This window comes from Melospiza georgiana, chromosome 1 (assembly GCF_028018845.1).
Source record: "Melospiza georgiana isolate bMelGeo1 chromosome 1, bMelGeo1.pri, whole genome shotgun sequence".
NCBI classification, from domain to species: domain Eukaryota; kingdom Metazoa; phylum Chordata; class Aves; order Passeriformes; family Passerellidae; genus Melospiza; species Melospiza georgiana.
In genome coordinates, this window is record NC_080430.1 from 6,139,429 (window position 1) to 6,283,607 (window position 144,179).

General features: G+C 44.5%; 1 protein-coding gene across 1 annotated transcript; it reads right to left on the reverse strand.

Annotated features, from left to right (window-relative positions):
- Nucleotides 1-5,444: 5,444 nt before the first annotated feature.
- ACVR2B (activin A receptor type 2B) lies at nt 5,445-112,649 on the reverse strand. The gene is made up of 11 exons (XM_058027997.1): nt 112,251-112,649; nt 29,710-29,917; nt 25,584-25,693; nt 23,162-23,313; nt 20,855-20,998; nt 19,646-19,789; nt 18,672-18,820; nt 14,623-14,737; nt 12,881-13,019; nt 10,497-10,627; nt 5,445-7,532 (listed from the first exon to the last, which is right to left on the reverse strand). The coding sequence occupies exons 1-11, from the start codon at nt 112,300-112,302 to the stop codon at nt 7,338-7,340; spliced, it is 1,539 nt and encodes a 512-aa protein (XP_057883980.1). The 5' UTR covers nt 112,303-112,649; the 3' UTR covers nt 5,445-7,337.
- Between the last annotated feature and the right edge of the window lie 31,530 nt (nt 112,650-144,179).

Sequence of the window (144,179 nt, forward strand, 5' to 3'; positions counted from 1 at the left end):
ATTCATTACTGTCCATTCATTACCAGTAATTAAATGAATTACTAGTAATGGTAAATTTATTAGTATTTGGAAAGCTACAGGAAAGCTACTATGCTGTCCAAGTAAAATACAGACTAATGTTGTATCAACTACCAGGATACATTTTTTTAAAAAAACCAGACTTTTGGGAGGGCAACACATAAAATAAAATGGTCATTTTAAAAATGGTCCCACTTTCATTTTTTCCTCCAAAAATATAGCCTGAACATAATTCTCTTCAGCAAAGTACCATTAAGAAGTTGTTGTAGTTGAAGGTCTGATTTTATGAGTTGGTATTTGGAAAAGGAAAAGGCCAGACAAGTTCTAGGTCTTGCCAACATATTTTTTGTTATCCACAAAGTTGCCAAGTCCACTTTCCAAAGCTGAGATGCTCCAATCTCCTCCTCCTCTATCATGGCTGGATTTTTGGTTTCAATTTTTTTTATTTTGGAGTTTATTTTGGTGTTTTAACAGGCGTGGCAATGCAGAGATGCCATTGACTACTGAATTAGGATTTTAATTGACTAGGATGGTTACTGGTTAAACTTCAGTTTCTCAAAACACTGGAAACTGAATGAAGTATGGCCTTCTTTGTCACAAAAACAGAAGCTATGGAATTTTCCTAGAACATGTTTGAGTTTTGCAATACCAACCTTATTGGAATGTTATAAGCTGAGTTTTTGTTTCTTTTAACAACTGGAAAGACTAAGAGGCTTCTGCTTCAAAATGGGCCAAAAATGCAGAAATTGGGTTTTATTCACATCCTCTGCCCCATTAAAATACTGAAATAAAAGTCTAATAAAGGAAGCACTTTTCAGAAAACACTTTTTCTTTGTAGATATCCAGCACAATGCCATTATAGAGCTTCAGAAAAGCCCTTTTGGTTTCAATGTTGGAATACAAAATAAGTTTTGCTTTTTTCCTTCAGTCCTTGGGGATCACTTTCCATTTACATATATATATCATATATATTATGATACATACATATAAACACCCATATAGAGCAAGGTTCCTGTTTGTGTATGTTACAATATTGTAGTATCAAGGAGAATCCAGATAGCAACACTGTTTAACATGAGGTTTGAGGTAATTGGTTCTTGAAATACCTGGATCACAGACTGCATCCAGAAATGACAGCTGGGCAATGAATGAAAAGTGTTTTTTTTCAGACAGAGATAAAAAAATTAAACTAGTAAAAGAAAAAGAAAGCTTACAGCAGTTGCTTTTACATGGAAAAATAAAGGCACAACAGAATAGCATTACATTTCAGAACAGCTGGATGGACATAACACAAGTATGATCTCTTTCTGTGGAAGTGTCCTGACAAAAAGCATTGCTGCTTAGTCCATAGGCTACTACTTCAGTCAGGGAACTGAGCATCACCCTAAAACGAGGCATGGAAAAGGAAGTCTCATGTAAACAAGGGACCAGGTGTGCTTAGATAGTGTTCCAGGAACACACACACACTCATGGTCACACAGGGTTGGATGGAAACTCTCCTGCTGGTTTCCACAGGACTGGGACTTCACCAGAACACAGCAGAGGGACTCAGCAATTGCAGGAGTCTGCTTGAATTAGTGAGCACTAATTGCAAAAGGCACACTGTCAAACCAGCTCCAAGGCAGTGCCATGTGTTGTTTGGTTTAAAGCTTTTTTCAGTACCTCTCACCCACTGACACTGTGCTATCATGGCTGGGAGGATTAAAAAGACTGGAGTGAATTTTAAGTCCAATGGAAAATTAAGTTACATCCCCCTGGCTCCCCCCTTTTTAGAATACCTCAGACTGCTTACACAGATTTGGGAAGCTCTTTCTTTTAGTAGGACTTTGGACATGACAGTGCTCTTATTCTTTAGTGCCTCCAACACAGACTATTAAATCTGATTTTGGGAGCGCAGAGCACATAGCTGTGTGTTCTGGTGAAGCCTGATTAGTTGTGTCACTTCAGAGAGAAGGAATTTCTAGGAACTGGTTTTATCAGGATTCCACTGGCAACAGCTCCTTACAGATCATCCTGTCAGTGCAGCAGACACAGCTGCTGTGAGCGGATACGGCAGCGAGCGGGATCAGCCCGGCTGTTTGGCCTCGGTAAATTCTCAACACCCTGACTTCACAACTCACTGCAGCACCACAGCATATGCCAAAAGACACTGCCCACACACGGCTACTCGCATGAACACGTGAAAAAACTCCTCCTGGGTTAACTGAAGATGGCCATAGAAAAGCAATAAGCATCTTTAGCAGAAGGGATGTGACATGCAAGATAACCTAAACATATACTCAGTGCTGTCCTCAAAGCATGTCCAAGTACATCCAAACTTGCTCCTCAAACTGTTTTCAGGCTACACTTGTTCTATCCTCTAGACTTTGATGTAGTGCACACTTAATTTAAACATTATATATATATAATTTCTTTATTTGCTGTGCATACACAGACCTTTCTCCCTTTTCCCTGCAGAAACATATTAGACATTACAAAAATAATTTGTGGTATAAAAGAATTCTCACACAATGTAGAATTTTTGTTTGTATATGTAACTAAAATATATATATATATTTCCAAAAGTAAAAAAGTCAAAATGTCCTTATTTTCCTCTATTATATAGTCTATTTTATTTACAATGTTACCAAACAATATCCTGTATGTGAAAGTGACAAAAGTTTGTGGGACACTCCCTGCTTAGCAACTTCCCAAGCAGAGTGTGGCTTGAAGAGGACTGCAACAACAGCACTGTCACACCTTATCACCCAGCACCTTCCTCTGCAGTACAAGTTCCTTCCATGCTAAGTGAAACCAGAATTTTTCCCTGCAAAACAGGGCAAGCTCTGACACTCTGCCTAGAAAGTCGTACAAGAGGAATAAAACATTTCAGCACTGCAATGTTGAGGGGATCAGGATTCCTAACAGCCAGGCCTGACCCAGCGAGCCTGGAAATGTCTGCTTCCACTGAAACCACTGACTTCAAGTGGGAGCAGCAGGGAGTCAGGAGACCCAAGGAAAACACAGGGGAGTTACTGGGGGGCACTCACAGACCTTCTCTTCAAAACAAAGACCTCTGCACTTCCATAGGTGTAACTGTCTAGCACATAAAGATATCCTGTAGGAGAATTTCAGCAGAATAAAAAGTGAGTTACTTTTGTTTTAAATAGAGATTTCTTAATGATCAGGACCAGCTAAAATCCCTAATTATAATGAATAGGCCTTGTACTACTTAACTGATGGTTAGGATGGTTTATAGCCATCTCTTATAAAATGCATGTATATTTCAATATAAGCCATATACAATTTCCAGCCTTGCTGTATTAATGAAATTTCATCAGTAAGTAACAGTTCTACTATCTCAAAAAAACACTCCAGTTTTAGTTCCTGTGGTATTTCCAGTTTAAAATGCAGAGTCAAATTTTCTGCATCTAGGAAACCATCCCAGCCAGTGCAATAAATTCATAAAAGGGAGTTCCACCAGAGAGATGGAGAATCCTAGCTCTTAAAATCAAGGAGAATTTTTACTCAGTATACTCAGTGTTAATATTCACCTATGAACTTCCATAGGAGGGAGGGAGGTGACCAATAAAATTCAGCCAAATTTTTGAAGAGCTGCTTCCTCTAAGTCTGAATGGGAAGTGAAATTCAGCACTTGGGAAGTAAAGTAAGAGGTGTTGTCACCATCTTATTCAAGGGAGGGTTAAAAGGAAAAGAGCTTCTGTTGCTTATTACAGCTACACCTATGGATGTGCCCAATTCCTGACTTGGAAAAAGCCTCTGCAGTACCAGACAGAACCAAAATCATGTTGTCAATGAGAGTTCAAATGGATTAGAGGTGAGAAAACTACTTGCTTGACAGCTCAACTGTTGAACGACCAACAAGTTAATCAGAGCTTGTCTTTGTTAATAAAATAAATAAATACCAGTTTAAGAAACAGCTTTATCCAAATTGGTACACATTAAAAGTTCAGGATTTCCTTCTATGCTGCAATAGCAAGACACACGTACCTACACACATATAAAACTTGTTATCCAGCACACACCCAATTTGGAAATTCTTTTCCAATCAGCTTCTGAATCCTGCTGACAAGATGATCTATAAGGAACCATTGCACCAGGAAGATGTAACACTTTACAATCAACATTCGGTCAAGGTTTGTACAGGGTCGTGCAGTTCCCCGCAGTAAGATAAGCTACATGTGAGAATTTGTGTTCATGCTTTCTCAAAAGAGATTTCAGACACTGTTTAATAGGCTATTAAAATAATATGGCACTTTCAATAAATACTTTAAAGCTTTTTAAAGAAATCAGGATAAAAAAGCAACTGCTGTAATGAGCCTGTTTTAGCTATAATACGTAACGCTGAAGGAAAAAATCCAGAAGAGCGAACAGATATTAACAGTTAAAAGACAGTACAGCTTTTTTTCTTTCTGCAGCAATAGGAACTGGCCCCCATTCCCTGGGGAAAGGGAGCCAGCCCACCTCAAAACAAGTATTCACTCATTAACTGCTCTACGCTCCACCCCAACCCTTACATCACTTCACTTCTAAGACATAATCACATTTTCATATAAATCTCAGTGCAGAAATGTATTAAACATGAAAAATACCAATCCTGCAAACATTTACAACCACACTTAACATTAAGTGAGTGCCTAATGTCATGACACCAGAAGAGCTACCTACACCCTCAATGCTAAGCATAGGTTTGTTGCAGCATCAGGCCCAAAGGTGTCAATGGCCACCAGGGACATTGGCTGGGTCTAAATGGGATCGTTCTGTCTGGTTTTGTCAAGGTTTTCTTAACAGAAGCACATCAAGAAACAGAAACTTTCAAACCTACACACGGAAACACAGTTACATGTGTGTACATACTAATATGCAATATACATTCAGTAACTTGAAAGAATAGGTTAAGACTTTATTCAGATAGACAAATTAAGGCAATTCTCTTAATGTCTCTTCAAGATAAAGGACCATGTCCTCATTTGTGACCTCTAGGTTTTAAAGCTATACTTTTCAAGAAATATATTTCAATTTTTTTTTAATATTTTCTCCAATTAGCAGTTTCTTTTGCTTAATAAATTATATCTGTGCAAGGGTGCACACTGATAATTTGGCAGTGGAGAGAAGTCCAATTCATTTATATATAATACAGACTTTTTACATTTCCATTACAGGGTGATTAGTTTAGGACTGCATTTTGGCTTAACACAAAGAAAAATTTAGATCTGGCCATCCAATGGACATAACTTTGTCAGTCTAGCAAGACACAAAATTCATGTTATATTCAAAGTAAAAAAAAAGAAAAAAATTTAAAAAAGAAAAGAAAAAGAAAAGAAAAAGGAAAGAAAAAGGAAAGATAAAAAGATGTACTGTCCTTTCACTAAAACAGACCAAAAAAAAAAAAAAAAAAAACCAACATAGAATGGAAACAGCCTTCACAAATAAGAGTGAATAATGCCCAGGTACCTTATATAGGCAGTTATTCCACAACTGTATACAGTTATTTACAATGGTGCTTTATTAAACAAAACAACAAAAAAATGGTAGCACTTCCTAAAAGATTTTGGAACTTTTTTTCTTTTTTTAATTTTTTTAAAACTCCCTTGTCATAAAAGCCAACTTACATTAAAATATACTTACTACAAGACAACACAACTAACAAAATATATAATAAAACTCATACAAGTAGAAAATTCTGAGGTATTTCTGGTTTGAGGTGGTCTGTGGTCATGAAGTTTTTAATTTTTTTTTCAGTTTAAACCTCGGAAGCCACGTAACGTGTGTGTGTATGTTTTGTGTTTGGTTTTTTTTTTTTTTAAGTTTTTTCTTTTTTTAAACATTGCATGTTTTGCAAATTAAAAAAATATTTCAATGTTGAATCAGCAGCATTAGGAACATTCACTGACTAGAGCGAGTTTATGGCATAATAAGAGTAACGGTATTTTTGAATATGCACCACTTTAAGACAAAAGAGTTTCATCACAGAGTAAGGAGAAAGCAGCGTCAAAGAAACCAGTGGGAGAGGTGCTGTGGGAATCACTGCTGCTGAGCTGCCTCAGCTCCCTGCAGCCAGGCAGCTCTCAGATGCTACAGGAGCCAGCTGCCACCATTCACTCCCCCAGTCCCAAATTAATAAAGAAAAAGAATTTATATAACCAGCTTTCACCCTTTTCCTCTTTCCACCATCTGCGCCATTAGCTTGGGCTGAAAGATAATCAACCCAAGGCCAAATTCTCTCAGCTGACTCACGCTTCAAATGAGATGCAAAAATTTTCTCATCTTCCAGTATTTTACCAAAGTGCTTCTGAAATCACACTTCCCCACCTGTCCTGATGACATTGAAAGCATCCTTCCTACTACTACCTGGAACTGAAAAATAGAAGTTATAGTCCTGTTTTGTTCTTTTACCACCCAACCCCAGACTCTGGAGGAAGAAACAAGTGCCGGTCTTCCAACCACTGCCTCTTTAACTCCGCTTTCTCCATACGCTGCAGCCGTAAATACTCTGCCCAGAAATGTCCTTCCCCTCCTCTAATGGTTACCTGAGAAGTAGCTCCATAGCAAATGATGTTTCCCCAAATGCTGCCAAGTCCAACGTCACTCTCCCCACCCCTATTCTACACTCCCCCCTTCAATTATACCATCAAGAATTAACATTCTCTGCCCAGTTACTTTTTTTTTTTCCCATGTTACAATGACACCCGTTAGATCCGTAAAAGACACATCTGCTGTTTTTTTCTGAAGCTCACTTCCAAAAAAAAAAAAAAATATTAAAAAAAAATAAAAAAGGAACTGAACCCAAAACCAACATGGGGAAAAAATGCTTTTGAGGAAGGTGTATTCTTTACATAACAGTCTTAAGTTTCCTCCACAGTTTGCAGCATTGCGTTTTCGAAGGTGGTAGGTGGTTTTCCTTTATGTCACAGATGCTCCGCTCAGAAGACAAACTGATCAAGAGAAACCCAGAAAACTGAATAAAATAAAAACAACTGAAGTGAGTTTGTTGAGGTTCTGAGGTACCTGCACCTTTTCTGCATTCATTAGTCGGCACCTGAATGCTTGCTGAAATGTCCATTTTTTTTAATACAGTAGAGCAATGTGCTGGTAAAATTGATCCAATCAAAAAAAAATATAATAATAATAATAACAATAATAATAAAAAGTCAAGATAAAATAGCAGCTGCATTCATGGGTTTGTTGAATTTTTGTGATTTTGTTTTTTTTGTACTTTTTTTTTCCTTTAAACTCTTTTCCTTGTCGTTTTTTTGTTTGTTTGTTTGTTTTTAAATCCGCTGAGTCTGGAAAGACAAAAGTGAACCAGGACCCAGCACTCAGATACTAGACTCTTTGGGTGGCAAGTCCACGTTGGTGACGGACGTCACGATGGAGACGAGGCAGTCCGAGGTAGTGCCGTTGACGGATTTGCGGATCTGCGCGATGCGCTCCTCGACGCAGCCGGCCGAGAGCCGCGCCTCCGCGTCGTGGTCCCAGCACTCTTCGATGGTCACGCAGAGCTGCGCCAGGCCCTGCGGACACAACAGCCAGAAAACACCTTCAGTCACCTGCCCTACCACGAGAACCACGCAGAATTCATAAATAACGTCACCTGCCCTACCGTGAGCATCACACAGAATTCATAAACAGTGTCACCTGCCCTACCATGAGCATCACACAGAATTCACAAGCAATGTCACCTGCCCTACCATGAGCATCATGGAGATTTCATGAGCAAGGTCACCTGCCCTATTGTAAGGATCATGTAGAATTCATGAGCAATGTCACTGTCCTATCGTGATGATCCTCCAGAACTCATAAGCAATGTCACCTGCCCTATCATGAGCATCATGCAGAATTTATAAGCAATGTCACTGTCCTATCATGATGATCTGCAAAATCCATAAGCAACATCACCTGCCCTATCATGAGGATCATGCAGAATTCATAAACAACATCACCTGCCCTACCGTGAGCATCACACAGAATTCACAAGCAATGTCACCTGCCCTATCATGAGCATCATGCAGAATTTATAAGCAATGTCACTGTCCTATCATGATGATCTGCAGAATCCATAAACAACATCACCTGCCCTATCAGGAGCATCACACAGAATTCATAAGCAATGTCACCTGCCCTATTGTAAGCATCCTGCAGAACTCATAAACAACATCACCTGCCCTATCGGGAGCATCCTGCAGAATTCATGAGCAATGTCACCTGTCCTATTGTGAGCATCACACAGAATTCATAAGCAATGTCACCTGCCCTACCATGAGCACCATGCAGAATTCATAAGCAATGTCACCTGCCCTATCATGAGGATCACACAGAATTCATGAGCAATATCACCTGTCCTATCATGACCATCACACAGAATTCATAAGCAATGTCACTTGTCCTATCATGAGGATCACACAGAATTCATAAGCAATGTCACCTGCCCTACCATGAGCATCATGCAGAATTCATAAGCAATGTCACTGCCCTATCATGAGGATCACACAGAATTCATAAGCAATGTCACCTGCCCTATCATGAGGATCACACAGAATTCATGAGCAATGTCACCTGTCCTATCGTGATGATCTGCAGAATTCATAAGCAATGTCACTGCCCTATCATGAGGATCACACAGAATTCATAAGCAATGTCACCTGCCCTATCATGAGGATCACACAGAATTCATAAGCAATGTCACCTGCCCTATCATGAGGATCACACAGAATTCATGAGCAATGTCACCTGCCCTATCATGAGCATCACACAAAATTCCTAAGCAGATAGTTGGAACAGATTGACAGTGGCAATGTTACATGCAGAAAGCTCTTTCCACAAGAATTGACATCAAACTGTACTTAAGTCAACTTTACAGTACAAAATTTGTCAAACTTAAGGACGAATGTGAAAATATTAACAGGTGAAAGATCAGGCTTTCAACTCTACCATGAGGATCATGCAGGATTCATAAGCAGATAGTTTGAACAGATTGACAATGGCATTGTGCAGACTTATGGCATAGAATTGAGGCCAAAAATGTTACTTATATATAATTATATAGCTCCAGGCTAGCTCGAGCACTTTTCCTACCCTGATATGCAGAAAGACAAAACACATTCCAAAGGCTCCTGTCCTACCTTGTGTTTTCTTGAGAACCAAGGACGAGCTACCCTCCCAAGACACTTTTTCATAAATGAAGTACAGCTGTTACCAATGGGAGGCTCCAGAAAAGGTTGGACCAAGAGGAGGAACTACCTCATCACCTGTGTTTCTAATTGGAGATTCTTGTAAATTATGCTAATCAGCTAAACTTATAAAGATATATTTGCCCTATGTGGGGTGGGCATTTTTCCACATCTGCCCCTGGAGGCCTCCAATCAAAGACCAGTTTTTATATTACTTCCTATGCTAATATTGTCTCAAAAGCGTGTTGTTTTATTTCTATATCTTTAAGGCATCATGGGCACCACCTTGTCAGTGGGTGGAGAGATCCACTCAACACAGCCAATGCTCTAAAAATCCCCTACAATTATTTTTTCCACAGTATGCCAATTACCATGAGATAAGCTTCAAAAATTACTTTAAATATGTGTTTTCATGGTTCTTTTTAAGCATCTGCTTTCTAAGGCTTGGTCGCATTCCGGCCCAAAAGTGCTTTTTTAAATATCAAAATAAATCCCAAGATTCAGCAGGTGAAGCTTTAAAAGACAAAAAATATTAAGATTCCCATGATGAAACTGTGAGAGTGGCAGCACTGTATCAGTTCCTATGAAACCATTTGCTTTGTTTGCAATCACTTCCTCAATATCCCCAAAAAAACTGAATTCAATGGCATTTGAAGAACACAGCTCTTATTTGAACCCTCATTTGAAGTGGAACACTTTTTTTTAACAATCCACAGCTCTCCCTAACTTCTGGGAAATGAGTTAGTACACCTGAGTCTAGCAAAATCTGTAGCAGTTTGGGAAAAACAGAGGCATTTGACTTCTTACTGAAGCCCAGTGAGATGTCATCATCTCTTATCTTCCTGATCTAAGGAAAATCAGCTCTTTTATTAAAAACGTGAGCCTGAAATGAACTACCTCTGGGAAACCCACACTGCATTTTACTTCATTGTCTGCTTGCTTTCACATCTAATTAATTTTTCCTCCATAAACTGCTCCAAGTCTTGCATGGTATCTAGCTTGTGAGGAGTCTGTCTCCAATGGTATGGATGGTTTTCTTTTTCCTAATGAAAGGACTTTATTTTCCATTCTTTCACCATACTAAAGGAGCCCTGCTAAAGCACCACACACTCCACATTCAGCACTAGCTGATTATTCAGCTTGTTTAGTCTCTAAAAACAAGAGATAAAAAGAAAAGGGAGCACAAAGATGTTGAGCAAGCCCTCATTCCCCAGAGCTGACTCTGGCTAACACTGGGAATGCATAACCAATCCCTCATTCCCATCACACAGGAAAATATTTTCCACTGTTAAACCAGGAGGGACGTACGGGATGTTTTAGCCAGTGATCCTTGAACACGGGGCGCATCTTCTTGTGAACCACCACTTCTTGCAGGTCCTCCAGGGATGGGTGCTGACCTATTTCTTCTTCAAAAGGCAGCATGTATTCATCCACTGGACCTGCAGGGCACACAGAGAATCAGGTTAGGGCAGGAATGGCCTCAGCAGAGCCACGGTGTCCCCATGCATGAGTGAGCTGCAGCTCTGGAGCAACCTCAACCTACAGCAACAAAGGCTGACGTTCACATGTCACTGCAGACAAATGTGATTTACATTCCTCCTGCACAATGGTTTCTGCTGTCCCTGCTGCTTGTCTGGCCGTGCATTTTCCACCTCGCTGAGTTACAAATCCAAACCCTCAGCCAGGCCTCCAGATCTCACCCTTTCCTTGAGGAAGTTTGCCAGGTAATCCATGGTTTATTTAATATAAAGAGCAGATCAGCTCATCCTCCCTACATTTTAACACAACAATTCAACACACAATAACCTAGAGAAAGATTTCAGCATGAGCATAATTTCATTTTAGCACTGACTAACAAGGTCAAGTATATACAACACATAATTTCTTGCTTTGTGATCTGGTTTGTTCATAGGTTTGACTCAGCCCTGAACCACTGGAGCCAGATGCACTTGTCCCAAGTACTGGCTCCTAAGTGGAAAATGATTTCTGAGTGCTTTACTTATACCAGTTATGGCTGTGAACTGCCCAGGGCCACAGGAATGAGACAACTGTTATGAGTATCAGTGCAGATGCTGGATGATAGCAGCAACTTGTGCTTATTGAAACATCATTTGGCTTTTGGCAATGTGTAGATGCTCTCTCACAAAGAGCAGCCCAGCTTAACTGATGGGCTTCTCAGGGTGCTCCATGGCATCACTTAGGGTTTCTCAGTACCAAAAAATTACCTCTTTTCAGAGCAGAGATACCTCAAAAGGGTCATTCCAGATTAAAATAAAAGAGCTGACCACTTCATCTGCTCATGAATTGTGACACCAACAGCACAATGTTTACTGTAAAGAATGAAATCACTGAAGTGGCTTATCATTATTCTTGTTCACTCAGTGGCAGTCACTATACCAAACTGAAAGACTTGCTCCAATCAGAGTCACTTATGACTTTCCTTTTCCTCCAAGAGGAACCCAGGCTGTGGAGAGCTGCAAGCTAAATGTGCTGTTTACACAGCATCACTTCTGAGCTGAAGTGCAGATGAGGCTCAGTGTAATTTCCCATCATCCCAAAGGGCACCTGAGCTATCTCAGCTGCCTGGACTGTCATAAACATGACAGGAAAAATGAAAGTGGATATTTGGGGCACCTCAACAGAGAAGGGCAATTCCTACATGAATGATTTGTGTACCATTGTTTTACCCTACTGTGCTCCCAGCTCTCTGCTCCTCCAGAATTTTACCTCATTAGACTGAACATTTCTGTTACCACACACTTATGGGAGACATTTTAATTATAATCACACTCCTCAGTCCCACTGTAATGCTAACAAAAACATTTCAAGTCTAGGCAAGATGCTGTTGTTTAACGAACTTGATTTTCAGTTCAGAGCACCCATATTTATACAAGAAGAAAAAAGTTGGAGGAAGCAGCCTTGGAGCTATTACAATGATGTGACTGCTTCCCTGCCCTGGACATGGCAAGGGTCACTAAAGGACAGATGTGCTGATTGGACAGAAAAGATGGCCCACTTCACAGCATCATGTTAGGAGGACAAAAAAGGAGAAAAGAGACACCATGAAGTTCAAACTTTTAGATCCTTTGGAAGAAAGTGAGACCCTCCAAAGCTGTAAATGAAACAACAAACCTAGCCCACTGCTGAGAGAGGGCTTGATCAGCAAAAGATCAATAACTAATGACTTATGACAGCAGGGAAATGGTCTTGTTGACCCAGGAAGCTCCTTCCAGCACTGTGTTCCTGCTATAAGGTGCTTTCCATTCAGGCTACCCCACTGCCCTGCATAAGGCAGGTGCCAGCCAAGCTGGCTGTGTGGCTCTTCTCAGGGGCCCAAGGCATGCCCTGGTCACAGGCAGAAATGTGGAGTGCCACTGAGAGCAGCACAGGGCAGGCTCAGGAGGAAAGGATACCCATCCTGTAGGGATCACCTTCTCCCTCTGAATTCTCAGCAATTTGCAAGGTAACCAACATAGTAAAAAGTACTTTGAGGTTGGAGCACTTACAAAGGTTATAATATACAGAGAGCAACACTTTATGTTATAAAACAAAGGAAAAACAGGTTGGCCGCTTTTAATAAAAATATACCATTGATCTTTTTTTTTTTCTTTAAACAGAGATAGATAAATTCTCTGGCCAACTAAACCACATTGAAACAGAATCCTCCCTAGGGAATAAGTCTTTATTCTTACCATCAACTGCTCTACACCTGGAGACTAGCTCCCACAACACCAGTCCCATTGCATACATGTCTATCCTCAGGAAGGCGTCTCGTTGGAAGTTGATTGCTCCCTCCAACACTTCAGGAGCCATGTACCTCCTTGTTCCCACCTGGAGAGAAAAACCACAGCTCAAGCCACATTGCATTTGGGCCCCTCAGCCTCTCCTGGGTGGAGGTGAGTGACAGCTGGATTCATTAGCCTGTGACAGCTGGTTTCATTAGCCTGGAGGCCACTGCTGCTAAAGGAGCACCTTGCTCAAAAAAACAAGCATAGGGGAGCTGTTTCTTCTGACACTGATTCTCATTAAGATCACTCCAGTCCAGATAAGCAACATAAAGGAGGGAGCCAAAGTGCAAGGCTACATGTGTGATACTCATTCAGTGCACACAGTTGCTCTGGCAGAACACCCTGCATGAAATTATGTCATTGGAGACACACAGAACACCCTGAGGTCAAGTCTGGCTTGAAAAGTTCAGTCCTCTTTCATCCAAAATAAAAACTCTCAACAAAAAACTCCAAATCCAAACAAACAACTCCTCAAATAAACAAAAACAGAATCAAAAAAACAGAAAAGGGAAAAAATTATATATCCTGAAATGGTAGGAAAAGGTGTTGTTTTTACAGCCCTAGATAAAACAAGTCTCCTGCATTCACAGAATAATAAAACATGAACTCTGGCTTGCCATGGTTTGGAAAAGATCTGCTCTTGTTTTGAGGTAATAGGCCCGTAGTGCCTCCATTGTTATGGTTAGTATAGCTTATAAGGCAGGAGAGTAAACAGGACAGCAAAGAAAAAAACAGCTTTCTTGAGAATTTAAACACTTTTAATAATTTTCTTTAAGGAAATTCTCATCTCTTTTTGCTGAGGCAGTGGAGGTAGAGTGAAACCATGGAATGATATGCAAAATACTGGAAAAGTTAAAAAACGGTGACAAAAATGAGCAAAGCTGAGTAAGGGTAACCCAGAAGAGTGTTCATTCCTTCTGAGATAAAGGTAAAAAAGGGAAACTACACTGGAGATGGGAATTCAGAAAGCATTGGAGGCACAAGGAGAGGATGATGGACTTGCTGTCCTGGCATGGGAGCAGAATGAGGGGCTGCTTGCTGCAACAAAAAGGCAGAAAATTATGAACCCATAAAATTGTAGTATATTGTTTACACAGTGCACAGCCAGCTGTGCCAAAGGTCACCCAAGCAGCCAGGCTGGCTGAATTCTTAAAATTAAATCAATAATTTTTGGATTATTAATACTAGTGTTGTGGTATCAGTGTTAATATTTAGGAGCTTTAATATTTATGTTATGGCCTAGAGAAGTGCTGGGTGCAGCAGACTCCAAAACTAAACACTTCTAAGATTCAGCTGGGCTGTCTTGCCTTGCTTTGGTCAAGAAAGGCTGGGCCAGATGATCCTTGAGTCCCTCCCAACATGGTATTCTGTGATTCTATGGATATTTATACCAAAACAATAGAGACAATGTGTCTGAAGGAGGAAGCCACCTGACCCCAGAGCTGGAGGGACCTCACCTGCACTTTCTGCAATCAGAAAGTTTGAGCACCCTCCCCACTCAACTCAGGTTACAGCAGCTCCCAGAATTTATGTCATGGAAAAAATACATATCTCAAAGAGAATTAAATGCATCTACACAAACCAGCCCTCACTCCAGAGAAACTATGGCAAGGCCAACTTTTTTTAAAGTTAAAGGTAATGATTACCTGTCCATGAGTGTCCCCTGGAGGTTTTCCAGGTTCAAACCGTACAGCCAGTCCAAAATCAGCTAGCACAGCTGTCAGGTCATTCTTCAGCAAGACATTTTTACTCTTGAAGTCCCTATGGACAAGGCAAGAAGTAAGGGAAGGGTTTATCATGGCATGTGTGTAAATCACACTGCAGCACACACATTGTCTATAGGCTCAGCAGCTCCCAGTAAATCAGCTCCTTTCTTCCCCAGAGCCTCAGCATGGCCAGTGCTGCAAACTCGGCTGCTCCTCACTGCCCTTGTCCCCAGAACATGACCAAGCAGCCCTGAGCTGACCAGCACAGTCAGCCAAACTCCACAGTGAATTAATCTCAAAATAAAATCTGGTCTGAAGGGGCTCTTTTAATTAGAGCAAGCTGTATAGAAGGGACCATTTCTTTCTCCAAGCACCAGCTCTGGACTCCCAGCTTCTGGGCCCTTCCCATTCCCAAGAACAAACCAAGGCAGGTTAAGGGAGTTCATTACTCTTTATCCTGGTAAGGATGTTTGCTCCTATCTACAAAATCAGATCTTTCTGGAAATCAGCAGATGCTGGTGAGACTCTCCCCACTCTGACTACATGCTTCAACAGACTTTTGCCACAGTCATCCATCAGCCTTCTGCTGTAATTGCTGGATTGATCTTCCCTGGAGAATTCAGAGGGTTGGGAAGCAGGCAGGGAAGGGGGTGAGGCCACACAGACACGCTGTCAGGGTCAGAGCAGGCAGCTGACAGGCAGGTGTAAGAATTTGCAGTAGAGATGGTGGCTCTGTGCTTGAAGGGGACATTTGTGTCCGTGCTGTGCTGCAGCAGGATCATTTCAGGGCAGCTCAGGTAAATCTGCAGGGCCTGGGAAGGATTGGGGGTGGAGGAAGATCACACTGAGATGCCAAACCAGTCGAGCCCTGTTCCCTGGGCTTCCTGCATTTTCATCTGAAAAGGAATGTTTGGCAATCTAATTAAATTACAGACCTTAGACAGCAGATGGCAATTGTCCTGTATGCTCAGCATTATAACTTCCCTATCATCAATTCACTCGGTGACCCTGCTGATTGCAGGACATTGCAGGCCTGCACAAAATAATTAATGAGGGCAGATACAATTGTTCTGCACTAGAGAGACCTGTCAAAAATCTTTGTGAAGAGAGAAACTGCTGGACCATAGAGAAGGGGCTGCTCCCTGCAGCCTCACATGCCAGAGCATCAGCTCAAAGCACTGCAAGCAAAAATCACCCAGCCCCTGATTCTGAGCTTAAAATATCAGAAGAGAGGGTTTATCCTCTCTAAGCTGAACACAGTGTGATGGGCATTTCTGGCTTGAGGATTAAGATGGGGGAAGTGGGTGTGAAGTTGGAGGGCACTGTGCAGCCAGTGAACCCCAGCAGAAACCAGCTTCCATCAGCTCTAGGGACTGAGTACAGCTTTGCAGAGCCTCTCAAACATTGGAACCCCTCCATTACACAGAAAAACTGCATTTCCCTCTATCTGGCATCCCAGGGACTGCCTGCTTCCATGCCACGGCAGTTTCCCCACAGGCTTAGGAAACAGCCATCATCTAATGACATGGATAAACGCCTTTGCTCGTTCAGCTTTAGGGGATTATGCCCTCAGGATGGTACAGATTGTGCATGAGATTTTTACAAAGCAGTGGCTCGATGAGGACCACACAGAAATTATCAGACAATCTGCCTGAACCATGTGGTTCCAAGGTGAAACGATGTAAACCAGCATTACTGTGTGAGCATGTGCTGCTACTCCTCATCTGCAGTGCCCTTCAGGCATGCAACAGTTAACTCCTACATCTTGATACACCATGCAGGGATTTCCCTTTGCAATTCCATTTTTCCCCCCATTTCCATACATTTCCCCATTTTTCCATGCTTTCCTTCCTTCCTTTCACAAACCACCTTGAACTGGCAAGTCTGAGCTGCAATGCAAATGTACCCAGGCTAGGGAGAGGGACTTAATCCAAGCCATGCCAAGTAGATTTCCCATATGCATTAGACCATCCTAAAATGGTCACTGCCAAAGAAAAGTGCCGTGAAAGGAAGAATTTTTAAATTTTTTTTTCCATATAGCACTTCAAACTAGGGAATACAGAACAAGCAGACTATGAGTAATGGGTGAGTTAATTCGATTGAGACACTGGAGATTTTATTTGCAGCTTCCACGTGGGGGCACTTTTGCACCAACAAGTGATTCCATAACCTTAATCCTCCTTGTGGTGCCGGGGGCCAGAGAGGAGTTGGCTGAACCCCTGCCCAGCAGTGACTGGGGAGTCCCACCTGGCAACCCCAGCATCTCCATCCATGTGCACCGTGGGAAGCCATTCAAAAACAGCCCCCACGCCCCCCTCCCCAGATTTAAAATGCATTTAGTGTTTTCTTTCAAAAATAAAATTAAAAGGATAATCCGAGGGAAATCCCTTGTGTCCTGAAACCCCTCCTCCACTAGGTATGTGCTAAATTCACACAAATGCTGCATTCTACAGCTTTTATCATCAGCTAAATGGACAGGGACACTAATGAGCACGATCTGTTGCTTTAAAGCCTTTCTATAGCCTTCCTCTGTTCCCCACCCTCAGGAATTTTCATCTATAAACCACTGCCTTTATTCTACAGGGACAAATGTCAGGGACACAGGGGTCAGCTCCAGGAGCAGCACAAAGGCAGCTGCAGGTTCTTTCAAAAGCCCCCAGCTCTCCAAAACTTTCAGGTTTGGGGAGGTGGGGTGTTTTGGGGGGCAGGGATACCCCTGCAAAAACAGGGATTATCTTGCCATACATGAAGCCAGGCCTGCTAGATCAGGTACAAATTGCTGCAGCTGGACGAGGGGTTTAAGTCCCTCCTAGATGAAATGCAGTGGGTGGTGGGGGGAGTATGGCCACGGATTACAGCCTGTAAATCCCTTCTGGAAATCTCCCCCATCCTGCCCTGCCACAGCAAAGCACTCAGAAGAGATGCTTTAATCTAGGGCAAGCAGTGTGGGACTCTGGAGAAGGGCTGAAGCATGAGGATGGTTTAACCCAGCTGCTTTCTTGCTGTCCCCTCTGCACTGCCACCCAGGGGGGTTGAAGAGAGTGCCAGGAGGTCCCAGGGCAGGGTGGCACCTGCTGTGGTGTCTCTTATAAGCATCTTGGTACAATTTGGGCCTTATAAAACTACAGGGAAAAGTAACTAGGAGCCATTTTCTGCATTTCCACTGTTTCTCCATTTTTTACCTAATGATCAAAGGCTCTGTGGAAAGACACAGTGGAGTTATCAGTCCAAATCAGGGAAAAATAGGGTCCAGCTCCTGGTACAGCCATTGTGACCGTGTTCACAGGGGTCTCAGGTTGAGGGAAGAGATGAGGATCTGACTCCATGTTTCAGAAGGCTTGATTTATTATTTTATTATATATATTACATTAAAACGATACTAAAAGAATAGAAGAAAGGATTTCCTCAGCAGGCTAGCTAAGAATAGAAAAAGAAGGAATGATAACAAAGGCTTGGGTCTCGGGGCTCTCTGTCTGAGCCAGCTGACTGTGATTTGCCATTAATTAGAAACAACCAACATGGGGCAATCACAAATGCACCTGTTGCATTCCACAGCAACAGATAATCAATGTTTACATTTTGTTCCTGAGGCCTCCAGCTTCTCAGGAGGAAAATCCTAAGGAAAGGATTTTTCATAAAAGATGTCTGTGACATAGGCATAGAAATACACAGATCATAATGTGATGATATAACCAAGCCAAGTCCTTTCAAAGAGTGGCTCTGCAGCAGCAGAATTCCCTTTCCACCACAAGGGAAGAGTTGATGGAAGAGGGAAACCCCTACTCTTTGGACATTCACCATCAACCATTACCAACTGTGCTATTCTACAGACAAGACACTTATTTGCCCCTCAGCATACATGTTTGAAAAAAATTCTTGTCCTAGCACAGGATTTGATGGGTTGAAAAGCCTTTACTTCCTAAGAGCACAACTTCCTCCTCCATTCAACAGCATCACTTCAAAGACAGTGTCAACAAAAGAGGCCTTACCTGTGTGCTATGGCAGGTTTGTGTCCTTCACCTTTGCACCAGGGGACATCTTCATGAAGGTAGGACAAGCCACGGGCCATTGTTTCTGCAACGTGGCAGAGCTCATTCCAGCTGATGATGTTGCCCTTCAGGTAATCTGTCAGAGAACCCTGCAGAACAGGACATTGTCAGTTCTTAATCACAGACCCCTCTATGTGACAGATGTGCCAACTCATCAGTTTAGAGAGTGCTTGAAAAATCTGAGCCTTGATTTAATGGGGGGGGGGGGTGGGGGGGGTGGAATCACTAATGAAAGCAAAAAGAAAAAATAAAAATCAGAAGTGTCCATGAGTTTTCAGCCCTTGACAGCACAGACCTCCTGATGTCTACTTATCTGCCAGAGAAAGGGAGGGAGGTAAGGAAGGGAAAAAAATCATCTTTAACCAAAGCAATTCATCCAACCTCAGCAAGGGGAAAGCCTTCCATGCAAGATGAAGCATTGTATCAGCTGGCTGAGCAATGATTGACTCAAGAAGACCTTGGATTTACCAGGAGGATAACACTGCTGGCTCAACCCCAGATCTGCACGTTTGTTTTAAGTGTTAGTCATGGTTTATAACTAAAGTAATCCATGAAGGGGGAGATGTGCCCCAAGCCCCAAAAGCAAACATGGAGCCCATCTGCAAGGGGCAAGCTGGATCTGTGAAATCTCCCATGAAGCTCATCTATGCACATCAAGAGATGGTGACCACTACAGATGTGAGCTGTGACCTTTTGTGCCTCTCTCCCTTCCTAAATTCCACTTTTATTAATCCTTTATTTGTGTGGGAAAGCTCAGAAAACTAAAGGAAGGGCATTTGAATCAGGGGAGCAGGAGCACTTTGCTATCACAGAATCATGGCCCACCAGGAACACACTGGGGGAATTACAGAGATTATAATCCTGCTGTACCTCCCTCTCTGCCTTCCCAAAATGTACATGCAATGATACATTACCTTGTCGTGGAAAGCTGTGATCAGCCAGAGCTCTGTCTCCAGGTTTGTCCCCCTTTTCTCTGCTGCGATAAATTGCAAAAGGTTTTCATGCTTCATGCCAGGAGTGTTGAAAATCTCCCTCTCACTCTGCCAAGATTGCTTATCCTGAAGCAGGGAGAAAGGCACCATCAAAGATCACGCTTCCCTTTAAAGCAAACAGCTCCTTCAGTGCAGTCAGAGCTGCTCACACTACTCTAAAAATCATGCTCCTGTGTTAGGATGTGATGCATCCCTGCAAAAAAAAGGCTGTTTTCCCTAAAGAAGAAAGACAAGTTGCTGTCCTCAGTCTCCCCTCTCCAAAATTATCCTCAGCTGTTCCTAGAGGACATGTGTGGGGAGTGGAGAGGAAGCCAAACTCAACCTTACTGAGAAATAACATTTTTCAAGATTTCCTAAGGATACTTGCAAGAAGAAAGCCTGAGCAAACAGCACCCAGGATCAGCCTTGCAGTGTAATTGCTGCAATTGCAAAATCTAATCTAGGCTCTATTGAATATTTACTAGTAGGTCACAGCTGGCTTGGACAGAAGATGTGCAGATCTCTTTTGACAACAAATATGAGGTGAAAAAGTAATGAAGGAGACAGCAGAGGAGCACAAAGATGTTTTCTGTAATTTTTGTTTCACTTGACATTTGATTGCTTAACTCTTTTCATCTGCAGTTCCTAGAGAATCAAGTCAGGAGCGTTCAAAGGTTTCCTAGAGCAGAAGACAGGAGCTGACAGAAACACTGCAGCACAATCAGCTCTCACAGCACCAGGGCTCTGCCTTTGGAGGCTGTAAATGCTCACTAGGTTTGGATCCAGATTTACAACCCACCCAGGCAGGACACAAAGCCAGGGCTCTGGCCCTTTGTGTGCACTCTGGGCACTGCAGCTGCACCCTTGAACAACACGGGCATTTGCAGGGAAGTTAACATAGCCTGTAGATTTCAGAATGTGCTTGTTTTTGCCCTTCTTGCAACAAGCACTACTACAGGAAGCATTTGGCAATGAGATAACACAGGGAGAAGTGTAGGAAGGAAGGGTCCTTGAACTTTTTCCCCCAGCAGAAGAGCCCAAATGCATCTTTGTTATGTCTCAAAAACCATAATCTCTACAGGCACTTTGAGCATCTCAGCACTGGTGGGGAAGCCCCTGGCAAGTAGGAACCTAATGCAGTGTCCCTGTTACCTGAATGGGGAAGATTTTCACTGCTACATAGTCGTTCATCAGCTGAGCCTTCCACACGCAGCCAAAGCGTCCCCTCGCCTTGATCTCCAAGAGCTGCAGGGGCTTTAGGCCAACCAGGGGAGAAGGGGGTGGTGGGCCAGGATCCTGCACAAGAGAAAAAACCATGGTCACCAGCTGAAGCTGGGCTGTAAAATAAAGGGAGGGGAGGAATCGAGATACTGCACATGAGGAAAGAAGTGTGAAGAAATAACATTTATTTAATAGAAATTATTTAGGTGCACTGTTTGCAGCAAGAACAGCCTGAAATTCCCTGTCTTGCTTGAGTAGGGTTTTGGTGTAGAACACATAAAACAATCTACAACTCCAAGTGTCATTTTGTGACACTACAGCCTGACATACTCTGGGGGAAACCTGAATTCTCCTGTATTTTCAAAGCAAAAGTTATTTTGGGTGTAAAGCACTGATGTCCTCAAGGCTACCTCCTGCCAAAAGTGGGAACCTTTAGATCTTTGTGACCCATCTGAAACCTCCCAGTGCTCTTCCCTACATTAGCATGTTCCATGCCATCCCAGCCATGAGCAGTGAACAGTTCTGTCAGCATCACACAGATCACATCTGTTTAAACTCTGCATTTGTCCAGGAGAACAGTGTGACCCTGTGGGGTTGGAGCTCTGTCCCACCTGCTTTCAGATAGGAAAGGTTCACAGTATTATAGAATGGATTGGGTTGGAAGGGAGCCTTAAATATCACCCAGTTCCAACCCTCCTGCTATGGGCAGGGACAGGTTCCACCAGGCCAGGTTGCCCAGAGCCCCATCCAATCCAGCCTTGAACACTGCCAGGGATGGGCAGCTTCTCTGGACACCCTGTGCCAGGGCCTCACCACCTTCACAGGGAAGAATTTTTTCCTAATACCTAATCTAAACCTGTTCTCTTTCAATCTAAACCCATTCCCACAGTCCTGTCACCACATGCTCTTTTTAAAAGTCCCCCTTTGGGCTCCCTTCAGGTACTGGAAGGCCACCCCAAAGCCTCCTGCACCTGTTCTCTGAGGGTTCATAAAACCTGAGCTTCATCAGGGAAAGCACCTTCCCCCTCCTCTCATAGAGCTGGCAGGAACTTTATCATCTCTTAGATCTCTGAGGCTCTACAAAGTTGGCTGAAGTCAGGCAATGGGTTTGGGAGTTTGGGAGGAAGAGCAGCCACCAAGCAGGGCTGTCTAATTCCCTCCCTCAGCTATCTCAGACATGGTGGTAACCCCACCTAAACTCATCAGTCTGACACTTCCATGGAGGCCAACTGTGCTACCAGCTTCAAAAAGCAGAGAAGTGCTGGAACCCAGGAAATTCCTCTGGCTGCTCTGGATGGCTCCAGCCCCTGCCTGGAGGGCTCAGAGACCTTGGCACAGAGCCCAGGACCCCTGTGCCTTTGATTTAGCCCTTGGAAAAAACAATTACCAACCTTTATATGAAGAATTACAAGTCAAAAAAGTTTAAGTAGAATGATAGTGAATTTACCACAGGGTGAAAAACAGATTTTTGACGTTTTTAGAATGGGGGCTCGGGGTCCCAAGATGGAGGAATTTGGGCGTGCCTTGTCCTTTTTCCTTCTTCTTCTTGGCCTCCGTCTTCTGGGTGATGTTGGCATTTTTAGATTGGTTTAGAGTAGTGTTGTCATTACATTGCAAGGGTTCCATATTGCTGGAGTTTTGTACCTCCTTGATGTTTCTTGTAGGCAGCTCCTCCAGGCACTGACTCTTCCTTGTCCTCACAGCAGCCAACTGACTCCAGTTCCCCCTCAGCCAACCCATCCACTCTTTTATAACACTCTTCTTATAGGCTACAGCTGTGGCCTGTTAACATCAGGCCTGCTCCTAATCTTTAATAATAAACCCAGCTGCAACTCTTTGGGGGGTAAGATTACTTTCTATACTACCTTTATTTACTTATATTCTATCCATCTACAGAGTAGAAACTCACTGTGTAACATAGGTGATAGGTATTGGGAAGTTATTGTAAATAATGTACACATAGTTTTTAGTATAAAAAGATAACACCAGTGTGCCTCAACCTGACCTGCCAGACAGACCTCAGCTGGTCAGAGAAAGAATTTTATAGATAAGAAACAATAAACAACCTTGAGAACAAGAACTGAAGAGTTCTGACTCCTTCGACCGCCAGGTTGGGAAAAGAGACTTTCTAACGCATCTCAGGGTCACTCTGACCAGCAGAGACTCCGAGAAGAAGAAAAGTTAGGCCACCTGAAAGGAGTTTTGCAAGGCCCAAACCAAGGGGGGAGACTCCCTGACCTCAATGATGTCCACGTGGCCGTAGGGAGGCTTGCGGTGCCGGTACATCCAGAAGGCCAGCAGGATGGCCATGGACAGCACGGCGATGGGCAGCAGTGAGTACACCAGGATGTTCAGCAGCGACGGCGTCGGAGGCGGCGGCTCGTAGATGACTGTGGGAGAAAAACAGGGTAAGAGAGGGAAAAGGAGCTTCAGGAATGCAGCAGCACTGTCAGCTGCACATCCAGAGGCGGCCAAACACAAACACAATGTGTCCCTCCAATCCACAGCTGATATCTCACACTCCCATGATGGTAGCCACAAGGTTCAAAATCATCTTTACAGTCTGATTCGTACTGATGGACAAACCTTTTTCCTCTGTGTTTATGGTCTTTAGTCATATTTACACTGGGGGTCAGCAAAGTAAGGCTTCCAATGCTACATGGACCACCTTTGGTGTTGGATGGGATGGCTGGCCAAGCTCTGTCTCCACAGATGAAAAATATCCCCCATGGTAATTGTAAAGGGGTATGACTAGGTGCTGAAAACCTAACTAAGGTAAAAATACACCAAGAATCCACATCTTTATACACAAGGTGATAGGGAGTGACATCTGGAGTTTTGTCTTTGTTTTGTTCAAGCCCAAAAATGCCAAATTTGATGCAAAAATCCATTTTTACAGAATGAAGAATTTCAAGTTCTTGGGGTTCAAAGGATGCTTCAAGAAGGAATTTGGTCCAAACACCCCATCCATCAGAGGGATTTATAACGAATGGTGAAAGATGTGGAGGAATGGTTTTCAGTATTGGCCAAGTGTCTACTGGCAAACTGACCAAAGAAGTTGAAAATGTTCAGGACTTGAATGAGTTAAACAAATGGTATCTAAGCCTGATGCATTGGCTAAGGTTACCCAAATGTTGGTTTTTGGCTGACCAATGGGCAAAAGCACATTGCTGAGGGCAAACAAAACAAAAAGACATAAACACGCCATCATTCAACTCTGTGCTCACAGTTCTTGTATGCAAAGCAACAGCATTCACAAGGCTCCATGGTTTTCTCTTCTCCATAGAAGTAATGTTACTAATGGACTTACAATGACCTAAACCACACTTTGCAAGCTGAGCCTCCATCTGACCTTTATTTAAGCTAGGTATTTCTTGTTGGGATACATAAAAGCAGAACATTTCCTCCTCTTAACCCTTCTAAATGTATTAAGACAGCACGAAATCCCTTGCAGCATTGCTTTACCTTTCACAGTGATTGACAAGTTGTCAGTTTTTAGTAAAATGCTGCTGGAGCCACAATCAAATGCACTATTCCCACAGTAGTTCTTGTTCCAAATTACATCAGTGCAGTTGAGACACAAACAATGGGAATACTAAATGGAGCCATGTTGCTATGTTGGAGACAGGGAAGGAAAAAATAGCAAGACTTGCCAAATTAAACAAAAAGCTGTGAGAGAAAGAATATTTGCTACTAGGTTGCTACGGGTATGTTAATAACAGGAGATAATATAACCCATGTAAACAATTAAAAACTTATCAGGACAGCCCAGGAAAATCTGATAAAGGTCTATTGGAACATCTCAGTAAATGTAGATAGCTCAAACCAACCCAAGGAAAAGATTCACCTGTTTTAATAGTTTTTATTGAATGATACTTTAAATATTATACATCTAAAAGAATTGTTGTTTTCCTATTAGCCTCTGAAGAAGGTCCTGCTATTATTTTTCTTCCTTGATGCATATCCACAGACTCTGAAAACTGACACACACCCTTTCCCTTTCAATCCCCAGACCCACAAAACAGAATCAAATGCAAAAATCCCAGATGCCCAAGGTATCTGGAAACTCATGACCTGTGAATTTAATGAGGAAGGTGTTAAACACCTTTAAAGAGTTTGAGGCTCAATCCATGCTTTGTAAATCACTCTGCCCTCTTCCCCTTGTGTTGGATTTTGTTTTGTAACATCCCACAGTGAGCTGTCCACCATAAAGGAAACCTAACCTTACTGATGTTATCCAAAGTGTTGGTACAGCCTTAGCCATAGAGTGAAACAAGCAATTCTTAAAGAACTGTAGCAAAAGGATTTCTGACTTCATAACCAAAACACCCAACAACTCAATGTTGATTATGAAGATGAATCAGGGGAGGTTTAGGACAAATATTAGGAGAAAGTTCTTCACACCCACAGGGTGGTTGGGCACTGGAACAGGGTCCCCATGGAAGTGGTGACAGCACCAAGCTCAGAGCTCAAGGAGCTTTTGGACAACACTCCCAGGCACAGGGTGTGGATCTTGGGGATTTCCTATGCAGGGCCAGGAGGTGGACTCGATGATCCTTGTGAGTTCGTCCAAACTCAGGACATTCAATGTTTCTATTAAAGTCCTTGGAAAATAGTCAAGAAGAAGAGCCCCCAACTCTCCATGCTCCCAGTCACTCACCTTCTGGGCCGGTGACTTCAGGCAAGTGGGTAAATTTCTCATTGCAATAATTGCCCTCGCAGCAGCAGAAAAACACTTGAGGGTTTTCTTCTGTGGCTACACACTCCTGCCTGCACCAGGGAGGGACAGACATGGAATGAAGGGGAGAGAAAAACATTGTCAGCCAACTCCTGCCTTTGGGAGCCAACCTGCCCCAGATTGTCCTCTCCACACACCTTTTCCTGCAGCTGCACTGCACAGATCAGCAGTCTCCACTTATGGAGAACAACTTGGAACTCAAACACCCCAGTGGATAGCAAAGACCCTTGAAAAGACTGCAAAGGAAACAAATGCTTCCATATGTACTGAGGGCATTAGATGGTGAGTAATAAATAACAGCCGCTGCTGCTAACAGAATGAGAAGGAGAAAAACGACAGAGAGACTCCTCAGTCCCTGAGCAGTGACTTTCCCACAGCCCATATGAACGCTGCCAGAGCAGAGAAGTATTTGATGATGCAATTAAAGATTGTGCCATAAAGCACTCATGATGAGGGCTGAGCTAAGGCTGCTCCCACAGCCTTGAGCATCACCAGCCCTCTGCACATTCGAAGGGCACCAGAAGCTGCAGCCACAGCCCTGCTGCAGCAGGACAGAGCTGCAGGTCTGAGGGCATGCAGTGACAGCTCAGGGTAATGGCTTTAAACTGAAAGAGGGTCTCTCTTTCAGTTCAAAGCCATTAGGGTTGGATATTGTACCTAATATCCAACCTTAAATCCTCAGGTTTAGGTTGGATATTAGGTATAAATTCTTTACTGTGAGGGTAGTGAGGCACTGGAACAGGTTGTCCAGAGGAAGCTGTGGATGCCTCATCCCTGGAAGTCTTACAAGGTTAGGCTGGATGGGACTTGGATCATCCTCAGTCCTGTGGAATGTATCCCTTCCCATGGCAGGGGGCTAGAATTAGATGATCTTTACAAGTCCCTTCCAACCCAAACCATTTGAGGCTCCTATGGTTCTCATTTCATTTCTATAGTTTTTAAGTTTAATTTTCAAGTGCTGTCTCCTTCATAAAAAGCTTATTTCTGCATAAAAACCTTTAAGAAAGTCAGGTTGCAGCTCTCATTTTCTGCCTTTGCCTCTTATCCAGGTACTGCTACAGCCTTCCCAGCACTGAGATTTCCTTGCACATTGTGCAAGGCCTTAGGGGACTTCCATGGATCAAACCAACTCCACTTCCCCACATCCTCCCTCTCCCCACAGATCAATGCCAAAAGAGATGTGCAGTGATTTTTTGCAGTACTTTACCTGTCATTTCTTTCTGTTTCTCCAATGATGCTTCCCTTCCCTGCCACCTTTTGCTGTGCTATGCTCTGGTTTTAGCTATTACGCTTGCAGAGCTGCTCTCCACAGAGAACTGTATCAAACTATTTCCTGAAGCCCAGCTAAATTATATGCATAACTTCCTTCCCTCGACCACTTGGAGGAAGTAGCAAAACAATCATAAGCGTTTGACATTATTACTCATTTCTGAACCCATGCCAAGCCTCCCTTTCTGTGTTATCACTGACATACTGCCACGAGAAGAATGGAAAGGGCTCCCTTCAATCCTAGCCCTGGATAGTTTTCAGTGCTTTTCTCCCTTTGTGGGGTTAAAAAATGGCTATAGCCAAACTGTCTCCTCCAAGGTCTCAGCTGGGAAGCACTTGGTTTGTTTGTCAGGCTCTCATTTTTTTCAGCTTCAAAGCAAAAAAGCAGCCATTTGACTTACTCAAATGAACAAAGATGTTTCAACAAGTTAAACAGCGTTTCCAGATGCTTTTTTGTGAAATCAGATAACAAGCCCTTTGGATTTAACAGCATCAGTGTTGGAGCCTTCAATAGAAAACACATCCTTTGCTAAATCTGTTGGTTAAAAAAATCAAGCTAATGAGTGAAAACAGCCTGCTCCACATCTGCAGTTCATTATCCCTGACTCTGAGTGAAGCCATCCAGGTATGTATGACATGTTACACTTAGCAAATATTACAGCTGAGGCAGAGGGAGAGAATGACACATTTTTCTGAGGCAGGGAGGGCACGTTTCAGAGAGGTTCACGTGCTCTGCAGGGGAATGTGAGCATGACCTCTCCAGCAGGGCTGTGTAAATAAAGGAGAGCGCACAAGTCGATTTTTAAACACTATTTTTTCCCTATAACCTTAAATGTACATGTGCCACGTTCTTGTTTCCTCAAGATAAAGAACAGAGTAAGGAGCTGTCACCCTCAACGTCCCAACCCTTGCACTCCAAAATTTTTCCACATTCTGGTGACAAAGGAGGCAGCACTTGGCACATCCCAGCACGTGGTGCTCCAAAAGCAGCTGCAGCAGCCAGAACAGGACCATGCCCTGCATCCAGGGACACAAAATACAGGTGTATCTGCCAAGGATGCTTCCAGAAACTCGGCATTCAAAGGTGCCAGAGACACAAAGGGCACCAGCACAGCACAACTGATCGAAAAATCATCTTCTTAGCCATTTCTGCCACCTTGGGATGCAAAACTGCCTGCATGGAAGTCTGCCAAGGGCACTCAAGGGAAGAGAAAAAATGAAAAGGACTGCATTTAAAGAGGGTTTGTTCCTTTATGTAATTAAAGCTAACCTTTATTCCAAATGTTGCTTTTGATATTTGTACTGTTTTTTAATTCTCAGAAGGGCTTTTAGCTTTGCCCTGGAGCTTGTGGCTTTGAAAAGTCAGGCAATGGAATACTGGATGCTCAATTCCAGGGCTGCAAAAGGCTGGTGAGGAGCCCTGGAAACTTTTTACCATTGTAACAGAGCAACACATTATGACAGAGTTTAAGAAACACTACATCCCTGCAGAGACACTCAGTGACAATACAAGTGTCACTGGATATGAGAGCAGGCACTGAAAGGAGAAATCTGTTTACAGTAAACACTTCTGCTTGCAAGTAGGAAACTCCAGTGACCTTCTATTCTCAGAAGAATCGGCATTAAGATGACTAATGGGCCAAGGAGGATTGATTTATTGGGAAAGAATAAAAATTTAACTATATATAGAGCCTGGCTACTCAATTGGCAAGGGAATAGGTGTGGTAGGAAAGTAACTCTGGAGCTAATAATAGAACAAAGATGAGGAACAACTTACAGCTGAGATAAGCCAAGACAGCAGGCACAAAAGCCGGGGAAGTGTACAGCACCAAAGGGAGAAAACACTGCAGCCATGGCACAAATCTAGCTCCAGCTTAACCCCAGCTTAGCAGCTGATCTTCCTAAAACTTTCAGAATGAGACACTACAAAGATGCACAACTGAGAATTGCACAAAGGTGAGATCGACCCACATCAGTGTTATATCAAGGGAAATCCTTGAATTTTATGTTGCTAATCCTTATTGAAAGGGCTGGGCTTGGCTTGGTTGTTTGGTCATTGGTTTGGGGGTTTTTTAACAAAAACCCTGAGCTCAGAGCTACTCAACATTGTCCTTTTCAACCACAAAACTTCATAGGGCTGTTTTCTTTAGCTGTAATTCTTTTCCCCTTTGTAGAAGTGCATCAAGGGAAGTGAGAAAAGACTAGTTAATTTTCCCAGCTATTTAATGAGGCTGGAGCCTTCACACTACAAAACCTCACTCCTTTTCAGCTTGCTACAAGCAGTGACACACAAACTCACATTGCTTTTGCTCCCCACTCTTTCTCCTGGCCCTCCTCTTCACTCAGCCAAAGAACAGTGGAACTTTTTGCAACATCACAAACGTCAGAATATCTCAACCCCTAACCACCCCCAGATATCTGTGCTTTTCTAGACAGCTCCAAATGATTCCAAGTTTTCTCTTCTATCACCAAATGCTCCTGGAAGAACATATTGCTCTTCATTTGATGGTACAGGACAGGTTTTTCAAAGAATGCCAGAATTATCAAAGCTTTGCTAGGGGAAAAAACAAACAAAACAAAACACAACCCAAAACCCCTGAAAAAAGTGATTTCTGCAGCTTCTATTTAGAAAGTCAAAGCAGATAAGTGACAATTCCGAGAGCTGCTTTTGCCAATTAACTTGGACTTGCCTTCTTTCCCTCTGTGCAAAAAATCACGAGCTTTAACACTTAGAGGGTTGATTAAACCTGCATTTTGGATAAACCAGCTGGGCAATTACCTGTCATAGCAGTTGAAGTCATCCAGCCAGCAGCCTTTCTTCACCAGCTCGATGGAGCCCGAGTTGTTTCTCCAGGAGGCGTAGCAGTGCAGCCGCTTGTCCTTCTCCCCCTCGCAGCGCTCCACGCCGCTCTGGTTGGTCTTCTCCAGCTCCCAGTTGGCATTGTAGTAGATGCACTCCCTCGTCTCTGCCTCCCCGTGGCCTGGCCCTGAAAAATCAAGCCCCAGGAACATTCAGGTAAAGTCAGAAATAGGGAATTGTATGGCTCTGTTTTAGGTGATGCATTCCCTTGGAGCTGAGCGGCTCAGCGGTGAGAGCTTCAGCACAGCGTGCAGATTATTCTTCTCCTCCAGGGTGAGGTGGGAGATGGAGAGGTCAGGTTTGCCTAAGGTCATGGCAAAGTGAGGAGCCAAGCTGAGACCTTCCCAGATCTCCTCTGGACAATGCTTCAACCCTAGGACTCTAAAACAGGGGATGCACAAGGCAATGCATGCCCAGGAATGTTTAACCACAGAAACCTTGTTTAGCAAAGACAACCTGTCAGGGTGCTACTTGATGCTTGCTGGGATGTCATGCAGTGGAGTTACTCTCCATCTGCACCACTACTTTGGGAAACACCACCTAAAAATACCCAGTTTCTTCCATGGATGTAACTGAGAACAGGGAATATTCATCCTGCAGAGGTGGGCCAGACCAGTGGCCATTCCTCACTTAGATCCTGGTTCAGGCTGACTTGGGAAAGACCCCATATGATAAATGCCATGGTTTTAACTGCATTTGACACAGCTCATGGTGCCTCTCCACCCAAGCAAGACCTTCAGCAACAGAAAATTCTGTTCCCCAAACAACACTGGCCACCCCAAATGGATGCTTGGCCACCACAAACAAAGGAGTCTCCATAGCCTGTGGGTCTTCCCTCCTTTAGAGCCTTGTACCAAAGGACTGTGGAGCTCCTACTGCCCCCAAGGAAACAATTCCCCCATAGCCACCATGTGGCAGAACTGAAATAGAACTGCAGACACATCCACTAAAACCAGAGTCAAATAAGGGAACACTGATATTTGCAGGTGACCTGTTCTGTCCTAAACCTTAGAAATCCTCTCTTCATCTGGAAATACTCTGCTTTGTGGCATTTTGAGGATTAGTTTAAAAGAAAACGAGGAATGAAACAAACACACGTCTTGTAAGCATACAAACACAAAAGACACCCTGAGCCCTGTACCATGATGATTCTGTAAATCCTGAAATGCCCTGCAGCCATCTCTCCTTGGGATTACCCAACCTAAGGTAAGGTCAGGCCTGGCCATTATTTTGATGGATTGCAATCATGGAAAATGTAGGTGTCTCAATAAAATGTGTTGACAGCTGGGTAGAAAACACAAATAGGTCCCACAGGATGGTGAAACAAAAGTGCTGTGCTCCCAAAATAGCCAGACCTCTGTGAAGCCTAGAACTAAATTCCTAGCTAGAAAACAACAGATCTGAATAAACTAGGGGTGGTGGGTCTAACCTGCTCCCAATCCCAACACCTGGACTCAGCAATGGGCAATTTTCATGGCACAGAGCAAACTCATCACATTAGGAAGATCTCTTTGCAAGCTGCTGAGGTGTTCTATCCTTCAATAACACTTTTTAGGAAGACTGCTTGATCTGCATCATGGGAGAGACTGCAAGGGAATAAGGGTATGAGAATGTCATAAAGCTGACTCCTGAAACTGGAAATTATATTCAAAGCACACACGAACAAGAGCTCAATTTCAATAGCACCTGCAGGTTTTATCAGCTCTTGCAAAGCTCCATCAGAGTTTTCCTCTGACAAGTTGCTTACAATAATGAAAACAACCTACCAATATCCCTCAACACAGAACAATGTCAATATTGACACTCCTTGTTAAAGCCTTGATATTTGTTCTCTTGATACTTACACCGTGCTTCTTTAGGGCAGATTAAGCATTTTTGCTAAATACTGGTTAAATCAGCAGGAAAGCAAAAGAGCTTTCTCTTGTGTGTGGGGGTGGAGGGCAATATTTTTTTTACTTATAAAGGAAATAATAAATATCTTAACTGCATAGAATCATAGAATGGTTTGGGTTGGAAAGGATTTTTAAAGGTCATCTAGTCTGATATCCCTGCAATGAGCAGGGACATCTTCAACTAGACCAGGTTGCTCAAAGACCCATCCAACCTGGCCTTGAATACTTCTAGAGCCACCACCTCTGTGGACAGCCTGGGCTAGAGTTTCACCACCCTCATTATAAGAAATCATATGGCTTCTAGCTGGTACCTAAAACCTAATCCTCACTTATCACCTTCTGCTCCGCTCCTGGAAATACACTTTGTAATATCATTTTTATCATCCCAAACTGAATATCGCTTTTGATCAAGACAGAAATTTCCTCTCCCTCCCCCAACTCCGTCTCCCAGCAAGCTGGAAGGTTTAATGAACAATTCCACTGGAAAGCAGCCCCAAAATCTAATCCTAGCTCAGCCACCATCATCTGCAACCTCAGGCAATATTGTGTAGCCTCTGTCTTCCCCACCATAAACGACAGCCAATGCGATGCACAGAGCCGCGGTGAGATTTGATATTTCCACTGTGCTTTGGAAAGGGAATGTGGAAAAGATGTGAAGCAGGAGCTGTATCAGCTCTGGGACCAGCAAACCAAGGCTGCTAAATCCTGTGTTGAGCCCAGGCTCCCTTCCCCCAAGACAGTTGTCTTTTCTGGAACAAGTTTCAGCTGAAGAGTAAGAGCTGCTTGCAAACACGCAAACCCGACTCTGCAAACAGCGGCCGCGCCAGGAAAAAGGCCTTTCCCAGTTTTCCCCCCGCTGTTAAAGTTTAGATGATTTGAATAAAAGCATGCATAAAGTTTGAGATGACTAAATAGATGTATGCTTTCTTTATAACAGCTCCTAAGGATGCTTGCATTAAGGAGACACTTTAAAAACCTGTGTGTTTGTTACCTGCTCTCAGATCTCTTTAAAAGCCATTTGGTAGGATCCTCGCCCCGCTGGGTGCTCACGACTGCAAGAAACCCTTCTGTTTGTACCCAAGATGGTCTCAGCAGGAAGGGGCACGGCTCCAGGTCTGGGTATTAATTTACCTGCTGCTTTAGCTCATCAAGAAACACTCACACCTTGCTCTGTAATGGATCACGCAGAGACCAAAGTTTGCGGCTAACTGCCTGCTCTGCACTCGCTGCGGTAAAACCCTCGCTCAACAGAGGCAGGGGGAGTCAAAAGAGGGGCTTGTCCCTTTGAGAGAAAAAGGTGGTGACTAAGACAAGGAAATCTGAGCTTTGCTCATCCATCCCCAGCTGTGTAAATTTTTCTGCCTCCTCTTCCCCCATTGAGCAATGGATAGACCCAAGGCTACCATAGGTCTGTAAAAAACACTGAGCTGGACATTACATAATGAAAAAAATATATAGATTTGATATAAGGATGAAATATTTTTCTCAATGAGGGTGATAAAACACTGGAACAGGTTGCCCAGGGAGGTGGTAGATGATTCATCTCTGGAAACATTCATGGTCAGGTTGGACAGAGCTCTGAGCAACCTGGTGTTGTAGATGTCTCAGCTGCAGGGGAGTTGGCCTAGATGCCCTTTAAAGGTCCCTGCCAGCCCAAACTGTTCTGTGATTCTGCCAAGTGACAAAGGCATGGATAACCATGTCCTGCTTCTCATTTCAAGTTGCAAGAAGAATCAGAGGGTTTTCCCCCAAATATATGTGCAGGAAGCACTTGTCTCCCTCCACTGGACACAGCTGATGCATCAGCACAACAAGGATTTGACTGGGCTCCTAGCAGTACAACCTGGTTCAAGAGAACTGTTGTACCAAACCTGAGCATCTGATAGGAGTGACACCATTCATTTTGGCCAAAAGGGCCTTTCCTGAAACAAAAGTCTTTCAGTGCAGTCATAAACCACAGCTTGAGACAGATTAAAGGGGTTGTGTCCCTACCATCCTGCTCTCCCCCTCCTTACTCTTCATCACTCTCATAGCAGCCTTGGTACATAGGAAAGCTCTTGAGTGCCTTCATTTGGTGGAACTGCCTGGTAACATCCTCCTCATGTGGGATGGCAAATAAACACCCCAGAGAACTGCTCAACTTTTGGCAAAAAATCAATGGGACTTGGGTGCAACGAGATATAAAACCTTTGCTAAGCAAGTGTTTGAAGATTGCTGTTGGAACCTGGTCTCATTCATTGGGTCCCCATTCCTCTCCTGCCTAAGCCTATTCCACCAGCCACAATGCAAAATTTGGGGGAAAAAAGTTGCAAAGCAGAAGCATGTATGTGGGGCAGGGGCATGGAAATGGGGCAGGAGCATGGACATGGGGCAGGAGCATGGACATGGGGCAGGAGCACAGCGACCCCAGCACTGCATCCCACTCTCAGCCCCAGCTCTCTCCATGGAAAAGAGCCTCGTGCCAGCAGCCAGGCAAAAACAATCAACTTTTTAATATCACCATCCACAAATAGTCATTTAAGCAATCAAGCCTGAAGTCCTGTTTGAAATCAAAGTCTAAGGAAGAATCAGGCTTTGCAGGAGCAGATGGGTTTCTGGCATCCCACTGCATCCACCCAGCGCTTCGGGGATGACGCAGCGCGGCTCGTCCCTGAACAAAAGCTGCACAGAAATACCTTTACACAAAATACCAAGCCCAAATAACTCCCCTACATCACACAGGCAGAGGGAGGTACCCACCATCACCCACTTTTGGGGTGGAAATCAACTTTTTGACCTCAGTCCTGAGGAGCTGTCATTATGCTGATTCCCCTGGGTCAGTTTGCTGCTCCAAATGACTGCAGCATCACTGGGTTTCTGCCAAGCAAGACCCCCAGCACCCATCTGAGGCACATAATGATGGGAAGAGCAGTCGAAGCACCACGCGACATGGGAAGACCTCTCGCCTCTACTTGGGAGTTACAAGGCACAGAGGGAGCTCATTAAAAAAAGATCCTCGTGAACTGAAGAACTTCAGCCTGCTGAGACATGGGACCTTGCTGCTGATCTGAGACTAAACCCTGCTCTCCTAATTTGGAGTCGCTGACAGATCACTGAGGCTGTATCATTATCCAACAGCTTCTAAATTATAGCCAAGATCCAGTGTAGCAACTTCCAGGTCTAGGTGTTAGCAGTTGCCAGGCTCCTAACTCATAATTAGATACATAGGGAATATCTTCCCCAAGGCTGAAGGCTGCTATAAATCTCAGCTCTTTATCTCTGCCTGTCCCCTTTTGAAAACCTAAAATGAAAGTATATAGGAAAAGATGGGATGTGTCAAAATAGTCTGCATAAACACTGAGTGATTTACCAGACAGTCTGTTTGCCTGACTGTCAAAACCACAGGGTTTTCTATATGAAGCAGTGTATGCAAGTGAAGTTATTTGCAAACACTTTGTTATGTCCCTATATAGCTATTTGTGCATGTAATTTTATAATATAAAACGGCAGAGATTGTGCACTGAATTGGGGTAATTGCCCTCTAATTTGGAGGGTAATTGCATGCAGCAATTAAGCAACTGCGGATGCATTCTTGCACGTGTCATTATGGAAGTCGGGCCCTTTGTTTGAGGTTTGGGTTTGCTTTCAAGAGCTCTCCCTCAAACCATGGCAGGGATGAGCAGAGCTGGGGAATCAGGAGCTGCTGGGAGCTCACCTTGCAGGGCAGCATCTGCTGGGATGAGCCACTCACCCCTTCCCTTTAGGGGATGCTGAACCAGCTGCCTCCAAACCCACAGCTGCATTTTGGCACAGCCTTCAGTGGGGGACCACAATCTCAGCATGTGTGGAGCATCTCAGAGGCACTGGTGGGGAGGGAGAGGCAGGGAAAGAGGGCTGCTGCCTCCCTCTGCCAGACACCTGCCCAGAAACCACGTGCAGGGCTGCAAATGAAAGAATTTCAAATAGTTGTTGCTAGAAATTCAGAATCAAGCCAGATTGAAGGAGGCTTGCAACTGGGAATGTTTGGAGAGAGACCACCCAGTTGCATCTCTCCAAAACGAATGTGAGATTTCTAAGCCTTGCTCCAGCACTTATTCCCCAAGCAGGGTGATTTCATTCCTGCTGCACTTACATAATAGGGGCTAAATACATTTTTAGGCAAAGCATCAAACTCGTGATGACATCTGTGGTTAAGCACGTAACTGCACATGAGGATTTGGAGACTTGTTGCTTTTATCCTCCTGTTCTTTCACTAAAGCCTTTAAACAGCAGAGCAGAAACAAGTCCCTGTGACTCTGCAGAGCCTCTTTCTCCAGCCAAAACTTCACCCACCTTTGGGCACCTCAATGGCAGAGATGCCCCATCCAACCAGCTGGAGGCAGGGATGGTTAATTAAAAGGATTTATTCCTGCAAAATGTTTTGGTTCTTAAGCCAGATCAGGTAAATCTGGGCACAGGCAGCACAGAGGAAGCAAAGGTGTAATGCCAAGGGAAGATATTACTTGGAATTTTGTTTTCTGTCAATAGATTTGGCTTATCCCACAGTAAAAGAGCTCCAAGTTTTCGAGTCAATCAATGGCTGTTAATCTATTATCTCAGCATATATTGCCATGGAAACCTGCAATGATGCCATTGACAACTACTCTCGAAAGGACAGGAGGCTTTAAGACATTTTCTTTTAAAATTAAAAAAGGAACTTTAATATTAAGAAATACATCCTCCCTGCTCACCAGGGATGACAACTCAGGGCTTCTATATTCACACCATGACTCACACTTCACAGCTTCCACGGACATCTGTGTAGCAACCCCTCCCCAAATATATCTCTTTTTTAACTTGGGTTTTATGTCAGTAAACGATAACAAGAAAATTATTCCATAGAATTAGATCTTCATTAGAATTTCCCCCCCCCAAACAGACTGCAAAACCTGTTTTATAAAATGTAAGGAGTGTGTTTTAGGAGTTATTGATACCAGCTCAGGGAAAGCATGGTTTCATTGGTTTCATTTCAATGGTTTCATTTTTCTGAATAATTTCCCTGGTATTTTAAGTCAAACAGGATGGGAAGGAGAAGGACCTGCAGAAGGACATGGAGCATCCCAGCTCCTCACAAAGCCACAAAACCAGGCAGACCCTGCAGAGGGAGGATGGAGCTGAGTGAAACGACAGCAATACTCGGCTGAGTGAAATATTGAGTGTCCGCACACACATGCATGCACACAGAGCTGATGAGAGCAATCTCCTGGCCCAGAGGGGAGGATCACTCAGGAAAAGGTTCAGTAAATCATTCCTCTGGCCAGGCGGAGCGATCCAAGGAGGTTTGGCCAGGTTGCTGGCTGGCCTGGTGTGCAGCAGGACAGAAACGTTGCCAGCAGTTAATCAATTTTTGGAAGCAGAGCATTTTTGACTTGAACTCAGAGGGTCACTTCTATATTTTATTTAAAGAAGAGATCATTTTAGTTATCCATTAGAAAAATCCTGTTTTGTATCATTTCAGTTAAGGACAAAGCCAAAAATGTAATTACATTTCTCCCTTCACATCACTAACTGTATCTGTCTCCCCCAAAAAGGTTTTAGTTCTTTAATAAAACCATCAGGGAGATCAATCAAAAGCATTTAATGCCGTGGTGCTTTTGCAGTTCATGTTTAAATGCACTTTGGGTCACAAACGAGGCAATTTGGACATCAGAGCTCAAACCAGATTAGTAATAACACACAAAAAAGGCCTAATTCCTAATTTATTTTTCTTTTTTCTTTTTGCACAGATACATACTCCTCCTCAGCTACACCCAAGAGAATGAAATCAAACTCCAGGCAGGCCTGACAAACACGAAGTGACAGATCCAAAAAGGGCAGTGCTGCTGCCTGTGCATGGCATGGGGTGCAGGAGAAGCTGCAGATCCCATCCAGACCCCCAGAGCTGCTCCCTGTCCATGTGTGCCCAGCCCTGAGGATGCCACCCCAGGCAGCATCTCTGGAGTGATGCTCCTCCATCCCCTGTTCTAGAAGACACCCCCAGGCTTCCTTTGCACAGCCTTGCTCCACTGAGGAATTCCATAAAGGAGAGGTTGTGTTTCCTCCCCCAGACCACGAGTTTCCAAACAGGCATAAAGGTATTAAAATTTTTATATTTTTTTTCCTTGAGTTTGAGGTGTGCATTTATAAAAGCATTAAGCAGATAATTTATTTGGCTTGTAACAGCAGTGACTACTCTTTGGCATGAAAAATGGCCCCTTGTGGGCTGAGCACTCTGCACACGCAAGCTACCAGCAAAGTGTCTCAGCAGCCAAACTTTGCAGCCTCTGAAACAGAAAATATTAGAGCTTAATTGCAAGATTAAGGTATTTCCAACTGCACTCCTGAAAATCAAATAGAGGGCAAGTCTTGACCAGATTCCACAAATCACTAAGTAAAATATGCATCAAGTTCTGAAATGACATTTAGAGCACAATCATTTGTTCTCTCCATTCTCCTTGGGAGCCAGCATGGGGTCTGCAAAGAGCATGGGAGGAGAAGTGAAATCACAAACGTTCATAAATATTTTCCCCACACACAGTAAAGTTTTGAAAAGCTTTCAAAGCAAGCCTGGAAAATGAATTTCCTTCCAGGCAGAGGAATGAGGGTATGGGAGCATCTCCTGGCGGAGTGCAGAGGTTTAAGGAACAGCAATAATCATGTGGTGATGCCTTTCCCAGCTTTGTCACGTGCATCTGCTCCATCCCACTGTCCCCACCATCCTGTGACACTGCCACCAGCAGAAATGCTTTGCAGACCTCCTGATTTTTATGGTCTTCTCCAGGGAGAGAGTGATGTGTGTCCAACACAGCACAGCACACCTGGCAAGCCACAGAGAGCTTTGGTACCACAACAGCAGCACCTCAATTCATAATCTACACAGGGTCCTCTGAGATTTATCAGCAGGGACATTTCAAATATGCTTTAAAATGTGCTGAGTCTACTAAGATTGGGCCCCAAGTGCTTTTCTATTGATTCTGCTTGACATTTCCAAATACCACAATTCCAAATTTAATTCACTGGTAATTGGAAAAACTGTAATGCATGTAAATGGACAAGAAGATGTGGGAAGTCCAAAAGGTCAAGCATCAGGAAAACGTGTCCCCAAGAACTAAATGATGCTTGTTTGTGTTCCTGTCACCCTCTTCTACTTGAATAATCAAAGCTTGGAGCTGAGCAGTTTTCTCAGCAGGATGGAGGAAGAAAGGCAATAAAAACCACAACCACTCTAAACCATGGAACCGGTTCAAAAATCCCTGTTTAAAACTCCATCACTGACCAGAATCCAAACACACTATAGAGATGAGTCACTTCATCAGCAGATTACATGAGCAAGTGGGAAACTCAAGGAAGAATTAATTTGAAAATGCTCTCAGTAAACAGAATAAGATTATCTCTACCTAGAAATCAGGTTTCTAAGATTTCTGCTACATCACAGCTTCTCCTTGCCAGCCAGCTGAAGGGGAGGCAGTGACAGAGAAAAAATCTTATAGATGTCCAAGTTCAAACCTCAGATCCAGCTTGATGATGCATGGTTGTTGGCAGGTGCCAACTGGGGCATCATCTTTACTGGCCTGAGAACACCAAACTTCTCCTTCAGAGGAACCAAGGAATTCAGTGACAGGAAATGGTGCAGGAGCATGCAGGGGATGCTTGCCCAGCTCTCTGCAAAGAGCCCTGAGCTGCAGCAAAGCTTGAGGGTTCACTGTGTTGATGGGAAATCTTTGCCCCTTTTGGGCAAAGACCATTCATATGCTTTACAAAATACACTATGACAGAAATCCCCATCTTTCTTCATGTTCTAGAGAATAAACATGCACATTTTAGCTGCCACTCTGACCTGCATTCCCCCCCCAGCATCTGAGCAATCACTGATGGTCAGACACCTTGGTGTTTTTCATCTCAAAGGGTAAGAGCTGATGGAAGTGCAGAGCACAAAAAAATCACAATTTATAGCAGTCTTACACTGATGAAGGACAAGCATCCATTCCCACAACCCAGAGATTCCTCCATCCAGCCCACAGCAGCACATGTGACAATACTTGATAACTCCTTGGTGCAAGCAACATCTTTTGCATCACACTCTAGACCTTCAGACCATCCAAAGTTTGCAGAAGAAACCACTGATTTTTAAAATGCTCTTTTCCCAGTTTACACTGGTATTTGAAGAGTTAACAAGCCAGCAGAAGCCAGCCCTAAAGGAGAAGGGAGGCAGGAAAAAAGCAAGTTTCTGGCCCTTGCAATCACAAACTAGCCTTAAGCCCTCCAAAAGGAAGTGAAGACATTCCTAAAATTCCTTGAGGATGAGAAGCAAGTTGCCAGCTAAACCAGAAGTCCATTTCTCCACTCTTTATCCTTTTAATGGCAAATCCCACATGAGCAATTTCAAGAGCCTCTTTTACAATGGAATTTTCTCCCAAGTGGCTACAGCACATCGAGGACTTGTCTCATGTTTACAGAAATGCACCTTTCTCCTCTGGGTCTACTGAAAAAAGCTGCTGTCAAACGACCTGAGGAAGGAATGCAGCACAACCCAATAGCATCATGCAATTTCCAGTGATTGTTTCTCTTACAATAATGAAAGGCACACTAGAAATGTCTGGATAACTGCAGTGATTCTCCAAAGACAAGTTATAAAAGAGATGCTGTAGAGATTTTATGTAAAGGGGCATGGGGGGAAATAAAGTCACCTATTAGCTTTTATTTTGATTACATGCATTAAGCAGCATCTAGATCCCACTTTGAAACAAAAATGGTTTTGAGCAGATTGTCCCAGGAAGTTGAAATCCTGCCTGTTTCACAGGTGGGAAGCAATAAAATAACTGTGTGCTGTGGGACAGGTCTTTTCCTTCCTGGTTTTCTCACACCAGAGGAAGACTAAAACACTAAAACACTAAATAACAGCATGCACATGGAGTGAAAGAATGACTCACCCTCCATCCACATCCAAGCTTTCTGCATGACCTGAGCTCAACAGCTCCAGCCCCAAAACTGGGTACATTCCCTTCCAGTTCAACTTTCTATTTGGATGCCATTTAGTTCCCATGGTCACCAGACCCCAATATTACATTAAAGAGCATAAAGTAATATTCTAAGTTTCAGCACAGAACTCTCAATTTCCTGACCCTGGGCAGATGGGATCTGCACTAACACTATCTGTGATGCTGCTCCCACATATTTAGATGCTGATGTCTGTGAATGAGGACATGAGAGTGCCCTTGTCTGGGCACTTTCAGAAACACCATGAATATTTAGAGGGATTTTTCACTGGAAATACAATAAGAATCCAAGAGAAGACTCCAGGGAGATCTTTCTGCAGCCTTCTAGTGTACAAAGGAGGTTTACAAGAAAAGTGGGAGAAGACTTCTTATCAAGGCCTGCAGTCATAGGACAAGGAGAAATAGTTTAAAAAATAAAGATGTTGAGTATAAATTAGGTAGAAATTCTTTCCTGTGTGGGTGGTAAGGCACTGCAGAGAAAATGTGGATGCCCCATCCCTGAAGGTGTTCAAGACCACTTTGGATGGAGTGTGGAACAACCTGGTCAATGGGGTTGGAATAAAAGGATCTTTAAAGGTCCCTTCCAACCCAAATATTTCAAATTCTCCTCCATAACCTATTACAAGATCATTTTTAGGCTGCAGCCAAACCCTTTCCTTTTGCCTCAAGATGCAATAATCACTTATTTTGGTCGACATGTTTGAGGTGAGAGATGGGAGAGGTGCCTGCAGGAATGTACACACAGAGGACTGGAAGCTGTGGAGACATGAGCAAACTACAGCCCTGAACACATCTTTTCACTGCCTCCCCTTGCTCAGATTTACCTGGGAACACAGGAATGCAAACTTTTCCCACCTCTCTAATAAAAAAGTATTTTCTGTGACATTACTGAACCCCCCTACTAATCAGCAGGAACAGAAATGGAAGACATGCCACCAGTAAATTCCATTTTTCACTAAAGAAAAGAGAAAGTTCAAGGCAATGTGAGAAGCTTCACAGTGACAGCAGCCAGTTGAGCAATAAAACCACTAATCTCCCCACTAGGCTGGGGCACATGGATCCCAGGGCTCTTCAGCCAATTTCCCTGAACTTTGGTAAGGCGTTGCAGCCATCTGGGAAGAGCAAACAAAACTTTTGATAACTTTTTGGAAGGTGCAGGACCATCTGTTTCCACACCAACAATCAGGTGAACACACCTGCCCCAGGCAAGGCAGCAGCACAGATAAAGGAACACTTCCACCTTTATATCTTTCTTTGGGAACAAAGGAAAGACCAGAGGAAAGTGTCAGCCCAAGCTGCTGGTATGTATTTTCCATGGGCATCATGTCACAGTTCAAGCTTTTCAATATAAATACTTTAGTACAGGATTCACTTTCTTTAATACAATAAGCCCAGGAAAACATAACCTGCTGTTCTGGCTATAGCCTGGGAGCTCTGGTGAGCACTAAGAGATGCACTTTTCTTTGTGCTGGATGAAAACCAGAGGATAAATCTGCTGATCAACCTCCTCCATCTCTATAAGGCTTTGCAAGAGCGAGGCAACTGCTGAAGAGTGAAACAAGTAATGAAGGATGGAACAAGTGACAAACAAGTGACGTAGGGTGAACCACTCACAGCTGGTGGGATCAGGCTCAAAGCACACCTGGAGAAGGCAATTCCTCACCCAAAGGGCAGCTGATGTGGGGAACCCCTTCTCAGAGGATTCCCTATATTGTTTTAAGAAGAACCATGTGCACTTTGTTGTTCTGCTGTTCCTCCCCTGTCACCTCTCAGCAAAAGGTGGAGTCAGACCACCAGGCTGGCTGGGTTTTTGTTCTGGCCTAGTCTGGCCACTGTCCAGCTCCTACACTAAATATCATCAACCTACAAACATCATTTAAAAATAATTCAAATGCTGAAAGACCCAAGCAGCTACTGACCAACCAAATGCACTATGTCACTGACTGCAGCTTTGCTCCTGATTTCCATCCCCACCCATCCAGCCAGCCTGCATTTCTTTTCATGTTGGGATTTGAGAAACCCAATCCCCCTGAACAACTGCCCTGAGCCCAGAAGTGCCATTTGGAGCTGACAGCTGCTGAGAGAAGAACACAAAGCCCTCTTCCTGCCAGAGTCCTTCCCTGATACCCTTGCAACCATTTCCCAATAGACAGAGATTTTGCACAGGCTTTTTATCTGTTTGCTGGTATTTTCCATCTTAACAAGTTTTTAATGTTTCATGTAGCAAGGATGCCCCTGCCATTTAAAGAGGGAAGCATGCAGTAGTAATTATTCATTAAAAACACATCATAAGTGACCTTTACACTGAAGCAGAGGAAGCCACGTGCCTGCCTGGCTGTATTCTGGCAGGGCCAGGAGTTTCAAAGGGAGCAAATATTTTCATGCAGGATAGCCAGCCTAAGCTATCTTGAAAAGATGACTCATTCTTGAGAAAACAAAAACTGTTTAAAACATCTCAGACTAAGTATCCTCGAGTCAATATACAGTTTGAAAAATCTAAGTGGAAAGGAGAAGTCACCATAGTGGTCCAAGCTGGTATCTCAGCATAGTGAAAAATTAACATTTTGTCTTCCTTGCTATACAAAATACAATTACTAGACAGGGCAACTAATGGGGACTAGCTGTCTCACCATGAAATATGAAGAATATTGGTGTTTCTACTGCAAAGTAATTCTACAGATTGAATGAAAATCCAAGGCACACCTACAAGCTTTGCAGCAAGAGCTGGAGCCCTTTGTTTGCAGCAGCTGTTTTAGTGGGATATGCAGGTTAGTTTTGCTCATACAAGCCACATATCCCTAATACAGCAAAAAAATAAACCCAGGTTTTGCAGAAGGAGGTGATGTAGCTCTTTTATTCCTGGAAGGGGATGAGTCCCATCTTTGAGCTGTATTTCAGGCATGCATGTAGGAAGCAGAGCATCATACAAGCAAGTGAGAAGCAGAGCCAACACACACAGAGAATCCAGGCACCAGAATCATTTGCAAAGCAAAACTAACGTACATCACTTTATGCATGATTACATTTTCAAAAGCAAGAAGTGTTAGGAAATATTTTTGAAGACAGTCAGTAATGTTTGGCAGGAATCGCTGACTCAAGCCCTTGATCCGGCATTTAGCTGATGACTGGAAAACAGCCCTGGCTGTGTTTATTCTTTAGACAAAGTCCAGCTAAAAATGCATCCAGGCTTTAATAATCTGTGTAACAATGACCTCAAAACCCCAAATACAACACTGCATTGCATGCAGGTTTCCCAACAGTGTAGAGCATTGTCAGGGCTCACATCCAGCTCTCTGCTTTGGATGCACAGTCCCCCAACACGGCGTTTTCATCTTTAGACCACTCCTGGAAGTAATGCACTATTTCATTTCCATTTGCATTTCAATATGGCCCCAAGGGCTTTACATACATCTGGTCCTCACTGTGTTAAGATTCTTCCCAAACACCATATTGCCTAAAGATGGTGAGACAAAGGATGTGCTGCATTTTGAGCAACCTCACGCGCGGGCTCTCGGCCAGAACAGTGAACAGAGCATCCTGCATCCTACCCTGTTTCATTCTGCAGGTCTCCATGCCAGCTCTGCTTTACAAACAGCAGCAAATGTCACCATCCCAGTTATCTCAGGTGGGGAGAGCCAGAGGAGGAGGCACAGCTCCAAGCTCAAGGTTATACATCGAGTCAGGAACGAGCCACCAGGAATATTTGACTCATCCATGTCAGAAGATCCCAAACTTTCCATGTTACCTAAACAACAAGAGCCTGAGGGAAGGCACTATAACAGGTCTGCTGTGCACAGCTTGGGAGCTACAGATCTCACACACAGGCTGGGAGCTTTTTATCCATCACCTTGCTGTAAATGCTTCCCTCTTTTCCCCCACACAGCCCAAGCCAGCAGCAGTTTTGCTCCCATCACGCATGTCACCTTCAGTGGGAGAGGACTTCATATATTTTTAAGACATTCATACTTTTGTACAGCATTATTATTTAGGATCTGTGAGCTCTTCCAGAGGGTGAAATCCTGCTTTTTTTCCTAGACTGAGGAGTATTTTTATCCATGCTTTCGGTGTCTCCCGCCCCAGCGCTGGCCCTAATTCCCCTGGCACACCCACCATCCTGGGGCTGAGCACAGGCAGGGATGATAAATGAGACCAAGTGCCTCAGACCAGCCACGAGGCTGATTAACCCTCTCTTCTCCTCAGAGAGCTCAGGTTGGACACAGCAGTTTTGCTTGTGCCATGCAGGGGACTGGCAGTGGGGAGATTGTCCCTCCTGCCCAGAACAGGGTCAGCATCTGGCTGCTGGTAAGCAGAGAATGCAGACACAGGAGGATCCTCAGACCCATTTTAAAACCAGCTCAAAATAGGGTGCTGCCTCTCAGTCGAGCCAGCAGCGCCAGCCTTGCCAAGATGCTGAAGCTCTCACTCCTCACATGGGTGTTCACTCCTCCCCAAGCACCCAGCCCTTCCCAGGCTCCAGCTGCTGAGCATCCTTTGGGCACAGGTGTCTCCAGCAAGGAGCAGAACACTCTCACCTCTCCCTCTGGAAAATAAATATATAATTTTTTTTCGAAGCAAGGACACATATCAAAGAGCACAGGATGCAGCACAGTGACTCATGCAAGCAGCAAAGTAAAAACTTGGCTGCATCCCTGCCCGCACAGGGCATTCTGCATCTCTTCCTATAATTAGTCCTTCAAATGCTAGAGGGGAAAGGAACAAATTCAAAGAGGTTTTACTTCCCAATTATTCACATATTTCCAAATCAAATGGTTGTCTGTCAGAGAGCAACATGCCATTGCCCTAGGATATCAAAATGCAAACTGAAAAGTCTCTCCAGGAACAGGATTTGCTTTCATTACATTTATATCACCTAATTCATTTTAAGATTATATATAATTAGTCTCTCCCTCCCTTCCCCACCCCAATCCAATATACTCTCCCAAGCAATTTCAGAACATGCCACACATGCCAATGGCACTTTTAAGGCAGCAGTCTCTTGCCTTTCAAACAATACATGGAATTTTAATTTCGTTTTTTTAGTATTTTCTTTCTTTGAATTGCCAAATCTTTCAGGTGTGCATCAGTATTTTTATTTTTTTTTTCTTTTTGAAGGAAACACCTCTAAGGAACTTTTTATCTTTCCTCATTTGCCTTCTGACAGAGATTTCAGTCTGCCATCCCTAATGTTTCACAGCCATTTTCCATCACCATCAGACTCTGTGTGCTACCTTCATTTGAATATCTCCATTTTCATTTTAAATCCTCCTGATTCCAGCAGGTAAACCTGCAGTAAGGTTTAACTGAGAGAAAGCCAAAGTGCCTGGATCACTTCCCCACCAACACATTATTACAGCATTGCTCCCAGCAAGGATGCAATTTCCTTGAATCATGGAATGGTTTGGACTGGAAGGGACCTTAAAAATGTTCTCATTCCAATACCCTGAAATGGGCAGAGACATCTTTCACTAGAGAAGATTGTTAGAGCCCAGTTCAGCCTGGCCTTGAGTACTTCCAGGGGTGTGAAATAGAAAAAAGTGAGAGCGAGCCCCCTGATCCTGTAAAAACTGCCAGCACACACATGAGGAAAGTCTGGAGACAGGCAAGGGTATCCTGGCCAGCTGTGAATAGAAAATAATTATTTCATTATTGTTAATCTCCTAATAGGGAAGGAGGAGGATCTTTCCCCATGAGGGAGAGAGAGATGGTGTTTGCTGCTGCTTCCTGCTCTGCTGAGATTTCCCTGAATTTAGGGGGAAAATCACATCAACCATCAACCACTTCAGCACAGATGATGTTGGGGCTGGATGAAAAGCATCCCATTTCTACCAGAGGTGAAACAGCACATTATCAAATACAAGGAGTGTCACTGCTGTCATCCCAAACCACTTGTTGGGTTTAAATGAGATGAAATCCAGTGTTCCCCTATGGCAAGAAGATGCCACAGGGGTGTGATGTGTCCAGGATCCCACAGCATTTTACTGCTTTGCACTTTCAGCCACAGCCCTGTACCTCTTCTCTTCACTCTTTTGAAACAATGGATTTTTGATTTCTTAAGCAACAAAGCAAGGAAATCAGTTTTGAGAGCTTCTTCCATTTGCAAAAGCCAATTTATACAAAAACCCAAAAAGCCAAGGGGTATTTCACCCAGTTTCCACACAAGCCCTTGACCCTGGGAGGCTGGAACTTGGACCAGCTGTTTGGCACCAGGGCTTTGAGCACCTCTAAATGACCAAGAGAAAAACACCAGAGTTGTTAACTCGGTTAACTCAGAGCCCTAAAGGTAACACCAGAGTGAAGATGAGCTCATTTTATCACAATAAAGGTGAGGACAACCTCAAAGGAAGGAGCTGCTCTGTGCTGAAATAGGGACCAGCACCAGCAGGCAGAGTTGTCTGGATGTATAAACACCCAAAGCAAAAAAAGCATCACAACCCCCCAAGAAAAGAGAAGGCAAGAAAGAAAATAAAAGAAAAAAATAAATAAAAACATCGTTATTTAACTCTATCAAGGAGAAAATGTGGCATCCTGCACTGCTGCCAAACAGAGGACCCAGGAGTCTAAAATAACAACAGCTCTGAGTGTGAGGACGCTGGGGACAATGAGCCTGCCTGGCTGCAAAGGCAGGGAGAGGATGAGGAGGCAGCCTGGTGTGGAAACTTGTGCTGTGTGAAGGCCCCCTGAATGCACCTCAATCCCTGTGAGCTGGGAACTCCTCTCCCTGCCCCAGAGTCTGCCCAAGGGGGTCAGGGATGGGCATTCCTGGATTGGCATTGTCCACATGGGCAGACAAGAACCAAGAGAGGAGGGGGTGATGGAGGGGTGAGGCAGCCCAGCTTAGGCACATTAAAAGGGGAAAGTACAGGGATAGCTTACACCCACCATAGATTTAGGTGGGGTTTTTAGCCTAATGAGTTCCCAGAACCACTTAGAAAAATTCCTCATCTCCTCACACAACCCTCAGTGCAAGTAAGTCCTGCAGAGCCACCTGTGACAGAGCTGCCTAACTCAGAGCAGGCTCAGGCCAGCACCCCAGTACATGCTGCTTTGCAAGGAATTTTGATTAATCTTGCTGCTTTTTAAACACAGATCAAGATCAGGAGCACCAGCTCCCATTTCTGTTTTTTCAACTGTTTTTACTTATTCTCCAACACTAAAACCACTTGTTCCCCTCACTGCAATTCCCCACTAAGTCTCAGCATCTTATTTCCAGATTTACTCAAGTTTTTTAACAAGCTGCACACCTTTAACTGGGAAGCAAAAATGCTGTTTGTTATCCCTCCCTCCTGGCTGATCCTCAGGTGTGACTGACGTATCATCTGCAAGGGATTTTCCACATCATGGGCTCCCTCTTACAGCTGCAGCTGCCTGCAATGGGTTTGTGGCTTGTGCACACATGGAGCTGTTCCAGCAGAGCAGCTCAGGCTCCTGTTCCTTCTCAATACCCACAGGAGAGTGTGTTTATCCTGGAATAACACTGCTTTGTTTCAATTTAGCCTCGTGGATATGCTGCAGTGAAATAAATCAGATTAAAAATTAATCTCCACTCCAGATTAGGAATATCTAGATGGATGCAGCCATTTGGGAGCAGCTATTTCACATTAAATCCATATCGTGTTTTAATTTCAACAGCTCATCTGACCACATCTGCAGCAGCCACCTCCTGAAAGCTGCAGTGCTGAAAAGCAGGGGAGGCTGCTGCAGACAGCTCCTCCATTCAGGGATTAGTAACACTTTAAACCAGGTAGGCAAACAGGGGCTGTGCTGAGCCAGAGCATTACAACAATGGTCCAAAGAGCTCTGCCCAGGGCAGCATCCAAGGAGCTGCTGGCAGCAGCACCAGGCAGGTTTGTGCCACTGGAGGAAAGCCTCACGGGGATGGGATTTCACTGGTGATTTCCCACTGTTGGGGTCTCCAGCTGCTCAGAGTGACCCCGAGAAAAGTTCAAAAGTCTCTTTTCCCAGCCCAGCGCTTGAAGGAGGAGTGAGCTCTTCATTTCTCGGTCTCAAGGTTGTTTATTGTATCTTAGCCATAAAATTCTTTCTCCTGTCCAGCCGAGGTCCACTCAGCAAGACAGTCAGAGGCACTCTGCCTGCCCCTGGGGCAGTGTTATCTTTTTATACTAAAAACTACGTGTACAATATTTACAATCACTTCCCAATACCTATCACCTATGTTAGACAGTGAGCTCCTACTCTAAACCAATCTGTAGGTGCCAACATCACAGCAGAAGATGGAGGCCCAGAAGAAGAAGGAGAAAGGCTGGACACACCCAGTTCCCTCCATCTTGCCTCCTGAACCCCCACACCAAAAACCCTAAAATCTACTTTTCCACCCTGTGATAACTTCACTATTATTCTACTTAAACTGTTGTGGCTTGCAGATCTTCATACAAGGCTGGTAACTTGCTCCATGGGTCATAATCAAACCCACAGGGGCATCTTGGGCTCTGTGCCAGGGTCTCTGAGCCCCCTGGCAGGGGTCTTGGCTGCTCAGGACAGCCAGAGGGATGTCCTGGGTCAAGAACTCAAAGAGCACAGCACTCAGCACAAGGACACCTCCATTGCAGCTTTTGTTTTAGCACCACAATTTGCTGGTTTGCATCCAAATTCCCATATTCCTGACCCTTCTGCAGAGCATTGCATTGCTCATCATCAAGGAGAGTTTGCAAACCAGAAAGCCACTGCCCTGATTTTATCTGTACTGGAAATCCCTCATGCAGCTCTGGGAATGCCCTCTGTGTCTCCCTGTGCTGGATCTGGGTCTTCACTTCTAACAGAGATCACCACGAAGGCAAAACGTGCTGAGACCTGCTGCAGAACAGGAATTAAAAGTCCTCAGGAATGCTGACTATCTGCTCCCCACAAAATCTTTGCTGCAAAAAAGCTTCAGACAAGAAAGATCAAAGCCCATGTGGAAGTCCCCAGTGACCTGAGCAACTCCAGGAGGAGCTCCCAAGTGCCTCAGCAGATATTTCCCTTGGATTCTGGAAGCAGGGCTGAGTCAATATCATGTGCTTTTGGGAAATCCCTCCTCGCAAAGCATCTGCCTTAAGGGGTGGCAAGGGCAGAGCTCATTGCAGCAACTTTCTCTTGTTTTTTATCACACAGGGAAGTCCAATGAAACTGCAAGATGTTTTCTGGGGCACAACAGGAATCCCAAACTCAGGGCATCCTCAGTAAGAGATTAGGGAATGACCCTTTTGGTTTTTTTTTCTTTTCCTAGAGGAACATCTCCATCAGCCAAATGTGCATTTACAGGTATTTTCTTCAGTGTTCATCTCACTATCCTAGGATGGAAGATTCCTTCATTATCACATCATGAAAGATTTCTATCCCCTGATTCTTATTTCCATCTTCCACTTAGAGAGGAAGGACACAACTTCTTCCCACACTATTTTCTCATGCTGGACTGGCAAGAGAGGTCAAGCAGATGGTTTTCAACTCAAATTCCAAGATGCATTAGGTTTCTTAGTCTTATTCCTTCAGCAGAGCTTTCTGCCACATCATGGGCATCCCTTCAGGACTTGGAATTGATTTACCCATTATCATTTTGCTCCTCATCCAACTGTGCTGTTTCCAGCCCTACTGACTGCTAAGCAGTCTTTAAGGCTTAAGCAACCTCTTTTATCTTGGACTGGATTTTAAGCACCCAGCACAAAAAAGACAGGTTGTGGGTATCAGAAGATCAAGTTCCTCTGTCCATGCTATGTAGAAGGCTAAATTAGTGCAGTACAGTCCTCTTAAACAACCTTAACACCTACAAAATCTCAAGCCCATCACACTAAACTTCTGCTGGGTAACGCCTTTTGTCATCCCAACTCTTCCCTGAATGGTCAACCTGTGGCTGAGTATCCCACAGCAAATTCCAAGCACACAGATACATCATAAATCCTGCTGAAGATAGCATCTCCCTAGCCCTGTTTGACCAGGGCAATGGGGTAGGTTTGACTAGTTGCAGTTTAGTCCTGTTTTTAGAATGTGCTTTTTGAAAAGAAAGTGAGAAATACACATCCCACCCTCCAAAAATGAGATCTTTTGGACAGTAAAGCTCAGGGCTCATTAGAAACGAGCTTCCCTTAATCACAAAGCATTCCTCCCAGCTGGCCCTGTAAAATGTCACGGTTAATCCAGCCTCACTGCAAGTGGGTATTTTGTGATAATGCATCAGGTGCAAAGCAGTAATTTCCCTGTGATGAGGCAGAGTTAGGAGGGGCTGCAGCTGCAGCAGAGCAGACCAGGATTTCTTTCCAGTCCATCCCCCTCTGGGGAAGAGGGACACAAGCCACCGATCTCCCACACGGGCATTTCACGGGGCAAAGATCATTCCTTGAGTGTTGGACAGGAATGGGCAGACCGTGGTGTGCCACTGCTCCTGCAGGAGGGATTTCCCAGAGCTGCCTCGTGTGGCACAGATCTGAGCCCACCTCTGCCCTCTCCCCCGGGTGAACCACACCCCGCGCTCCTGTGTGAATGAGGTAAGATAATGGCACAGAAAGGGAGATGAATAGCTGTATTTCATGTATTATGTGCATTTTTCCTCGACCAAAACAAACCACCTCCATTGTTACTGGCGGGATGAGTGTGTGTGCTTTACATTCCCCGCTGAACAATTGCTCTGTTTCAAGAGGATGGGAGATTCAGAAGGTGAAAGAGATGTGGTCCTCATGAAAGAGATACTGTCCTTGAAGCAGTGATTGCAATGATGTGTGCTCATGAGAAAACACCTCCCTTAAAAGCAGGATTCCAGCTATAATATACAGTGATAGAACAGGATTTCCATTATAGGGTCAGAGCCCATCTGAGGGTGACACCTCTGTAACTAAAGGCAGAGATTTTCATATCAGTTTATGTAGGCAGAATCAAGCCTCTGTTTGAAGGACTTCCCTCCAAAAGCAAAAGATCTGCCAGGTTTCTGGATGCCTTTAATTACTGCAGCATCTCTGTTCCAAAGCCAAACTGCTCACCCTTTTACCCTAACACACAACAGAGATTTTCCTTTGTTAACATTAAAACATTCATGCCCATAAGTGTCCATTCTCCATTTCATTTATAGCACAGTTAAATTGAGATTCACTGGCCAAACAAAATCAGCAGCCCAGTGTTCAAAGCATGGCAAATCTCCCTGTGTAGTGTGAAATACAGGCAGATCACAAACAGGTTTTTTAAATGCAATCTCCTTCAACTTCCTTTTATTTTATTTTTTTTTCTTTTTTCCCCCATGGAATTAAATCCCTGTGGCAGGTACTGTTAGAAACAAGTCACATTCAGCAATCAAGGGCTGGGTGATGCTCACCCTCAGTCCCTAACACAGCTGGCCAGGTTTGCCCATCCCAGCTGTGGCAGCTCTGCCAGTGGTGTTCAGGGTGTCTGTCCCACAGCATAAATCACAGAACAAAGAGATTCTCCACTGATTTTTCCTTCCACCGGTATTTTTCACCTTTTTTATTTTTTTTTTTTTTTTAACTGGATGGTGTCAATATAAAGCACCAAGTCTTTATCAGAAGATGCCCATTCTGTATTTACAAAGGAACACAGACTGAGCCACAGCAGCCATGGGAGGAATTAATGCAATGGCAGCTCACATCTATCCATACCAGGGCCAAAATAAGCCCAAATAGAAGCAGCACATCTGCTCCCACTATCCTCAGTGTATTCTTCAAACAATGGGAAGAAAAGCCTGGAGAAGCACTGACCCTCACTTCATTCAAAGAGTGCCCCTGCTCAATTCATGAAAGTTTGCCTTTCCTTTTCAAGTGAAAAGGCCAGAAGAATACTTGGGAAACCAAAAGATTGCTTGGGAAAAAAAAATTCATTTTAATTGAGGGAGGCTTCAAACCATCAAACCCCATAAACTTGTGTTAAAAGATTTACAGCAAACTAGTGTGCTGGAGATTTTATTTTTTTTTTCCTGGGTTTTTAATAGGGAAAAGCAAATCCAGTTTTTTAACCAATTTTCCACAAGGAGATTTACAACACTAATGTGCTGAAGCATAAACTGATACAGTGACAAACCCCCTTTCTCCTTGAATGTGCTAATAAGGTTGATCCTTTCTCCAAAGCTTTGTTCTTGGGAGGTTTCTGCAATGAGTTCACTTCTTTCACCAGCAGAGCCCTGCTCATGTGGAAATCATCGGGCTGAATGCATTCACTGCTTCATCTGGCCCTCAGCATCAGGTCTCAATTGGGATTTGGGGTGGTGGGCAAAGCACTGGACAGCAATGCAAAAAGAAAAAAAAAAAAAGGAAAAAAAAAGAGATAAAGAAAAAGAAAAAAAGAGGGAGGGTTGCTTTCACAATGCAAAGTGAAGAGCATCATTTAAAATGAGCTCTCTGGGAGTGGGAGCAGCTATCACAGGGCATGGCAGTCCTGGAGTGCAGCTTCCCAGCACCTTTGTGTCAATGAGCAGCAGCATCCACCTGCAGAGTCACCCCGGCTGGCCAGGAGCCCCATCCCATGGCACCCATCTATCAAGGAAGCAATGACCCCACACTATGAGAGTTTAACAACAGAAACACTAAACTGAGGCTACCTGCAGGGGTAAAAGGTCCTAAAGCAGAAGGTTCAGCCAAATTTAAGAAATCCCACCCCACTGAGACACACTTTGACTTTTCAAGAGCAGTGAACTGATCAAAGGAAGACAGAGAATTCTCAGGGTCAATACCCATTTTGCCCATTAACAGCAAACCAGGCACCTTGCTCAAAGAGAGAGTTTTGGTGCCACAGGAGAGTGACTCCTGTAAAAATCCAGGCTGAGACCCTTCTCCCCAGCCTCCACCTCTGTGCAGCAGCAGATTGTCACACTGAGGAGCAGCCTCAAAGGTGCTCCACCCTGCAGCTCCACCAAACTCATCTCAGCAACCTCCAGGTTTTTGCTTTTCCAGGTACCCTCAAGCAAAGCCAGCAGCCTCCTCCAACTCACGTTGCAAAAAGCTGCCAAGAAGTCCGGCTCCAAGGCCACCAGTGGATGCAAACAAAGGTCAGCAGGGACTTTGGCTCTTCTAACACCCCAGGACAGCATCACTTTGAAGACAGATGAAGTTTAAAAACAAACAAAATCCCTGCGACTCACAGCTGCTCTCCTCTATCGGGGCCCTGGCCAAGGAAGGATTCCTCCTGCAATATTTTTAGCTGAACACGTGCTGCATTTATTTCTTGAAGACAAGAAATCTCCCCAAGGCTGTGGCAATGAACACATGTGACAAGACATTTAACTCTTTCCCACTAAAGAGACAAATGTGAGGGTAAGTGCACTACCAACATGGGACAACAGCGATTTTCTTTAATATCCCACAAGTTTCGAAACCCTTTTTTCTACTCCAAACCAAGAGTACCCCAAACCATCTCCAAACCCCTTTTACTCATCTGAGTGCCCAAGGAGGAAAATGTATATTATACAGTACTTTCCAAGGACTTCACAAGTAGGATCACTGCCATATGAGCAGGACCAACACCTGCTAAAAAATTATCATATGCATGGAGCTGTGATTGCTCAAGGCACCTGAAAATATTTCCAGTGTTGAAAATTAGGCCCAAGGCACCTGAAAATATTTCCAGTGTTGAAAATTAAGCTGCTCAGGGATGGAGAACAGAGGCTCTGCACCACCCACCCCATTGTTAACCCTGTAAGCTGCTCTAAGGTGCAGGAAGGGTCCTTGGGAAGGGATTAAACTCCATTTAAAACCCCACTCCCTAGCCAGACTCCTCTATCCAAACTGGATACTATGCCCTAGAAATGGTCCTTGGGAAGGGACTAAACCCCATTTAAACCCCCCTGCCCAGCCAGACACCTCTGGCTGGTACCCAAACTAGATACAGTCATTGGAAAGGGACTAAATCCTATTTAAACCCCCCTTCCCAACCATATTCCTCAATCCAAGCTGGCCACTATGGCACCCTGCTCTTGCTGCTGACTGCTGGTTAGAGCAGTATTTATGGCCCAGGTCTTCCTCCATAAAATAAACATAAACGACTTAGCAGCACAAACACGGGCTGGACATGCAAGGCAGAGTATAAATAACCTGCTTACCCTTAAAACCTTTTTCCAGCTCACCTATGCCAAGTGTTTGTGCAGAATCCCTGTCCCAATTTAGAAACCAAATGTATTTTGGAGAGGAGCTGACACCGAGCGTCCCCCGCCTCCAGGCCACGCCGGCGCCGCTGCGAGCAGGGAGCCAGATCCACCCAGATCATGGTTTCACCTTCCCAGCAGGAAAATACTGCAGGCAAGGGATGAAATGGAGATGGATGGGGAGTTTTCTGTTTAGACATGACTTCTCCTTCCTTTTAAACAGGGCCTCGGAGCAGGCTGGAAAGGCAAAGCCCGGCCGGAGGTGCTGGGATGCGCAGAAGGGGCAGTGCCAAGCTGCTGGCAGCACCCAGGTGAGCTGGCCAAGAGGGATTTGAGGCTTGGCCCTGAAGGCCATGGTGTGCGTGCCAGCTGCCTCTCAAGCCCATCATGGGTTCAGATGTAAGCAAGGCTCTTAAGGACAGGAGTTCTGCTAATCTGGGCTCATCTCGCCCAGTGCCACCCTGCTGAACTCCAGGCATCGACTCCTTGGCACCACAGGGCAAGCCTCACCCTCACCTCTTAGCAGGGGCCTTTCAATCTTTTATTTTGTCAGAACCCAAAAAATTCCTCTGACTGCCCTAAACAACTCAAGACCCTGACAAAAAGCTCAAAGACCTTAGCACAGAGTCAAAAAAACCTTTGCCATCAATCTTAGCCCATAGAAACCATTACCAACTTTGTGCAAAGACTTACAAGCCACAAAAGTTTGAATAAAATGACAGTGAATTTATCACTGAGTAAAAAAGCAAAATTTTAAAGTTTCTAGAATGAGAGTTCAAGAAGCAAAATAGAAGAATCTAAACATGTCCAGTCTTTCTCCTTCTTCTTCTTGTCCTCCATCTTCTGCTGTAATTGTAGCACTTTTAAATTAGTTTAGAGTAGAAACAAACTGTCTAACATAACTAATAAATATTAAAAATTTATTGTAAATAATGTGCCTGTAGTTTTAATATAAAAAAATAACACTGCCCTAAAAGCAGTCAGTGTGCCTCAACCCAACCTGCTAAACAGACCTCAGCAAGTCAAAGAAAAAATGTTATAGATAAGAAAAAAATAACCTTAAGAACAAAAGCCAAAAAATCCTGTCTTCTTCTTCAGCCTCAAAGCTAAGAAAAAGAGACTTTCTGACACCTCAAAGTTAACTCAACACCAAAAACCTCATCACCTTTCCGCTGTTAGAAGCTGAAAGCAGCAGTCTCTGGCCAGATGTCACAGAAAGAACAGTTCATGGAGTACAGCTGCAGCACCCACCCTCTCCCCACGTGGCATTTTGGCTGTGAAACGTGGCTCCTGCTCATCTGAGTCAGGAACAGCTCGCCATGAGCTGGCACTGGGCTCCATCACAGAGCCAGCCCAGCTCATCCCCTCCCTGCACCACCCCAGGGACACAGGCAGGGCTGATGGAGGGGCAGCACATCCTGGCCTGCCTGCATTTTCATCTCTGGTAGCAAAGGTGCAAGGCCAAACTCAAAGTTTACAAGCTGGAGCTGTGTTTACTCATGCAATAAGAGATGCAGGGGGCGAGATTATCGCAAGATAATCACTCCCTTGATTTGTTATAAAGCAAAGCCAGCTGCTTCTAATTCCTGCATGGTAGTACCAGCTGCTTTCCAGGAACCCACCAGCACAGGAGAAGTTTCAATTGCTTTCCTGCTCAACTGTTCCATTCCAAACTTTAGAAAATAGTCACACTGCAAACAGTCCTGCATCCGTATCCCAAAAGCACTCGGTGCTTAAACATGAAAAAAACCACCCAGCCATACAAAAACTACCCATTCAAGATTCATCTGTGCTCAATTAAAGAACTGAGGAGCAGCTGATGAAAACATTTACAAGCTATTATTAAATTTTACCAGGTGGGGAAGCCAAGAGGAATCCAGATATTTAAATTTTTGCCAGGATTGATTTTTATTTCAGGCACACAAATAAAAAAAAGCAGTTGTAGAAGATTGTTTTGCCTCAACAGAATTGGTACGTGCAGCTATCAATAACCATTGCAAGAAATAAAATATTTGCAAGGAATAAAATACCTGCATAATCAAAAATTCAATGGAAGTCATCTTTCCTGGTACTGCGTGTAAAGCACAGGGCACATGGCCTGGCAGTAATTATTCGAATGGCAAAGTACTCTGGAACTCAAAATCCAGGGGGACAAATGGGAACAACAATGGTAAAAATGATGAAAATGGGGACAACCCAGATGGGTCCAGCCTCATCCCCACCTCTCACAATATGGGCATCAGTGGGGAAACCACTGAACATGCTGCATTCTCTCTCAGTGAAGGAGAATTGGCAGTTCCCCAGAAAGAGCAAATCCCCATTTGCCTCAGAGCAGCCCTCAGGGACCAGCTGTGATGCCCAGGGTACCACGTCCCCAGAGCACTCACGGGGCTGACTGTGTGCTCCCCAACTCTCTGGGGAACTCCTGCTGGGCATCACTGCTCCCCTTTGAGCCTTGGGACAGTTCCAGCAGCATTTTGTGGCTGTGGATTCACCCAGGAGGCCAAATGAGACTTGTGTGAAAGGGACCCTGCACTGCAGAGCTGCTGTGGCAGGGAGCAGCCATGCCAGCATCCCTGCTCGTGTTTCCCTAGCAACTCCAGCTCCTGCTTCCCTGCACACATCCCCTTCCTCTCTCCAAAGTGGGACAAGACTGTCTCCATCATTCAGCCACACAAACCAGGGATAAGGGGAGTTCAGTGAGCCCTGTGTCCATTCAGTGCAAATACTGATGCAGGACGCATTGGCATTAAATCCTCTCTCTGCACGTGCACTAAACTTCCCCTAGAAACACAGGAGGAAGAGAAAAACCATCTCAGCATCCCACCCAAAGCCTCTGAGCAATTGGTAAAAAAAGGATGAAGATGGGAGATCAAACTCCAGCACTGGCAAACCTGGATGTGCCTGGGCAGGTATCACCTAAACCCAACAATCACATAGGGGGTCCAACATCCTTTAAAAAACACATCTAGGGCTCTGACCTGGCCAGATATCAAGGTAATTTAGTATAATAAATATATAATAATAAATAAAAAATAATACTTTATTTGTTTTATGGCTGAGGCCTACAACATCTTTGCCAAGCTGGAGAACAAAGCACAGCCAAGGTAGGCACCCCAGACTCCCACCCATCCACCATGCCCTTCCTCTCATTTAACACCAACTCTTCATCAGTCAAACCAGCTCCTGACACTGCTTTTTTGCCTCTCCCTATCATGAAAATCACACTTAGAGTTCAGGCATGAATGCCCAAACTCAATTGTGGGCATTAACCAGGCTCCATCCATTCAGACCTATCCCACAAGAGAGGAATTTGCTTGAAAAGCAGATATTTAATCACATTCTGCTTCCCCCAGCATTGTGGCTGAACCATCCCTGGCTGAAGTAGCCAGAGCAATAAAAGCTCAAGTACAGGCACAGTGATATCAGTGAAAAAAATACCAGATGGGTGGATGATCTCACCCAAAATACTCCTGTCTGACCAATAAGGGTTTTTGATATAGTTTTGGAATGTAATTGGTCCTTCACAAAAACACTGACCTGTTTATTTTCTCATGTCACATGTGCAGCTGGAGGTTTGTGACAATTCTGTTAGACAAATTCTCAGGGAAAGTGGCAGCTCAGGAATTTAATCCTAACCTAGCCAAGTGAGCACCTAAGCAGTTGTTTAAACTGAAACTAAAATATGCTCAGGGTGGTCTAGTGGGAAGTGTCTCTGTCCATGGCAGGGGTGTTGGAAGTAGATGTTCTTTTAGATCCCTTCCAACCCAAACCATTCTGTGATTCTATGAAGACACACACTTAAAAAAACCAACCAAACAACAACAAAAACAGAGCAAGAAATGCTACAGGGGAGAGGAGGCTCCCAGTTTTCTCATAAGAAGATATATCAGATTGCAGCTAAATCTAAACCCACACCACAGGAACACACCTTCATCCCCAATGAAGCCAAAACTAATCTTTGACTCCCTTGGATTAAAAGAAAAAAAAATACACCCCAAAAGCCCATCTCTCAATAAATTACTTGACCTCTGGTTATTGCTCCTGCTTTTAGAGAAGGAGAGGATCAAGTTAAATCATTTTGATTAGCTGGCATTAAAAGAAATGTGATTCCCACTGTGAGGCTGGGCCATTCAGTGCTCTCTGCTTTGCTGACCAAAAAGCCTTGAGATGTGCTTGACAGACAGTCCACACCCAAAACTCAGATGTTTTAGGCTAAAAACCACATGTGATTGAATCCTGTGGCAAAGGAGAAGCTGACAATGAGGCACCTTTGGGTGCAGCTTCTCAGTCTATCTCCTCAATTGCACAAAATCCATTACAACCAGGGACGAAGTCAAAATGCTGTGAATAAACAAAGGTGGGGAAGGCAGCAGCTGTACAAGTTTGCAGGATTGCAGCAGCTCTGGGTGCCCCAGCAGGCAGAGGTTTGCTGGAAGGTTTCTGGAGGGGTGGCCCCTGGGGCAATGGGGCTTTGCACCCCAAAACCCCAGACGGGAGAAAACACCTGGCCAAGATGATGGCAGAGCAAAGCTCTCACAAGCCAGCAGCAGGAACACACAAGCTTCAAAACCTCCATCTGTTGAGATGGCACCAGTGTCAAAAGGCTGAGCAGGAAAACAGAGGGGGCAGAGGTCGCAGACATTTCATGAAAAATCCTTTCCTTAGGATTTTTTCTCCTGAGAAGCTGAAAGGCCTCAGGAACAAAATGTAAACATTGATTATCTGCTGCTGTGGAATGCAACAGGTGCATCTGTGATTGGTCTCATGTGGTTGTTTCTGATTAATGGCCAATCACAGTCAGCTGGCTCAGACAGAGTCTGAGCCACAAACCTTTGTTATCATTCCTTCTTTTCTATTCTTAGCCAGCCTTCTGGTGAAATCCTTTCTTCCATTCTTTTAGTATAGTTTTAATATAACATATATCATAAAATAATAAATCAGCCTTCTGAAACATGGAGTCAGATCCTCGTCTCTTCCCTCATCCTCAGACCCCTGTGAACAGGGTCACAGGCAGAGATGCAATGCCATCACCAAACATCTCCTTTAGGAAACACCTGGGATAAGAAGAGCTCTTGGAAAGAAAGCTCAAGATACAGCAAAGGAATTAGGCCTTTTTTTGGACAAATAGCTAAAACCTGGAACATTTGTTTTCATCAAGATATAAAAATGTGGATGACAAAGAGCATGTCACTGCTCCCTTCCATTTACACACATCCCCCCCAAAGGCTGCCTAACATCTGGTTAATGTCATTAAAAACAACCAATCCAGAACACTCAGACCACATGCTTTAGCCCACCTCTTCTATAAGCAAAGGCCTGTTAGAAATTAATACATGCTGCAACAAGAATAACAAGATGTGCTCCATTGAACAGGGGCCAAAACTGGGACATAGGATGGCTTCAGCCAAAATTTCATGTTCTTGGAGTGAACTGAGCAGCTTCAACGGCAGAATAAATGAAAAGAGAGGGAAGTTTTGCTCTAGAAAAACCAACATGCTCAACTCTACCCTGCACCCAGCTGCCTCACTGTAGACACTGCAACTCCAGCTGCAAGGGATGGCAGGCAAAGCAAATTTAAATTGAATTAAAACACTAATGCACCATAACTAGCACTGGCAGTGAATATATGTTTATTTTATATTCATGTATTCTATTTATGGGTGCGTGTGTGTATATGTGATATTTAAAAAATTCAATAGTAAACCTTTCACTGGCCACAAATCTTTTTTTTTTCCTTCCACGAAAATGAAGCATTGCCTGGATTAGCTGGCCACAAATCTCTGCAAAGTTTTTATATTTTTCCTTCCTTAAGAACAAAGTGTGGTGCAGGTTTGGAGATGAGCTCCATGGATGCAGCACAGCTCCATCACAGTGAATCCAGGGAACTCTCTGCATCAGCCTGATCAGGTTACATGGGAATATAATTAATCAGGTGGCACATCCCACATAAATAACTTATGAGGAGCCTTATGAGGAGAGATGGTAGCCAAAAGGTACCTTAATTCACTCTAATAACGGATTGGGAAGGAAATACAAACACCTGGATGAAGCATCCACCTTTGCACCTCAGCTAAGAGCAATCTGTCCGTCTGCCTGGCAAATATTCTTTTGTTTTTCTCTTACCCCCTCAGTCCTTTTGGGGGGTGGAGGGTGGCATTTGCAGTAGTTTTGAGGTAGTATCAAAATGGGTGAAGGCAGAATTTCTGGGCAAGATGGGCATTCTGCAATGAGCTGTTGGGATCACACTCCCTTGTCCGCCAAGGGTGACTCTACAGCACAGCCAAAATCAGGAGAGATGTCAGCTACCAGGCAGGCAAAGGAGAAGAGTTTATGAGGAATTTCCAGGAGCAGCAGGTCAGCTATTGAAAGGCAGAATAATCTATAAATCACTCCTACAAAATTAATTGAATTAATGGAATGGCTTTTGAGCACAGTCAGCTGACAGTTCCCTCAAAACAGAATATTACACCTTCAAATATTCTCAGCAGTGCACATTAAACAAATTTGAAGTAATTTATTTTATACTCATCAGGGACAGGGCATCGGGGACATCCGCTCAGAATCACAGAATTGTTAAGATTGGGAAGGACCTCAAAAATCAGTCCAGCCATGAACCCAGTGTAAGATCAGTCCAGCCATCAACCCAGCACTGCCAGGTCCAGCCATGAGCTGCATCCCCAAGCACCACATCTACACCTTCCCTTCCTATGGAGCCTCTCCCTTTTCCCCTCTGTGCTATGAGTGCAGAACTCCTTCATATCTCCTTCCTTTCCCCCTGCAAACTTCTGCTTTGGAGCTGCCACCACGAAGCCACTGAAGCTTCCACCCACCAATGAGGTCACCAATAAGCCTTGAGATGTGCAAACATCTCAACCTTGAGATGTGCATGCACACACCTTGATACATACACCATACCCTGGGTTTTTGTACCTCTTCTGCCCTGCCAACAAAGCCAACTCCTTGCGTTGTTGTTTTTCTTCTGTGGAGAAGATGAAGAGAAACCACCTTGAGGTGGCACATCACTCCTACAGCCCCTCATGAAGGGGCACAGAGCATTTCAGTAGATTCACTAAATCTTCAGCTATTCCGTGCAGCAGCTCCAGATTATTTGGTATTTTATGTGACAGAGCAGGGGACGCCCTGGCATTGCTCCCACTCTTCGAGCATAACTAACCTCCAAGACTGCTCACACTGTCAGGAGGCTGATTACATGAAATAAAACACTGCTTTTGACTATTAATTAATATTGACTTCACTGCTTGACCTCCGAACATGCTGAAATTTATAGGATCGCTCTCCAGGTTTATTAGGGCACTATTAATAATCTGAGGAGTATTTGGAGTCAGGCACCTTAAGGAACTCAAAAGAGCTCTTTGGTATGATGCATAGACATCATCTCAGGCTACTTTTGGCTTGGAAAAAGCATTTGGCTAATTTTCAATTTGTCAAGCGAGCCCCTGACGAGTTGGAAACGTATCACAGAGCGGATCTTTGGGAATCTCCAGCGAGCTTTTTCCCAGCCCTGGCTGGCCACAGCAGCGTGGCACAGGGATATTACAGCAAGCAGGATAATAACCAGATGGAGCAGAGCTCTCATCTAGGCTATTTTGGTAGACCCACTGCAGATGAACACCGTACAAAAGCCAATTAACTCCAACATATCTGACATGTAACATAGTCGCACTCTGGAAATTCTATGTGTTTCTTCTTTTTTTTTCTCCTTCCACATTTTTTGCTCCAATACTGGGCCTCCTTAACGTACAACAGTCTGAGTGAAACATAAAATTAGCCTTTAAAAAAATTCAAAGCAAGCATTCAGGGGTGGAACATTTTTAAGTCCACAGAAAAGTGGAAAGGGTTAACAACTTCTCTTAAAAACTTGGATTTCTACAAAAAAACCAAAAAACAAACCCAACCCAAACCACAAATCAAAACCACAACCCACCTTGCTATTTTCAAGCTTTTGCTTGAAAACTAGAAAGCATCTTATTTTCTTGCATGTGTCATGTATGAAATTGTTAAGGACTATATTTTTGGGTAGTTTATTCAGTGACAGGGGAGAGACTTATGACAGCCTCCAGAAATCTTACTTCTAAGCCATCTCATTCTTTACAAAAGCCAACATGTTTCTTAGAAGGACCAAATATGTGACTATGAATCTCCAAACATTACAAAGGGTAAATTTAGTCAGCATGCTTTCTTCAAAAAAATAAATAAGCAAAGGATGTGCTGAGGGAACTAGTAGCATCCAGCATTTTATCTTCTAAATCTATTTGTGACTTGGATGCTTAAAAGCAGTGGTCCAAGGCCTGTGAGCTGTTAAAAGCACTTTAAATCCTTTAGCCTGCTTTGAAAAATCTCCACGTCTTTGCCACATGTGGACATTTTGCACTGCAGAGCCAGGAATCAATGCAAGCATTTAAACTTCCTTTTGTCAGGAACGACTTAAATGGGGGAGCAGGGAGGCTTGTAAACAAAAACTGCTGACACCTCCTGCCTTACTGCAGGAGAACCATGATACAGCACTAATTGAAGGAGCACCTTCAATCTGTCAAGTCCAACAACACCCACAGGGGCTGTTCCTGGTTGATGCTGCAGCCGTGCCATTAAATCGGGAATTTTTCATGATACCTCAACCACTGTGACAGCACTCGGGTGTCGCAGACAACTTTTATGAAAAATCCTTTCCTTAGGATTTTCTTCTCCTGAGAAGCTGAGAGGCCTCAGGAACAAAATGTAAACATTGATTATCTGCTGCTGTGGAATGCAACAGGTGCATCTGTGATTGGTCTCATGTTGGATGTTTCTAATTAATGGCCAATCACAGTCAGCTGGCTCGGACACAGAGCCCTGAGCCACAAACCTTTGTTATCATTCTTTCAGATTCTATTCTTAGCTAGCCTTATGATGAGAACATTTTCTTCTATTCTTTTAGGACAATTTTAATGTAATATATATCATAAAATAATAAATCAGCCTTCTGAAACATGGAGTCAGATCCTCGTCTCTTCCCCAGTCCAAGAACCCCTGTGAACAAGGTCACACTCGGGTCATCTTGGAAAGATGGGAGGAGCAGCACAGCTGCTGAGCCTGGGCTTGATCATCAGTGACTGAGAGACTCCTGGGAGTCTCAGTCCACTCGAAGGTTTCTTGCAGATTGGCTGATTGTCACCTCACTAGCAGATTGTCACCTCTGACGAGCCTGCAGGGACCCTCCAGCCCACGGAAATGGGATTTTCCCCACTGAAATATGTTTTCTCCCACTGAAACAGGTCCTCTGTTCCATGAGAGTGGATGTTCTCCTCCATATCCTCACACCCACATTTGTGTTGGTTCCACCGTGGTGTTACAGATGGATAATGAGATTATTGGCTCTCGCAATTAAAAGATAACTATTATGTGAATATTAAGAGAAGCTTTGGTGATGTATGGTTATGTTATTGTAGTTTAGATGTCCTCTGTTCTCCCCACAGTTCCCTTTCCCCCTGTATTGTGACTGTCACACAGCCTGGGCTGTCCAGGACAGGTACAAGAAGCTGCACAGGTGTCCCTTGCATGGGGCAGCTGGGAATGGAAAAGCTTGGTGCTTAGGGGGTGAGGCATGGCAACACCTGACCTCCAATCCAGTTAAAGAAAGCAGTTTGCACTGATAAATGGCACAGAAGAGCTGACTGACAGACTTTGGGAAGGGCCAGGGCTGGCTGATGCAACCCCAGGGGTATCAAAGCCTGAGCATCCATCCTGAAGATGAACTGGCCATGGGGCAGTTCCCAGTGCTGCAGCTTTTTCCTTATGTAGCCCTTGTTGTATTTTTGTCAAGGTTTAATAAACCTTTTTAAATTTTCACAGTGAGCAGTTGCAGTGGGACAGCTCAGTTTGCTCACCAGGCACAGAGAGGAGCAGGAACCCAACGCCTCATCCCAACACAAAATCCAAACCACTGCTTTCCAGCACTGCAGAGCCATCACAGCCAAAGTGATCAGTCCTGCACAGTGTGCTGAGATGGCACCAAATAGCTACATAAAAACTGATGAAGGTCTGGGCCACCATATCAGCATGACTGCCCCTGCAGAGCTCAGACCTGGAGGCTACACTGGTCACCAATAAACTTCATTGGTGTGAATGAACAATAACGCCAAAATACAAGCCAAAAATTAAATCTAATTTAAATGGCTGAACTGCTTAAAATCATTTTTACCATGAGCAATCAAGCCTTCCAGCTGCCTCCATGTTAAAACATGAGAGAAACAGGAAAGAGTAAGCAGCTGTTTGATTTTTCATCTCCTCCCGTTCATTGCCACCTCTGCTCAGAGGAGACCTCCATTACACTGGATTTAAATGAGTTAGAGAAGGGCATCTCCTCCTTCAGTGGAGAAAACTGAAAAACATGCCACAAAATAAAGACTAGCTAATTTAGAACTAAGTTTACAACTAGCCAGCTCCAAACTGCTAGAAAGAGGCAGGCAGAAGAAAGGCAAGATCCAGCACAAAACCTGTTATCTCAAGGATGTTCTCTGATGGGGAAAACCAGAAACGAGTGGGGTCTAAGCCCATCAGATACAGCTAAAGCAACCATCAAGCAGCTCATCATCATTAACACCTCACTAATGAAAAGAGTGTTTTTACCTTTCCTCTCAACCCTCCATTCTTCTCCATTTCTTTAGGCCATGGCATTTTGCAGCAGGAGCTCCTGCTTGGCATTAGAATTCATTCTCCCTGCTGGCTCATTTTTGGTAAAAACCTGTTAGCATGACCACTTGAATGTGACAGACATTTGCACTCTTCACTCTCGCAACTCAAGGCACAAGACCTCTCAGAACTCTCTCTCTGAGTAAAATTACTGTTTTTTTCTTAATTACACCGGTGGCTGATGCAACCCCTGACAGAGAAAAGGTTGAACATTTAATTTGGCAAGGTTCAGTGCCAATCTGCATTAGGGCACAATGATTTAACCTCTACCTCGGTGTTAGTGCGCCTACATCATTCTCCCAATATCACATAATATCCCTGCCCTGCCTGTTTCACTGGGACCCCTATGGCAGCTCTGCCTGAGTTCTCCAGGACCAGCAGCTCTCAGGGAGTCCCAGGGACTCTGTGCAACCCTGTCACAGCAACAGGTATTCTTCCTCACCACCAATATACTATTCTAGATGTCAAAATCAAGACTTTCATTACTTAGAAGGCTAATTACACCTCTAATTAGACTGTACGCACCAATATGCTCCTTTGTACAGAGCTGTGGTTTTGAGGTGCAATCTCACACTCCAAAGTTCAAACAGAGGAAGCATCCAGTGATGCTTTTGCTGCTGAAATGACCCCACAAACCCCTATCCATAATTTCCATGCACAGACACATAAGAAAATGTAAGAAGTACATAACAATAAATAAAGTAGCAATAGAGAAAAGATCTTTTCACTGGGGATGATGCATCTTGTTCTTTGCATACTGAACTCACTTGAAATCCTTCAATCCAACCTGAACTTATGCAACCTCATCTCCTAAGACACTTTATACTCATCTAGGATTATCACAGTGGCAATTTATCCTGCACATAACCAGGAGACAATTTCATAAGGCACATGCTGGGTGAGTACATAACTGCTGCTTAAACTATTAAGTTTATTTGTGTGTTTATTTTTCTTATAATTATTCATTCATGCCTGTTATTTATTATTAATAAACCATTAATAATGCATTAGTTTTTAATTATTATTTCTAATTTTTGAGTACCCTGCAAACACTGATACATCACTTCCAGCCTCCCAGTGCAGCTGGAAAGTGTTTTCTGTGCTTACAGGCATGGGGGTGGGGGCAAAGTGGAAGACAAAGTGATTTAGGGAGAACCCAAGGAAAAATGAGCAAGAGGGGATCAACCCAAGCATTTCCACATGTCCAGCATGTCTGAGGACTGCTCCATCCATCCTCTCATCAACAGGATGTAGCAAAAGTGGCCACCAATTATGGCTATAACATCTATAAAACCAATGTGGGCATGGGGTCCTCTGAGAGGAACAAGTTTATTTTTCATGCCCCTTTTTTTCTGGCTTAGCAGAGCAGCTGAAACATGAATTTTCTCAAGTCCCATACTTTGTTCTGCCTGTCATTCAAAGGAGCAGTGTGGTTTCACCTCTCACCATTGATGCACAACCTTCCAAGCTGCACCAGGAGATGTGAATCCCTTCTGGGGTGGTGAAACTTGGGTGCATTGCCCCACCTTAAGCAGAAGGTTTTCAGCTCCTAACTATGAGCATTAGGTGCTTAGAGAAAAAATAAAAAGTCTTATGATGCCAGATTTTAACTTACAATACCTCAGTACAGTTTAAAACAAAAAAATCAATGTAAAATATAAAATGTGGAGGCTTAGTGTCATAATTAAGAAAAAGAAGGCTTTGGCCCCAGAAACAACAGTAACTTCCGAACACCCTGATGTGGTGAATCCATGAACTGTGCAAGCCAGAACGAACCAAAGTCCACACAGGAAGGCAATCATTGCCAGCAGCCCCCAAAGGGCTCTGGCTGTTTGTTTCTCATGTGGCACCTCCTGCTCTCAACATCTCCTTAGTCGCTATCTCTCGTTTATTAGAGGACAACACTTCCCTATCAGCTCTGGTTCCACAAACAAGCCAAGGCCACCCCGAGCAGAGGGAGCTCCCAGGGACCAGGCAGCAAAAAGCCTTGCTTGGCTCAGGCTGCTTAAAGCTGGATGATTTAACTCTGACAGAGCTGGGATTGTAATAGGGCTATTTGTCAAAAAAACCTAACCAAATCAAACCAAACCAAAGCAAACCAAACCAAAGCAAAACAAAAAAACCACCACCAAAACAAAAAAAAACCAAAACTAAACACCAAAACAAAACAAAAACCACAAACAAACAAAAACAACAATAAACCCCCCCACATAAATAGCATTTTATCACAGAGATGACAGTGTCCCTCTGGATACAAAGTTCTTGTTGCCAGCAAAGGCAAGGAGCCCTTGGTGATGCCAGGAGCCCCTGGAGGGGTGGTTGGTCCCTCTGCACCCCCTCCTGTCCTCCAGACCTTCACACCAGGAAAGGGGAGAAAGGACAGAACCACAAGCTGATGGTATCTACCTGCTTCAAACCATCTCTAAGGCAAAGGGGTGAAAAAAAGCAACTTTCAGCATTTTAAATGGCTTATACCAAAGCAGAGCTGCTCAGCACGGGCAAAGCAGAGTGAGACTTCATGCTTTACTCTGCTAAGAGAGGGGGTGAGAGGATAAGCCAGGTGAGGGCTGGGTTTGAGGAATCACCCACCCCTCAGCACTGCCAGGGACATCCAGCCCAGACCCTGTGCCATTCCTGGGGCTGAGCCACCCCACTGTCCTGGCACAGACACATTTGGCCAGGCAGTCACCAATTTCCAGCTACCAACGCGCTGCCCTCACCCAAACCCTGTGTTTGCACAAATAAACACAGCAGCACCCCTGAAACAGCTCCCCCAGCCCCACCAGGGAGAAAACAGCCCAGGAAAGGGGTCAGACCTGGTCGGGAAGGAGGTGTCCCCATGTCCACTTCTTTACAGGCTCTCCACAGTGTCCCTTGCGAGCTCCCAGCTCGGGCTGGCGTTTGATCTCTGACCGGGCTGAGCAAACAGCGCCGTGCAGAACAAACTGTTCCCTTCTCCAGAGGGGAAATCCAGCCCTGCACGTCTGGGTTCCATTGGGAACCTCACAGAGGATCCTGCCCCACCAGGACCTGGGGGTCACAACCTTCACTTGAGTCCAAGAAAGGGCTCTGGTGACCTTCCCTGCTCCAATTCCCCCAATGGCATTTCCAGCCAGCAGCTCCCACCCTATTCCATTCCCTCCTGAGGGTCTCACTCAGAGAAAAAGGCAGAAGAAACTCGAGTGATGCCAGAAGCAGGTGTAAAATCACACCCAAAACCCACCTGACTCCCAACCCAGCACCACTTCACTGGGGATCCTCCTGAGCATCCTTTTTTACTCAGGGAGTAAAATAACTTTTCTTAACCTAGATCCATGATATTTGTTAATTGTGAAGGTCAATCATCACATTACTCATCTATCACACGTGCAACACCACACTTCAAACACAGCATTTCCAGACCAGAGAAAAAGGATGTTGCCCCACCAGGACCTGGGGGTCACAACCTTCACTTGAGTTTAACAAAGGGCTCTGGTGACCTTCCCTGCTCCAATTCCCCTAATGGCATTTCCAGCCAGCAGCTCCCACCCTATTCCATTCCCTCCAGAGGTCTCACTCTGATCCAGCCACCTGAAGAATTTAAGGAGGGGGAGGAAAGCATCCCTGGGTCTCTCAAGCCATCCTGCATTTTGCAGCATCTTACATTTCACAGTGGGAGATCAAAGCAGCCCTGACATCACAACAGCACAAAAGAAACTTCATGTTTCACTTCATGTTTCATCCTCCTGCTTGGAGCTCTCTGTGTCCTGCTCCAAAAGCAGAAATTACAAAATCCCAACTTAAACCTCTATAAAAGAAATATCAGCAATTCAAATGAGGCTGATTTTTTTTTTGTCCTTTTACTCTAGCCACATAAATCAGATAGTGAAAAATAAGACCATGCCACAAAAGACCAATCATAAAAATAGCCCTATTAATTTTCCTCTAAACAGTTCAAATAAATAGAGTGTCATTCCTGCATTTTGAGACTATTCAATTACAGAAGGAAAAGAAAAAATGACCCAGCAATACAATGCAGTTATAGCATTTGAACAGCTATGAAACCAGAAAGGAGATTGATTTTTTTTTTTTATTAACACTGCATTACCCACATTGCAGGATGGTCAACACAATTAGCAGGAAGCTTCAAAAAAAGGGGGGGTGGAAAGGAAGTCCCCAAAATATTTAAGAGACCAAATGTCACGGTGTATGGCTTTTCTGAGGCTCATTGGGGAAGATCTGAGTTTATTCTGATGAACAAAAACTGCTAAATCATATCAGGACACAGCACAGGGGACCATAAACATCTGATTCTATTGTCCTGCCACACAAGCAATCATTGACTCATCACCATCACTACTAAAATCCACTGCTGCTATCATCAGCAGATCAGTTGATCCCTAATATCCTGCTCTTTTTTTTTTTTTTTTTGCAGTGCTAATTCATCAGGTTGAAAGTTTTAAGGAAATCTTACCCACTTGAGTAAATCATTAACTGCACCACTTAAACATTGTATTGCTTTAGCATAAATGTTTCTCACTGAGTTTGCAAACAAACTATCATAAGGAGAGGGAAAAGCAAAAAAATTTCTTAATTTCTACTTTTCTCACCTGGTTTTAGTATTTCATAACTCATTGAAATACTCAAGCTTCAGACTAAAATTTAGCAAATTCAAAAAAGGAAATTTTGTGGTTGTTTTATTGGTTATAAATAGACCCCAAACTCTCCTCATCCTCTTTCCTTCCCACAAACCTGGCAGGCTCTCCCTAGAAAGCTTTTCAGTGGAGCTGAAAGAACTGGACAGAGGAAACTCAGGTTTTCCCTGTTCCAATTCAGTCTTTATTGAAAAAGCATCTCTAAGTGTTCTGATAAAAACTCATTTAATTCAATAGTAACTGCCATTTAATCCATGCTTCTATACGGCACTTAAAAGTGCTTTTTACTCGCCTCTTTAATATATACATAAAGAGAGAAAGATATAAAAGTCTTCTTTAAAAAAGTCTGATTAAAAATCAGTTATCTAGGCACTGAGGGTAAAAATGTATTTCTGAACCATTGATTTTGAGTGTTTTCTTCTTGTTTGCACAGCCTCAGCTGCTAGAGTAATCCAAGAAATTGTCACCCTCCCCTGGATAGGAAGAGCCTCAGGAGCAGGTTTGGGGTTGTGGGTGCTCTTTGGGGTACCCAGCCAGCAGCTCAGCCCCAGGGATGATGGGGGACAAGGGAGCAGTGACAGCCCCATCCCTTTTGCTGCAGAGGGATCATTCCCAATTCTGAGCTTGGGAGTCCAAACCCACCAGGATCTGGAGCTGTCCTGAGAAGCCCTGGAGCTGGGACACCCGTCCATGTGTGTGTGAGAAACAGCCACTCACTTTTCACAGATTTAGAAAGGTTTATTAAACCTTAACAAAAATGTAACAGAAGACTGAATAGAGAAAATGTTACAGCTCAGGGAGCAAACCTGAGCAAAGCTCACCCGCACAATGGAGGTTTTGCCTTTTAACCCTTTAGCCCCTCCCAAAATTCTGTCCATCCACTCCTTCTTCGCTGTGCAGTGGTGGAGATCACTGCCCAAAATCCTGATTGGAGGTCAGCTGTCACCATAGTGACAAAGCCAAACCTCCCAAATGTCCCAGCTGTCCCTTGATAACAACTCAGGGGGTAAAAAACTTTTCTTAACCTATATCCATGATATTTATCTGTTAATTGTGAGAGTCAATCACCACATTAGTCACCTATCACACGTGCAGTGCCCCACTTCAAACACAGCATTCCCAGACCAGAGAAAAAGGATGTTGCCCCATCAGGACTTGGGGGTCAAAGCGTTCACTTGAGTTTAAGAAAGGGCTCTGGTGACCTTCAAATTCCCCCAATGGCATTTCCAGCCAGCAGCTCCCACTCTATTCCATTCCCTCCAGAGTTTCACTCAGAGAAAAAGGCAGAAGAAACTCGAGTGATGCCAGAAGCAGGTGTAAAATCACACCCCAAACCTGACTCCCAACCCAGCACCACTTCAGCGGGGATCCTCAGACTTTTCTTAACCTATATCCATGATATTTGTCTGTTAATTGTGAGAGTCAATCATCACATTACTCATCTATCACATGTGCAACACGCCAGTTCAAACACAGCATTCCCACACCAGAGAAAAACAATGTTGCCCCGACAGGACCTGGGGGTCACAACCTTCACTTGAGTTTAAGAAAGGGCTCTGGTGACCTTCTCTGCTCAAATTCCCCCAATGGCATTTCCAGCCAGCAGCTCCCACCCTATTCCCTCCAGAGGGTCTCACTCTCACTCAGAGAAAAAGGCAGAAGAAATTCAGGTGATGCCAGAAGCAGGTGTAAAATCACACCCAAAACCCCAGCACCACTTCACCAGGAATCCTCCAGAGCATCCTTTTTTATTCAGGGAGTAAAACACCTTTTCTCAACCTACATCCTTGATATCTGTTTGTAATTGTGAGGGTCAATCATCATATTACTCATCTATCTCATGTGCAACACCCCAGTTCAAACACAGCATTTCCACACTAGAGAAAAACAATGTTGCCCCACCAGGACTTGGGGCTTACAACCTTCACTCGAGTTCAAGAAAGGGCTCTGGTGACCTTCTCTGCTCAAATTCTCCTAATGGCATTTCCAGCCCGCAGCTCCCACCCTATTCCATTCCCTCCTGAGGGTCTCACTCTCACTCAGAGAAAAAGGCAGAAGAAACTCGAGTGATGCCAGAAGCAGGTGTAAAATCACACCCAAAACCCACCTGACTCCCAACCCAGCACCACTTCACTGGGGATCCACCAGAGCACTCTTTTTTACTCAGGGAGTAAAAAACCTTTTTTTTACCTATATCCATGATATTTTTTAATTGTGAGGGTCAATCATCGTATTACTCGTCTATCATATGTGCAACACCCCAGTTCAAACACAGCATTTCCAAACCAGAGAAAAAGCAGAAGAAACTCGAGTGATGCCAGAAACATCACTAAAAATCACACCCAAACCCCACCTGACTCCCCACCCAGCATCACTTCACCGGGGATCCTCAGAACATTCTTTTTAATACGGGAGTAAAAAAACTTTTCTTAACCTACATCCATGATATTAGTTAATTGTGAGAGCCAATCATCACATTACTCGTCTATCATATGTGCAACACCCCAGTTCAAACACAGCATTTCATGAGCAGAGAAAAAGGCAGAAGAAACTTAGGTAATGACAGAAGCAGGTGTAAAATCACACCCCAAACTCCACCTGACTTCCAACCCAGCACCACTTCACCAGGGATCCTCAGAACATTCTTTTTAATACGGGAGTAAAAAAACTTTTCTTAAGCTATATCTATGATATCTGTTAATTGTGAGAGCCAATCATCACATTACTCATCTATCATATGTGCAACTCCCCACTTCAAACACAGCATTTCCACACCAGAGAAAAAGCAGAAGAAGCTCAAGTCATGACAGACACAGGTGTAAAATCACACCCCAAACCTATCTGACCAGCACCACTTCACCGGGGATCCTCCAGAGCATCCTCACGTGCTTCCCAAGGCTCGAGGGACCACGGCTGCCCTCGGCATCCCCAGCCACCCTCTCTGCAGGCAGCCATTCACAAAATCAGAGCCCAACAAAAGACACACACACACACACACAGAGACATCCACACACACCTCTAACCAGAGAAAGACCATCTTACTCACTGCTCTCTCCTTCCCACGCTACCTCCGAGCACTCATCTGCTGAAGCAATGCGCTGCTTGGCCGGCAGCCAGCTGGAAGCCAAAAGGGGCTTTTCCTTTCCTGCCGCTCAACCTCATTCAGGCACTTCTTGCTTGTACACAAGGCTATTTATAGCTGCTGGCGAGCACCCAGGAGCAACCCAACCGCAGAGCTCCAGCGGTTCCAGCAACAACAACAAAAAAATAATAAATAAATAGGGAGAGAGAAAAAAGAAGAGCCCGAAAATAAATGCAAAAAAAAAAAAAAATAATAATAACAGCAAGAAAATAAATTGAAGTGGAGCCGGCTCGCTGTGCTGCTCCTGTGGGTACTGAAGTGGGTGAGAGTGGTGTAAGGGAGAGGGAGAAGCTTGGATGGGCTGGTCTGAGTTAAAAATAAACCCAGCCAAAAAAGCCACGGCAGGGAAGTGTGACCTTTACTACTACTACAGGAGGGAAGCACGCTGCACCCTGCCTGCCTGCCCAGGGAGGGCTGCTCCACAACTTCCAAGGAAAAAGGTGGGGGGAGAAAGGGAGATGGAGAGAAAAAAAAAATACATGCAGCAAAAAAAACCAGATACTGAATTTAAAAAAAAAAAAAAAAAAAAAGGCAGGTTTTTTTCCTTCAGAAATGATTCATTTTTCTCACCTCCAAAAAGAAAAACTCTCATTCCTTTGCACACCTCTTTGGAGGAAGTGACTGAAATATGGTTTTGTTAGAGGAGAGAGTGACTCTGAAATATGGTGTTGTGACAGGACAGAGGAAGAACCAGCTTTGTTTCTTGCAGATTTTGATAATAATGACAATTATAGTATTAATAAAAATAATATTTTAATAAAGTAATTAAATATAATAATTTTAAAAATAATAAAAATATAAATATCTATAAATATAAATATTTATCTATAAGTATAAATAAGTATGCTTATATAAGCATATATAATAATATATATTTTTATTTATACTTATATATACTTATATAAGTATATATAAGTGTAAATAAAAATAATAAAATATATAATATAGATGCAATATATATTATATACTATAATAATAATATACTATACATTGTAGCATATACTATATATATCCTTTATATAATATATAAATATATATATAGTATATATATCCTATATATAACAAAATATCCTTTCTTATTGTTATTGTTGTGGTCGATGCTGTTATTGTTGTTATTATTATTATTACTCCTATTACTATTATAACCATTATTATTGCTTTGGAAGGGAAAGGCAGTAGAGAGGCTGCAGTTTCACTCTGAGGCAGAGCAGCTTCTCCTGGGGTTTTGTTCCTTTCTGTCGTGACATCCCTGGAGACAGAACATGCATTGTATACAGAACACTCAAAATTTCTTTGATTTTGGGGAAGAGAGGCAGGAACTGGCAATTGTGTGTGCTGAGCAAGTGTGTGCACATGAGAACAATTAAACACATTATAAACTGGCCATTTAAAAAACACATCACACCTCAATAAGGGTGGAAAATGGGGGAACAACCCTGCAGGTCAGCAAACATCAGACCCCCTTCTCTTCCCTCCCACTCCCCCATTTTTTCCTCCCCCAGATGAAAACACTTTGATTTTGCCAAGACAGGTGTTTCAGATACAGCTTGAAAACTAATTAAATCATATCTGCAGCTTGAAAACTAATTAATCCTTTATTCCCTATTATAATGGATAATTACAATGCATGATAGGAAACAACTTGTCAGGTTTTCTGTTCTAAATCCTCGCATTTCATGGAAAATAAAATGGGGGGAAATGGTTAGGGGACCTTCCCATTTTTCTGCAGGCCACCAAGGGAGGCTGCTAAAAAGGTGGATTCTTTTGGATATGACATAAACAGAAATTAGTTATTGCAAACAGCTTGGAGAATTAAAGATTTTTGGGGTGATTCTTGTTCAGATGAGTGTATGGTCAAGAGGCTACCATGAGAGTTGAGCCCTCATGCAAACAAACAGTAAATTTAAACATCTGTAATTAGAATAACAAGCAGGGTAGGGTTCGACATTTGAGATGGACAATAGAGATGCTCCTCTCCAACACCTTTTCCTATTCCAGAGTCACACAAAGCCAACAATCCAATGCCACCAGGAAGGTGGAAAAACACTCACATCCATCAGCAAAGGCCTCCAGAACCCACCTGCACCCCCCTCAATTTCTCTTAAATGCTCTGGCGTCTTTACTCCCACAATGAGGTAAAAAAACCGTGATTGTGCTCAAAGTTTCTGTAACCCCTTTGTAAAAAAATTAAGTTTTGCTCTGCCCTTAAAAAAAAGAGAACTGAATGGATCAAAATCTATTTGATCTAAATTCTCAAAACCATGATTCAAGAGATGAGGATTTTGAAGGTATTGATGCACAAACTGTCTATGAAGGGTCTAGGGAAGCAGCAAATAAAAACAAGTCTATTGATCTACTCCCAAAATTATTAATAGATGCTCCCCAAGATCTGTAAATCCTTAGTAAAAATGTGGATGGGCCCAAAAAAACACATTGGATGAAACCAATGAGGCACTAAAAAACAAAGTCATTCCAAGAGATTAATATAATGTTGTGATGTGATTTGCACTCAACAGAAAGCAGCACGCAACAAAACCACCATGGATGGCCATTTTCCACCAAAAATTGAACTAATTCCAGTCTTTTTGCTTCACTTTTGCCTTCTCTCCCACCTGGCTGCTATTCTGTAAAACTTCATGTCCTTGATGCAGCTCCATGTTGTTGTAACACCCCATTTGGGGGAAGGCACGAAGAACCAAGGGCAAGCAATCCTGCTCATCACTCCTTTTGATTTACGTCTTGGGTTTGCTTTTTTAATTTATTTTAGAACCAGACTTTTCTAAGAAACCCAAAAGAGACAAGACCCTTCCAAACCCCCCAGCTCCCCACTAAGTCCCCATGGGCCTCCTCTCCAAACTTCTGCCACTTCCTCCAATGCCCACGAGCAGCGCTGAAAACCAACTGCTGCCACTTAAAACAGCCAGAAGTACAGTCAAGGTTGTTTTCTTCCCAAAGAAACTCTCTGCTGCTCAGGAAAACCTCCAGAACCTTGCATGGCTGGCAGCAGGGAGAGGGATGACACAAGCAATTAGCATCACAGACAAAGATCTTCAGCACATTCTGGTGCCAAATGCTCTTATCAGAGAGTCCCCAAGCAAGACATCCTCGCCCAGAGATTGATTGAGGCCCTGTGCACCCCTTTTAATGAGGTTAATTAAAAGCTGTGTTACCAGCAGGAGGACTGAAGGGTGTGAAAATAACTCAAAAGGGCCGTCTTTCCTCTTCCCTTCCCTTATCCAGCCTGGTTTTCCCCTTTCCACATGGAGATGACCAAAGGTCCCACATCCAACAGTGCTTTTAGATCACACTTCATCCCAGCAAAACATCCCCCACCACCAAGGCATCCAAACTCCTCCTAAAGCAGCCCTAACCATCCAAATCACAGCCTCCCAACCCAAAAAAAGGTCAATACATCACCCAAGTTCACAAGTGATGATTTGTCACCAACAGGATGAATATGTAAATATTCATTTACGTGAATATTTGAGGAGGGGGAAGCAGAAAGAAAAGAGGGGAAATGGGTTTTAAATCAACACAATTAATGGGTTTGGTATTTGTTCATATATTAGATTAGTAGACTCGGAGGCAATTAAGCATCCTTGATGTGAGGATACCCCGTGGCAAAGCTTACCCAGCTGTTCCTGCCATTTAAGAGCTTGGGATGGAAGGGAGGGAGGAAATTCCTCTATTTTTTATTAGTTTTTTTATTATTTTGTGGTAGAAAAAGATATTTCCAAAGTTTGCACAACTCGTTAAGACATTAATTTCAAACTAATTCTTTGTATTTATCACTTTCCCTTAGAAAATGGAATTTTAAGTAACTAAGAAGAAACTAATAGCTGTATATGAAAGAAGAATATTGGAGAGAAATTAAACTCTCTGCCTTATTTTGCCTACACTGATTTATTTCCTGTTTTTCACTCCAACCCAAACCAATACTCTTCTAACAATATTTAGTGAAACCTATAATGGAAAGAAGTGTTTCTTCAAGCATTAAATCATCTGAGGACACTTGAACTGACCTTTCATATATATCAGAGCCTATAAGAAAAAAAATTCTCATCCCTCCACATACTACTGGCTTCGTTTTCATCACTATTGTCAGTATCTCATGGACCTTTCTACCCATGTGACAAAAACCCCTTCCAAAGGCACTGGAGCATGGCTTTGGGGATGGATTTGAAATATAGCTGAGGTTATCTCCCAGCTTTGATCACTTGAGCACAGCTTTCTCTCCACTTTGGTATTGCTTAATCCCCACCAAAATCCTAAAGCTGTTTTTCACCCAAACAGTCATTTCCTACTCTTTCTGTAATTAAGGTTGTAATGGAACAGCCTGGCAGCACTTAATGCTGTTTTATTAGTGCTGTAATGACTCAAGTTACAAGATAGTGAGCGATTTTCATATTTTTGCAAATGAGGGTGAGGGTTCCCCCCACTGCTGCAGGGTTTCTTGTTTCCCATATTCCCGTTCAATGGATCATTTAGATTCCAGGGCAACAAAGGCATTCCTAAGGAAGGCACAGCCCTACAGACTTGCCAATTGAACTATATAGTCTGGGCACAGAGAAAGAATTTTTCAAAACTAATTATATCACAGCCTTCATTTTTTTCTGGTGTCCAGTTAGGTCCTGACTCTTTAACAGAGCCCCAGCTCTTTATCCACTGAATATAAACCCCTTTAAATTGATACCTCTGTTTTTCAGGCACTGACAATACTTGCAAGACACTGACCCAGCATCTTGTTGTTATGCTGAGAGCTACTCAGTGGCATTTCTTCTGGTCAGTAGTAACAATATTTTCTTTAAGGAAACTTTGAAGTGGTTTTAGGCAAGTTACAAGACATATTAAAAATGACACGCCATCTGCTTCCCAATGTGATGTTTTGCATTGTGTAACTAAACCAATTTAAGAACTGAAGTCTATTTGACATCTAATTAGTGTGTTTGGTTGCCTGATCACTTGTAGATGTTCTGGAGGGAAAGAAGCACTCTAACAATCTTGATCTTTTTTTTTTTAAAAAAAAGACAACAATTAAAAATAATTAGTCACAGAACTGCTTTTCCTTCCTAAATATTTCCTTTTTTTCCCATTTAGGAATCAAGACATATGTTTCTGCCATGCTACCCTCTATTTTTGGTAGAATGTAAATCTAACCATCCTTTTTTTGGGCACCACAATCAAGGAGCTTTATCAGTCCTGGAAAAGGAAGAGGAACATTCCCTGGGTTGCAGAATGAAAGGATCAATCAGCACCCAGCACCACATGGTGCCATGCCAGGTCATCCCTTTGCTTGCTCAAGTTATTGGCATTCCCCAGGAAAATGCGTGGCCACCTCAGGAGTGATTTATCCTGGCAGGGGAGGACCAGGGGATGGAAGTGGTAGGCACAATCCAAACAGAAACAAAACAGCTCATACCAGAGCATTTAAAATTCAAAGTCTACGCTCCAGCTTCCAGGCTGCTGCAGCTTCCTCACAGGCCACTCCAGCACAAGGGGGAAGACTGCAATAGTAAAATATCAAAGCAGGCCGAACTCAAAATCAGAATGTGCTGAGATGTGCCCACCACAGATGGGGATGTTCAGATTCATTTATCCATTGGGAAGGCATAGGGAGAAATATTTAAAGAGCATTTTACAAGGGACAGCCTGTATGGTGGTCACACCAAGGAGAAATGATGCTTTTTCATGCATGAGTGAATGACGAAACACACACAACATCTCCAGAAGTGTGTCAAACATGCCTTGCAGAAATCAAAGAAGACAGTTTCCAGTGCTGCAGGCTGACTGCATGCTCCAGATGCAGACACACGCCTGAAGACCAGAGAGAAAATTGGATTCCAGCATCAGCCATGAGCAGCAGCACTGCAGAAGCACAGGGCATTGCTCCACACACCATCCCTCCAAAACAAAATCCAGAGGCTTTAACCCATGGCAGTTGTGTCAGGTACACTCATACCCCGATGGATCAGCTGGGGAAGTCAATGCCAACATCTCAAGCCTTTCCCAGGAGCAGCCACGTCCTTCCCACCTCTCCTTGGAGACAACCCCATCTGCAGCAGTCTTTGTCCACAACCCACATCTTCTGCAAGACCCAAACCTGCTCGGAGCTATTTTGAACAGGGAGGGAAGATAAACGAGTGAGAATTACAATCAGGCATGGGTAACAGTTGGAGGGAGGCTCAGATCAGGTCGCTCCCAGAGGATGTTGTTCCTGGAACAACAGCTTTGTAACCTTCATCACCTCCTACAATGAAATACGACCACTCTTCTGGCCCGTCTTGTTTTCCAAGTTTTATTTTCTATTGTTCTGTACTAAGCAACAGCCTACCCTTATCAGCACTGCCCCGGTGCCACTTGTTTTCCTGTTACCTTCCCTTGTATCACTCCAGCTTTTCAGCCCTGCCTGGACATGCATTTGGAAGCTGTGATGAGTTTGGTAGCCTGATCTAATTACCGCCTTCCCAAAACGAGTCAGAAAGAAGAAAGAAGGGGAGGAAAAAAAGACCATTTCAGCTAGTTAAACATGCTGCTAACCAAAAAAAAAAAAAGACTTGGAAGGAGACGGGGGAATTTGCTAACTTTCACTCAGTGGCAGAGCAGGGCTGCTTTCAATGTGCCATATTGACTTACCGCTGCTGGAGGCACAATAAAGGCAGCCCTTGGAGTCAATGCGGGCTCCCGCGGCTCTGTGTAAACTCCGCTTAAAATGTATTTCAAGGAACTTGATCTATTGACATGGCAACTGTGAAAACTTGAGGCCATTTGAAATTTAAATAGCATTTCTACCCCTCTGTAAATGCCAGCCGTGCGGGGTGGGCCCCACGGCCCTTGTGTGGAAAATGCTTTCACTGGAAGACATCTCCCCCAACAGAATGCCTCCAGACACAACTGCTCTCCTCAAAAGCAGCCAGCACAACTGATGGGGACCCTTTTTTGATGCAAATTCATATTATTCTGTTGGGGAACAGCAGGTGTTCAGCCATGCTTTCCTTTAGAAAAATTAGGACCTTGCTTGCCTCCCCCTCCTTCTTGCACTTGGCTCTGGTTAGCTCTCACCTCAGCACACACTCGGGTGCCTCCTGCACTGGGAAGTGCAAATCAGCACTACTGAGGAATGGGACTGTGTGTGCTCCCAATCTGTAAACATCACTTTCATCAAACGTGGCAAAACCCTGCAGAAGAGCACTCCAAGCCTTCCCACTGTGGTGAGCACACGTCCTCTTCCCAATGGCGTGGCCATCGAGGCCCAGTGTGACGCAACGTGAGGTGAAAATACAAGGGAAGCACTCCACAATCAATATTTGGTTTGACTTATGGAGCTGGGCTACCAGGGGCCTTACCAGCAATTATGCTCTATGAGTAACTTACTCCAGCTTTAGGAAGGAGAAGGAAGTCCTTGCTGAGTATCACAAAGTCATTGTGGTCCTTATAAAATTGCCTGCCCATGCAGAGAGCACAAAGTAGCTCCAGGAAGGTGCCAGGGGATGCTTATGTTATGGAATTAAAGTGGTATCCAAAGGTCTGAAACAGGACAAATCTCTCAAAGTCATAGGGACCATCAAAACATGTGTTGATGCTGTGCTTCAAGACATGGTGGGCCTGGCAATACTGGGTTAATGGTTGGACTCGATGATCCTGAGGGTATTTTCCAGCCTTTCCTCCTGATTCCATGAAGGGTTCCTGCCCTTGCCCCCTCTCTGCTCTGCCACCTTGTCATTTGCAATTTAATCTGAGAAGAAACAATGGAAAGGGAGAGCAATAGAGATAAGAACAGAAATCCACCAGACAGCAGATAATGTGATCTTACACAGGCACCACCTAAAATTCATCGGGGTTGGAAAGATCCCTTATCATCCTGTGGAATTTTATCTCCGTGATTCTCTGAATTATCTGAGTATATCTAAAGGGCCTTTTTCCTATTGTGTGTGAATACCAACCCTCTGTAGGGTCCTTGGGGTCCTAAAGAATGATTAGAAGAAAGAAAAGCATCTTCATGGAGCCATTTAAGGAGCACAGGAAAGAGCTGCTGTGGGCACCCACAGCAGAACCAGATAAATGGATGTTTAAGGGCAGAATCATCCAAGTGACATGACAAAGTACCATGTTCACCTAAGTGACTGAGGATGGAGCTTGAAAGATGAGGAAAAGTAATTTACAAACAGATTGTGTGATATTGGGGATAGAGGACAGGTTGAAGGGGAAAAGGAAAGGCTGGGAAATGTTCAAAGAAGTGAGGGGTGGCTGGAGTGTTTGTGGGTGGACAAGAAAGGCCAAAGGAACCTTGCCAAATGACAAGAGCCTTGACATCAGAGAGTACATACCATTTGTCCATCACTACAATTTACTTTAAAAACTAAAAATTAAGAAAAAACAACAAAAAGGGTAGAAATTTATGCCTGACATCTTCTACTCAAGCTTCAAACCTGTTATTTGCAGTTGAACGCACCTATTAAAAAAGTTACACAACCAATATTTCATCTGACCACTTAGAAAATACTGCCACTTCTGTCTGCTTCAATAACAAATAAGAGTGATAAACCAAAGTGAACTTATTTCAGCTGTTCAAAGTCAAAAAAAATCAGGAAACCTGTGGGAATATTAGGCTAACCTAAAATTCCTAATTTGAGACCCGTTTAGTTAAGCACAGTGCTAAGACAGACATCTGAAGTTATAAAATCACAAGACACCTCCAGCAAATTTGCCACTTTTTATTGGCAATAATGATCACTGTCTCTATTACAGGCTCCAGTTAGGACTCTATTATGCTGGGCTCTTTATAAAATACAATCCACACCATTAAAAATCTACCTGGCTGTCTTACAGCAGTTGGATGATACAAAGAAGAATAGCTAATAAAGATTTGAAAGAAGGTTTGAAAGTCTTCTCTATATTTCTTTTTGTGGAATATTTTAATCAAACAGACCATTACTCAGTGGTTACAGCTGCAATGCTTTTTTTATATTTTTATATAAGTATATATATAGACATACACATGCACATATAGATATATATAATTTTTTTCCTTCATTTTTAAAAAGCTCAGGCAGGTTCTTTTTGGAGCAGAGGATGTAAATAGACAAGCAGAGCCCACAGAAGCAGTCCCAGCAGTTTAGCAGAAATGCAGAACACAGTGTGAGGAATTCATCCACCAAGAGCTGCTCACAGCACTGACACTGAAGTGACAATCAAACATCCAGTAGTGAAAGCTGAGATGTTCTTCCTTTATTCTCAGCCACAGAGTCATGATGTAAACTAACTGGTTTTAAATTACACCAAACTTTTAGCTCTTATTTTCCACCAAGCAATCAATTTCCACTCATCCACAGCTCCTCTTGAAACTATTCTTATTGCAGCAAGTCCATCTCTGTAATGGTACAGCACTTTCTCAAATGAGAAAAAAAAAAGGCAAAAACACTAAGTAAAAAAATTTTTTTGAGGACATACAAAGGGTTATGCTGCTAATAAATACTCTTTGAGATGAATGGACAAACAGCATTTCCAGTAATACCCTGGTCTGCCAGGAGGATGGCTTCTCCTGTGACCAGCATGCATGCAAAGGCTGCAGCATGAAACCCAGATTGCCAAAGAGAAACCTGGGAAATAAATGCAATATTGAAAGAAGGGGCTTTACAATAAATGCAAGAAAACGTGGGAAAAATACTGGTGTTCCCATCATTTCATATGCCTGGCTAAATATCCTCTAACAAATTAAAAGGGACACGCTGAATCAAAGTCAATGTCAAAGCACAATGCCTGACATTTGTTTTTCAAAAATTAGTTATTGGCAGCATCCAAAATGCACTGTCACACCAGAATTACAGCCATATAATTCACTTTTTAGCTGCTAAGAAAGAAGGATAACAAAATGTATTGGCCAGTCACACCATGGTTCATATTAACAACATTCCCGACATCTGAAGTTGCTTCATTCTGCCTTTGGCAGAAGTTTAGGGTTTCATTCTTGAAGTTGTATAATAGATACTTTTGATTTGTGACTGAATGGAAGATTATAATCAACCTTGGGACATTCACTCACTCATGGAATAAAGCCACTCATTCCACTATAAATATTTATAATTTTCCCCACATTTGTTAGTATAATTAAAGAGAACGAAATTCAATGCAACAGTTGGGGGAGGGAGGGAAGTAAAACCTGTTATTTACAGTGTCCTCTAAAATTAAATGTATAGACATTAATTGCTTATTACACACACTGTTATTCAACCAGCACCACGCAGAGAAAACCGAGCCAAAGAGAGGAGTCTGCTGCTTGGAAACACCCTGCAATAATTTGTCCCAACCGGTCATTCAGACAGGAACAGGCACAGGGCATCTTGCTCACTTCCATCTGTGCCAATCCAAGAGGCCAGGGCAGCAGCACGGTGTCGTTTCACACCGCCGTGAGTGGCTCTGCAGTGTCAGGTGCCACCAGCCCGATTTAGGAGTGTTTTGTACCTCTGCATCCCAAGATAAATGCAATTGGCCCCGTTATCACTGTATATAAACCACCTACGAGCACCTGGCAGAAACACAAGGGCACAGAGGTGGGCAAGTGAGGGTTGCTCCAGCTCCATCCTTGCTGCTGCTCCTCTTGGTGGGAAATAAAATAAAGAAACCAAAAAATGCGTCCATCACTGGGTACCAAATTTGCAAAGGTAAACAAACACCTTGCCACAAGCCCAGAAATTCAAAGTTTACACTGCAGCCCCCAAGGAGAAGCTCTGGTTTTCTAAAGGGTCAAATATTTTCACTTAGAGGTTTTTAAAGCTCCTCTTCAGTGAGAAGAAGGGAGATTTTATTCTGGTTCCATCGCCTATTCATTCCCTCCTTTAATAATACATGGTTCTGTTAAAAAGGGCAGAGCACTATTTTTAGACTATCCCATAACATATAAGAAAGCATCAGCTAGGGAATATTTCTTTTTTTTTTTTTTTAAGCCTGGTACTGCAAAGGTTTGGGAGCCTGGAAAAATGGGGCACAGGTAGGAGTTGGTCTCAGGTTGCAGGGGAAGATTGGCAGGTTAGGTGAGAAAACACAGAAAATGTGTCTAAGCTTTCTTCAGCTCTCCTCAAACCTGAGATGTGCCGACAGAAAAGCAGGGAGAGAAAGAAAGAAAACAAAACCACTGAAGTGCTATTGCTTGGAAACCACCTTAATGAAAGCCACTGCAGAGTGTAAGATACTAAACATACCCTGACAGGGAAAACAGGCAAAGAGAATCCACACAGCCACTTCTACCTGCCCTCAGCTACAGAAATAGCTGGATAATAACAATTTCACAGCTCAAGACGTCTGCAGGATCCAACACCTCTCTGAGCCTAAAGACAGAAGGAAAACCCTTGTGGAAGCATCAGCTTTGAGGCAGGAAGATCCTTCTTTACTGCTACTGCAAAGGACAAAGAGCTTATTGGAATTAAGGGATGTCTTAGTCCCTTCTCAATGAAATACTGGCTCTTTTTATTTGCCTTGTTATAAATAGGCTTAGATTTCTTTTCTTTCTCTCCTTTTTTTTCAACACGGGAACACAGTGCAGAGTTAGTTTCTAACGGATGGAGCCTATGAAGAAAAGAAAAAAAGAGGAGGAAGGGGAAGGGGAAAAAAGAAGAGATGGAGGGGAAAAAAAGGGGGAAAAAATTAAATGGGAAAAAAGAAAAAGTATTTTTGCCTTTTAGCAGTGAAACTGAACTCCTGCCTCGGGATTTGATAAGCAAGGCTGAGTTCAACTGATAAAGCCCTGACTCTGGGCACAAATGTAGGACATTCAGACACCAGGCTCTACAGCAGGATCACATCCTAAGCAATACACGTGGAAAAGGTCACTGATCCAACCTTTACTCATTAAATCCTTCCCAGAGCCCAGCAGAGTTTGCTTTCTGGATATAATGGCATCCCTCAAAAATGTGTGACACCTGAGCCTTAAAGCAGATCTCTCAACCCAAAAAACAAATGCCAAGCCAGAGGCAGCTACATTTGTCAAGGAACGTTTTGCTGATATAAACCCAAACGCATTTTAAACCTGCTCTGTTGGATAACTGTGTCCATCCAGCACTCCAGGCCTACCTGGATGTATTCTTGTACCATCACACAGAATGTCACTTGTTTCTTGATCACAAAAAGAGTGAGAAGCTAAAAAACAGTCACAGACTGCTTTAAGCTGGAGATTATCTCATCTTTAGAAAGCCCAGTGGCAAATGGGTAAATCAAACAAGGGAAATAAAAACAAACCAAAACCAACCCATGCCTAAAACTTGAATTACTCTTCTCTAGCCCAAATATCTCAAAAAACCACCAACCTACTGTGCACTGTTCACACAGCCAAGCTATCATGAGATTTGTATCCTAATCCCACCTTTATTCTTTTCAGGCCATCCATTATTTTTTAAAGAAATCTCATTCAATGGGCCCAGGCTTTACAAAGCATGAGGAGAAGGTTATCACTCACTTCCAGTGAAGCCATGAAGTGACTCAACCATGTGCTACCTGTTTGGACCACCAAAGCTCTGTGACGGGGCATCCTGCCCTGTCAGATGGGGCATTTGGAGGTGTCAGTGCAGTGTCTCTTCCAAGAGCTTGCACAGGTATCTGGTGAGCCTCCAGCCCAGAAAAGCTCTTTTTAATGAGCTTTTATGAGCAGCACCACTATGTATGAATGAAAAAAAGAGGGTGCTGTGGTCAGCCTAAGCTGGGAGTCCAGCTAACCACCAAATCCATGCACAAGGGTGACAGTCAGGGACAGGAGCTCAGCCTCCTGAATTTTTCTGCATCCTCTGCCCCCTCCTCCAGCGCCAGCTGCTGCAGCACAGGGGACGGGAATAGCCCCCCATTAATCACTGCTCGCTCCACAGAGAACAAATCCTGCCATGAGAGGCTCCTCTGCAGCCAAGAGAGCCCCAGGGTGCCCGTGCTCACCTGCTGGGGAGCGGCAGGAGGGAGCTGTGCCCTCTCCCCCTCTCCCAGAGCAGCAAGGGTTCCGTACCCTCGATCCGCTTAAGGGCCACCGGGGCTGCTCACCCCCGGGCAGGCTTAGAGAGCCTCAGCAGGAATACGTGCAAAATCCTCATCAGCTGATCAAAAGCTTTGCTTACTACCAGCCCTTACGTAACCGGCAGCATCCTAATTATCCAGCTACACGTAATGAATTTGCCTTGGCTTCACACACTTTCACTGGATACAAAATAAGGAGCGGAGCGACCGACCCCGTGGCGCTCCACTGGAGGGGGTGGGGAGGGGGAAATGCTGGGTGAAACCATCCAAAATCTGCAACTGAAATGTTAACCTAGATCAGGACCAGCAAAACCCGAGTATTCCCAGAGGAAAGCCCCATTTACTGCTTGGTATGGGGTTTTCCAGTGCTTTTTGCTCAGCCAGAGATGGAGAAGCAACAGAACAGCTGCAGCAGAGGAGTAGATGGGGCTTTTTTTTTTTTTTTTCCCTATTGCACTGTAAGTAATCTCTGCTTTCATCAGCAAGAATGCTTGCAATGACTGCAGAATGCACCCAAATTTTCTCTGTTGGGTCCCTCTACCCTGACTTAACATCTACATTACACCTATTTTCTACCCTCGTTTTTCAGCTTTGGTTGTTGTGTTAGGCTTGTTGGTTTTTTTTTTAACTGAAGCTCACTGTACTCCATCTGAGCCTTGCACGTAATGAAGTAAACAGCACCACAATGCATTCCTCAGCACAAGCTGAAGCACTAAATAGCTGCTTGGAGTCTGAGGCCGAAGCAGCTGGGTGTTGGATTACAAACGCTAAACAAATGCCAAGGCATGGCCGTAATATGTGCGATACATCGATGACCTACTGTGCTTAAATAACTCCTTGGAAAGCACGCTGGCCGCTCAAAATGGCTTTTTACACCTGAGAGAGAGAGAGAGGAGAGAAAGCAATTTGTGCTGATCATGCAGATTTGAAAAGCACAAGGGAAAATTTTAGCAGGTGTAAAAAGTTCCCCCTGGTGAGAGGGGGGCAGAGGGAAAATGCAGCCCAGGGAGGGACAGCATTTCATGCTCCTGAAACGTTTCCAAAGGGTGAAATCCCTCCCCAGCGACGCCAAGAGCCAGGCTTTCACTCAGCACAGCCAGGCAGAGGATTTCCGAGGTCGATCACAGCAATTTGAGCCCCCTCAGGTCCTTGTTTTCCTGCCTGGAGCAGAGCAGGGCTTTCCAAAGCACGTGGAGTCCCCAGCAAAAATCCCCAGCCACGGTGCACATGGCATTTTGAAGCAGTGCAGCAGCATAGCACAGTCCCAGCATAGCACACTTTACCCAAGTCAAGCTCTCCTGGGAGTTTCCTGAGTGCCTTTGGGTTCCAGGCAAGGAATGCAGGGTCTCTATGAAATGAGGTGTTTTCATTCAAACAGCAAAATAAACAAAGATAAAGCAGCGAAAGAGTAAAATTTCCCCAAAAAATTTATTTTTATCACAAGGTAACAACTGCATGATAGCTCTACCCCAGAGAGGCAAAGCAGGAGGGTTCTCACCCACAGGGAGGTCACCTCACCGTGTCACCACGAACAAACACTTTGTGTGTCTTATCTCCAGCAAATTTCACAGCACAGGAAGAAGATGAAATTTCTTGCCTTGCCAGCACAACACGCCTACTTGGATGCTGTCACAGCCCCCCATCACCTGGCCCTCCCCAAAATCAGAGTATGGCCTAGTTTGAAGATGTTGCTGAAAGCCACGTGGTGTTAGACCACGAGCAGCACTTCAAAACCTGAGTTTGATGCTGCAGAGGCAGCTGTGGGAGTCTGCCCCTCACAGCTGCCATTCTGCCACAAGAAATGAGCTGCCAGCTCTCCCAGTATCCCACTCCTGCTAAAGTGCATCAAAATGGAAGCAAGCCTTTGGCCAAGCCTGCAAGGACCTGTAGCACTTCCAAGGTTTTCTGTGGAGGGGCAGAGGGGCTGGCATCCACCTCTTCTTTTGGTTTTAGATGCTATGTTTAGTGCAGACAGGAACCTCTCAAACTGCAAAGAGTATTTCAAAGTGGTTCTAAGGACTCAGAACTTCTCAGAACATCCCATCAGCAGCAGATGGGGTGCAGCCAGCAGCACTTCCCCAGCTCTGTCACCCTCTTGGTCAGCTGGTTGGAGGGAGCTCCAGACTCTTCAACACAACACTTTAAAGCATTTGGAGATTTTCCCTTTAGGATAACCTGGGGAAAAGGTCCCCCTTTATGTTCAAATATCACAGAAATCCTGGAATGGTTTGGGTTGGAAGGGACCTTAAAGATGATTTATTTCCAATCCCCCCTGCCATGGGTAGGGATACCCTTCCATTAAATCAGGCTGCTCAGATCCCCATCCAGCTTTGCCTTCTCTGGGCAACCTGTTCCAGTGCCTTGTCACCCACACAGTGAAGAATTTCTTCCCAATATCCAATCTAAACCTACTCTCTTTCAGTTTGAATCCATCCCCTCTTCTCCCATCATTACATGTCCAAAGACCCTCTCCAGATTTCTTGCAGGCCACCTTCAGATACTGAAGGTCATGCCAGAGCCTTCCCCAGGCTGAACAATCCCAAATCTCAGAATTCCCTCAGAGAGGAGATATTCCATCCCTTCAATCATCTTTGTGTCCCTAAATAGCTGAACACCCCTGAGAGCATGATTAAATCTGGATTCATGCAGCAGATCACCCCAGCAGTGGTGGCAAGGCTGTGTCTGGGCTTTGCTGGTCCTGGGCAGAGCAGCTGCCTCCAGCTGAACCTGACAGCAGAAAACAAAGCAAGTGCAGCAAGAAAACAAGAACAGAATTCCTCACTGTGTGTGCCTGATTGAAAACCTGATGGATTAAGAGGCGACTCAAACAGGGAAGGAGAAATATTTAGGGAGTCAAAAAGGACATACGCTTCACAAACAAGAATTTGGCTCCCTCCTTTTTATTTGATGATAATATTCTTCCCAGTGAAAGATGTGAGAATGTAATATAGATGAATGTAATATAGCTAAAAACTAACAAACATCCTAGCCCAAAGAAAAAATACCATCTCATACATTTAATCCCTAGCAAAAAGAAGATAAAACTCCACAGGAGATGCTGCTGGGAGAATTTTTGACAATACATCCAAGAGAGGAGAAACTCAGAAACCTGTGTGGCCGTCCTGTGCTCAGCCCCCATCCAGCCCCCAGCCCCGCCCCAGATGCTGGGCAGAGGAGCAGGATGGAGAGCCCTCAGTGCACAACCCTGCCCTAATAAAGGGTTCAGATAAACTCTTGGGAAGGCACAAGATCTCCAAGACACTGGACTGGGCCTGAGACCATTAGACTGAGGCAGATGTGGAGAGACCACGAGGGGAAACAGAGGTGCTCACGAGTGCCAGGATGGATTAGGATCAGCACGGCTGTGCCTGTCCCCAGTGGACCCCTCTGCTCCCCTCTGGGTGTTCTGCTGAGTTATCCCAATCACTGCAAACTTTTCCTCTTTTCCCTCTGCTGCTGGGCCACCAGTTGAGCACAGCAGAGCAAGAGTCACCTCACCAGAGGGGTGGAAAAACAAGGAAAATTCTGCTGTCAGAGGAAAAGCAGCTCTCTGTGACGGTGGTCACAAGGGTTTTCAGGTGAAGAGACGAGAATGTTGACTTCATGTTCAGAAGGCTTGATTTATTATTTTATGATATATATACTACATTATAACTATAGTAAAAAGGAATAGACAGAGAAGTTCTCAGCAGGTTAGCTAAGCTAAGAATAGCAAAGAAAAGAATGAATAACAAAGGAGGTCTCTCCGACTCTGTCCCAGAGAGAGCTCAGTCCTTGATTGGCCATTAATTACACACATCTAACATGGGCCAATCACAGGTGCACCTGTTGCATTCCACAGCAGCAGATAACCATTGTTTACATTCTTTTTCTGGAGCCTCAGCTTCCCAGAAGGGAAAATCTTAAAGGAAAAAATTTTATGAAAAGATGTCTGCGACAGTTCTCCCCACTCCGTCCCCTCACACACGCCATTGTCTCAGGTCACCAAGTGCCTGATGGAGGCACAAGAACCAGCCATGGAGAAGGAAATCACTGCCCTTTCATTCTGCAGACTTACGGCCCTCTCCTGGTGCTGTAAGCTCAAATTTTAATTAAAAAATGCAGGATTGTGCTTATAGCAGAATAAATAGAGGGGGGGAAATCACTATGGCGAAATGCTGTTTCTTTTTTTGGGACCCTGGCTGGTTTTGCCAACAGCTGGTCCACAACCTGCACAGTATTTCCAGAAGTGTTTCCAGTCCAATCTACTCAATTTAGCTGGAATAACTCACTCATTTCATAACAGCAGCTGGAGAGGTTTGAGCACTGCTGCTTTTAAAGAGGAGAAAATGTCTGGATGATTTTTAGGAATGCAAACAAAACCAAAAAAAAAGGAAAGAAAAAAAAAAAAGAAAGATGCAAATCTTGATTCAGCTGTGATTTCACATTAGATGGCACTCTCAAATGTGATTCTATCAGGACAGCAGCAGCTTTTCCACACAGGGATTTGTACTCCAAGTACAAAATTTCTTGGAAGGAAAATCCTGACTGCCTCTCCTAAATACACACAAGGGGTATGGGAGAACCACCATGTGCACCCTCCTGAAGCATGCAATCCTCCCTGCTGCCCTGGGATGACTCCCCTGAAGATCCCCTGAAGATCCCCAATGTTCTTCACCTTCCTGCTGCTTGATTTGTGGAAGCAGACAAACTTCACAACAGCTGTGTTTGCAAGCTACAGGCTTCATTCAAAGATGCACATTTCACCTCAATCAAAATGGATTTCTACTCTGGAAAATTTCCACTCTGTCTCATGCTCCCCACAGCCCTTTGGCCCATCCTGATGTCCATTTGTGTCAGGGTCTCTTGCTGGTCAGAGTGACCCCAAGATGTGTTAGAAAGTTTTTTTTTTGCCAGCCCAGCAGTTGAAGAAGGAGTCAGAGCTCTTCATTTCTCGGTCTCAAGGTTGTTTATTGTATCTTAGCTATAAAATTCTTTCTCCTGACCTGCTGAGGTCCATCCAGCAGGACAGTCAGAGGCACTCTGCCTGCCCCTGGGGTGGTGTTATCTTTTTATACTAAAAACTACATGTACAATATTTACAATCACTTTCCAATACCTATCACTTATGTCAGACAGCGAGCTTCTACTCTAAACCAATCTGTAAGTGCCACCATCACAGCAGAAGATGGAGGCCAAGGAGAAGAAGGAGAAAGGCTGGACATGCCCAGATTCCTCCATCTTGCCCCCTGAACCTCCATACCAAAAACCCCAAAAATCTATTTTTCACCCCATGATAACTTCACTATTATTCTACCTAAACTGTCGTGGCTTGCAGATCTTCATATAAGGTTGGTAATTTCCTCCATGGGTCATAATCAAACCCACAGGGGCATCTTGGGCTCTGTGCCAGGGTCTCTGAGCCCCCTGGCAGGGGTCTTGGCCCTCCTGGACAGCCAGAGGGATGTTCTGGGTTCCCACACATCTGGTGGGGATGGCTGTGTGGGTGTCCCTAAGGCCACAGCAGTGCCATGGAGAGCAGCTCCTGTCCCACAGCCTGGCTGGTGTGGCCCACAGACCACACAGAGCCAATGTCTGGGTTACAGTGTGGTTTAAAGGGCACCCAGGATGATCAGGAATGTTGGATGAGGTGGAACTGTAGAAGGGATGTGGGCAGAAAGTGCAATAGCAGAGCACCTGTGGCTGTAGAGCTCCCCTCCCTGAGTCCTCATGGGACGGGGACCATCAGATTTTTCTTCTGGCTGCACCCAGCAGAGAGCACAATGAGAAATGCAACCCCAGCACACTCAGGGGGGTGTAGATGGGACAGGGGAGCAGCCAGCTCACCCAGCTGCTGGGTTCTGGGAAATGCAATGAACTGAGGAGTCTCTGCCTTTCCTCCTGGAGACACCGCACGTGCCAATGAAAACTGAGAAAAACACGATCTTTCAGCAGCTCCTGCTCCCAATGGCAGGCATTCCATTGCCTCAAACATCTCTGCACCTGCTCTGCCAGCCCAAGCACCAGGAGCTGGAACAAGGGCAGGGCACCCAACAGCTCCCACGCCAAGGTGGGGCCGCTGGGATGTGCTGCCTGCTGATGGCACAATCCAAACTGTACATCCATGGAAAGCTGGATGGCAGGCTCAGAAACCCTCACCCTGGCACAAACTCCACAGAAAGTTGCCTCAAAGCCAATGCTGTTACACAAAGACCAAAAAAACTCAAGCAGAGCTGCAGTTGCAAAGTCCTACCCATGCTTAAAAATACTAGATCCCTTTGAAAAAATAAAAATATTAAAGTATGGAGAGGTGGTTTATTTTCTGTAACCTCTGGCTGAATGCTTCCTAGGGGAGGGGCTGCTGGAGCACAGGCAGGATGCTCTGGTATCTCCTTCCTCCTGGAAGCACACTGCAAACTTGGCTCCTCCACAATGGAGGGCTAGAAAGGGAGCAAGAATCTATTGGTCCCACTTACAAGGGAACATGCAGCTCATCATCCATAAAATCTCAGCAGATGGATCATTAGGGAGGTTTCTGTTTGACAGAATGGATGCACAAGTTTAAGTACACAGCAGCATCCCAACATGCTCCAAGTGAGGCACCAAACATGTCAAGGATCAAACAAACTTAAGAGACCCATGGAAAAATAAATCTTCACCACAGAGTGAAAAACCCCTCATTTTACATGACTGTAATTCAACCTGAACATTAATATGTAGTAAGGGTCTAAAGCAGCTCCGAAGCAGCCCCGCCACTTCCATTTCAAACCTCCTCTTTTCAAATAAGCAACATGTCAGATGGCATCAGGTCAGCCTCAAATGGGATTTCTCTTCCCCTGCTCTGACTGCCAGCCACTTACCCAGCTTACCTGGAAGGACATGTGCTACAGATCAGCTGAGGTGAAGCCTGGAAGGACTCAGGTTATGTTATTTGCAGATGGAAGGTTTGCACACACACACAGGCACCTCCATGTTTTGCAGAAAATACTATTTTTTTGCTTGAAAAATATTTATGTCAGCCACTGCAACCACTTGAGGAGGAGAAGTTGCAATGTGCCCTGGAGAGGCAAGAACCAAGAAACCACTGCTGGGTTTTGGAGCAATATCCTTGTTACAGAAACTCTTCGCAACTGGGTTTTGTCTTTTCTTGGCCAAAGCAGGGGCAAGATTTCCAAAGTTTGTACTTTTACTGACAAATGTGGGGAATTAGTTCATCAGTCACTTCCAGAAATTCTGTCTCTTGCACCAAAATCTGATCTGCATCAGCCCCAGCATCCAGGCCTGGCTAAATGCCACCACAGCTCACAAGAGGGTTCAGCCTCATGCCTTTACAGAGAAGGAAAATATAGGTAGCTACATCTCATAAAAAGATACCAGCCTGAAACTCTTACATAACATTCAAGCTGCTTTCCCCCCTGTATTTCCAGGGGATTTCCAGGTCTGGTACCCACAAATGCCCCACTGCCCCTGCATGTTCTCAGCTACACGTCTGACAAGAAACATCAACATCTCCAGGGGACATTAAAATGGGCATCAGTGCTGAGAATGCTCAGGAACACCTCCCTGTTACTTTATAATCACTGATTCACACCTGCAGTGACCCCCTGGCATGTCCACACCCCAGTGTGTGCCCCCATCATGGTGCCTGAGTGTCCCTTGTCCAGCCCCAGGGGGTGAAAGCCAACATTTCAACAGGACAGGTTTGGCAGAGGGATAAACAGATGGGTACAAGATGTACACACCATAATAGAATAGAATAGAATAGAATAGAATAGAATAGAATAGAATGGAATGGAATGGAATGGAATGGAATGGAATGGAATGGAATGGAATGGAATGGAATGGAATAGAATAGAATAGAATAGAATAGAATAGAATAGAATAGAATAGAATAGAATAGAATAGAATAGAATAGAATAGAATAGAATAGGTTTGGGTTGGAAAGGACCTCAAAAATCATGTAGTTCCAGCCTCCCCCTTCCCCTGAACCAGGTTGCTCTAAATCCCATCCAGCCTGGCCTTGGACACTTCCAGGGGTGGGATCCATGGAGAACCACAGCTTCTCTGGGAAACCTGTGCCAGGGCCTCACCACCCTCACAGTGAAGAATTTGTTCCTAATATCTAATCTAAATTCCCCTTCTTTTAATTTAAAGCCAATGTCCAATCCCTCCATGCCCTCCCCACAAGTCCCTCTCCAGCTGCCCTCCAGCCCCTTGAGGTACCATAAGATCACACCAAAGACTTCTCTTTTCCAGGCTGAACAATCCCAGCTCTCTCAGCCTTTCCCCACAGGAGAAGTGCTCCATCCTTACATGTTAAGTGCTCCATTTGTCACTGTTAAGTCATGTGATATCAAGATCCGGAGGCAGAAGAGGACAAACAAAAAAATAACGGAGGCACTGAGAGGCTGCCTTGTCTCTCTTCCTGCAAATCTTCCCGTTGCTCCACTCCTTCCTCTCTAAATCGTGTCAATGCTCCATGTTCCCCTTCCTTCTCCTCCCTGGGAACTGGACCCTCTGAAGCTCCAAAACTGTGATAACCCAAACAAAACCAACCAAACAAAAACACAAACAGAAACCAACACTTCCTCCCCCGCCAAATAAACCCCAACAAACAACAAAGCAAAGAAAAACATCCTTCACAGAACTATTCCTTTTATACCTTATCTTTTTAAACAAACTTAGTACACCACCAAACCCAAGTATTATTTTAAATACTTTTTTTCTGGTGCTACATCAGCTCTGACAAGAGAAAGGAACTGCTGCTTTTCCTTTTCAGGTCCATCTGTGGTAAATAAATAGCAGAAAGCCAGAAACAAGCTATGAGGGTTTTCTTGCTTTGTTTTGGTTTTGGGGCTTTTTTTTAAGTGCCATTGAAGAAGAAACACCTAAACAAAACCATTACATTCATGGTGCTGACCACAACACTTTAAGCCCATGAAACCTCAATAAATATTTTTACAATGAAGCCTGCAAGAAGAGATAATACATCAGACATTTATAGGACTTTTATTTCTCTATAAATGTATCATGAAAGTTGAAAACACTGAATTATTATTTCCATTCTAACTTTGAAAAAATTAGAGAAGAAAGGAAAAAAAGATGCCAGAATATTTTACTAAGAGGATGCTTTTGTGAAAGACCTCTCTCAGGAGCTCCCATCAACTCATCCTTGCTGCTTCTTTGAAGCCACATCAACAACGATAATTTAATTTACAGTCCAGATAAAAGACATTTCCAAAGACACAAGGGGAGGGAGAAGGGGGTTAGTAGGGCATTCCCAGTTTAATTCAGTCCAGCTACCTGCTCCCTGTTTGGGATCTATCTCCTGACAGCTCATCCTCCACCAAGCGAGAGCTGCAGGAGATAACAGTGTCCCAGATACCCAGGGGATGGGGGAGGCAGGAGTGTCACACCAGAGGACTCTGCAACGTCTATAAATTGCAGCCAAAATGGATCTAATCACAGCAGGCACTGCAAAAAAAAAAAAAAAAAAATGTGGCAAGTGTGATGCTGGTGGGAAGGGGAGATGAGCCCGGGACAGGGGATGCTCCAGCCAGAGGGATTGATTCAGATCCCCTCCAGGGCTCTTGGAAGACAAGGAAGGGGAACAGAAATAAGGAAAAAACATTGTAAGCATGTAAGCATCCACCCACAAACATTTACTGAGGAGACAGATAAATAAAAAGCTTTTATCAGACATGATTTAAGGGAGAATGGACCAATTGCAAACTGTCACCAGAATTATCTCCCAATGGGAGAGCCAGAAGATCCCCAAATGGCTTGGGGTTGAAAGGAACCTTACAGATCATCTCATCCCCAAATGGTTTGGGTTGAAAGGAACCTTACAGATCATCTCATCCCCAAATGGTTTGGGTTGAAAGGAACCTTATAGATCATCTCATCCCCAAATGGTTTGGGTTGAAAGGAACCTTACAGATCATCTCATCCCCAAATGGTTTGGGTTGAAAGGAACCTTACAGATCATCTCATCCCCAAATGGTTTGGGTTGAAAGGAATCTTACAGATCATCTCATCCCCAAATGGTTTGGGGTGGAAAGGAACCTTACAGATCATCTCATCCCCAAATGGTTTGGGATGAAAGGACCCTGGTAGATCATCTCATCCCCAAATGGTTTGGGTTGAAAGGAATCTTACAGATCATCTCATCCCCAAATGGTTTGGGTTTAAAGGAACCTTATAGATCATATCATCCCCAAATGGTTTGGGTTGAAAGGAACCTTATAGATCATCTCATCCCCAAATGGTTTGGGTTGAAAGGAACCTTATAGATCATCCCATTCCAATCCCCTGCCATGGCTGGGACACCTCCCTGGTTGCTCCAAGCCCTGTCCAACTTGGCCTTGGACACTTCCAGGGATCCAGGAGCAGCCCCAGATGCTCAATGGAGAGGATTTCAGTCTCAGTGGGGAAAAGAGCAGGGACAGGTTTCTCCAGTTCCAGGTTTCTCCAGTTCCACGTTTCTCCAGTTCCAGGTTCCTCCAGCTGTGAGGAGCAACAGGCACTTGGGGAGGGGAAGGGAAGAGTTCATTGCAAACACAGAAGGATTGACAGGATCATCACAGCAGGATGATCTCTGCAGTGATGGAGAGAGGGTCCCTGCCCACAGCCCCCATCCCTCCTCTCCTCCACTGAACTGTGAAGATTCACTTCAGGACACCCTTCCCTACAGATAAAAATCTGTAAAGATATCTAACCTGTGCCAGAGTTTGCTGCCCAGCACTGCTGATGAGCTCAGCAGCAGTGTCCATAAAAATACCCTGGCAAAATCCCTGCACACACACAAGCAAAAAAAATCCACCAGGCTCAGCTGCTTTTGTTCTGGTAAGTGAGGAAACAATTACTGAAGCTGGAACAGACAACTTCTTATAAAGAGAAAAGAGAGGTGGAGAGGACACAAACAAAAAGCAAAATAATGAGAGAAGGAGGCAAGTTGCATGAGAAGTGATAAAAGAAAAAGGTCAATAAAGGCTCACAAACCAAGCTCATGTGTCATTTGTTGCTGGCCATGTTTCCCATTAGGAGAAACCTGCTGTAAACAGTGTTTCCCCCTGTAAACCCTGCATCTGAGCAAACCAGGATGGACACAGGTGTGAAAAGGAGGTGACCAACATGAGGCAGGGACAAGTCCAACACCTTAAAGGAGGTAATGCCTGACCCTGCAGTGCCAAGAGAGCAGGGTGGTACCAAAAAACAACAAAAACACCCATTGTTTGAAGAAAGCAAGCAATGACAAGCAAACACGGCCTCTCTCCAGCTGACAAGAGCCAACCTGTCCCTGCAGATATGGTGGCATCAGCTCCTGCCCTGCTCTTCCTTCCCAGGATTTCTCACTACCCCATGAGGAGCTGGATTTTTGCTGCTACATCCCTCAGGGTCATTTAAAAGATGTAAAACATTGCTTTTCGTTTAAAGAAAAATATTTTCTACCCTCAAGGAACGGGAAAAGAAATACAGAAAAGCACAAAAAACATGATTAACGTGCATTCTTGCACCTGAAACCCCAGAAAACAAAAACAACCTCATTATATTTGTTGCTGTCTGCTTTCAAGTCCCAATAACTAAAGCCAAGTCTGCAGGTTTTACTGGAGGGAGGGAGGGAGGGAACAGAACAATGAACTCATCACTTCTACCACACTGGAAACAATCTGCTGCTCGGACCTGTCTGTCCAGCGTGGTGATGGAAGGGGGTGAGCAGCAGTATTTCACACTCCCAGACCCATGGTCTACATCCATAATCAGCTCTCCAGCACCTCCACACGCTCCAGGAGAAGATCCAAGCAGATTTATAGGAGGCTGATTCTGGATTACTAGTCCCCAAGGAAATTTTCCTCCCAACACCCACAAGTCAGAGGTTGATTTATACCCAACCTATAATAGACTGTATTCCTCAGAGACAACTCCTTGTCTTCAACCCCTCTGCCATTGCTGAAATGGGAGATTTGGCTTGGTTTAACAGTTGTGGAGTTTATAAATACCAAGAGCAGCACTCAATTTAGGCTGGAGACAGTTAAACTGCCTTAGACCAACAGGATGCCACGCAGCAAGGAACAGCAATGAGATGATGGCACATTCATAACCTAAAGTTTTCATTAAAATCTGGCAGCCTGAGGAAGCTCACCCCTCCAGAGCAGAACCATTCAGTTCTCCTCATTACCCAAAGAGCAAATCTTTGCACCAACCAGGGAGTGCAGGGCAGAGCTCCTGAAGAGCACAGGGATCCATTAGGCAGCAACTGGGGAATTACCAGCCAGGGGGTTGTAAATGAGGTGGTGCACAGCCCATTCCTGATTCCACCTCAGCATGCATCACACAGCGAGCAGGGAGCCCCTGAAGCAGATTCAGGGGAAAATAGGGCTCCTGAATAGAAGCTGCTAGATACCAAAGTCCCTGGATAGAGCTTTCTCCATCTGCCAGCACAACACAGTCTCTTTCCCAGTTTTTCCTTGTTTTTAAAGGTGTAATTTGTTATCTGAGCAGTGCCATGGACTGACTGCAAAACTACTCAGTGTTTGTCACATCATCCTTCCAAACAGAGGGGAAGGAAACCACCAAATTCTAGACTCAAAACCTTGAGAAGGAAGCTCAGCTGAAGCACAGATCTCACTACAATAGCTGACCAAAGTCAGATCCAACTGCAAGTAACAGGACTCCTGAATAGACCTTGCTAGATAGCAAAATCCTTGGATAGAGCTAACAGCAAAACACAGTCTCTTTTCCAGTTTTTGCTTGGTTTTTAAAGGTGTAATTTTTTATCTGAGCAGAGCCACAGCACATACACGGACTGACTGCAAAACTACTCAGTGTTTGTCACATCCTTCCAAAAGGAGGGGATGGAAGCCACCAAATTCTAGACTCAAAACCTTGAGAAGGAAGCTCTGCTGAAGCACAGATCTCACTATAATAGCTGGCCAAAGTCAGATCTGACTGCCAGCAACTGGGAAAGATCCATTTATCTATCCAACTAGAAAAATATCTGCTGGTTAAAGAAACAGCAGTCAAACAAAGAAATGGCAAGCGTTGGCTATGTTTTACAATGCACAAGTCAGAGCCACAAAAATACGTTCCTGGGAGTGCCAACATCCCAATGAAAACAAATCCCAGAACACAAAAAAAGGGATAAAAGCACAATACAAACCTCTTTCTTTTCCCTACAATTCTGCCCCGTGATCGTGTGCCACAGAAACAAATCTGGCTTGGGTAGGAGGCTTTTTTCCCACCAAAAAAACAATTAAAACCCTTTTGTTTGTGTTTAAAGCAAAAGCAATGCCAACCACTAATAAATTTTGGTTTTGTGGAGTTTTATGGGGTTTTTTTTTATTGTTTAGGAGCACAAGCCAAACTGAGTGGTTGCTGTTTCCAGAATGTCTCCTCACACGTCTCAATGCAAGATGAGGAGGTTGAACATCCTGCTCTCATAACCCTTGTCACAATCAGAAGCTTTCAGGGAAAGAAACACTCCAAAAAAGAGGAAAACCGGCAACTTTTCATTTTTCAGACCCTTTTCCTTCATGGGGTTCACGGAGCAGGAAAAGAAAGGGAAGCCATAACAGGAATGCAGAAAGAGAAGTACATTTAAGAAAAGAAAGCACCAAGATTGATTAGAGTGTTCCTCTGCTTTAATAAAGAGCCTAATGATGTCCAAATTATAGCAAAGCTCAATTGTGTAACCAAGGAGCCAAGATTTCATCCTTGATAAGGACATGGGTTTCTGTCTCGCAGGAGAAGCCTGCAGTTCTCTAACAAAAATGACCTTTTATATTGTACCCTTCAAGGCCGCAATTAGCTGGAGAAATACTGGACTAACTTGGCAACATGAGTTTTTATACACTGTGCTAATTTTTAGCAGAAACTTGCCAAGACCATTACCATCATCTAACAAGACCAAAAAAAAATACAAATATCAACCCCACTGCTCTCCAGATCCAAATTACTTTCCACAATTCAATGCAGTTTTAATTAAGGTGATTAAATTACAGCAAAAAATGATTAAGATGATATCCCACAGCAAACCTCTAAAGGTATAACACCTTAATCCAGAAAAACCTGGCATGCACATACTCGTGATAAAGTATTCATGAAAAGCTGGAATTTTACACATGAACCAATTCTACATCACTCAAACAATACTTTGGGAGATATTTGTCACAAGTAAAAAAACAGTGACATCCATCAACAGAGCACAGGTTTTTCTGAGACTACACAGAAAGAAATCTACACAGGAAAAAAATTGAAAAGGCTACAATTACTTTGACAATGTTTCTACAGCTCAGAGGAATTTGGGGGTTGAAATAAGTGGTTTCCTTCTCCTTCACAGGGCTCCCAAAATCAATTTTATATATAATTCTTTTTTTTTTTTTTTTATCAGAAGTCAGATAAGATAAGAAGTGCATGTGAAATCAGGTCACTGCAATAATCATGCTCATGGTACATTTCCACTATTGCCTATTAACTATGAGGTTTAAATGAATGAAGCAAAGTCTCAGATCCATATTTCACCAGTTGAAATTATTAATATAAACATAGCACAGCTCTGGCTTTAACCTTACCATCCAACTGGGCCTATTCTCTTTTTGGAGAGGGGTAAATGGTATTAAACGAACAGACAGGGTTCAAAAGGCAGCTACATGGAGGCATGGATTCCATTAAAACCTGGGAAAGGATCCTGTGATGGGAGCCCTGGACATCAGGGAGCTGCTTGTGGTGCTTCAGCACTGGGTAAATTCTACCCTGTGATCTTCAAGGAATGGGAGCTTCAGCATGCCTCGTAAAAAAGCTGTGATGAAAAGAAGTGAAAACCAGCAATTTCCAGGTGCAATCTTCTGGAAACCCTCCACGGGGGCAGTGACAGAAGATGGTGGGAGAGCTCTGCAAAGAGGAGGCTGCAACCCCAAATTGTGTTAAATTTGTGGCTGAATACACAAGAAGGTACCGGGTAAGGAAATTTACCTCACTCTGCCACAAGGACTGACCCATACCAAGGGGTTCTGCAGGGTTAACTGCATCAGAATCAAGCCACAAGAAATAGATCCATTCCCAAAATGCAGGTCCATTCCCAAAATGCGGATCCATTCCCAAAATGTAGATTCATTCCCAAAGTGCAGATCCATTCCCAAAGTGCAGATCCATTCCCAAAGCACAGATCCATTCCCAAAGCACAGATCCATTCCCAAAATGTAGATTCATTCCCAAAGTGCAGATCCATTCCCAAAGTGCAGATCCATTCCCAAAGCACAGATCCATTCCCAAAGTGTTGCTACACTTTGCATCTGAGACTTCTTTGTGTCTCTTCTCTCAGTCAAGAGACCTCCTAGCTCTCAAGATGGGCAGGGGAGTGGAAATCAGTAAAAAGTAAAAGGAAAGAGGAAAAGAAATCTGCATGTTGCATTGAGTGGCCATACTAGGGAGCTGCTAACACCTGAATCACACGTTCAGGACACAAAGCTCACAAAGAACAAGTGCAATGGAGAAGCTTAATGATTTTATTTCTTTTCATTTTGGTTTGTTTAATTAATACAGCTCTGAATGGCCCAGTCACCAGACAGCTGTAACAGATCTGATGAGGGCTGAGCCCCAGCCCAGGTGAGAGGTTTAACTTTATATTTTGCTGAATTAGACGAAGAAAAGTATAAATTGAAAAAAGATAAAATCCCAACATAAATCCCCCACCAAGGCTGCTATGAAATAACTCTTTTGTTTAATTATTATGAGTCGGATAGGCAAACACTGGATCCCGATGGACAGAGAGCAGCTGTTCCTATAACAGAAAGACATTCATCTCCCCTCCTCGGGACCCTGAAATCCTATCAACAATGCCTGGAAAACGACTCTCAGCTCCCCCCTCTCCCACTTTTTTTGCCTTTCATATCCAGGCCTATTTTTAGCCAACTTTATTTTGTTGCGCCACACTTCAAAGCTGTGCACGTTAGCTCATTCCAAAATAATTTCCATGTACAAAAAGCTTTGGGGATGTCATTGGAGGAGCTCTGGGTGCAGGAGAAGGGCACGTCCCTCGCCCAGGGTCTCTTCTTTCACCAGGGATTCATTGAGAAGGAGCCCACAGACACAGTTACCCAGACAGATACACTTGCATCTCATTTACCTCTGAGGCTCACAGTTACCTTGGAGGGTTTCTTTTTAGCTGCTACATAATAAGCAGTCGATCCCCACACGATTGCACGGGAAAGGAAATTCTATTACCAATTAAGAAAAGAAAAAAAAAAAAATTCTCGTGTTTGCTTTTAGCAACACTAACTCTGTCCCATTAGATGACAGCAGAAGCTATGTATCTAGAGGAAACTTTCTACAGCAATAAAAATTAGCTGTTAAAGACTTCCACAGTTATCTAAGGCACAATATAAATGTTAAAATATATAAAATACCCTCCAGGAACGGGCACATGCAGCCAATCTGCAGCAAATGTGAACAGGCAGAGTGTCAGGGCATCAGAGACAGCAGCCCTGGGGACAGCACATTCAGTGTCTGGGTGCTTTTTCCTTTCCTTTTTTTTTTTTTTTTTTCTTTTTAGCATCCAGCAAAATCCAGGCTGAACGAGCTTTGTGCCACCAAGCTGCACCCAGGAGAGGGAACACCCAGGGACAGCAAGTGTGCTCATCAGAAGGCTCCATCAGGCATTGCTGGTCCTTATCACAGAGCCAAAGAAGGCTGGAAATTGGGACTGGAGGGACACTGTGTTGTTTCAAACACTGTAAAAGGTGATTAAAACCTACACGGGAATTTCTTGCTATTACTGAGCCCTTCCACAGGGCCCAGCTTCATGGTTTCACTTTACAAAGATGCTCCAGGAGCTTGAGGAAGATCCTACGGCAGTAAAATAACAGCAATGAGATCAAAATGCTCATTTCCATGAGTTTTGAGTTGTCGGAGGGATTCTTTGGCTTTTTCTGAGTTTGCTGTTTTGAGGGGGGAGGAAGTTATGATCTATGTTTTGGTTTCGTTTTTTTTTTAAACATTTTTCTTTGAAATATTTCAAAGGAAGCCCAGGAGCAGGGATGAGACAGCTCAGTGGCAGGGCACACCCCATGGCAGCATCCCCACCTGAGCTTCCATTCAGAGATGGTGCTGCCATGACTCCAGAACCCTCACCAGACCCGGGCACTCAATTCCACATCTCTGGCAGCAGCCAGAGCCAGCATCCCAGGAAGGCAGCACCAAGCATCAAAAAGCACCATCCCATCCTGCTTCAGGCTGTGCTCACATAAAAAGGAATTTCATAGCAGGGAACTGTTCCAGGTGTGTCAGCACCAGTGCCTATTGCCCACCACAAAATCTCGCTTTTCTGTTGAGTGTTTTCCAGCACAACTGTAATAGGTAATTGGAAAAATGCCTTGCCCCAGGTGTAAGAATGAGCTTTAACAGAAGCTTTCCTATAAAACTAAAAGTGCCTGATAAGCTGTGGGTGCATGAGAAAGCAAAGGATTACGAGTTCAAACTTTTGTTCACCCAAGAGCTGCCCAATGGCTGCTGCTGGGCTGTAACTGGATACTCTCACCACAGAAACCCAAGGACAACTGAATTTCTCAGCCTGCAAATATACAGGGGAATTTGCATTCTTAACCCATTAATTACCCTCAGGAACTAAAGTGGCCAGAAAAATCCCACTGTTCCCCATACTGAGGAGAAATAAAACCCCAAAACATAAAGATCTGGAGAAAGAAGAGAGCTGGGAGCCTGGAGGTCACATTGCCATGGCTCTGTTGTCCCAAGAATGAGGACAAGGCTACTGTCGCAGACATCTTTTATGAAAAATCCTTTCCTTAGGATTTTTCCTCTTGAGAAGCTGAGAGGCCTCAGGAACAAAATGTAAACATTGATTATCTGCTGCTGTGGAATGCAACAGGTGGATCTGTGATTGGTCTCATGTGGTTGTTCTAATTAATGGCCAGTCACAGCCCAGCTGGCTCAGACAGAGAGTCTGAGCCACAAACCTTTGTTATCATTCTTTCCTATTCTATTCTTAGCCAGCCTTCTGATGAAATCCTTTCTTTTATTCTTTTAGTATAGTTTTAATGTAATATATATCATAAAATAATAAATCAAGCCTTCTAAAACATGGAGTCAGATCCTCGTCTCTTCCCCAGTCTGAAAACCCCTGTGAGCACCATCACAGGCCACCACCAGGATCACCACCAATCTGCACTTTGCTGGGCAGCTGCATCCCAAGCCAACTGCAGTTTCTCTCTGCTTAGCAAGGAACTCCTGGAAATCCATGTGGCAGTGCCCAGGTCTGAAGCAAAGCCAGTGTCTTCCCACATTTGAGCGCCTACAAAGCTCACTGGCTCTCGCAGAAGCAGTGCCACAGCCTCCTCAAAACTTTCTTATTGCAAAGCTCAGCTTCCTGCCTCAGAGAAAGGCCTGGACATCAACTGTGCAAAGCTCAAATCCCCTCTTTTCCCAGAAGAAGAAAGTGTCAGTAGCAAACAGAGCAACTGGAGGGGGGAGTTTGCAGACAGCTCAGCCAAACTGCAGCAACAGCCAGCAGCCCTCAGAAGCAATCCAGAGACTGCAAAACATAAGAAAAGCACTAAAAGGGCTTAAAAACCCTGCAATATTCTCATTTTCTGAAGTACTTCTTAAAAGTCACAAAAAGGAGACGAGTTTTGATTGAACATTTCTTCACTTCAGACCCATGGCTGCATTCCTCCCTCCCCAGGAATTCAAAGCAGTCAGCAGAGGTAAATTATGTATAAGCAAAATATTCCTAAAAGCCAAATTTTAGAGGTTGCACCCATTACACGAGGCATTTTTAAATAGCTAAATGTCGAAGAAAAGAACAGTTAGCGACCTAGATTGACCATTTGATAGATCAGGCACAAATGGAGCTAACTTTATCCCTCTCATCCACTCAAAGGCTTAGCATCTCACACCTTAGAGAAATAAATTAGGAAGAAGCATTGCATTAACACTATTGGCACCACACAGAAAATTTCAAGTTCTGCTACCACTAAGAAAACAAGTTCTATAATGGGAAAAAGCTTTAAATAACAAAAATAAATAATTAAAGAAAAAAAGAATAAAAAAACAAACAAAAATTGCAGAAGCAGTCACAGCACCTAAGACCCTACAGTGTCAGCTACTATGAAATTTTTAAAATGACAGCCTTTGCTGCTGTGGTTTGGGACTCGTTCAGCACAGGTCTGGGATTTGGGGTTGGTCCAGAAAGTGCCAGACACACACTCATTTCCCCCAGGTTTTGTTTATTTCTCTATAAAACTGACAGCAATACATTCCATTTCCAGCTTTACTGGAGGAGTATTAACTCACCCCCTCTGCTCCCAGGAGCACCTTTTTCCTCTCCCTTTGTCACACAAAAGTACTTATTAGACAGGAGAAGTCCAGTTCAAAAATCCACATCTAAATTTGCCTGAGTATCCACTTCAGTGAAAATTAATGGAGCTGAGATTGTAAAGCACTGCATCTTTTCATGTGCTTTATTCTCTTTATTTAAAGAGGAGGCATTCATACACTATACATTACTATGAGACTCAGACAGGAGAAAAAAAAACCCAAAATGATACTTGTGGTTTAATAAAATTACCAGAACATTCTATTTTTCCCAGCAAATTTAATTCCAGGTAGACAAAAAAGGATAATGAGGTGGTCAGAGCACCAGCCATGGACCCCAGAGGATGGGGAGCAATTTCCTTGCCCTTGACTTCAAGATCTCAGAGAAGTCACACCCACCAAGAAATAACTGGTCAATTTTTATGTTCCCAGATTAAACACCCAGAGATACAAGTTTCACTTCCAGAAAACACTTTCAAAGCTTAATTTCAGCTCCTTAATACACCCCAAACCCATCACGAAGGCAAAATTGGTGCTCCAGGCCCTGGGTGGCTCCTGCTCTGCAGGCAGGGCTGTGCCATCCCCTGAGCAGAGCTCCCCCAAAGCCCGAAACTGAATCTGAGCTGAAACACACACCAAGGTGGAAATCGTGGAATTATTGATGAGAAACTCATCACTCACACGGGGCATTCACATCCTCCTCCAGCCAGGCACATCAGGCTGCTCCTTCCTCTGTGCTTCCCTTTGCACACCTGTATGAGCCAGTCCCTGCTCGCAGGCAGCCCAGCCTGAGAGAAAAGGATCCTTCCAAGACTGAAAATGCACCAACCGCCTCCAGCACAGCCATCAGAAGAAAAGAAATTTTAAAAAAATCACATAAAATGGACAGAGCATACTCAGGTTCAAGCCAAATTTTACCCCAGACAGAAACATTTCTTCGTGCAGATTATTCTTTCAGTACGGGTACAAAATATTGGGTGTGACCTTGGCTGAGCCACTTGGTGATGCAGCAGGGAGAGGTTGCAGACAGAATTTTCTCTCTCTTGGCCCCTCTGCTCAAGGATTTTGGGGCAGGGACCGTCTCTCTACACTTTGCAAAAAGAGGAGCTGTATTTTTCTGAGGCACCTAGACACCAGCAACAGATTTTTTTCCTTAAGTAGCACGATGGACCAATGCCACATGCAATAACCAAACCAGAGCAAAAGATTCAAATACTGGCAAAACAAGAGGGACTTGTGTGCTGGAGGGAAGCATATTATTATTTTACAGTGTACACTGACAATTGCTGCTCTTTAAGTTTGAATTGAAGCTATACCATGGTAAAGGAGGAAGATGACAGAGAGAAAAGAACATGAAACTGGTGAAAAAGACCAACAGTTATATTCAAATCTAAGCATAAAATGTGCTGGGTCTGCAGAATACACAGGCAGAAGGTTTCAGAATGTTTCATTTTTAATTTACTTCTTTGCCCCTCTGACTTCAGCGGCTCTAAGAAACCTTACAAAGAAGGCTGCGGGGAAGTGATGTATATTTTTCTAATATACCTTAAAGGAACAAATGACTAATGACATACAAAATCATTTCAGAATGAAGTAATAATGAAGAGAAGAGATTAGACATTAGCTGATCCTCAATGGTTAATGGAGGGGAAAGGGAAGGGGAAGAGTAGAGCTTATACTGGTGAATGCTTCGGCCACAAACACCTCTCTTAAACACATCCAATTTCACTGATGTGAAAATCTCCACATGAAGGAACAGGCGAAAAAGAGCTTAAGTGGGAACAGGGTGCAGAATGCCAAGTGCTACACTGAATAATTCAGATCCAGGCAGTGCTATTGGCCAGGCAGGAAAATCACACTCCCCTGCTAGCTTTAAAATCAAAGGCCAAGGAGGGATAAAAGAGAAAGACAACACCTCTTTAAAGCAGAGATTACACTCCGTGGTTCCCATTTCCCGAGTTCCCACAAGGTTTTGTTGCGGGGAGAGCGCTGGAGCGCGGGTGCTGTGGGGTGCCAAGGCACAGCATCCCAGTGCCCACCCCAGGACCTGGGAAACTCACCCACCTGCCTCGGTGACACTGCTCCTCCTGCCCATTTAGCAAGAAAATGCCAATTCTGCAGCAGGCACTGACCAGCCCTGACTGCCCGAGCTGCCTCCATGAGACTTCCCCAGCGCACAAGCACTTCTCCAGTTGCCCGGGGGCACAACCCCATCAGGGCTTTCATTTGGGTCATTTAGATCACTGCTCAGCTCTAGAAGGTTCCTACACCCTTCCCAATTTTCAGCCACACTTCTCCAGTGCCAGCAGACAGGGCTGGACACATGGGTTTCCAAGGAGACATCAGAGCATCAGTGTCCTGCCCTGCCTGGGCCCTGCAGAGCTTGGAGCAAGGGGTGAGCAAGACACTGGCACAACTTTTAGACCACTGTCCTGATTGTGTTTGATAGAAAGGTCATTTCTGTTTACATTTCATGGGGCTTGAAAGGTGCTGCGCTCTTGAAATCCCATTTAATTCTGACTATCCTAGTGCAGCATCACAAAGTCAAGTACTTTAACACCAAATTTTAGAAATGTTTCTAAGAGCAGGTCCTGGAACATGACAGCCAAAACCCCTTCTGCTACAAGGCCCCAAAAATGGAGTAACTTTGACTTCTAGTTATTTTATTTTAAAGGTGGCATGGCTTTCTAGGAACAGGCAACTTTGCCTCTGGGCAGAGCACACAAACACAGCCCTGAGAGGTGCCCAGCCTCAAAAAATCTCTGCCATCCACCTCCTTCACCCTTGATAAATAAAGATTAGCATCCCTTGGTTCCTTTTACACCTGCAGGAGGACCCACACCGTGGAGAGCACAGCAGTGGGATTCCTGGGCTGGTCCCATCATCCCATCACCAACATTTTAAAGATGCTCTCCTCCATCCCAACCTGTGTGCTGGAGACAGGGAGCCCTCCTAGGCTGATCTGCAAAGCAAGGAGTGTGTGCATGGGGAAGGGGGAGAATGGTGGGAGGGAGAGAGGAGGACAAAAACAACAACAAAACAGAAAAGAAAAAAAAAAAGGGGGAGTGGGGGGGGGGGGAGAAAACCCAGTGAGGTTGGCCTGCTTCTTTCTTCCCTACCATCTATTCAGTGCCAGCAGGGGAGGTCCACAACTGTTGCGTCACGGGGAGCACAAAAAAGCCTGACAGGCGTGTTTTAGCTGATGGAGAGCAGAGTGGACAGGAGGCTGCTGACAGCTCCAGCTCCGCCGGGCACTGCGAGCCCTCGGCTTTGATCGGCTGCTCCTTCCCATCCCTGCTCCTTCCCATCGCATCCAGCCCGCACGGGCTGCTCAAAGGCACCGGCAAAGGCAGGAATTCCAGCCTGTAAATACTTTAATCAACTCCCCACCTCGGTTAGACCCTCACTCCGGTGCAGGGATCCAGGGTTTTTAATGCAGGAGCCAAAGGGAGGATGCAGGAGATGCTTTGAAACGGAGAGGGGGGAGCTAAACCACAGGTTGTGCAGGACCTGGAGAGGTGTTTATAAATAATGTCACTAAAAATAATGCACTGATCGCTGGCATCTCTAACACAGCATTTTCTTCTCCACAGAACTCTGACAGTGGCTATGTCGGTGGTGTAATTATCTAGATTTGATAGCGGATTAAAAAAATATATATCCGAAACACCTGTTCAAGAGTTTTGTGTTTTTAAAGGCCATTGCCATTAACCTTGGGCCACGCACTTCATCGTGTTTAATTAGCAAGCTAATGAAGCCAGTTTTATTCCCTTTCTCAAGCACAAGAGGATAAATACAAGACAGTGAAAGAGGACACCAGATCCATTCGCAGCACAGTTCATTGCTGCATGGCATTACTTAAACTTGCACCGAAATAAAAGTAATGTAATGGCTTGGAAAACATGTTAGCAATGCATTCTGCAAGACAAATCCTTTTACACCTTCTGTAGTTTCTCAAGCTCATCGATTAAAACATGATTTCTGAACATTTGGGCTGCAGAGAATTTGCAAACAAAGGGCTAAAAATCAACATAATGTTTTCCTCAACGAATCCTCAATATTCCAAAAAACTGAGCGTGACAGATTTATTTTTTTTTTAAAGAACAGCAGCCCGTGCTTGCTTTGTTACATCCAGCCAAGGTAGAGATGAGAATCATCAACAATGGAGGTTAAGTGATTTTCGAAAAGCCCACCACTTTCACAGAGCACTAACATGTACACACACAAAAGGCAGACTTTGAGCAAAGCCCAGTGCTCTGAATCCCAGCAACACATTCCAACTTTGGGTATCTCAGCTTGTTTTCCTTCTTTTTTTTTTTTTTTTTTTACTCAACAGCTTTAGGAAAAACTGGACAATAAAGATCACGTTGATAAATACTCATAAATATCACAAGAAAGGCAGAAAGGCTTTAAAAGAGAGGGAGGGATTTACAGAATGGTTCTAATGCACTGATTTAGTGATTCAAAAGGACCTTTCCATATAAACAGAATTATATTCGTTTTCTGGGGTTTCTTTATTGTATTTTCAGGGGGGGGTGAGGAAAAATTCAGCATAGGTATGCCCTGTCAGATTATCTTTTTCATATCATGATACATTTAAGAAGCTTTCAGGGTGTTGTTTTTTATTAGACCAATTGCTTTTGTCCCCTCCAACTTAGATTCCAGCCGCTCTGTGCACACAGACACAGGATCAGGTTAAATACCAAAACCAAACCAAACAAAAACCCAACGCCATACCCAAAACCAAAACCAAAAACAACAAAAATAATCCGGAAGCCATCTCTTTTATTGAATCACCCAAGATAAAAGGATTCCAAGATATATGGAAAGAAATTGACCATAAATCTCCTTTATGCACATAATAGAATTTTCCAGCCAGGAGAGCTGTTGTGATGATAGCAACGCCGAGCACCAGGAATGCTGCTGGCACACACACAGCCCCCCCCCCCCCCCCGCTCCCTCCTTCCAAAATACCTGCTCTGCTCAGCGCTGCTATGTAAATACAAACCCGCACATCCCCCTTCCCAACACATGCAAACAAAGCTGCGTACAAGTGTCCTGGCCATCAGATAAAAAAATCCCGAGCTGCCTTTGCTCGCTAAGAAATTAATTTTTTAAAAATTTTTTTATAGTCCGCTCCTTTTTTTTTTTTTTTTTTTTTTTTTTTTTATATATTGCCGCTCGCTCTCACTTTTGGTGCGACTTAAAAAAAAAAAAATAAGGAAGCTGTGGCACGGCGGGTAATGGCAGAGGCAGGCGGTGGCAGCGCATATTTAATGGGCACTCGGAACAAAGGAAGCCCGGCTGCAGGAGCGCCCCGGGGCCGGCTCCGCGCCCGCTCCCCCCGCGGCCCCGCCGGGCAGCGCCTTCCCCGGGCCGGGGGATCCGCACCGGGACCCGCACCGGGACCCGCGGGGAAACCCCCCGGGCCCCCACCCGCGCCACGGCGATGCCAAAGCGCCGGGAACTCCGCGGCTGCCCACCGCGGGGCTGCAGCATCGCTGCCTCCCGCACCCTGAGCCCCCCGGCCCCGGCCCTGACCCTCCGCGCCCCCCCAGCCCCGGCCGGGGACGGAAGGGATGTAACGAGGCACAGCCCAGAGCCGGGCGGGGGGCTCAGCCCCGGGGGGGTCCTGGTGACCAGGCAAGAAGGGGGGAGGCAAAATTGCTGCCGCACGGCTTTCTCCTAAGGAAAACGCGGCGGTAATAAAAAAAAAAAAAAAAAAAATAAGGGAAATATAACAATAACATAAAGAATAATTAGAACAAGAAGGGCAAGTGGGGAGCGTGGGGATTTCCAGCGTGCCCGCGTGTTCAGGTGCTCGGGGGCAGCACAGCGGGGCTGAGCGCTCCCGCCGCCCCATGGAGAGCCCGGCCCGCGTCCCCTCCAACTCCCCCGGCCGCGCTCGGGCTCTGGGCGAACTTCCACCCGCGTCCCCTGGCACGACGCGCGCCCCGCGGGATGGAGATGATGAAGTTTGTAGCCCATGCCCGTAAAATAAACGGGATGATCATTACAAAATAAACACCCTCCTCCGCCCGCAGAGCCTCCTCCGGAGGGATGCTCCCCAGGCACCCCCCGCCGCACACACCCCCTTTTCCCCAACTTTCCTCCCGCTCCCCACGGAGCAGCCAGCCCCCACAGGTTCCTTCCCTGCTAACCCTATGGGACCGCAGCGCCCCGAGGTGGAAAAGGGGAACCGGGGGGGTCCCTTTGGGATGGAGGGGGGTCCCCCACACCCTCCCCGAGTTACACAAGCGCAGCCCGGCAGGAGCGGAGCGCACACATGGCCACTACCTGAGACAGCCCGCAGCATTCCGGAGCGAGCCCGGGTCTCCTCCTGCTGCTCCCAACTTGTGCCCCCCTCCCGCATCATCCTCGGCTTGTCCCCCACGCCCCCGTCCCAGGAGTGAATGCCCATTTTTGCAAAGTTTCCTCGAGATCGCGCCGTGTTTACATTGCCATGAATTCCCACAGGCTGCCTGGAGGGAACAAAAAGCAGCACGGGAAGGCTCGTCCTGCGAGCAGGGAGAAAACGGAGAGGGAGGGAGTGAAAACAAAAAGAAAAAAAAAATAATAATAACAACAATAAAGGAAATGAAGGCGATGCAGGAGTGGGGGGATTCCCCAGCTCGGGTGCTGTGCTTCGGAGGGTGGCTGCAAAGAACCGCACGGCCCATTCAATTCTGCATTTGGAGACGCGACCGAGAGCCCGAGCGGGAGGTAAACACGCCGAGAGGCTCTTACCTGCACAGAAAGTTCCCCAGAGCACGGCGAAAGTCAGCCACGAAGCAAACATAGTCCTTTACTTTTTTTTTTTTTTTTTCCTCCTCGCGTGCACCTCTACCCCAAGGGAAACAAAAATAAAAATAAAAAAGATCGAGCGCGTGAAAAGAGAGGGGGGAGAGAAGCGCGGCTCTGCCTTCCCTCTCGCTCTCAAAAAGAAAAAAAGAAGAAAAAAAAATCTTGGGGGTAGGGGGTGGGAAAACAAAAAAAGAAAAATAAAAAAAAAAAAACCAACAACAACAAGAAAATCGGATTTAATTCCTCCGCAGTTGCAAAATTTATCCAGTGGAGACGAACAGACCCGGACGGTTCGACCTGCTCCTGCCCGGCCCCACCGTTCGCTCCCAGCTTTCCAAGAGTTTCTTTCCCTGGGCTTTTGTGCTGGGAGCGCGGCGTGCACCACACACCGACTCCCCCTCCTCCTCCTCCTCCTCCTCTTCCCCTTCCCCCTCCTCCTCCTCCTCCTCCTCCCAACCCAGCCCCTCCGGCTCCCCCAGCAGCGCGGGGCGAGCGCGCACACGCCCCCCCCCGCCCCGCGCAGTTCCCGCGCAGTTCCCGCGCAGCCGCGCGCGGGTTGCGCGCTCCCCCCGTTCCCCCGCGCACACGCGCGCATCCCCCCCGCCCCCCTCCCCTTCTTCCTCCTCCTCCTCCTCCTCCCCGCGCAACCCACGCCGGCAGCGAGCGGGGCGGCGGCGGCGGCAGCGGGACCGTGCGCGGTTCGTACGGACCCCGCATCGCGGGAGGCTGCGGAGCGGCAGGCAAGGGCCGGCGGAGGGGGCGCGGGGTCCGGAGGAGGAGGAGGAGGAGGAGGAGGAAGAGGCGGCGGGGGGCCGCAGCATCGCGGGGCGGCGGGCGCGGGGGCGCGGCGGGAGGTGCCATGTGCGGGATGGGGAGGAGGGAGAGGGAAATTAATAAAAAAGCAAAACCCACAACGTGGAGGAGGAAGGGAAAGGGAGGTTTGATGGGGGTTTGGGGTTTTGTTGTTGTTGTTGTTTTGGGGTTTTGTTTTAATAATAATAAAAAAAAAAAAAAAACCTGAACCGCGTCCAAAATGGCTTCTAAAAAAAGGGAGAAGCCAGCGCGGAGCCAGCGGGGAAACCCGGATGTTGGATACAAAGGGGCTGGAGGGGGCGGTGCGGCGCGGGGGCTCCGCGGGCTGAGCGGGGAGCGGCGCTGCCCGGCACGGCCGCGCCCGCGGGAGCCCCGGCTGGACAGGGGCTGGGCACCGGGGATGGGCAGGGGGCTGCAGAGGGCGTGTGTGGGTGTAGGGCAGGGAAGGGGGCAGAGGAGATCAGTGTGGACATGGGCAGGTTTAGGGGCAGGGGGCTGCAGGGGGTGTGTGTGGATATGGGGCAGGTTTAAGAGCAGGGGGCTGCCAAAGGTGTGTGTGGATATGGGCCGGTTTAGGGGCAGGGTGTGTGTTTATATGGGCAGGTTTAGGGCAGGGGGCTGCAGGGGGTGTGTGTGGATATGGGGCAGATTTAGAGGCATAAGGGGGTGGAGGAGATGAGTGTGGATATGGGCAAGTTTAGGGGTAGGGGGCTGCAGAAGAGAGGTTTGGGGAATAAGGGGGCAGAGGAAATCAGTGTGGATATGGGGCAGGTTTAGGGGCAGGGGGCTGCCAAAGGTGTGTGTGGATATGGGCAGGTTTAGGGGCAGGGTGTGTGTTTATATGGGCAGGTTTAGGGGCAGGGGGCTGCAGGGGGTGTCCGTGAATATGGGCACGTTTAAGGGCATAAGGGAGGCAAAGGAGATCAGTGTGAATATGGGCAGGGGGCTGCAGAGGGTGTCCGTGGATATGGGCAGGTTTAGGGGCAGGGAGAGAGTGTGTGTGGAGATGGGCAGGTTTAGGGGCATGGGAAGGGATATGGACAGGATTACAGGCAGGGGTCTGGAGAGGGGAGGTTTAGGGGCATAAAGGGGCAGAGGAGATCAGTGTGAATATGGACAGGTTTAGGAGCAGGGGGCTGTCGAGGGTGTGCATAGATATGTCAGGTTTAGGCTGTGGAGGGTGTCCGTGGATATGGGCAGGTTTAGGGACATAAGGGAGCAGAGGAGATGAGTGTGGACGTGGGCAGGTTTAGGGGCAGGGGGCTGCTGAGGATGTTTGGATATGGGGCAGGGGGTTGCATGCGGAGGGTGTGTGTGGATATGGGCAGGTTTAGGGGCAGAGGGGGTGTGTGGATATGGACAGGTTTAGGGGCATAAAGGAGCAGAGGAGATGAGTGTGGACATGGGCAGGTTTAGGGGCAGGGGGCTGCGGTTGGTATGTGTGGATATGGGGCAGGGGGCTGCAGAGGGTGTCCGTGGATATGGGCAGGTTTAGGGGCAGGGGGGCTGCAGAGGAGAGATTTAGGGGCAGAGGGTGGGAATGCAGATTTAGGAGCATAAAGAGGCAAAAAGGTGTGTGTGGAGAGGGGCAGAAGGTGGGAGTGCAGATTTAGGAGCATGGGGTGCAGAAGGGTGTGTGTGGATAGGGGCAGAGCACGGCCAGGGGGAGGTTTGGGAGTGGGTGTAGGGGCAGGAGCCGGAGGGAGTGGTTTAGGGGAAAAGTGTGCAGAGGGTGTGTATGGATAGGGGCAGGTTTAGGAACAGAGGGTTGTGGGGGGATGGAGGTTTAGGGGCTGAAGGTGGCTGAGGGGATGTGTGCATCACAGCAGTTTTAGGGGCAGGGGCTGGAAGTGGAGATTTGGGGGTGGAGATTTAGGGCCAGAAGGTGACAGAGAGTGTGTGTGGATAGGGGCAGGTTTAGGGACATGGGGGTGGCAGGAAGAGACTATGGGGCAGGAGGGGGACATGCAAATAGTGCAGGGAACGGTGGAGCAGGCTGGTGGGAGAAATTTGGGGGCAGAAGATTTAGGGACAGGGCAAGGTGGAGGATAGGTGTGGATAGGGGCAGGTTTGAAGACAGGGTGCTGTGGGGGAAGATTTAGGGGAAAAGAGAGTTTTAGGGACAGAACTTGGTAGTGTGGATAGAAGCAGGTTTTGGGGCAAGGGACTGCAGGGGGAGGTTCAGGAGAAGGGGGGAGTTTTAGGGGCAGGGAGGACAGGAAGGGAGGTTTAGGCGTAGGGGGGCAGTTGTAGGGAGTGTCTGGAGAGGAAGGTTTAGGGGAACAGGGTGGTGGAAGGTGTGTCGATGGAGCAGGTTATGGGGCAGGGATGGCTTAGGGGGTTTAGGGGCAGGGGTTGCAGTGCAAATAGGGCAGGGAGTGGTGGAGGGAGCTGGGGAGTGAGATTTAGGGACGTGGATCAGGCCAGGGGGTGGCAGAGAGTGTGTGTGGATAGGAACAGGGGACTGTGGTGAGGTTTAGGGGCAGGAGGCTGCAGGGGATGGGTTTAGGGGCAGGGGTGTCAGGGCAAAGGCTTTAGGGACAGGGAATGACTGGGGGCATCAGGAGCAGGGAGTGGGGAGAGTGCAAACGGGCAGGGGGTGCAGAGGGGGCTGGGGGGGAGGTTTTAAGGGCAGGGGGGGATTGGGGTCAGGGAATGGTGGAGGGCAGAGCTGTGGATGGGGTAGAGGCTGGGGTAGCACGGGGCAAAGCCATCTCATTGTCTTGGAGAAATTCTCTGGCCCCTTGCCTTCCCAGTGGAGAGGGCAGCACAGCCCCCACCAGGGCCAGGAATAAACAGTGTCCTTGCAGAATAAACAATCCCCCACTTCCAGGCAGTGGGAATGTGTGCTCCCTGCTCGTGTCCTGGAGCCCCCTGCACGCCAAGATCCAGCAGGAGCAATGGCTCAGTGTCCAGGGCCCCAGGGCAGAAGGGACACCTCAGCAGAATCAATTTTTAGTCCTTTTCAGGGTTAATAAGGTTTTCTCCATTGTTAGGATTACAGGAATTGAGCGCTTTCCACAATTTTATTTTAATTCTAACTCAATAATATGGCTATAGGGAGCAGCAAAGGAATCTTAAGGGGAAGGAGGAGGAAGGGGGAGATGCTGAAGTCGGGTCATTCTCAAGACTTTGGGTCTGTGAGGTCCACTGACTCATCAGAGAGAGGAATGTGGCAGGGATGGATGCTGTGCACAGCAGTGAATCCCAGGTCAGCTCCCTCAAATTCACCCAATGGGGACTAAGGCTGAAAATATTCCTAAACTCATTTTCTTTTTCCTCTGGAGGGAGATAAGAGTAAACATGAATCATTCTTCTAAAAGTTTGGAAAGCATTTTGTTCCAAGAAGAAATATGTAATTTTTTTCCCTTCTTCTTCTTCTTCCAGTAACAAGTTCACAGAAAACTTCAGGAGGCTTTTACAAAGGCTTGTAAGCACTTTGAAGCTGGAGACTGTTTTTATATACGTACAGCACTTGCGTAACAAGGTCTCAACAGTGAATGGGATGCCAGGGTGAGGTTGCAATAAAGTGATTAATAGTATCATTCATGGTATCATACCTCATTCATAGGTTTCCTGTAAGTTAAGAGGAATACATTGGCAGGAGCACGGTGGTTGTGACTTTAAACACGATACTCTTGGGGGGAAAAGTTACAGCTAACACATGCACTGAAGGGCAGTGCAATTAGTAAAGCGATGTGAAAGGCTCAAGAAAATAATTTTTAGAGCAAAAGCCCGCAAAGATCAAGTTCTATGGCACAGAAATAGCAAGGTGGATATTGCCACACAGCTGGTGAAACCAAGAACAGAAAATAAGATTGTCAAAGGGATGGGTTAGGGGTGATCACTGTTTATTAGAAACACACAAGTAGGGTTTGGGTTTGTTGCTTTCTAATATGCACACAGTGAGGACTGATTTTGCCACCAAAATGTTTGCCACAAAAATGTTTGTAACCTGCTTGTGGTAAAAATCACTGAGAAGGCCAGGGAAAAGGGAATAGAAAACAGTTGTCAAATGAGAAGTAAATGTCCTGGCTGTGGGCTGCAGCAGGTCAAGATGCATTTGGAGCCTCAAGAGAAGTGACAAATAATGTGTCAATATTTCCTATAAAGCTGCTTATTTCATTTGAAAGCAAATAATGAGTCAATATTTCTGTTTATTTCATTTGGGGAATAAGTTGTTAAACAGCTACCACGTGGCTGAAGTATGGAGAAATATGTAGGGTGATAAAATATGACCCAGTGTTTCACTGCACCAGCATCCCCATGGTCAGCTAAAACGAGACATTTAGCTCGGTCCAAGAAAACATCAGCCCTGGGGAGCAGGCGGGGTGAGAAACACGGGATCACTCCCTGCCCGGGCTCAGAGCACTCCCTGGCCAGCTCTGCTCCTATTTTTAATCCTGGCTGTGCTGAGAAAAGCTCCATTGCACAGCACCTGAATGGCTGCTCTGCAGCAGGGGCTCGGCAGCGCGTCCATCACGCGCCTGTCGTCGCTTTTGAGGAAACGCGCCCAGGGCCTTTCGGATGCTGTCCTGAAGCCACCCGGTGGGACAGGCACAGCCTGGCCCTCCTGCACCAGGGCAGCTCTTCCTGCGGGGCACAGGCACACTGAGCCACCCACCAGAGCTGAAAATCGGGGGATTTTTGCCCAGGGGTTTGGGACACCCTGAAGCTTCATTTATTAAACTCTCTCTTGTCGCAGACGTCTTTTATGAAAAATCCTTTCCTTAGGATTTTTCCTCCTGAGAAGCTGAGAGGCCTCAAGAACAAAATGTAAACAATGATTATCTGCTGCTGTAGAATGCAACAAGTAGATCTGTGATTAGTCTCATAAAGTTGTTTCTACTTAATAACCAATCACAGTCAACTAGCTCAGATTCTATCTGAAACACAAACCTTTGTTATTCATTCTATTCTTAGCTAGCCTTCTAATGAAATCCTTTCTTCTATTCTTTTAGTATAATTTTAATATAATATCATTATATATATAATATATATATATAATTTTAATATAATATATCATAAAATAATAAATCAAACCTTCTAAAACATAGAATCAAATCCTTGTCTCTTCCCTCATCCTCAAACCCCTGTAAACACAGTCACACCCTCCCATCTCGTTTGCCGTGGTGTTTGTGAGGGTCCCCAGGATGAGGTGAGTGATGAGAATTTCAGAAGGTTGATTTATTATTTTATGATATTATGTCATATTAAAAGAAATTACATACTAAAACTATACTAAACTATAGAGAAAGGATACAGCAGCAGGCTAGAAAAGAATGATAATGAAAGCTCATGACTCACTCTTCAGAGTCCGACACAACTGATGGTGATTGGTCATTAGTTTAAACAATTCACATGTTTGGATAAAAAATCTCCAGACTACATTCCAGAGCAGCAAAATATGGAGAACCTGAGGCTTCTCAGCTTCCCAGAAGAAGAAATCCTGGTGAAGGGATTTCTCAGAAAATATCACGGTGACAGTTTGCGGCGTTTCACAGGGAGGTGTTTACCGCCCAAAAAGCTAAAATTTTTTCTCATCTTGCAACACCAAAGCCCAGGAGTGAGTATTGTCACTGGAGATAATGTTACAGGCTTGGCAAGATGACACTTAAAAACTTCATCAGCCTTCCAAGAATTTCGGAAATAGTGGTGAATAAAGGCAGCAAGTGCTCAGAGCAGGCAGTGCTTGCAAGAAGTGCCCTTACCAGCAGTGCTTTCAAGAGCTGTTTTTTGTTTTCACTTATCATTAGAGCTGCACAGCTCAGACTGCTTTTAAATAATTACACTTAACAGTTAAAAAATTCTGCCGTGCTAGAATAAATTTTAGCTGAGGTGGTTTATGCTTTGCAGCCTCATATGACACTCAATCTTTCTCGTGTGACTCCTGTAACAAGTCAAATTCATGTATTTTGATACTGCGCATGTGATTAAGATACTTGGATCACTTAAGCCTGCAGAAAACTGCAGTGCTCGCATGTCATTTATCTTAAAATCCTATTGTAGCACTCATGAAGTGTAATTTCTTCAGTGAATGGAAATTTATACTGACAGAGGTGTTATAAAACATGGAAAATACTGGGAGGAGAGGACCCAGCATTTTCTTTATCTCTTCAAGTGTTCACTAACGGGGATTTATTTTTCAGCTCAGCGTTGGTTCATTGCAGGTTACAGAGCCCTGGTGCAATTAAAGGGACCCATTTCCAGACTTCTTAAGCAATATTCACATTGCTTGCAACAGGTGGGAACTGTGTGCTGTGGCCTCAAGGCAGCAAACTGGTTCACAGGCTTCACTTTTCACGTTGGTCCCTAAAGCCACTTGCAGAAAATCACCCCCAGCCTAAAGAAACTCCTGGGATCCCAGCCTCTACCTCCCCATTTTAAAATGCATGGGTAGGAAAAACCAATTTATATTCATAACCTTGAGTAAATAAATTGTCACTTTAACTACACATTTTATTGTAATTAAGTGTTTCTCCGTAATAACCAACCCACACCACAGAGCTGTCTCTTAATATAACAGTAAGGCAAGTTCTCAGCTGCGAGCAGAATCAGGGAGCTTTTAAAAGCCCAGACCAGTTGATACAGCAGGGTGATGTTGCACAGTTCTCAACATGTGGAGAAAAGGTGGGTTTGCTAAAGAGCCTTGTCCTTATTTTCCGCAAATGCTGTCCCTGTGTGGTCAAAATCAAATCTCACTGGCAAAATTTCCCAGTAGGGTTTTTGCCCAGTATCAGCCTGGGTAATATCCTCTGCTCCCAGTGGATTTGCCTAACTCCAAAGGGAACACAACTGAGGCAGATTTAGACCTTCCCCAGCTTTCTAAGGACTCGCTGCTGTCACCTCTCCATAATGCAGCTACAATTAACTTTGCTGGAATTTCTATATTTGAAGCAGCTTGAAATGAGAGCCTGAACTTCCAGACGTGGATGCAGATAGTCTTTGCTGCTGTCTGTGTGAGCCCTTGGGCTTCACTCTAAAAAAGCCCACCCTTGTTGACAAATTTGCCCTTTGCAGTCTGGCTTCAGTGCAGCTAGCAAAAATAGCAAGTGATGCAGCAGACAGAATGGGCCCTAAACTATATTTTTTGATAGCTTTTCTTAGCTCCAGACTAAAGAGCAAGGCATCAGATGTTGACAAATTAGCAGGGAATATACGGAGCAAAGGGATTTGTTGCTGAAATGCCCACAATCCAGCAGTTTTGCTGTCCCCCAGAATTTGAATTTTTTCCTTGGTTTTCAGCTCTGTTTTGATTAGAGTGTAAATACCAGCCCCTGGCACATGTCAGCTGGCATCAGAGCCACGTGCCAAAGCGTTGTTCAGGTTGGAGCTTTAGTGTCATTTTACTCATCCATGGATTTTGTTAGGACTTCTGGGGCATAGCTCATTATTTTTACCACTGTAACCAGCAGTTGTCGTATAATTATTCCTCTTTAAATCCAGGAGAGATTGTCTGGCCTTCTGGGTGGGGAACTTAATTGCATGAAGGCTCTGGAGGATGGTTGGTGCTATGTAGTGACTGTGCTATTGGCACATTACCTGTCCCCAAAAAGGAGAATCCAGGCTCTAATCCATACCCCCAAGTCATGCCAGCTTGCTGGGCACCAAAGCACACCCACACTCAACTTGGAGACTCCTGTGCTCAGACAAGGAGGATAAGGGACAGCACATGACTAATTCTTCAATGACAGTGCATGTTTAATTGGTAAAGAACTGCATTTTCTATCCTTTTTTTACCCCAGGTCACAGTGCCAAAGGACTGCCTGATATTTGAGGTTCCTTTCAGGTATTTTCTTCATTGAGATGCGCTGTTCTTAAGGCTACTGTAGTTGCCAGCTTTGTCTTATGCCCTCAAGCACTACTCTGCCTTTTAGTGTTGAGAAACCAATATTCAAATTCCCCTGGAACACCAGGCTGTGCTGCTTTCACAGCTCACAGAGGGCCTTCCCTTAACATCAGGTACAAAAGCCCTGGCTGCTCTAAAGCCAGTGACCAGGAGTCAGGAAAAGCACAGTTTAGATATATATATATATATATATATATATACAGAGAGAGAGAGATAAGCAAACTACAATCCTAAACTTTAGGCATGTCAGGCTTTTAAGCTCTCTGCCTCAGATTCCCTGTAAAATACAAATAGCAGCATTGATGAGGTGTCGTTCATAAAAAAGTAAATATTTCTAACTTCCTAGAGCATGTTTTGCAGGCAGTTGAAGTCAGTGCAGGTTAAATTCAGTGGAAGGTATTTCTGCCAGCTGATGGTACGTGACCATTCAAACAGTTTACCAAGTGCCAGGGCAGCAAAATTCCTTCTCTTTAAGCTGCCTGGTTGCCTGACAGGAAAATGTGCTCTCAAATTGGTGTAGTAACACTGGAATCACTTCTTGGTGACAGCCCTGTTGACTGACAGCCTCCAGTAATGGCAATCTATTAATCTCTTGCTCTGTGGCCATAAAGCATTCTGTCCTCCTTCCATTAAAAGCCGAAGGTAAATAAATGCAGGTCCATCATTTTGCTGGCATTCTTGCTGTCTACAAAGCCTCTGCGTGAGAGGGACAAGCAGAAAGGCTGAAGAAAATGTCCCCATGGTTGGCAGGAGGCCAGCCAAGGTGTGACACTGCAGGTGTGTGTGGGGCTGCTGGGGTGCCCTGGTCTCTCCACTTTGCTGCTGACACTGCCTGGGGCAGGGCGAGGTGTGAAACCTGCCCCGGGCTTGGAGAGTGTTTGAGCCAGGTCAGGGCAGCCTGAAGTGCTTTGTGCCTTTGGGTGTTTGCCAGCAGAACCTCTGGGGTTTTGCAGCACCTGAAAAAGAGCCTGGGAATAGAGCAACCCTTGAGCCTGCAGGGTGAGGAGAGCCCTTGGGCTGCCCCTCAACCTTTTCTGCTTAAGTCACCATCCCCTGTGAAAGAGGATGGGAGTTATTCACCCACATAGCGTTCAGGTGTTGGAGTTTTACCTGGAAATGCAATGCAGGTCTTTTAAAGCACATATGGTGGCTACAGCAGCCTAGAGCCAAAGCCTGTCATCTCTCCCTCCCTCGCCTTCCTCTCTCCCCAGGTGCTCAGTTGGCAGAAGAATATCTTTCAAATTCCTCTGTTTTATTTAAAAAGCTCGACTCAGGCTTTTTAAGCTGGTTGCAATTAAGATTTAACAACAGGAAAGTTCTTGCAGAGGTGCCATGTCCCTTTGAAAGTGGCTTTGCTGAAGAAAATCATCCATATCCCCGCTGCTGCCAGCTGGACTGCACTGCAGGGTTAACTTTCACTGTTACCTGTGGCCTTGTGCCTCCTGACACACTCAAGGCATGTGTGGAAGGACCAATAAAATATGTCCTGGAGTGTTTGGTGTATTTTTAGAGTTTGTCCCAGATTATTGGCCTTTGTCCCAGATTTCAGTGGTTAGGGTATAAGAATGCCCGGTGGGGCTGAGTGCTTCCTGCCTTGCTCTCAGGAAGGCTTTAATCAGGAAAAATACCCTCTCAGAGAAGGCAAATAATTAAGTTTTTGTGGCAAATCCTCTATTGCCATTAGCAGGAGATGATAAACACTCAAGACCACAGTATAAATAGAGCAAGGCAGATGCACCAAGATTGAAAGTGCAACATTATTTTGTTACATGGTATTGAGTAATGAATTGGACATTATAACAAGGTAGCTTTCCTTTTTTCCTTTATTGAGAGCAGATTTGGCTTTTACACTGTGTAAAGTGCCTGTCTTGTGTGGAAATGCTGGTGTAACCCTCCTGGACAAGGCTCATCCCACATCCTGCAGTGTGCAGGCAGGGAGATAGTGTTGGAAGGGATCTTCACATATCATCCCATCCATTTTATCATCCCATCCTCCTCCCTCTGGCAGTGGTTCATTGACCTATGGCATTTCTGGTAAATGCTCTTCCAGCCTCTTCCTGCAGTGCTCCAGCCTCCCAGGGCATTAAGAGTTTCACCTGCAGAACTTCTTTCCTCCTGTGTAACCTCAGCCTTTCCTGACATAATTTGGTCCTTACTGACCGCATGGGGAACAATTCCTCCTTTTCTCTCTTCTTCAGCTTTTTCACATTGGAAGATTGTGTCTTCATCCTGCCAAAACCAAACCATCCAATTCTTTTGTCCCTTCCTTGTATTTCTGGTTGTGCAGCACGGCCCTCACTCCATCCCTTGGCTGCTTATCCAAATCTCAGGGGCTAAATTTCCTTGCTGAAGTCCTGGACTCCCCATGCCAACATCTCTGTCATCCTCTCCTCAGCTCTGGGGAGTTCCTCTGGATCCATGCATCCCTCCCAGTTGCATTGCAGGTCTCTGGGGTGCTGAAGAGCTCTCTGATGGACTCATCCAAGCCATTTCTGGCTTTCATGTTCTTCCACCTTGGTCTTGCCTCTTTACCTGCCTACCAACTATTTCTTGCCAGGCTGTGTCAGTGCACTTTCTGCATAGGACATTCCATGGGTCATAACAAATATGAAGGGGAAAAACCATTCTGTTAAGATCCTAGTAACTGGTCCATCAGTTTTGTAGGGAGGTGAGAGTGACACACTGCCAGTACAGATGCAGAAAAAGTCCTGCTGCACCCAGTCATGCCTATGAGAACTTGCTTTCCTTCCCAGGATTCAGCTCTTGGACATTTTGGCACGTTATCAGTGATAAATGTATTCACTAGTGAGAGCAGACAGCCCTGCAGGTTGTGATGCCAGGGTATTATTATGGGTTCTTGGCATCAGCACTGCCTCTCTGTGGATTTCAGACGAATGAAACAGAAATATTTTTATAGCCAGCCTCAAGTTTTTATCTATTTGTAGGTGTCTTGGTGCTCCCTAAATAGGGATTAGGTCCTTTGGAAGGAAGAATGCATTTTATGTATTGACTTTCCTGGGCCTTTATGCATGCAGTCCTCTCTTGCTCCCAAAAGCCATTGATATTGTCCTTTATTTTTGCCACTCATTTGTGTTGAGAAACAGGCACTGGCAGCTGGGAAATTATCAGTAATGCAGGATGCAAACAATCTGTTTTCTATTCTTGTGGCCTATCCGTGCTGTGGGATGGTGCACAGACCCTTAATTATTCACCTGCATTTGTTCAAATGCTTGCAAGTGGCTACTAATACCAGACGAGAAAGGAATTCAATAAAAATGGAGAGAGAAAGAAGAATTTTTTTTAAAAACACAAGGATAGCTTGAGGCAGAGATGAGGAGGGTGAAGGACATATGGCAGAGGTACTGGTTGGGGTATTCTGCTATGCTGGGCTCCAGCTCAAGATTCTGCAGAATTTCTGATAGGCTTTGCTTTACTTATCTCTTAAGTCCAGATCAGAATGGGAACAACAAGACTTTATCCACAGTAGTAATTAAAATGTTGCACTCCCTGGCAGGGGGAGTTAAAATCAATTTCTCAAATGCAAGATGAAGAGCAATTGGCCAGGCTTCTGCCATGGGGGAAAAGATGCAGGACTGTGATGCTTGGGAGCACAGCACAAACCCAGTGCTGCAGAAATCCAGGAGCTCTCCTGGGATCCCTGTCCTGAGGGGCACATTGCAGAAGACATGGGACAACCTCTCCATTTCACTTGGCAATGGTCCTGGCTCAAGGACAATTTCCACATCTCTAAGCTTATGGCTTAGCTGGGAAAAGCCCAAAGAGGTGCCTGAAGAGTGGCTGGAGGTGTAGAACATTTGCCATTGAGGTAAAGCTGAGAGAGAGAAGTGTGTGGCCTGAAGAGGAGACTGAGCTGAGACAAAACAAGTTACCAAATACTTGCAAGGCTGATGCAAAGAGGAGTGGCACAATGTGCCCTTGTCCCTTCTGCAAACAGGGGAATGATGGGCTTCAGCTGCAGCAGGAGCAGCACAGGTAAAAGAGCAGGAAAAATTCCCAGTGTTTTAGATAGTTCAGCTCAGGGATATTCCCACAGGCTCTCCTGGAACTGGCACTGCAGGAAGTTGTTAGACAAAGCTCTTGCAGGGATGGTTGAGGTGTTGTTGGTTGTACTGTGATCCCCTTAAAGGGATTTATCCATCTGGGTTTTTTTCCTATTTCTTCCAGTTGCCACTGAAATCATTGGAATTCAGTTCTTCAGCGTTTGGGAAGTCCTGCCACAATAGCAATCCCCTGTTTGTAATCAAGAGGATTGCAAGAGCAATCAAATGCATATTGAGCTGATGTGCAGCTCCCGGGATTGTGGGGGCACAGAATCAAGCTGAGAAGTGCCTGTGCTATAACTGGTTATTCTAAAGGATAAAAAATCCAGCTTTTCTTTCACAGGGAGATGCTCACGTGAGGAACATCACAGGTTATATTTAGTGTTACAGAGGCACAAGGGAAATCTCATTAGAGCCCAACAACAGTGATCAGTTATAAAGGGAACAGGAGCAATTTGTAAGCCCTCAAAGAAATAGTGTGTCTGTGTTCTGCCCTGTCCTCACTGTCAGCTTTCCTGAGAGAAGGGTCTGTGCCTGCCTGCTCACTTAGCCCTGATACATCACGTTTTATTTGCTGGGAGACTTCAACAATGAGCAGCAAATACTCCTGCTCCTATTTTAAACACATGGAAACTGCAGAACAGAGAAATAAAATGACTTGCACAGAGTCACAGAGAAATTTCATGGCAGGGCACAGACCAAAGTCCAGCTCCCTTGCTCCCAAACCCATGTGCCAGCCTTTCTTTTCACTGATCCTTATTTTAATCACCTTCCAATAAATTCTCTTGGCTCCTTCCTGTTGACTTCCATGGGAGTAATGCCAGGTATCAGACGAAGTTACACAGAATATCAATGCAAAAGAAGGCAGTATTAGATGCAAAGAAAGAACTGATGGAAGGGGGAAAGCAAATTTTACAAAAAAAGAATAAGAAGGAATAAGTTCTAATGCCAGTTCCATAATATCATTCCCCTTTTAATTTGTGCCTGATCAAAATTAAAAAAAAAATAGATTGCTAATATTAATAAGTGAAATGAATCTTGAATTTTATAATAGCGGAGGAAATGAAAGGACCAAAGTAATATTGTGTTGTTAACTGAGATTTTAATAATGATTCTGTCCTCAGTTGGTGCATTTATTCCACAGAAAGTAAATCATTAATGAAGAGGAGGGGAAAACAGTTTTGTGGTGATGGATTTTTGAAAGAAAAGTTAATTTTGCCTAACTTGTAGAAACTCTGAAGTATGTTGGAGCACTAAACCTAAATACCAACACATCAAAAACAGTTTGTAGAGGGGGAATTCAGCCAAGGGGCTGTCGGTGCCTGGGGTAGGATGGAGAGATGTCCAAGGCTCCATCCCAGGAGAGCTGGGGTGAGCGAAGAGGTGGATTAGAGATGTTGGGGCTCATCCTGAGGGTGGACTCGAACCCCTCTCAGTTCTCTGAGGATATTTGACTTCCCAGGTGAAGAACAAAGCCCTCCAAGGCTGATGTGGCCACTGCCCACCACTACCTTCAACCACAGCCAAGCAGTCCCCAAAAAAGGGCTCCCTGGAGCAGCAGCCTGTCACCGCCATATCTTCTGAAAAATCCCTTCGCCAGGATTTGTTCTCCCTGAAAGCTGACAAGCCTCAGAAAAGAACGAAAACAATAATTATCTGATTGCTTCTCCTGTGTTTGCTGCTTTGGAGTGTGGTTTGGAAATCATTTACCAACAGGTGAATGTTTGATTGGTTTCATGTGAATTGTTTTTACTTAATGACCAATCACAGCCAGCTGTGTCGGACTCTGAGGAGTCAGGAGCATTTTACTATTAATTCTTGTTAAGTCCTCTGTCTGTATCCTTCTTCTCTAGTATAGTTTTAGTATGGCATTAAAATAATAATATAATATAATATAATATAATATAATATAATATAATATAATATAATATAATATAATATAATATAATATAATATAATATAATATAATATAATATAATATAATATAATATAATATAATATAATATAATATAATATAATTAATATATAAATATATCAGCCTTCTGAGAACATGGAGTCACATTTCTCATCTCTCACCTCATCCTGGGGACCCTCAAAAACTCAACAGCAGCCCATTTCACACTGAGCCCCCTGGTTTGGAATGTCAGACAGAGGGAGGTTCATGGTCACAAAATAGGGGGAAGATAAACATCTCCGTAGCTGAGCTTTGCTGCCTAAGAAAAAGCAAATAGAGAACATCCATCCCTGTGTGTGTGTGAAGGAGATGGGGGAAAATGCACAATTCCCCAGATTCCTTAATGAGCACAGCACCCCGACGATGAATGTAGAAATTTGCAAATTAAACCACATTTCTGTATCTAAATTATCAAATCAATAAAGAGATGTAAACATTAAACAACATTATATGAGAGCCTGGAGTGTCACCACAAAAAATTAAGACTATGTAATTAAAAGTACAATGCAATTTATTTTTATATTGTTCTTCATTCAAATCAACAAATCTTATTACTTACCCAAAAATGTAAAGCAGGCTGCAAACTAATTCAAAAGATGAAGACAAAGTGGTTATTGCAAAACCTATGTTTCTTGTTCCCTTGCATCTGGCAACAGTCATGATTTAATATTTTAACCACTGTAATAGGTTATACTGCCGAAGAAAAGTGCATTAATTACTATGGGAAACCTAAAGAAATCTAATTAAGAACAATAAAATCACTCTTATTGACTGGGAGAAATAAAACTACGCAAAGGGAAATGAGGGATGAAAAAACTGACAACACACAAATACTAATAAATGTCTGCACAGGGTAGGAAACACACTTGTGCTGTTACTGGGGGTGTGGATTTGAATTCTGGCTGGAGATCACAGTTTGGCTGCAGCTCTCCTCTCACCCACTGGAAGCACCTTCTAATTAGCTGCAGCTCAGGGAGCTGGGTTTGCTCTGAATGCAGCCCAACATGTCCGAGCAGAGTCAGCCCCACTGGCTGTGCCTGAAAAAGCACACCAGTGTAGGAGATGGAGCTGCATTTCTGGGTGTAGTGAGGAGAGATGGAATCATTATCTCAATGGGTGCCAGCCTTCCTGCAGACTCAGAGAGGACACCCGTGAGGAAGCTGCCCTGAGTCCCAAATTCTCAACGTGTCCTGCCTGGGGACACCACAGGGAGAAATCTCCACGGGCAAATCAGGATCCATCTTTCAACCAGCCACAGCCCTTTGAAGTCATGTCAAAGGATCCTTTCTGTGTGAAATATCCACCACCTTGTGTGCTCAGCCCCAATGAAGCCATCTGCTGTCTGCACCATAAGGAAGGTACAGCCCCATCCGTGCATCCACAGGCTCCCCAGGGATGCAGGGCTGTTTTGGGAGCAGGTTCATCTTGCATCCTGCCAAACGTGTTAGGAGGTGTTTGTCTGTGTTTTCCAGATGTGAAACTGGATGGGACTGTCTGCTTTTGTCATTGTGAGGATTGGATTCTAGGATTGTGATTTTGAGATTTGATTTATCATGGTCTCGAGCATTCTTGTGATGGCAAAACTTAATTTCTGCCCACTTAGACTGCTCTCATTCCTGAATCTCACCAATGTCAGAATGTCTCTGGATGTTAAGAAAGGAGAGGATGCCATAGGGTCAACATCTACACTAAACACTTAAACAAAAACATGTGTTTTATTTACTCCAGCTGATATTAGTAGTATTAATGCCTTTTCAAACCAGAAGTAACCCTTTGATCATATATATTTATTTCACACATAAAATGGACTGCAGCAGTTCTCTGGTTCTGGATTCAGTAGCTTGTACATCATTAATATCTGCAATTATGATAAATTAGTAGAATTAACTTTGCACAGTCCTTCCAGAATTGCAAATCTTCATCAAAGGCAAGAGGAATTGTCTGAGGAATAAGGATTTCTCCATTCAATGGGTGCACACTGTGTCAGAGAGGAAGAAACAGAGTGAAATCTTTGCGAGAGATGATGCTATTATGGATGTGTACTTGCACAGAAAGCCAGAAAAAGGGCACTGCAGCACCTCAGCTGTATTTTGGAGGTACCACTGACACCCAAAGTTGCACAGTTTTGTGCTCAAAGGTAAAAGCGTTCTCCTTTCCCAACCTTCGCCCACAGGAAACAAGGTTGCAAAGCAAAAAGCATAGACAGGGGTTGTTAGAGGGAGTTTTGATTGACTGGGGGTTATTTTGCAACACAGAAACATCTGAGCAGCAATGCCTTTTGATTAGCAACGAGTTTTTATGTTGAACCTTGCAAGACACACAAGGATTACTCAGGAAGAGTGTCACACAGACCATGTGCAATTATCTACACAAGGGCTGCAGAAACAGCCTTTAGATGTAAAACAGGAATAAGCAAAGCTTAAATTCACTCTTTGAGAGGAAGATAGAAGGGGTTTTGATGTGGTAGCATCTGAAGGCCATTGTGTTAGGACTTGCCATGCTGTACATGCTCTACTAATCCAGGATCCTTAGTCATCAGGACTTTGTGTAGTCTGTAGAGCTCTGCACTGCCAGACACCCAGGGCTGTGCAATCTCAGCTCACACAGCGCTGTGCCTCTGGCCCATGCTTGGAACTGGGGTCTTGGGGTCTTAGGGGCACACAGGGGCTGTGAGCTGTTGCTCAGGAATGGAATGTTTCAGCTACCTGAGTTTTGGACTGCCTCTCTGCTGTGGCATCCTTTAGTCCAGCTGTAAATCTCTGTGCACTGTGGGGTACAGGGAGAGCTGCACCACCAAATGCCTGAGGTGCACCACGAGCACCAGGGCAGGGGAAGGTCTTGAGGGTGGTGGTGGGATGAGGCTCAACTCATTTCAGGTACTTACAGAGTAGACTTCTAAGTGGGAGCTGCCGCTCTGGGCTTTCCAGGCAGAAATAGGAAGGTTTATTAAGGAGAAATAGGTGGTTTTATTATGCCATTCATCTGCCCTGTTTTAAGCATCTCCTTTAAGAAGAGATGAATCACTGTGGACTCCATCAACAGTATTGACTGGCTCTCCACTGACTCACAAGGGAGCCACAGGTGAGCTGCCCAAGAGCAGATTTCTGCTTTATTGGGGTGAACCTGCCGAGAGCTTCGTGCCCGTGGTGTAGGGCTTGGCTGCTCTGAGCAGCTCAAACTGTGGCATTTCAGTCAATAACTGCTTCAGCAAGCTCAGTGTTTTTGGACAAATGACACCCCTCAGGAGGAGTTTGCAATGTTAAGTAGATAAAAGGAACAGCAGGTGGGAAGCAGAGGTGGCCTGTTTTCAGTAGGAAATGAAGTCTGTGCTTCCTGCTCCTGCACCACATGCCTCAAAACCTGTGTCTCTTTTATAGCAGGTTTTCATATCTTCAAGGAGAGATTAGCTCAGGTGTGAACTCATCATAGTGATGATTAGTTCATGATGACTGCTGTCATCTCCCTCCAAACTGAAGGGGTCCTGTTGTAGCCATATCTCATTCCCCGTGGCTATTGCTGCTCCTTATCCTCAGAGCATCAGCTGCCTCTGAGGAAGTCTTGGGCCATCAGGAAATAAACTGTCTGGGTCACCAAGCAAGCCTGTGCCTAAAAGAGAGGGAAAAAAAACCCATCAGACTGTAGGAGCAAGAAGCAGAAAGGCAGCCCACACGTGTAAGAGTGGCAGCCTCTACAGTGTGGTGTGTGTCCACACGTCGCTGCAGAAGCCATCTCCCTTCGGCTGTGATCGCTCTCGACTGTTTGCAGTCTGTGTGCCGTGACGTGCATGGAATATTACTACAGAAATGTGCATTCTTGTTAATAGGTATGGTTTAGGATGATTGTTAGCAGAGCATAAGGCCTTATTGATTGAAAGTGGCATATGGCAAGGATGTATAATGATTCACTTTGGCTGCTAGTTCGAAATCCTATTCACGGGTGGAAAAAAAAAAAACCCCGCTCTCCTTTGCAGTCAGGCTTCATTCTTTCTGCAGCGTGTTTTTCAAACTGGGCTATTTTACAAGTGATCCCTAGGAGAGATTTCCTGCTCTCCTGGGTGTGTGCTCAAAGCTCTTTTCAGTCTTGCAAGGGCAGGTCACCAGAACAAAAGCTGAAGTTATCATATGCCTCCCTTTGAGCAAAAGGTTGTTGCAGTTCTCTCTCTAAAACTCTTTTTCTGGGTATTTTGTGTTTAGGAAAGGTGGTGGACTTGAAAGTCTGATCACAATCAATACCAGGGATAGCTAAAAAGCTGGTTTCCAGCAGCATTGCTTGGTGCCTGGTGGGAAAGGGTGTAAATCCTCACCTGCAGCAACAGCCTTGTGGGAATAGTTTTGGTATTTTTTTCCAACTGCAATTTTGAAAGACAAAGATGCCAGTGCCCCAGCAAGCTGCAGGAAAAGTGAGCTCTTCTCTGGATCCAGCTACTCTTCACCGGGGGAAAAAAATGCATGTTCCTACATGGCATTAGCAAACACAGAGTAATTAACCTGAGGTAAAATCCCAGTGAAGGCAAAGCAGACAAAGTATTAATAAATGTGAACTGACAGAGATAAGCCCGGAGGACCTCATCTATCTTCCCCATGTGCTAGCAGGTCCAAGTGAAGCTGAAGTTGTCTCACCTAGTTTCCTTGTGCAGACTGACAAGGTAAGCACAGACCTTGCACTGGGTAGAGGTGGCACCTTGTGAGTGTTGAGTGCCCCCACCTCCCATCACTGGTGCTTCTGAGGGATCTGTTGAACCACAAGAGAGAGTTGTCCTGAAGGATGACAGCTCAGAGTGGCGCTGTCCTGGTGCTCTAGAGCAAACATGGCTGGAAGTGATCCCAATGCTGACCCCAGCACCCCCTCACCCATCCCTGCTAGGTCAGTGCAGGTCGGGATTTGGCCAGGTTGGCTGGGCATTGGAGGAGAAGGTGGTGCCAGCAACTCAGAGCTATCTGGCAACCTCCACTGAACAGGGAAAAGCTGCAGGGACTGATCCTAACCCAAATGGATCAGCTCATACAGGAAGATAACTTGCTGACAGAGGAAAAGTGTGTGATCTGTGCCATTCCTACAGCCCTTCAAACCTCCTGACCTTTATCTGGCTGACGTGCAGTGAGATCTGGACACTTTTATTGGCAACAGCACTGAGAGCAATCCAAATGACATTCACTTCACTACTGGAGGCACAGCTCTTGTGTTTCCCCACCAGCAAATAAAGAGCAGAGCCTTCATATATGTCTTTTCTGGGAACTGATGCTTTCTAGGAATTGCTTACAAAGAATTAAGTAATCTATTTGATTGTCATCCAGAAGTCTTGGGCTTGCTAAATGATCTTGCACAATTCTTTTTATCCAGGAAGATACTCCTTCAAGATGGTCTCAAGGATTTGCCTGTGGTAGGCAAAACAGGGCTCCCTTGAATAAACTAGCTCTGAACAGGAAAATAAATGGAATGCCTTTCATTATACCTGTCACCAGTTTATTTACTCTGTGTCCTTTTTCTACCATAAAAGTCTTGAGTGATTTCAGCACAGTGAAACATCTGCACTCATTTTCAGAAAATAACAACAACTGCCAATGTATGAAATCACTATTTTCTCAGAACTCCTATTGTTCAGTGTCCGGCCCTTATTGTTCCTCATCTCCTGTGAGTGGTTTACAATCAAATCCGCTTTATTTACAGTGGAAAGCAAAATATGTCAGAGCAAGACAATTGACTATAAGCCTTCAGTCAATAACAGCTCATTTTTGTGCATGCTAAAGTGTAGTCATTTCTTGTGCTCATTGAAACCAGTGGCAGAATTCCCACTTGGAGGTGTCAGTCCAGTCCTGTGCCAGGTGCTGGGCTCCTGCTAAGCCTAAGCTGGTACACCTCACCATGCACCTTCTAAACCTGGATCCAGCACACACAGACCACATTTCCATAGGCTCCATGAGCCACCCTGCACAATTAAAGACTTGTATCAAACAATACTTTAGCATTGTTCAACTGGTTTGCTGCTTAGGGACTTTTGTAAGATACTGAGCTGTCAGCACACAAATCATCTCTATCCCACAGTGTCTCAGTCTTTACTTTTGGTTTGTGGCCAACATCAACTCCCACTGAAGGCCTTTCTTATACAGTTTTCCAGTGAATGCTTTCCATGGGGTCATCACATCTCAGAGATAAACACTGAAAAGCTGAAGCATGCTATTAAGCTTCTTAAAACATTAGAAAGACAATCATTTTGACAGAAGAGATGTTAATCACACTTCTGTGAAAGCTTTTCATCTTCAAAGCATTTAACCAACATTAATTACATGTAATTGGCTTTTCCAATGTACATCATGCAAAACACACCTTTCATGTCACTTGCTGCTATCTCGCCCAGGATTTCTGAGACAAAGCTGTTCCTCTTCAGTGCAGCACAGCTTCCTGAAGCCACCTGAGGCCTCATCTTGCAACTCCCAAAGGGCAGCATTTAAAACAGCAGTTGTACGGAATATAAACACCTCAGCTGAATGGTGAGATCTGGGGAAAAAAATGAAGCCATCCCACTCAGGTGCCTGCAAAGCTGTGTCTCCATTTCCCTGACAGAATCATCTGAGGATCAATGCTGTCCCCATGTCTGGGGGGGTCCCTGCCTGCACCAGGCCCATCCAGGCCCCGCAGCCACTCTGGTGTCTGCCCCAAATATCCAGGATGCCCCAGGCAGAGCAAGGTGCTCTCTGGACTCCAGCAGCACTGCATCTGGCAGGCTAGAGGGAAAAGAGAAGGGATCTCATTTCCCATGGATGTCTTGTCTTCAATCACCTACTCAAGAAGTTGAGAATCTGGATCCATTCCTTTCATCTGTCAGGGGATGTCTGAAACCCCCATCCCCACCACCCTGCCTTGCTTTACTTCCATGACCTTTTCATCAAAACAACTGCTGCATTCAGCCACAAACAACTTGAAAAACTGTAGATTTTGATTCCAATTTACAGTGTGTGTGAGACAAAAAAAATCCCAACTGTCTTGCCCAGTGAACTGTCAGGATTCAACTAGAAAATCCAAGTTCCGTGTGTCCTTGGAAGAGATGGCTAGTATTCAAGCTCCCTGTAGCTCAGGGCTGAAAGAAAAGGATTTTGGAAGCATAAGTCAAAACACCATAGATTTCACCAAAAAGGATTAATGAAAAAAAATCCAAGAAAAGAAAAAAAATGTTTACAGGGATTGGATCACAGAGAATTTATTCTGGCTATGAGCACTGGTTGGAGGATAAGGTTCACAACAGGTGAGAAACCAAACCCAAGCACTATCTGGGATCAACAGCACCACTCAGGTCAGGAGATAGGTGAAGGTCCTGATAAGTGTCTTCCCTCTCTTTGGCTGCCTTTCAGAAGGCAATATTGAAGGTGATGTTATGCTTGTTTTCATATTGAGCGTGGAGCCATTTACAAGCTGATTAGCTCCATCACTGTTTATATATGTAGCTAATAGAGCTAAAAAATATGCTGTAAGTTCAATGGCTCATGAAGGTATGAAAGCTCCACCTGGCAGCCTGGCATTCCTGCATTCCCTTGAAGCAAATAAATGTGCTTTCCCAAAAGTTCAGGACTTTCCTCACTTTTATTCTTAGCTCTCAACTTTTATTCTTAACCCTAGAATAAAGCCCAGAGAATAAAATCCTAGAATAAAACCCTACACAGCCCAGAGAATGAGTTTCCCATGGAGTTGTTTGGGTCTGGGATAATAAGTTACAAGAATTTTGAACTGTCTTGCACATTGAAAGGCTCTTCATCCCTCATGAGCATCTGCTAGAGAAAGGGAATCATGCCTGGTATGGTCAGGATAGGCAGAAAATCAGCTGTGCTGAGGATTCGAAATGCCCAGGGACCTGGCTTCAGATCCCAGAGAGGGAGATTTTTAAAAAAACATTGAAGTGGCAGGTTCCAGTGCAAGTCCTAGTTTGCTCCTGAATCAACAAAATCCTCTAAAATCCCACAGAGCATCACCTGTGGCTGTTTATTTTTCAGACTTCTTCAGCACCTCATTCTCAAGATTATAGCTCAGTTATTGGCCACACAGCCCTGTCAGACTGCTCCTACCCTGGGAGTTAAGTAAATGGTTAAGTGTGTTATTGGTTCAGAGCTAGGACACTCTCCACCTTGCTGGATTGAGCCCTGTAATCTGTTCATACTTCCTTTTCAACTCCTGCGAGTAACCCCAAGCAGGCTGGCAACACTAAGTGCAGAGTTGCAGGAGATGGCTGTGGCAATTTCTGAATGACAAGAGCATTTAAAAGAAATGTCAAGAGTCTGTGGGCTGCGAGCTTTTATGTTTCAAGGAGAAACAAGAACAAAGGAGGGACAATAAATCAAACAGCAACAGCTTAGCATGCTCCATCTCTGAGAGTTAACCTCTTGAAAGCCACGGCCCCGACACAGCCAGGGCCACAATCCTTTGATGCAGTCCATTATTTTGTACAAAGTGATGGGAGCAGCAGGGTGGGCTCCTCCATGCATGCCCAGGGGCCATGCACACTGTGCTTTGCTTGACATGTGCTATGCATTTATGGGTTAACATCAAACATGAGCTGATTTATAATTTTTAATCAAAAAAGGATTATAACCTAATAAATCCTAATAACGTATTCTGTCTGGAGGTTATGTGGTGTAGTCATATAATACACTGGTAACTTTGCTCTCCTGAGCCTGGAAGATGGTGTAAAGTTTTTGATTTGTCTGTAAACTGTTCCTTGGAAATGCTTAAATGGATCAAGACCCTCCAAGCACCGTGGTGCAAATGATGATCCCCTTGGGTGGAGCCTTTCCTGCTCTCACAGGGTTTGGAGCACTTGAATGAGACACCCTTGGAAGCTTGCAGCATCTCTGTGAGAGGAGTATCTCCTCTCACTTTCAGAGGCCAAGTATTTATGGCTAAGTGCTAATTATTGGCAGTTAGCTGGTTGAATCTAAGCATTAAACATATCAAACACATCACTGAAGTTAGCCAGAGCCCTAAGGAGTCCTCCAGCCTCCAGAGGGTGAGGGCTGGTTTGTAAGGGCACGGCATGTTTTGAAGTTTAAAAATTATGACCACACTAAGAAAGACTTAACCCTCCCTACTGGATTTCCTGGGTTTTGGTTCTCCCACCCAGATAGACAGGTATTATCCTGGGGAATCTGTGAGTAAGCCAGACCTGTCAATTATCAGAGGGGATTTCTGAGCCTTCTGTTCCCAAAGAATGATCATCTTCCCTCCCATCCATACTCTGCCTCCCAGCAAAAGGCTGTCCTGGAAGAACATTTACTTCCCATGAGACCTAATTAACATTACAAGACTAATGGAGACTAAGCATAAAGAATTTTTAAAAAGTCCTTTGACTGCAGAGCCATTTTTAAAGCTGCTCCTCCCTTCTCTTTGTTTTCACACAATAGCTAAACCACCACAGTGGGGATAGGGCAGGGGTCAAGAGGTCCAAGGTATTTTCAAGTTAGTTTTTACCATCTTGCTGTTACCTCACACTCTTCCGCTATGTTTGCACCCATCTGCTGCTTTTTTCAGCCTCCTCCTAAGGCTGCCTTCAGCCAAGGATGTTCTCTTTGTGTGAGAGCAAGTGCATGTCCTGATAAACCTCCATGAGTGGTCAGGGGAGAGACCTCAACAGAAACCTTCAGTCTTGCCACATCTTCACCCCTGCTGGAGGATAAAGTCACCTGGAGCCTGATCCCAGCCCATGGAAACTCCAAAGGGCTTTGGAGCTATTCCTTTGACACTGGTTTGCTAATTAAGGAAGGATTTCCAAGCCGATCAGATAAAGAAATCCATCAGGATCAACCAAGTCTATGCCAGTAGAATTGCTCTCACTCAGGTGTCACAGAATCGGGTTGGGAAAAGACCTCTGAGACCATTGACTACAACTTTTGCCTGACCACCACTGTGTCCACACCCCCAAGGCACTGAGTGCCCTGTCCAGCCATTCCCTGAACAGCCCCAGGGATGTCACTCCACTTCCCTGGGCAGCCCATCCCAATGTTTAACAACCCTCCCCAAGAAGGAATTTCTCCTCAAATCCAACCTGAATCTCCCCTGGTGCAGCTTGATGCTGTGTCCTCTCACCCTGTCAAAAATGAGAATGTGGAGAAGGCGTCCTGTGCCAGGAGGAGAGGAAATTTCTCAGAGGTTATCCACTCACAACCCTTTGGTTTGGAATCTTTTTCCAACACAGCTGCAGTCTTGCAGATATATATCTGGAAAAGGCAACTTTATGAGATTTTTTTCCATTAGGCTACAGTTGAAGCTTCTACTTTCTCCAGGGTTCAGCTAAAACCAGCCTGGGCTGACAGTCCTCAATTGCAATCTTTTGTGAAATTCAACTAACAGTGCTTCCCAACAGGCCTTGGACATGGAATTCATACACCTTCATCCTAATTTTACCAAAGCATCCTAAAATACTGTTCCTGCCACACTCTCTGTGTAAAGAGGACACATAGAGCTCCTCTCTCTCCGTGGCTCAGAGGAAATGGTTGCCTTCAGTTTTTATTGTACCAGCATTGCCTGTATTCCTCTAATAAAAGCATCTGCCTGGTATTTTCAAAGTCTTCTTTTGGGAAATAACAGCTGTGCTTTCAGTGTTTCACTGAAATTCAGGATGGAAAGGGGTGTCTCTCTCCCCACCTAGGCCCAGGCATCATCACCATTTCTTCCCTTGCACTGTTTGAAAACATCTCCTGCCCTTCACTTTTTAATGGTTCGGGTACCAAAGCAATAAGCACAGCTCACAGTGCTGCTCCTGCCAGCCCAGGAGCCAGCCAGGCTGTGCACAGATGAGGATGTTAGATCTGAACCCATTTCCTGGGAAAGGGGGATGCCTGTGTGAACAAACAAAAGCTCAGCCAAGTTCTCAAACCAGAAATTTTTCTGAAAATCTCTGAGTGAGGTTTATCCAAAATTGCATGAAACTCCAGATTTCCAAGAACAGGAATTTTTGGAGCTGGCAGGATCCACCCCAAGTTCCTCCAATTTAAAGACTGCTGCAGTTAGAAATTAAATTTTTAAAAAATCTTAGTTTAAAGCAAAGTCCAACTGCAAACAAGGAAATGAAAAGCAGAGAAATGTGCCTAATTCAGACAAAGTGCTACAGAAAGCAGCCTTGTTCATTGCAGCCATTCCCCTTCACCAGCATCTTCCTGAAATATAAAAACTGGAGTTTGGAGAGCAGGTAATTCACAGATCCAACTCAGTTTTTAATTCTGCTTTGCTCTCAGCACATCTTGACCCTAACCCTGGTCCAAAAGGATGGATGGATGTTACTAATGGCTGCATTCAACAGGCAGAGCTCTAATCTCCTCTCCCCTCCAGCCTGTCTGTGCTGTATCTGCAGCATCTGACTGTGCCCTTAATAGGCAGCTGGATGGGCCCATCTATTACCACCACAACCCTGAAACCCACGGGCTTTCCAGCCTAAAATGGGGAGCTGCCACAGCTTGGATTGCAGAGAGCAAAGGCTGTTTTGGTGGAGCTGCAATAGATCTTTTCTCTGAGGGTGAGATATCAATGGAGCCGTGCCACACACACCTATGGCTGCTGTCACCCAGAATGCACAGGCAGCATTTTGGGGAGCTGGAGATGCACTCCTGGGGTGCAAAACAATTCCTGCATTCCTGCTGGGAGAGACACAGAGAGCTGGGAATTCTCAGGGAGGTTCTTTATCTGTGAATGTCCCTGCAAGAACTCGTGCTGCAGTTTTGGGTTTACAAAGCCTGAGAGTCTATTGCAGGTCGTAAGGAGTTGTTGCCATTTTTTTATGAAGGCAAAACACTCATTAAGGACTTCTTTAATTGCACACAAGCCCTGATCTTATGCTCCAATTTTATAAAATGTGTTCATCTCTCATTGCCTCAACCCATCGGAGGTTACAGAATTGTCCCCAGTTTTTTAAGACCTGATTTTTCAGTCGTGCTTTAGAGTGTCCTGGGACTGTGATGAAAAATGAGCCTTTAGCCATGCTCATAAAGAAGTGATAATAATTAGAAAATCTCCTGGCCTGTGCAGATTTTATAACTCCATAGATACCACAGTATTAACATTCTGTTTGTCCACCTGTTAGAAGAAACAGATCTGAAGAGTCATAACTCTAAAACAGTGGGTGACAATTTAATGAAAAATTGAGCTCTGCATTTAATTTCCTTTTAAGTTCAGTTGAGCATTCTGTGAGATCAAAGGGGCTTTGTGGCTTGCAAATGATCTATGATATCAGAGAAACAGATTATAACCCAGGCACAGTTTGGTATTTAAGTAAGTATCTGCTTTTAATACCCGTGTTTAAAGTAGGCTAATGGAACTAAAGCACAAGGATAATTTCCTATGATACAACTCTATAATCCAGTTTAATATATCAGTTGAGCACTAAAAGCATATTTTGAATTTATTTCAGTGCTTTGCCCCCCCTGTGGAAAGTATTCTGAGACACCATAAAACATTTTTAACACAACAAAAGGTCCTGCCTTGGTTTGTAACGTTTTGGAGCAGGGACTGCATTTATGCACTTGTAGAATGTGTGGAGAAGTGAATCTCAGTGGGTTCAGTATATGAAGAATAGATAAACAACAGCAAAACTGCATGTCAGTGAGGAATTACTTTTAGTGCGGGTTCTGGAATTCTGCTTAGAAGGATTCTCTCTTCCCCCTTTATGTCCATGCTATATAATTGTGGGCAGTGGGCTTGAAAAAAAGATAATAAAAAGAAAGAAAGCTATTTAATGGTTAAAAGTGCTTCTGTTTTATTTGGGTTCTTTGTTTTTGTTTTTTGCCTTTTTTAAACAAATCCCTGCAGCAGCAGATATTCCATACTTTCCTTTTCAGAAATGCTCCAAATTACACCTAGCCAGGGGTTTCCCTCCATGACTTAGAGAAGATGCTGCTACAGCCTCTCTTCTGCTGCTGGAACTCTTCTTCCTCTTTACTACCTTAAATTTATGGACAATTCACTCTTGTTTGCTCTCCTGATGGTGTTGTCCTTCAGGCTATCAGGTCTGTTCCCCCTTGATGTTTACCTTCCTGATGGGCCTGTGTGCCATCATTATGTACATCTGTCTTTCCCAGGCAGGAGGAGTCACACCTTGCAGAGCAGTTTGATGTTCCCCTGGTCAGTGGTCCTTCTTGTCTCCACCTGAATCCATCAGATTTGAACACCAGGGATGAGAATTGTGCACACTGTTCCACAGGAGGCTGCACCAGCCATGTACAGAGGCATTAATGCAGCTGCAGCTTGGCTAGAAATGTCTCCTGATGCATCACAGTCTCGTGTGAGCTTGGCATGATGTGGTGGGATGTTGGTAGCTCAGACATCTCACGATGAACCCATGGATCCGGGTCTGCCATCTCAGCAAATCCACAGGATCTTTGATTGTGTCAGGAATTAAAGCAAAGTGCATCCAGGGTTTACAGTTTCACCCCCTTTCTGCTGTTTTAATCTGTGAGGTCATCCAGACATTGCTGTAGGATATCTGGAGCCCCTTCAGGACTGATAATGCCTCTCAGCTTGGTGTCACCAGCACATTTCTGTCCCTCCCTTCCACCTTTGGTGCCAAGATATATCTGTATCTTTTGTCCCCTAAAGAAGTCTCTGTTCCACTCAACTGATTCATATCTTTCCAAGCCAATTCCTTGCCCTTCTCATAGTCTACTGCTTATTCCAGTTTTTACCAACTAATTCAGCATTTCCTATGTGCTCTTGCATAAAAAATGAGAAATTTAGGTGGATGGAGAATGATGATGAAAACTCCAGCCAAACTAGCACCAAATTTGAAGTTAGATCCATTTTACTAATGCTCACAAGGACTAGTCTGCTGCACATCTTTGGTCTGGAATATCTCTTGTCCTTTCTGTAAAAACAGCAACAAACCCCCTCGTCTCCCTGATTAGAGGCACATTGGAGATTTTGATTTCCTTCTCACTGATTTGTAGAGGTGATCGTTTTGCTTCTCTTGTGATTAAAGCAGCTCTTTGATGTGGCTCAGGCAAGGCTATCATGGCCAGTTTGGGATGCTGTTGATGGTGTGTAGTTCTGCTACGTGCAAGGAACAGGGCTGGTATTTTCAAACCAATTCGGAGAATATGTGAAAAATCAACAGGACCTGAAACTTGGTTCCTCTGCTTTGAAAGTCCAAGTTTACAGCCATAATGCTTTCACATTCCAAATTCTGTTTTTCACATCCCCAGATGGAGGAGGAGGCATCTAATTAATCACAAAAGTGCATGATTTAGTTGTTAAAATAGGTATGGGGTAAATGGAGGTAGGGATATCCAGGACACTTGGGGCAAATCAGTACCATATAAAATCTACTTGTGCTCCTCTGCAGCAGCAAGTGGGAGAAGTTTGACCATTTCTGATGGCACTGGACAGATATCTCCAGGGAGCTGAACATGCTTCTTTTGTCTACCTGAAAGAATTTGCCTTGAGGAGCATTATTGGACAAATGGATACAAACCTACTGTAAAACAAAGAATGAAGTTTTGGAAGAAGCTGAAGAATAATGATTTGAGGTCTGCAGAACAATGGGAAGAGATGGGTCCTGGGATTAGGTCAAGAAGGAGAACAAAAACCCCACACTGTGTCCCAAAGACTTCTTTAACATCATTGACCCTACTGACTCATTTTTAACTGAGTTCCCTGTTCTGAAGCTGGACAGACTGAGGTCAGCAGCTTTGCTTGGACAGGAAGAGCAGGAGAAGCACAAGGAAGTGTCTTAGGATAAATGAAAATATGGAAGTATCTAAGCTTGGCCATCAGTTGTAGAAGAATAGGATAGGTGCTTCAGCTTTCACCTCATTAACCTAGTTGTTCCACTGGATAAACAACTCTGCCTTGCAGTTAATCTTCAAATAAATATGCTCTTAAAATCCAGTGGGTATTTATCTAATATAGGATAACTGTCTTACTGAAGCTAAATGAAATGCTTTTGGATAAACTCAATTTGGCCTCCTGTTGAAATGATTTTCTGAATGAGATGGAGAGGAAATGTTTAACTCTTGTTTGGAGTAAGGCTGGTGGCACTCACTGGTGGCCAAATACTCAAATAGTCTGTTCATGTTCACTGTGGGTTTTAACCCTTCACAGGGATGGTCAGTCCCTCCTTAAATCTCTTGAGACCTTGACCACTACAACACCTGGTGGAACTGAACTTCACAAACTCGCCACATTTTCCATGGTGACATTTAATCCTGAATTTCCTGCCTTCTACTCTTTTATTTTGCACTATGCAAAATAAACCCTGAACATGAGCTCCCTTCCCTTTGGAACCCTCACAATCCTCCAGCCCAGCAGGATTTCTGGCTCCTTCCTGATCCTCCCAGCTCTCCCATCACTGCCTGATGCCTTCCCAGTGGGCCAGCAGCCCCTCTGCCCGCAGGCTCAGCCACTTTCACACCTCCTGGCTTCCTCTCACCACTCCCCCTCTTTCCCTTGCCACAGGCCTGACAGCAGGAGCTTTTATCACAGCCCTTCTATTTAGCTCCCTTCCACAGTAAACACCACTTATCTTTTCAATCTCTCTCCATATAAGATTTTTTTCCCCCCCAAGTCTCAAATTATTCTTGTCATCCTTATCTGAACATCCTTTAATTCCCTTGGCAGTGACTTATAGCATTCCAGATGAGAGAGAAGCCTTGGTTTTATACCACACTGAAATTTACTCCATCCCATTTCTTACACATCCCAACCTTTTGTTTGCCTCTTTGACAGAAGCTGCACCCGAGCTGAAAACTCAAGTGAGAAGGGTGCAGTAATGCTTCAGAGATATTTCCTGTTGGTCAGTGCTGTTACTAAGATAATTCATTTTTTCTAAAGCTTTCTGCAAGGGCATTCCCGCTCTGAGCTCATATTTCCAATGCAATATTCCAGCTAGGAAGCTGCAAACCTCCTCCCATTGCTGCCAGCAGTTCAGGCCCTCCAGGGTGGAGGAGGCACCTGAAATTAGTGGCTGCAGAGATAAACATTCACTAGCCCCCACAGAGGACAGGTATAAGTTAACAAAACTCAGGAATTTTTTCCCCTAATTAAAATCTTTGTGATTAGTAGAAGTTTTTGTAAACCTTTTGAAGTGCCTTTAAATTACCCTGCCATCTATCACTGCAGCAGTCTCATGATAGTGCTGCATCTGCAGCTGATAAGCATTCTCATATTCCTTGCTACCCCTTGTATATGGATTATTTTCCATCCAGCAGCAATGGTTTAACTGAAGGATAGCAGGGCAAGGTCTCTCACCTTGATGTGGGTTTATGTGGTGCCTAACAAAGTAAGACCTTGATCCACAGCTAAGCCCACAAAATAGGGCTGCTAATACTGACTTGTCAGGTCCTTTCACACTGTCCACTTGCCTATTTCAGTTATGACCTTCAGAAATTCTTTATTGCCTATTGTGGACACAGGAGTGATGTTAGCCATAAATTTTACCACCTTGCTTTTCCATCCTTTTCCTGTATCACTCTTTCTTCTCTTTTAGTTTGTGTCTTCTTGCCTGTCAGTCCTACATTTCAAGTTATTTTGGATTCAGGTGTTCCCTTGTTGAATATATGGTGTAACATGCTATGCACCCTTCCAAAAATAAATATAAATTAATAGTGCCTTTATCACACAAACCAGCCCACTGAAGTTAAGAGAACTCCTGATGGAAAAGTGCTCAAGGTAAATAACAGTAGTAGAATGTGTCCCTAAGAGTTTGTCTTAATTAAAAGTATAACTACACACATTAAAAATTTACAACTGAAAAGGTTATGAATGTGCAATGTTTAATAACAGTAATGCAAAAAGGTGATATTTAGTTTCCAGCACTCGCATGAATGCTCATCCTCTGAATTTAGAAATAACTGTGGCTGTGTGGTTTGATCTGTAATTAAGATTTAATTAATCCCTAAAGCTCAGTTCGACTTAGATTAGACTTATATTGATTTGAAATTCTTTACAGTTGCACTCCTGGTACAGCAAACTCACCTGCTCCTCATGGTGCTGCTCACAGCATCAGCAATGCAGTGAAGGGGTCTGTCTGACCTTCAACAAGGGTGCCACCAAAAATCCTGGAGAGAAAGTGTCCACATCAAGGGAAAATCATCCAGCTCCCTTTGTTCTGTGTGCCATAATGAGTGATTACTGATATCACTTCTTCCAGAACTTGCTTCTTAACTCTTGGGGCTGCATGGTAGGAAACACAAACCAATGTTCATCAAAGTTGGTGGGAATTCTTTCCC

Bases quoted from the DNA above. Each gene is read 5' to 3' on its own strand.
- ACVR2B (XM_058027997.1), bottom strand. From the start codon at position 112,302: ATGTTTGCTTCGTGGCTGACTTTCGCCGTGCTCTGGGGAACTTTCTGT. The intron at 18,821-19,645 runs GTAATGTATCAT...CCTGTTCTGCAG, and splicing joins TCACAGCTTTCCACGACAAG to GGTTCTCTGACAGATTACCT. The intron at 7,533-10,496 runs GTACGTCCCTCC...TTGTGTCCGCAG, and splicing joins ATCACTGGCTAAAACATCCC to GGCCTGGCGCAGCTCTGCGT.